General features: G+C 45.4%; 2 protein-coding genes across 4 annotated transcripts; one reads left to right on the top strand and one right to left on the bottom strand.

Moving 5' to 3' along the window:
* Positions 1–57,353: 57,353 nt before the first annotated feature.
* On the bottom strand, positions 57,354–135,761 carry LOC119463399 (myosin-6-like). Of its 3 annotated transcripts, none has more exons than XM_037724245.2 (24): positions 135,235–135,760; positions 134,318–134,395; positions 133,700–133,756; positions 133,497–133,630; positions 130,685–130,850; positions 129,693–129,779; positions 126,606–126,665; positions 125,598–125,674; positions 124,463–124,532; positions 122,644–122,727; positions 120,862–120,914; positions 115,466–115,532; positions 114,363–114,391; positions 111,394–111,463; positions 108,266–108,343; positions 108,028–108,090; positions 104,817–104,908; positions 102,808–102,841; positions 100,225–100,258; positions 100,037–100,058; positions 86,657–86,906; positions 84,994–85,383; positions 82,981–83,070; positions 57,354–57,744 (listed from the first exon to the last, which is right to left on the bottom strand). In XM_037724245.2, exons 1-24 carry the CDS (start codon positions 135,352–135,354, stop codon positions 57,736–57,738), a joined length of 2,214 nt encoding a protein of 737 aa, XP_037580173.2. In that variant the 5' UTR covers positions 135,355–135,760; the 3' UTR covers positions 57,354–57,735. The 3 variants fall into 3 exon arrangements, with proteins under 3 accessions (XP_037580173.2, XP_049511500.1, XP_037580174.2); XM_049655543.1 differs by lacking the exon at positions 57,354–57,744 and adding an exon at positions 79,680–80,003 and having other exon boundaries at positions 135,235–135,761; XM_037724246.2 differs by lacking the exon at positions 57,354–57,744 and adding an exon at positions 79,680–80,003 and having other exon boundaries at positions 122,644–122,724.
* Positions 135,762–135,884: 123 nt separating this feature from the next.
* On the top strand, positions 135,885–139,060 carry LOC119463751 (tetratricopeptide repeat protein 9C). The gene is made up of 3 exons (XM_037724578.2): positions 135,885–136,427; positions 137,541–137,733; positions 138,798–139,060. Exons 1-3 carry the CDS (start codon positions 136,284–136,286, stop codon positions 139,043–139,045), a joined length of 585 nt encoding a protein of 194 aa, XP_037580506.1. The 5' UTR covers positions 135,885–136,283; the 3' UTR covers positions 139,046–139,060.
* Positions 139,061–144,179: the final 5,119 nt, after the last annotated feature.

Below are 144,179 nucleotides of genomic sequence, written 5' to 3'. Positions count from 1 at the left end.
TCGCGTCTTGCTCGCTCTGTCAGCACCGCAAACGGCCCACTTCACCTCCGGCTGGACTGCTGCAACCTCTTCCCTGTCCTGACGCTCCATTCGCGGTCATCGGGATTGACCTCTACGGACCGCTGCCATTATCAGCTAGCGGCAAGAGATGGGTCGTCACTGCAGTTGACCACTTGACCAGGTACGCCGAAACAGCTGCGCTACCTTCAGGATCCGCGGAGGAGATTGCTACTTTCTTCCTGGAAGCCATCTTTCTACGACATGGAGCGCCACGCGTCCTTTTGAGTGACCGTGGCAAGGCGTTTCTGTCGAAGATACTCGGGGACGTCCTCCGCACATGCAACACCATCCATAAGACGACTACCAGCTACCATCCTCAGACTAATTGCCTCACAGAGCGCTTCCATCGAACTCTCTCTGACATGATCTCCATGTACATCAACGCTGACCACACCAACTGGGATACCATCCTGCCATTCGTGACTTTTGCCTACAACACCGCTGCACAGCGCACTACTGGCTACTCACCATTCTTTCTAGTTTACGGGCGTCAACCGGCCTCTCTCCTCGACGTCTCTTTTTTGATGCCCCCGTGAAATCGTCGGCGTCAGTGAGTGAGCAGATAATATCTCGCCTTGCCGCGTGTCGCCATCGCGCCCGCCTCAACACCGAGGCAAGTCAACAGGATAGGAAGACTCGCTACGATGCATTTCACCGCGTCGTTCAGTTCAGCCCCGGCGATGAAGTGTTATTGTGGACACCCACTCGAGTTCCTGGCCTGTGCGAAAAGTTTCAGTCGCGTTTTATAGGGCCCTACACTGTTGTAGAGCAAACTTCGCCAGTGAACTACCGCGTCACTCCCGTTGTCACGCCTTCCGATGGCCGCTACCATGGCACAGAAATTGTCCACGTTTCGCGCCTAAAGCCCTTCCAACGACGTACCGCACCGCTATAACCAGCGGCCAGGTTGGCCGCTTTCGCGCGAGGGGGTAATTAGTGTGAGCAAAATATTAATCCTTCATCTTCTTCACCTGTACATAATCATCATCACTGTGCGCGTCGTCTTCGTTCAGCGCGTGGCTCAGCCGAATAAAGGCGACGAGACAACTGTGCTGCTGCCTTACAATACTTGAAGGTAATCTGGAAATTTCTCGAACATGTGCGACTGAGCCAATTGGAATATAGCCGAAACAGGCATATCAGACTTTTTGTGTATGTCAGGGATTGTAAGGTAAATGGGCAGTACGTGTTTGGTGATGTCTTGCGGCGGCGAAGGCGTAACTGAAGCATCATGTTCAGAAATGTCAGTAATGTTCATAAATAATGCTGCCATTTTTCCAATGCGAGAAAACGGGCGGTGAATCAGACGATCAAGGAGCATTTGACCATTCGATGCGCGGTGCAGACGCTCTATATGAAATAGAGCTCTCTGGTCTGCTTGTAGCCTTAGAGGTAAATGATGAGCTTCAGTGAGTAATGGAACTGATTGCGCCTCACGAGGTAATCCCAGCATTATTCGAAGGGCAACGCGATGATCACGTTCCAGTTGGGCCATCAAACTAAGTGGGACGTTCAGGAATGGAAGCGCATACATCATGCCTGAGAGTACAGATGATTGGTACACCTGCAGAGCCGTTGTTTGGTCACAGCCAGCACCTCTAGCAGTCAAGGCGGCCACATACTTAAGGATGGACTGCGATTTGTGTCGTACGAATTTAATGGCAGGACGCCAAGAGATGTGATCATCCACAATTAAGCCCAAATAACGGTGTTGTCGCACCCAGCTTATTGGCGTTTCGTCAAGGTACAGTCGGCTCATTGTTCGACGAGCGCGCTGTTTAGGGTGGTATGCTATTGCAGCCGACTCTGCAGGTGACATCTGCAGGCCAACTTCACCCAAGTACTCCGAAGTCGCGTTCAGAGCTCTTTGCAAGCTTGCACGAAGCCGCGGGCCAAGGTGCGAAGGGCCGCTTATCCACAGAGCAATATCATCTGCATAGATAGCTATGCTCACAGGGAGGTCACTGTCTCGAGGCAAGCGACTTGGAAGCGCGGCGAGTACTGTGTTAAACAGAAGCGGCGATAAAACGCTGCCCTGTGGGACACCGCACTTAACAGTGCGGGATTCACTTGTTATTGCTCCAACACGCACTTTCATCCGGCGCTCCGATAAGAAATTGCACACAAAGCGAAGCAGACGACCCGAAATTCCCGCGGTTTCAAGAGCGAAAATAATCGCCTGATGCGGAACCGAGTCGAAAGCTTGCTTTACGTCTAGGAAGAGCATGTAGGCGGAGTGCTTGTTTCCTTTAGCACATTCAAGCGTTGAGACAAGGTCTGAAATGCTGTCCAGAGCTGAACGGCGGCGACGAAAACCACTCATCACATCAGGGAAAAAATTTAACTTCTCTAGCCTGTCTTCTAGACGAAACAGGACCATTCGCTCCATTAACTTGATGACATTTGATGTTAGGGATATCGGCCGGTAGGACTTGAGGTGTCGTGCAGGGCGCCCGGGCTTTAAAATTGGTATTATCACGGACGATTTCCACTCAGCAGGGATTACACCAGTTCTCCATACCTCATTATACTCGTCTAGTATATGGTCATGAAAACTGTTATCAATGTTCCGTAATGCTTGATACGTCACACCGTCTTCACCTGGGGCAGTGCGGCGTTTGGAGAGGCTGAGTGCGTGTCGTAGCTCCTCAAGAGTGAAGTCTGCCTCGTCCATCTGGCACGCTGGACCGTATAAAGCAGTCATGGTACTCTGACTTGTCAAAGAAGAAAGGTCGGAATTTGTGGTGTCACCGGACATAGGAGAGCCGAAAAGGTCTGCAAATGCCTCCGCTAGAACTTTTGGTGAATGGCCAGTCGCTATGCACAAAGCAGCCGTAGGGTTCTTGCAGATTTCGGGAGTGCGGAGAGCCTTTAGTATGCGCCACACATTTCCAAAACCACTTCCAGTATGCAGCGAACTACATAAGGTGGCCCAGCTCTTGCGACGAAGCTGTTTTGTATGCCGCCGTATGGCTGCATCAATGCGGTTATACAGAGTCCAGTCGGTGCGTCGTTTAGAGCGCTGTGCCCGCCTATAAGCGCGGCGTCGACATGCGCGGAGCCGCAAAAGCTTAAGATCGGGGTTTGGTTTGCCGATACTTCGTCGTCGTTGTATTGTAGCTTGTCGTAAACATTCACTCACCCGATTGAACAGACTGTCTTGAGATGGTGCCTCTGAGATAAGCTGACGGAACTTATCCCAGTTTGTCACTGTATAGACGGTAGTCTCTCGGCCCGCAGTATGTGTTGGTGTTAACCAAATGGGCAGGTGATCTGAGCCCCATGGGTCAGCTTCGCATGACCAGGCTAAGCACACATCTCTCGTTGAAATCGCAAGGTCTATAGTGGAATGCTCCTTTCCTCTACCTATAAATGTAGGTGAACCGTCATTCAGTAATTGCAGATCATTCCTGATAATAAGCTCGTTCATTTCTGCGCCACGATTGTCTTGGGGGCGGCTACACCATCGCGGATGGTGAGCATTAAAATCTCCGCATAACACAAACGACGCACCACACCGAGACACTAAGCACTCAAGTAATGAGGTATCTGAAGAACGTGTAGGCCGGATGTAAATGCTTGCCACCGTCGTAGTCACACCCTTGAGGCTCACAGTAACACCTGTGCACTCAAACTCATCATCACAGATGTCATCAGTGTCAAGAACCGTGAAATCCAAGTCAGCACGTACGTACACTGATGCTTTTGAAGCATTGCGCGTATGCGTCGTGTCCACACACTGGAAAGAGCCACAGGTTGGTTCCGCGCACCGAGTGTTACTGTGGACACCCATGAAGCCTGGCAGTCGATATTCGTCTTTCCTTACGTAAGTTTCCTGAAGCGCTATAACATCTGGTGGAGTCTTCATAGCGATGAGTCGAAGAACTAGATCAGCGTGTCGCGGTCGCAGCGACCTGACATTCCATTGCAGCACAAAGGGGCGAGCCCCCCCCCCCCCCCCCCCCCTCCCCCCCATGCTCCCTCCGGCGCTGGCTTCCCGCTTCCTGGCCTGCGCGTGGGAGAGATAAGAGACCGTGCGGAGGAGCGACGAGCGCGGTTGTTGGCAGAGAAGAGCCCCCCCCCTGCTCCCGCCGGCGCTGGCTTTCCGCTTCCTTGCTTGCGCGTGGGAGATTGAGTGCGTTCGCTCTCCGTGATAGCGCGCGTCCCCCCACGCTTCCGCTGGGGCATACGGCGCGCGGCGAAGATTTTATCTATACGGAACCTCACGGCGACGGCGACGGCGACGGCGACGACGACGGCGACGACGACGCCGACGGCAGAAATCCGGTTGAAGTGTCCATATAATTGCTATCGCAATAAAATAATGGAGCTGGGTTGGCCATGCAATGCGTAGGATAGATAACTGGTGGACCATTATAGAGTTACAGAATGGGTTCCAAGGGAAGGGGTGTTGAAATGAGTTAATTTGCACGCGCAAGTTGGAGTCAGCTAGTGCAAGACAGGGGTGATTGAAGGTCATTGGGGTGGGGGGGACTTCGTCCTGCAGTGGATATAAAAATAGGTTGATGATGATAATGTAAATCACACTCCTACAGAAGAAGTTTTCTATGTGGCATCTTGTCGAAACATGCATGTATATTTTGTGCAAACACGTAAACCCCATGCATGTATGTATTTGTTTCCATGTATGCATTCCCGTATGTGTGTTTGTTCGTCTGTGGTTGTTGTGGCCGACGTCGTCGTCGAGGTTGATTCCGATTTGTTATGGTGGTAATGATAGGTGGTGTCGGCCGTTTATTTTTTACTTAATATTCTCAAACCAAATCGCCAAACTGGATTGCGGTCAGACCGCAAATGCAGTTGCAGAGCAATTCGTGCATTTTTTTTTCTTGCATTCCTGAAGAGCACATGGCTGGACCCGCTGCTGTCTAACCTCATCTGAAAGACAATTTAATCGCACAATCTATCCGTATCGTGACCGCTCATAACTATTATTATTGCGATAGCAATTATATTGACACTTCAACCGGATTTCTGCCGTCGGCGTCGCCGTCGCCGTGAGGTTCCCTATAGATAAAATCTTCGCCGCGCGCCGTATGCCCGAGCGGAAGCGTGCGGGGACGCGCGCTATCACGGAGAGCGAACGCACTCAATCTCCCACGCGCAAGCAAGGAAGCAGGAAGCCAGCGCCGGAGGGAGCGGGGGGGGGGGGGGGGGCGCACTTCTACGCTGCCAACAACCGCGCTCGTTGCTCGCTCGCACCGTCGCTTATCTCCACACGGCTGTGACCTTTATGCGCCGTGCATTCGCCGCTCAGTTTCCGTTGAAGCGATAGACCGCACGTACCTTCGCCCGCTGCTGCGGCGTCTATATGCGCTTGCTGCCAGCGGTTTGACAGTCGTTGTCTGCTGTCATTCAGTGTGATCTATTCGTGTTTGTTTGTGCGCGCTCACACCACGCTTGTTCATTCAGTTAGTAATAGTCGGGCCACATTTTCCAACGCACGCTACACATGCAATGCTGCCCGGATCGGCAGTGCAGAGCTACAGGTGTGTCCCTTCGCACGCGCTGCCCACGGGAAGCGCTTCTCATCAACACCACCGTTTCACACGCGCCTTCTCGTGGTCATCGAGTCTCTCTTCATGTCGGTCTACTTACGGCGCAGCACACCTGCTTACTTAATCAGCTCATGTTTACTACAATTCATATTGCTACCAAAGCCGCTCACCTTACTTCGTATGACATTGCTGTGTTGCTATCGCATTCATTGCTTCGCCCTTAGGGCGAAACTGTGACATTTTTTATCTTGCCTTCCTTTCAACCCGGGCCACTGTGGCAGGCTAGAGGAGCCAAAATCAGGCCGATCTCGGCGATTTCATAAATAAGCTCCTCTTTCTCACTAGAAGGTACTACAGCACAACGGTTGCTCTCGTCTTGATTATGCGTGCAGGCCACCTCCTGACTTGGGTACTGCGTGAGAGTATCAAAGAGTGAAAAATGCGTCGTGTTCTGAAGTACAAGCAAGAGGTCAGTCGGGGTCAGTCGTTTTTTTTTTTCTTTCTTCCTTTTCCATGCACAATGTACGTGTTTAAAATGCACTCGATGTGAGACTAACATGTTTGAAATTGTATAAGACTCATGGTTTCATGAACTCCACTGTTGCTGTTGCTGTGTGTTAAACGGGGTAAAAGCCTTCCTAGAGCCTTAGTGTCTTTTTGCTTTCACCCCACATCATCACTGTTGTGGCGGTTGTGTTGTCTCCTCTGATGTTGAAATAAACTGAATTGAATTGAAAATAGGAGAGATGACTTAGGCTGATCATCAAACCGCGTGGCCTGACTAAGCTTTTTCGTAGTCTCGATAAAAAAGAAACGCCTTGGCTTTTCATTCCGCATATTCAATGTTCACTACTCAATATAGAATCTTCTCTCTCTCACACATATCGCATCCTTTTACCCCTCCCCCGGTACAGGGTAGCCAAGGGGAGATTATCTCTGGTTAACTTCCCTGTCTTTCCTTTGCCTTTCTCTCTCTCTCTGGAGCAATTTATAAAATTCATATACAGTATAATATAGTGGACAGGTAAAACTCGAAAAGAGATACTATTCTCATTTCACGTGCAGCGTGATAACTTATTTTTTTTCATTATACCTTAGATAAATACCTTTACCTTATACCTCAGGTTACCCGATACACGACTCCTTTATGGCCCGAGAGAAATCGAACACCCCATTTTCATATGCGACGAAAGAACAACGAACGTTGAGTGAAAAATATTCAGCGTGGATCTTTCTTTCTATGACCCAAGCAGTTTTATTTATCTTTCATTTTTTAAGATAACGAGTACATGATCCAACATAATGAGTTTTCACTTGTTCCTCTTAAACGCTATACGATACCTCTGTGTTTTTCTTTTTCTTTCTTTTTTTTTCTTGCAAAACATGCACTCGGCGCGCTAACTGAAAGAATGAAAAATAAAACGTGAAAAAAAAAAGACAGACGCAATATTATTAGAATTTTCACTACCCTTTATCAGCGTAAAGCAGAGGTGAACCTCAGCATTTCATTTCTTTTCATAATTTTTTAGGTGGCGGGGGTGTGGGAGGGTGTTACTACGATGTGCCTGATAAGAATTCGCCAGACTTTAAACGACCGTTCTGCTGAGCGAGCGCTGGAATCATAATTTTCGCACAATATATAGTACTGTTTTTTTTCTCTCGTTCAGGTATAAGCATTGTAAGTATACAGGGTTCATAAAAACGATTTCTCCTCAGGATCAAATAAAGTTCACTGTCTGTCTGTCTAATCATGTTTGGTTATTTGTTTATCTACGTAACGTGTTCTTGCGTGATTCCATTGGGGGTATCGTGCACCGTTTCAACACCACGAACGTCTGCCGCCGTCATTATCGCTTCCATTTTTTTACGCTTCTGGAAACATAAAATTGTTTCCGTGAACGTAACGGAACATGTAAGACAGTTAAAAAAATAAAATAACGTGGGACTCGACCGTACGCCATGCGTAAACACTTTAAAGGCCCTTTCTGTCTTCCTTATTAACTTTTTGCTACGATACGGTTTTAAAGGAAGGATCGGCTCCCTTACGTGGCACACAGGCCATTCCCCAAGGTATGGTAAACAAAATTTGAAATAACAAAAAAAATGTCACAGTTTCGCCCTAAGGGCGAAGCAATGAATGCGATAGCAACACAGCAATGTCATACGAAGTAAGGTGAGCGGCTTTGGTAGCAATATGAATTGTAGTAAACATGAGCTGATTAAGTAAGCAGGTGTGCTGCGGCGTAAGTAGACCGACATGAAGAGAGACTCGATGACCAAGAGAAGGCGCGTGTGAAACGGTGGTGTTGATGAGAAGCGCTTCCCGTGGGCAGCGCGTGCGAAGGGACACACCTGTAGTGCTGCACTGCCTATCCGGGCAGCATTGCATGTGTAGCATGCGTTGGAAAATGTGGCCCGACTGTTACTAACTGAATGGACAAGCGTGGTGCGAGCGCGCACAAACAAACATGAATAGATCACACTGAATGACTGCAGACAACGACCGTCAAAACTCTGGCAGCAAGCGCATATGCCGCAGCGGCGAAGGTACGTGCGGTCTATCGCTTCAGCTGAAACTGAGCGGCGAATGCACGGCGCATAAAGGTCAGAGCCGTGTGGAGATAAGAGACGGTGCGAGCGAGCGACGAGCGCGGTTGTTGGCAGAGTGTAAGTGCGCCCCCCCCCCCCCCCGCTCCCTCCCGCCCTGGCTTCCCGCTTCCTTGCTTGCGCGTGGGAGATTGAGTGCGTTCGCTCTCCGTGATAGCGCGCGTCCCCGCACGCTTCCGCTCGGGCATACGGCACGCGGCGAAGCTTTTATCTATAGGGAACCTCACGGCGACGGCGACGACGACGGCGACGCCGACGGCAGAAATCCGGTTGAAGTGTCCATATAATTGCTATCGCAATAAAATAAAACACATGATAGTCACTGAATGCAGTGAACGACCACGGACGAATTAGAAAAGTCTGCACACGAGCCTAGGCAGGTACTGAATAAAATACAAGAGCACGCACAAACAGCCGCCGTACATGTTTATATAAGTATGTACAGTTCGTTATATCATGCGCGAAGTGTTTGTGGTAAAGATACCAGAAGCATTCGTTTCTTTTTTGTTTGTTTCGTTTTATCGTAAACACGAACTGCTTGAATGCTTCCGTCTGTGTTACTTGCAACACCAAAGGAAAGAAAGAAAGAAAGAAAGAAAGAAAGAAAGAAAGAAAGAAAGAAAGAAAGAAAGAAAGAAAGAAAGAAAGAAAGAAAGAAAGAAAGAAAGAAAGACAGCGAGAACTTGGGATTGAGGACGACGCGACGGCTGCAATATGACTTCACGACATTTCTATTGCATGGTGCCATGGAAATATACGGATTTGATGCGAGCTTTGGTTTTGCGGGTAAACATTCTTGAATTCGCTTGCTATGCATTGGCTGGCATACAAGGCGAAGCAGGCTTTGTTCTTGGACGTCTGTATTCATTTCTACTTTGCTTTGATCTCACTTCACAGCAATTTTTTTTTTCTTTCTCAAAGCGCTCTCCGGGTCATTCCTATAGGCATATGGCTCCCCAGACAAAAACATCCCGAGTTCAAAGACACTCGCCTTCAGCCAAAATCACGCGTCCATTTTCTCCAAAACTGCGTGTTACGGGCAACAGTTAATCCGCGTTTTTTGGTTCGCTCAAATGGGAAATCCCTGTTCCTTCGCCATATTCTTTAACGAGAGAAATTTCGTATGTTTCTTCTTTATTTTATCTCGTATACTTCGAACGACAGACGGGCGCAGAACGTACGCAGGAGTATCAGAAAAGTGATCAATGGCCTTGTTGTCGAAAGACATATACGGCCAAGTTCAAAGACGCCTTTGTCTTCAGACTTTCCATTGTTTTTTCCGATTATAACAAACAAAAATAAAGTACAAAATGAAATAGAGTTCGCTGGTCTAATGTCTTAACGATGGGCTCCCCTCCCCGTTTAGGGAAGAGATAGATCGGCTGCGGCTTCACAGCCGTCTGCACCTCAACAGAATGGCTAACAGACGTAGACGATTCAGGGCGGAGGAAGGGAATTAGGGGTTGTTGGACTTCCCCGATGTCGCGCGAGACAAAAAAAAAAGGAAGCAAATCCTGAGCGTTCTTCCGCACAAAGCACAAACGTTTGGAGAGCAGCGGCGAACCAGTGCATTGGTTTCCCCTTTAGGGAAACCATCAATGAAGAAAAGTCGGCGCAGACGACGAGCTTCTATTTCCAGACGACAACGCGCGAAGTATAACCGAGCTGCGATAGCAGCAGAAGCAGAAGGAAAGGAAGCAGACGGCGATCGACGCCTGGCTAAAACACACCGCTTTCCCCGCGACCAACCAACCAACCATAATGGAGAGATGTGACACTGCACCATCTCGTGTCTGCCGGGCGCCCCTTTAGCACTTTTTTTTTCTTTTATTATTATTTTTTGCATTCCTTGTTTTTATCTCCGTCATATCACGCGCACCTTTATTTTTGACGCCTGGTAGATGTGCTCCGGCACGTAGCACGCCTTTCTCGAGTCATTAATCCACGGGGTATTGTGCGCCGATGCGCTGGAAGCGGGCGCTGAGATTGATGACCTCTTAATGAGGTTGCCGACCGATAGGCGGCGCGGAGATAGCCAGCGGCTTATCTATCCCTATGGCCCGCCCCCATCTTATATGTTTTGATTTCTGATGCGCTTATCTCCCTGTGTCTGATTCTCTTTTTCACACCTGGATGTTCTCCATTTCAATGCAGTAGTACTGAAACGCTTGTATCCGAGAGAGCGTGTTATTAAACGAATAAACATTCTCGCTTACGAAGATAACGCCTTTGATTCGGTCCTCATGGAAATGGTGAGAAAATGTGATTGTAAGGACATTCAGTTTTTATTCAATCCTATCTAACCTCTTAATACACACCTGTAGAGCATTCTGTGACCATGCATGTATTGCGAAAGGCTATTATTAAATGACCTCCGAGATAATGGAGCACTATTGTTGGCGAGACCACGACTACAATCACGGAGGGGGTGGGTCGCCCCAAGGAGTATTTAAAAAAATGCATTTTTTTTAATCTCCTTTGGGTCGCCGCAGTGGTTTAACATCACCGTCACCAAATGCTTTCACGCGGAACTTTTTTTGCCTCTTCTGCGGGGTTTGACGCTCGCTGTCATTTCTTTGCCAGATATATTTGCGCATAAATACCGACAAAGGTTATACATTCTTTTGATAGAAGTACCAACAAACGGGCTTAAATGAACTCAGTGTGCTGACCGCCGAAGTACTGCGAGTAAGCAGTACTCAAATGTTTGTAACAAAGCAATAAACGCTACTTATAAAGCCTCCACACAGATCCGCTCATGCACATCTGTAATGTACACAGTACCGTGAACAGAATAGCACATTCTATTGAATAAAACCTGTGATTTACGAGATTTTCTTTTACTTATTCATTCGGCATCCACCATTGTGACGCAAGAGGTACAGAACGGTCGCCTGTGCCTGCATCGGGCATCACCACTAAAAGCGAAGCGAAGCGTAGACGCTAAGGACTAATCACATTACTTATCTCGAGAACCTTTTGAAGCGCAACGAAAAGAACCAGTGCGCATGGGTGCTTAAAGTCTTGTGTGTTTAATGACTTTGCTGATTTGATAAACTCTTTAGAACTAGCTTCCCGGCTAGCTGTTATCTGTCAATGACTGCATGCAAACACGAACGCGTACGCCGATAACTACTTTCCTTAACGACTTTCCTTAGAACACGTGCTTTGTCCATCCCACGACGTCCCAGGCTGAACGACCGACAGTCGTTGGCTGCTCACTCCAAGTCTGCCGCCGGCTTCCCTAAGTATTACACGACGAGCGAACGACCCTTCTACGCTGAGCGCGAGAAGATGACGTCGTGAAGTCGCGGACGCGCTAACGGACGTTAACTGCGTTACAGCGTTTAGCGAAGGCAACCCGGGCGGCGAGCGTTCATTATAGAACGATAGCTTCCCCCGTGGTCGCTGGATCATCCGTCAACGGCGCGTCACTCCCGAAGGCGGAGTCACGTGACCGGGAGGCGGATCGTTTAACCCGTATAGTCCCCCAGCGGCCCGAAGTGCCGTTGACCCTGAGGGCATCGTTAGCGGCACAGGCGATCGTGGGGCCAATGTCGACAACCGGGAGGAAGGGGGTGGGGGTTCGCGAGGAGCCTTCCAGGAAAGCGGATATGCAGGCGCGAGGAACCGCCCTTGCAGGATAATCGCGGTTCGGTTCGCGCTTATTCATTTTTATTGACGCTATATAAGGAGATGTTGCTGCACAAGAGCGGCTCCTCCTATACTCCTTGGCTCTTGAATAGACGGCTGCCGTTACACATACGATGTTGTAAACATTTGCATGTAGTTCTCCCTATCATAGTTTTCTGGGAACAAGAGTAGAATACCAGGTAAATCAGAAGCAACGACGATATCATATGGCAGTAAAACAAAAACAAAAAAAACACCGCACCATAATAGAGCAACTCTCAAAGCAACAATGGAAACCATGATATCACGTATCACAAACAGCGACATATAATATACAAATAAAGAACACTGCTGTAGGGACCGCACTTGGGGCTCGGGACTAAACACTGTTTTAACGAAAACCTGCCATGCGTGAAATACTCAGCCTGTTGTGCGAAAAGCTGTCGAGAAAACCACCGATGCTTGACAGAATACCGCTGTCTCAAATAAGGGCACTGAGTGCATTGGTTTGCATTGCACGTGCATTTCTTGACGAAACGAAGGTCTCGTAAAGCTATCAGAGAGCCCACGATGTGACATGGTGGGCAGTTAATGTTGTGGTGGTCTCCTAAGCCTTTGCTTTCTTTTCTTTTCTTTTTTTTTTTTAGTCGGACAATGTTGAATTGAACTTGCGGGGTGCATGCGCCACAACTTGCGAATTGTTTGTAAGAACTCCTCCATAACTCCATAATAGGAGGAAGCTTTAGCTGAGAGGCTCCTATGTAAATGCATGGAAAAGGGGAAATCGCATTTTACAGCGTAAGCTGTTATGGGCTCATTTCAATAGCCGTTTCGGTTGGCGATGATGCTGCCGCCGCCGGCGGCGGCAGCATCAGCATGCAAGTTGTAGTTGTAAGGCTTGATCAGGCTCAGTAGACTGCTGTGGAGAGAGCATTACAAGCCGCAGCTCGCCGTCGACGCCGGGCGGACAGTTCAGATCGTTCTCGTCAAAACGAGGCCACCAGAGTGCCGCGAAGACCGGCCCTGTTGTGCGTGGTGCCCAAATTGGAGCTACTCTTGAGCCGCTCCACCAGCTTACGCTGTGACTGTGCTGCGTGTGCCGCGCAGGCATCTGGCTTTTTTTTTTCAGCAACCACTGCACCAAACTTGATGAAGTTTGTTGCATAAACCGAAAGGCGCACAGCAAGTGGCTGATAAGAGCTCCTTTTACGCGTTATGCCATGGAAGTGCGATGTGCAATAGCCCTGTGGTCAGTTTTTAAGCACGTAATGGTCCCAAATGCACATTTTGGAGTCTTAACTAAGCGGGCATTGCAAATGCAGGCGCGCCTTAAGACGGTACACCGTACTGGATTAGTTTCGGTATCGTTCGGGCTTCGATTTGTGTTGGTAGTGTACGCAACGTTGCCCACTTGCATACAAATTTGGCTTGGCTAGGCCATCGTGAATGAAGGTGGCATTGCAATGCAGGGCTCTCATGCGTTTATTTGATTCCCTTTGTTTGTTCTTTTCTTTATTTACCCAACATGTCACTCGGCAAGCCTTCTGAATAAAAAAAAAGAGTGAAATTGGTCCACGATGTATGTCACTGTCAGAATATTACCTGGATGAAAATAAAAGTGTACGTACAATCGTTGCATTCTACTGGACCCGTGGACCTCAAGCTTGGAGGAAGAAGCCTCGTAGAAAACTAAGGGCCGCGCAACGAGCGATGAACCGGGGAATGATGGGCGTAAAATTTAAGAGACTCGAGCACAGGGGTGTGGATTAGAGAGCAAACGGGCGTAACCGACATTCCATTTCAGATTAAGAGAAGTAAATGAAATTATGCTGGCCATGTAATGCGTAGGGCCGATAGCTGGTGCTCTGTTTAAAGTTACAGTAACGGGTACCAAGGGCAGGGGAGTGCAGTCGAGGACGGCAGGAAATTAGGAGGAATGATGAAATTTGGAAAATTAGGAAAGCTGACGCAAGACTAGGGGTAATTGGAGATCACCGGTGGAGGGCCTTCGTCTTGCAGTCGCATAAACATTAGAATGGCGGTGATGATGATAGCAGCCATTAATAGCTGCTGTTGTAGTCATCTGACGCATCCAACTAACGCTCGCGTCGTCGCTAATTACGCAAAGTCGAATTTCCCCGTCGGTGATTCATGAAAGCTCGGTTTCTTTAGGGTCTGCCGTTGACACTGGCTCGTACAGGACGAATAGGAGCGTGTAAAAAATGTAGTGGAGTCGCTTCTGCCGACCAAGTAATTGCTGCGCCACTGAATGCAAAATTATGCAACACTGTAAGTGCACTGTTTCACTAGGACGCACAAAATTACGAGGATCCACAAGGAAGGAGGACTCATGGAGAAGTTAGGGGAGGAATTGAGTGAATATCGGTGCCCTTAATTAGCTGCTAAGGAAATCAATTAACGCGTCCCTCCACTGTTACGGCCCCGCTAACTGCATCATGCTGTTATTGTTTGTTGTTCCTTACTTTTTTTTTCAATTTTAGATCTAGAAACATGACAAGACGTGAGGCTACGTTACAGCCGGTTATCCCAAAATCCCAAATTCGTTACTAGGCAACGCTAAAGAAAGAAAAACAAGAAAAACATTATCAACCTGCACTGTACACACATGAACACGTTGTTATTGGGGTTATTGTTTTCGGCTTCCTTTAGTGGTGGTATAGTGTCCGTCGTTGTTGCTGTCATCCTCATCACTTCTTGGGGTATTTCTGGTTGTTGCTGTCGTCATCACTTTTTTCTGATTGTCATCGTAGTTACCGTCGTCACATTTGTTGACCGAAACGCAGATCCCTAGCGGAATCCGGAGGCCGGCAGCACGCAGAGCGCGCGCTCACGAAAATGCACTAGTATATAAGCACCCAAGAATCTCCACGGGGCAGAGGTGTCTAGGCGGTGGCAAGAGCTTTGTTTTCGATTTCCAACGCGAACTGTATTTTTGAGCCGAATGAACTTCGGCTGCAAAGCATGGGGTGGAGGGGAGAGGGGGGGGGGACGTAAACGTCATCAATCCTTGGCACAAAGAGGCGGACGACGCCCAGGCCATCCGGAGAGACTCTGAAAAAGTCGAGGGTTCGCACGACTACTCCGCGAGCCCATCGGAAGCACACGCATGGCAGCGCGTTCGCGTCGATTATTTCTAAGGACGTCTCCGCCAAGTGGGCCAAAACCACTTCAGCGATTCGGGAGGGAAGAGCATTAGGGAAATGAGGGGATGAAAATGAAGTCTGGCTTCGTTCATCTATCCTCTCTCCCCCCCCCCTCCTTCTTCTTTTTTTTTTTTTTTTTTTTTTTTTTTACATCGCTTCTTCGTCCGAGCCTTGCTTTCCAAGGAGCGAACGGCATCGTGTATTGCGTCACTTTATCTAAAAATATCCGCCCCTTTTTTTATGGCGCCATAAATGACACGTCAGTGTCCGTCGCAAGTAAAAAAGAAAGAGAGAGAGGCAGAGAGACAGAAAGAAAAGAAGCAATTTTTAAAGACGACTTGAAGTCTAGATGAAGAGTGTTGCCAATTTGGGAAGCCGTGGGTGCAGATAATGCATGCTACTCGCGCGGGAATCTTATTCCGCGATTGTGAGAGAGGCGTCGAGTTGGGAAGCTATACTTGGAGGGGGGAGGTTTGGTGTCGAGAGTGGGTCTCAGAGCCAGTCACCGGGGCTTTGTGTTCCGAACGACGCTAACTCGGCGACGAAAACAAGCTTGCTCAATGTTCATTCTATAAAAAAAATGTATATATAAATTGCGTGTCATAGCCAGTGTGTCCAAATATGTCGCCGGCTCTGAAGGCTCGGAGTTTAGGAAAACGGGACGCGTTTGTTTCGGCCCATTTGGTTCGCGGCTTCAAAACAGTCTGAAAGCGAGGAGAGACACCGGGAAAAAAAGTGCAGGGGGCGCTGACTTCGATGTTGAATTCGCTCCAACCCATTCAGATGTTTTTTTTTTTTTTTTTTTTTTTTTTTTTACACGTCCAGGAACAGGTTTTCGTTGCAGACCCTTCGTGGGAGCCACTTCGTCACATATAGGTGCCGAGCAATGCCTTCGCAGACGCGAATGTCGCATGAACTCTTTCGACAGTCACTCCTCCTTGGCAAAGGGGACACTGACCCAACTGGTTTTGCGACGAAACACAAGAGTCTCAAAACCGACGAGCGCTTCAGAGGCCAAGACGCAAACGCTAAAGAGCACGAGGTCTGAGGTTCGGTTCCCAGTGGCGTCGAGGCGTTTCTCGGCTCCTAGACGCGCATCCTTGGCGATCGGCCCTGATCACGTGGGAGGACTAGAGAAACCTTCGAGTTTCAGTTTCTATTTCTGATTTCTACGCCGCAAAGAAGCACTTTGCAGTTCAGTGGTGTTTTTCGGAAACCCTCGCTTTCATTTCATTTTTTTTTCATTTCATTTATTTCTGAAAGTGCCCGTGAACAGCTCCACGCCTTAGTATTGGTGCACTTGTGTTTTACGAGGAACAGAAAACAGAAAACTTCAAAGAACAGTGGTACAAAATGCAACAAAAAAATGAATATCAAAGAAAGAAGTCAGATAAAGAGCAAATACAAGAGCTGAAAATATCAAGATCACAACGCAAGGTATTTTGTTGTGTTACAAGAAGTGTTATAGCGCTATAGGTGCAAGCTGAATTCACGTAGAAAATGCTGGGATTACGCAAGTTTGGGCGAAGCACGCAGAATGTTACAGCTGATGGTAACCGCGGAAATAAGAAGTGGTTGTGAATTAGTTTATACACGAATAAGTAATCCCGATATTTTCGCCTGATTTCTAGGGGTCTAATATTAAACATGCGCAGTGCGCGCTCATACGCATAAAATACACGGCGTCCCAGAAATCGATGGTACAGAATACGAATGAAACGTCGCTGAACACCTTCAGTTTTTGCCACGACGGTCAAATTAATGCAGTTCTATACAACAGAACTGAACCTTAACATCGTGCGGACAAAAGAAGAATACAAGAGAACAACGCAGTTGACATTCGTGAACTTTTTTCTAGTTCTTGATATGAGGCCTAACTTTCTGTAGGATGCATTAACAATGCTTGAAACATGTTCGTCGAAATTTAGTTGAAAGTCAACCAATATTCCTTAATCGCGCGTACTACTTGCTCTTTTCAAACGAATGCTCACTTTTAAGTGGGCATTCGAATAGTAAAGTGGACATTTTGCGACTAAAGTAAACAACAAGCGTCTTAGTCGGATTCATACGCAAAAAGTTGGAAGCACACCACTCCGCGATCGAATTCACATCTTCATGTAATAATTCACAATCCTGCGCTGATTCTATCTCACGGCAAAGTTTAATATCATCAGCGTACAAAAGGAGACGCGAATGATGCAAACATTCTTCAAGATTATTAACAAAGATATTGAAATATAATGGGCCTTAAATAGACTCTTGCGGAACACCAGAAGTTGATTCGTTAGGCAAAGAGTACTTAGCACCAACGCGAACGTAATTTAACCGAGTGGACAGGTAGTCTTTAATCAGCGTGCATAAGCTGGAACTAACGCCGTAACTGAGGAGTTTATGGATAAGGAGGTCATGAGAAACAACATCCAATGCGTTTAACAGGTCGAAGGATGCTGTGTCTGTCTCCGGTGAGCAACAGCGGGTCTAGCAGCATCAAGGAAAGAAACAAGGTTTGTTTCCACAGACCTACCATGAACAAAACCATGTTGGCATATACTAATCTTATGCTTAAAGAAAAACGACAGATGCGTAAACATAGCTATTTCAAACACTTTTACAAACGGAGACCAGAGGGACACAGGGCGATAGTTTTTGATGTCGCCTATGCTGCCACTTTTATGGACTGGCACAACCATTCCATTCTTCCCACAAGAACAAAAGGCACTCGTACGCGAAGCAAGATTAAAGATGTGCGTAAGGAGAGGAACAAAAATATAAGTACAGCCGTTGATAACAAAACTGGGTGTTCTGTTGTAAGCAAGAAAATGCTTTTGTTTCAACTTACTTGCGGCCACCGCGATACCGTGTTCTGAAGAAACATGAAATGTTGAAATGGTCACTGAAGCTAAACTGCCAGTCGCCAGAGCTAGGAGCATACGCTGTATTCAAGAAAACAGAGAAAAATTGTTCAGCGAATGCATTGTCGTAGTTTCTAAGAATGCCACGAGAAGCATTATTAATGAGAGAACCGCATTAATCAGATAAACAACCCGAAACGGTCTAGGAAGTGGCTATTGCCCTTGTTATTTCTGACATAGAAACCCAAGTCATCCTGAGCGACTCGCGCACAGCCGTCCAAAATTACGCCAAGGGAAGAATTTCACCGGAAGCTTTCCGGATTCTCCAAAGCAGAACTCAAGCTCGGGAAACCTCTATCACCGTGATCTGGTTCCCCACCCACATGGGCACAGTCTCTCCTAAACTTACTAACCTAAGCGACGCAGCAAATTCCACTGCACGCGCCATAATTGACCGTTACGGAACAGCTCTCGCAGTTGGCGCAGACAAGAACAGGCGAACGAGCTACAATGAAATAACTAAGGCCTTCCATCTGGCGCGACGAAGTTTCACTCCACCTAACAACAAGTTATGCAGAGCCCAAGCTATAGCACCTGGCGGCAGCTACAGACTGACACTTATCAAAACCCGCTAGCGTATCATAGATTCTAGCCTGAGATATATCCCGACAACACCTGCAAGGTCTGCGGCAAAAAACCTCCCCAAGTAAAACACATGCTCTGGGAATGTGAGGCATAGACTAAAGGCATTAATCCCGATGTTCTCTCGGCGAGGTGGGCCGATGCCCTGCACAGCTCCAAACTCGCCGACCAAATCTGGGCCGTCCAGCAGACCCGCGAAGCGGTGACTATAGGCAAGGCCTCGGACGTCCCGACGTGGGAGACCTTAGCGCGGGTCGTCAATCTGCAGGACACTTAACAAAAGTTTCTACCAACCAATTAATCTCAGCCTGCTCAGAACTGTAATCTTTTACATAGGTCCAGAAACATTAGGGATCGCATTTTACGCGCTCTTCTACAAAACTTAAATGTACGCGTCACTGCCTCTACGCATAACGCGTTTCACCTGGCTTCGCAAGATATTAAATGTTTGGCACAACCCCGATGATTCTGTTTTTTTTTTCTTGAACTTCCTATGGCGTACCTTAGCTGTTTACGAAGTAAACCGCGTAATTCCTTAAAAAACCACGCAGGATAGCGCGCAGGATGAAACTCTTTGCAGGCAATGAAGCCTTCCAAAGCACACTTTACAGTATCAGTAAGGATGCTAACCGCTTTGTTGATATCTGTGGCGCGATACAATTGTAGACCAGTCGGCATCATTCAAATAGTGGTAAAGACCTAGATAGTCACCGTTCAGAAAAAAAATGAGAGAACAGGCTCACTCAACACGTGAATCGCCTCTAGAAAAATTGCGAATTCGAGCGGCACATGTCATTGGTCAACAGGAACTAAACCGCTAACAGCAAGAGAAAACTCAGCAACACAGACATTACCAAGAATCAGATCTAAAACATTTCCGGCGGCATTTGCAAGCGTGTTAAACTGCGTTAATTCAAGAAATTCGACAAAGAAGAACATCGGCATCACAGCGAGGGTATAAGGATACGAATGCCGCGCGTAAAGAATACCGAACAATAGACAGAACATTGTAATCGCCAGCTACCAAGACGTTATATTTTGCAACATCAATAACTTCAACTAAGTTATTCATATGCTCAGGAAATTGCACGTTACTTATATTATGAGAGAGGTGGGCTGCGCAGAGCAACACCTTTTTGCCGCTTTTAACAGGAATTTCCACCCACACAGTTTCTGATACAATCTCAATGTGCGCACGCCTCATAACGCTAAGATTGCTCCGCAAGGCAATGAGCACATCATCGCCGTATTTAACACGATCGTCATACACGCGGTCACATCTATGAACTGTGTATGTTCCGGTGGAAAGTAATTCTTAGAAGCCAAGTTTCACCTAAGCAAATTAATTGGTATGAGCAGGCCAGCGTCGTTCTCGTAGAAATAGGAGGATTTCGTGCGTAGAGAATTTTGGTAAAAAACGGAGCACTTCACTAATGAGGTTAGAAAAGAAATTACGTTTTTTGTCGCTGGCGTCCCTGGATGCATCACGCCTGCTGTAGAAAGACCTGAACCGGCAACCATCGGCCAAATGTTTTCAGAGTTAATCTTTTGGGAGATGTTCTCGTTCACTGTGACACGGAAGGAAGTGTAACTCTCGTGCTACGCTTTGAGCTTTTAGCAGTCGACATCGCTACTATCGACAACTTAGCACAGATTTACTCGCAAGTTGTCGAAGGGACCAAGGGCCACACGGAAATCGAGCGCCTTCCCGGCAAAGAAACCTGCATGCTGGAAGTACTTGCTGGAAGTATCCTCATCACGTTAAAAATCCGCCTTCAAGCACATAAATCATGGCCTACAAAAAGTTTTCTTTCAGGTTCTTTTTTTTTCTCGCACATCTGAAAAATGGAACCCCCTTCCAGTAGAAGCCGCTGCTATATTAATGATAACCGCGCTTTTCGCAAAGTATTGAGCAACATTTAATTGGTAACATTATATTAATAACCCTTCCATTTCTTGTTACTTGGTCGCTGTTGTCATTGTTAGATTTATAAATATCTATCGCAATTATTGTAACCGATACGCATCAGTTAACATTGTATAATCAGCAACTACTCTTTAATGTCGATCACTTCACTTTTTTTTTATTAATGCGAAAGCATTATATGGCTCATGAGGCAGAAAATCCGGCGTTGGCATGACCACGCCATGGTCCGAAAAGGCTACGAACCCACGACCATTGGTGGAGAGCAGAAACCACGACCTTCGGTGTTAATCAAGGGCTCGCCTCAGATCAGTTTCGGCGAACAGATGGGAAGGCCACGCCTGGTGCGCTCTGCAAAGGAGCAAGCTGCGTTTGATGAACGCCGGCGCGAACTCGCTCGGGAAAGGGCTCGTCGCCGACGTGCCGATTCTAGCGTGAGGGCTTCCCTAGCTGAGGCTCGCCGTCAGCAAAGATCCGACGATCCTCCCGAGGCGAAGGCTTCCGAAGCCGAGACCGGCCGTCAGTGACGATTAGAGAATCCCAAGGCGACGGCTTCCGAACGTTACCCTGACGAAGGTCAGATACACACACGACAAGCTTCGCTTACCCCTATTTTCTCCACAGGGAAAGGGCTGGTGATTTTTTTTTTTTTTTTTACTCATTGCAGCAGCTACCTGGTTTTTGTTCTTTTACTGCATTCTTTATGCTCGCGAGGCAATTGTTGTCAGGTCAGGGAGCACGCAGAAGCGTCCTCATAGTCGATTGTTGCGTTCGATCAACTTTTTTGTGCAAGCAAGGTGGTCTAGTGTGCGTTCAACTTTAGCGCTGGATCCTCCACATGATTTGTACTGTTCCTGCACAGTGCTGTACAGTAATGTGGAGTGTTGCACAGTATTGCACAGTTATGAATAAGGGTACTTGCACTGGCGGTGTGTAGAATGTAAGTGATTAGACAGCTAGTCAAGTTTCGGGTGAAAGTAGGTATGCAATTGACTACGTGCCCCCTTGCCTAAGTGAAAGCCCCACACGACGAGTAGGATTGCTCGAAATAATTTGTACATACCCTGTCGAGGCGCCGATGAATAAATGCAACCCATGATGGGTGAAAATAACGGTGCACTTGATATTATTCAAACTCAATAATCAAAATAACACGCATGCATGAGCATCTACCATTGTTTGAGACATCGTTAAAGGAGCCTACAAGTCGGATAGGAAAAATCACAACGCGAGAAAAGCTTCTGTGTCTTCACTCCTACTATCATTTCAAAATTAAGTTGCCAAGTTGACCAAACCGAAAATGTTTTTTTTTTATTGAAGTAGTGCTAGGAGCTAGCACTGGGGCTCATTTCGATGATACCTCCAATCGAAGTTTTATTTTTCCAGACACCCCCCACTTGCCGAACATTGTCACATCTGCAGTAGTGCACCAAGTTGGGCTAGTTGCTTTAAGTTGATATTGGAATGATTTTAACGTGTTTTTTTCGTCCTCCTTTGTCCCTGTTTCTAGCGCAGTTAAAATCTTCCCAATATGATTGTCAAATCTGACAAATAAATTTCAGTCGTTATTTCAGACGGTGCATGATACTGCTATAGTTCCAAAGAGAAGGTTTAACAATGCTTAGAAAAACTGTCGATCAAATTAATCGATTTCTGTAGGCGCGGTAACGCAAGAGTTAGGAGCAAATGAAAGAACCGAAATCAATAAATGCACATGGTGAGCAGAGAACGACAGCCGACAAGCTATCTCGTTCCAGCATTTTATTCCCACGTTATTGTCGCAGAGGATTGCCTAATTTAGCGACCGCTGGATGGCCCCCTTGATTCCTTCTCGGAAGGCGAGAACGAGGTTTCGAAACACAGTTATGAAAAATAAAACGCGAAGAAGCAATAAAGCGACGCTTGTCCGCGAAAGACAGACTTCGGCAACTCAAGCTTGCAGGCTCATTTTGGTGCCGTCCAAAGAAAGCGATCAAGGTTCGAAGTTGGCGATGTAGCGACATGTCCGACACACACACACACACACACACACACACACACACACACACACACACATATATATATATATATATATATATATATATATATATATATATATATATACACCCATTCTGAACACAATTTATCCCTCCCGAGACAAAATTAAACCCGTGGGCATTTCCGTGTTGGCGCATATTCATAGCAGAAAGGATAGTAGTATCTTATTGCAACTTTTGTTTTTAACGCGTCCATGAGATCTGTAAAATTTAAGCTATTGCTTCGAACGGTAGCAATGCAATGCAGAGCGCTGAATCAACCGAGAAAGCTTCTGGACACGATGTTGCGCAGGGCCAACAATGTAGAAGTCTAGAGGGAGGCGGGGGAGGGCTATTTTCTAAGACTGTCCACTTCGGCTGTCGCCATTGGCTTCCGCTTCCCCCCCCCCCCTGACCCTTCAAGTTCTAAAAGTTATTTCCTGTGGGCGAAGTAACTGTGAATTACAACACTAACATGAAACACCAACCAGCTCGGTCTCTAACCTCGGTTAAGTAAGGCAGTTCGATATCCTCGTTTTCCCCCTGTCCAGGTTACGAGATGCCGTACAGAAAACTAATCACTGTAAAGGACGTCCTTAACAAAACAAGCCCGGACGTCCTTATCGCGAACACAGGTTCAGAACCTGCGCGAGGCGCCCCAAGAACCGGTAAGCCTCTTCGAGCTGCTGCTCCGTCTGTACTCCGCCGCTCGGAGTGGTTACGGGACAGAGGGTGACTTGCAAAACTCGTGCCCCAACGCAGATACTGAAATCAAAAGAAGGAGAAATCCTACATCCTCAATGATGCACGCAAGAGCTTCCAGACAGTTGAGAGATAAGAATCTCCACTGTGGGGGAAAACCCGTCGTTGTCATAAAGTGTATGCCTAACTCAACTTCTCCTCTCTCTCTGTATCTCTTTTCTTTGTATCATCGTCCCGTTTACTTTTTTTTATTCTTCTCTTTTGGCCGTTGCAGTTCTCCCCGGCAAATTCCTTCCTCCTCGACCAATTTGAGTCCATCAGCGAGCCTCTTCACTGCGCATTCACTCGCTTCGCGTAGCGTGTTCGATCCCCGCTTTATACGAACCACCGCACCATGCGATCGACTAATCTGTTTCCTATTACGTCTGAGGGCTATTCGACGCTGGGCAGTGTACGCTAGCCCACCCGTCTTTGTTTGCTGCCCTGCCAACGACGACGATTCTGCAGCATCCGCTTAGAGGAAGCTGGACGCTTAAGTCCAACGACACGTGACCGACAGTGAGATTGAGGGACCGTCGTAGGAAGGAAGTATGTGGCAAGCATGACTCCAGCGTACTGGCTAATCAGAATGGTGGCCCGTCTGGAGGATTAAGCGGGGGAGATTAAGTGCAGGCGACGTGCGTTATACGCTAGAGCTAAACGTTAAATTAAGCGTCCGATGAAGGAGGTACGAAGGCGCTTACAAGGATTGTCTCGAAGAATGTCTCAATCGCCACGTGCCATGTTTGATTTTGCTCCGTCGAACAAGAGAGGACATAAAACGGAGGTAAAAGAAACGAGATATAAACGAAGGCGATATGTTGATGCCCGAACGACTCTTGTACGGGGCAGGGAACAAAACGGCCTTCTCGACCCTGTTTGCATTTGGGCGTCTAGGTTCAAGATTGTTTTTTTTTTCTTGTACACGCATTAAAATTGTAGAGAGAAAAAAAATTGATGTAGGTTCACTGTTCAATACCGCGTGTTTCTGCCACGACCGTCTCTTGCGATTGAATTTAGTGATTCAAAAATAAAATGATAATACTCTTACAGACCAAGTTTCACAGGGGCGGCGGATGCGCGACAATTGTAAATACGATTTTAAATATCAAGATTTTACTAGCAGCGAGGGCACTTCAACGCTTCTTTGAAGTACGCTCGCATATGTGACATTGAGTCCACATGTGCAGTTGCGTCTCATTCGTGCGTCTGAAGCAAATTGATGCGCCTCAGACGTACGAGTGCTTGAAATTTTTTTCGGGGCACTTCCACCTTTAGTGTCGGTACATACTCCTGTTTTATTTGAAGATTATCTATCGCAAGAATTAATGTATGTTTTATTTTTTTTTTCTTATTTAATAACCAAGTGAAAAGGAGACAGCCATCGCCAGTGAACGGCGGACAACTCGCCTTTGCGCACCTGGGGTAACTTAAAGCGCACCTAAATTTTAGAAACAAGAACTTTTTCGCGACCTGGCTTGTTCGTCTTGAGCAGAAGTTTCTGGGCTTCTTTTTTTTTTTTTTTTTTTTGCTTAAGCTCAGCTCAGACCAGCAAGACCAGGTCTGGGCCGTCCAGCTAGCCGAGGCAGCCGCTGAGACCCAGGGGATCTCGGCCGTCTGCTAGGCGGAGGGAGGCTGCGTCCGCTCTCGTCAATTGCTGGCGCCATTAAAGTTGAATCTCTCTCTCTTATGTCAAAATGAACGATTAGTATGCCCGATTAGTAGTTATCCGAGGCACCGATGAACTCTTAGAAGAGTCCCTATTTAGAACATCGCGTGTCGGCAGCAAGTGAAAAGTCCCTGGCGCAGTGAACTCCGAAGCACCGATCATAAGACAAAATTCCCAAGCAGACGACCTTTTCAGACAATTCTAAGCAGACGATATAAAAGCAGATCCGAGTCGTCTGCATAAGACGCCCCAAGACGTGTACACTCGACGACAAACTAGCAGACGAAAGAAACAACTGCGCTGGTAAACTTAAGAGGCGTAGTCTTCCCTGATTCAATTAGAGTTGACAGTGGGAGAGACGGGGGAGATATACTACAGCGCAACAATGTAATGGCGAGAAGATTAACTACACGTTAATCCGCCTGACTTGTCTACGCAACGTCGAGAGCTTTGGTGCTTACGCAGCGAGAGAGGAGACTATAAAAGGTAGACGCTCTAAATGGCTCGCGAAGATTAATTCGCTGAGAAACGCGAAGAGGCTTTGCGCCATTACGAAGTAGCTGGCTGCAAGTAATCAAAAGTAAACTAAAGAAACTGCTCGGCGCTGACAGACAACAGAACGTGAACAGAAGGCAAGAAACACGAATTCTGCCACAATACCGCATTCACCGGAATATAACCTGCGAGCCGTTCTTCTGTTAGTCGCTGTGCTTTTTACCTTTTCTTTTTTTTTTCTGCCGTTTTTTTAGACTGCATCGCATTTTTGTTATGAGAAACTACATGAGAAGACGCTTTGCCAGCTATACGATAATGTGACAAATTATTTCTGCCGTATAGTCAGCAAGGTGAAGAGTGGTTCATAAAAGGTAAAATTGTCATCCACTCGACTGTAGCACAATGCCACAAAGGAAACCAATAATGGGTATCTCAGAAAGAAAGCTTCGCAGTTTAAGAAAAATTTGTTTCGCTCCAGGATCACGCCGGGCTTGCAGTGACGCAGGTCGTCACGTGACCTATTTTAGCGGCCAACTTTGATTTCCCTAATCAAATGCATGCGAAACGCAGACATGTTTATATTTTGAACAAAGTTAGTTGTATTTATTATTGTATTTGTTCTATTTTGTGGTGTTGAGGAATGGCTCAATTCTACCGACTAGATGACGCAGAATTTTGAGTTAAGGCTTTGTGCGCGCTCTTTGCTAAAATTAGCCGAAATGGTTAAGCGTCCTAAAATTTAAGCCAGAAAGTTTACAAATCGATAACACTGCACCAAAAGATAGACATCGAAGATCTGTAAACTGAATCTGCTCTTTCTTTTTTTTCTTTCTCACTTTCTTTCTTTCTTCTCTTTCTTTCTTTCTTTTTTTTTCCCTTCTTTCATTTTTTCAAGTTCTATCGCGAAAAGCTTCCCGTTTCCTTTCCTTTCAGACTAAACTGGCCACTTAGGACTGTATTGCCGGTCTGGGGATTACGTTCCACAAAACACGGTACACGGCTGACCCTAATTGTATTTGCCACGTAACATCAAAAAAATGAAAAAAAAAAAGTAACGACATGTTACTACCCGGGACGACGCCTTTCTGAAAGCCGTTAGGCGCACTCCCAACACGCGTTCGGGGAGTTCATACTATTTCCTTTATCTGCGGTCCCAGCCTAAATTTCGAGAACCCGGTCGAGCTAAGATGCCGGCGCACACGCTCACTTTCCTTTTTTTTTCCTTCTCTCTTTCTTTCTATCTCTTTCTTTCTGTTTTACATTTCTTTTTATCGAGCTCTCGACTCCCCCGGTTCGGGCTCCCTGATTTATGCAAACGGTGCTTGATCCTTCTTAAAAAAAAAAAAAGTAAGATAGATGGGAAGGGATTGGTAGAAGCTTCACTCAATGCGCGACCTTTTATTTCGATAACGGTTCTACGCGTATAAAGCAGCGTTCAGTGGTGCCAACTCAGCTCTCGTCAAGATGCCTCTCGTGTTCTTTATATGCGCCACGCAATCGTAGTAAGTAAGCCCGCTCGTTCCTCAAAGCCGAAAAGACTTATTTCGGGGCGGCGAAACGGGGAGGGGGGGGGGGGGGGGGGGGGCACGAAATCCGCATTTCGTAAGACTAGCTCCGCCACGTAGTTCGCTTTTAACGCAGCCAATATTTGGCCCTGCATGTCGCTGCTTTTGTTACCGCAGTATACTGCTGCAGCTGAGGCTGTTGTCGTTCATTTTTTCCCCCACACTTATTCGCTCTATTTTCTTTTGCAGCTGCTGCTGCAGCTACTCCTCCTCTTAATTCCTTCTCTATACATACGAAAGGAACTGTCACGTGGTCCTGCGTATTCTGCATGCGATACGTCACACTGTTGCGCCATCTGTTGGTGTGCACCGAGTGTGCATCGGTAACGAAGGCCGCTGCAAATCCTCCTCCGACCCCCTTCAACCGGTGGCTATGGCTTTAGAAGTAAAGTGGAGCGGAAGCTTTGGGTAACAGGTGTGTCACGAGCGAGAAACCATTTAACGCGGCGTAAGGAAAGAGATAGTCGGCTCTATAACGTATCCAGTCTTCCCAAGTTTCTACATCTATAGTAAATAACGTGGCACGCGACTACCTCTAAGCGCAGTCATAAAACATTGTATAAGAGGTGTTGTGTTGGAGGTTTTTGGAATTGCCGCACGCAAAGAGGCCTGCGTTAAAGATTTGTTTCGTTTAAATAAAAAAATAAGTAACGGTTATTAGGGTCTCTTGTTCTGTTTTCGTTGTTGTAGTTGTTGTACCAGCAGTAGCAGCAGTAGTAGTACATTTTCTTGTTATTTAGGCGGCCTGGGTATCTTTTCTTGGAAAGTGTGCAGTCTATACCTTCCTGAAGAAAAAAAAGAGTCTGCCCCAAAGACGAGATGGTATAAACACGGACAAGCGCAAACGTTCTACTTTGAATATCCTCTCGTGCTTGTCTGTCAGTGCACGCATGCAGCAGTGTTCTTAAGCATTATGAACCAGCTCGCCCAAAAATATGATTTTTTGGTACTTTCCTGTCAAGAATACTATGTAACACCGAGAGAATGCGCTTGAAGTTTGTGATCAACCAATCAATAAATCAATCAACCAATGAAACCTTATTTTCAAGTACAAAAGAAGGGCAAACCAAAATATTTCGACCAATAGCCTATAATGTGGCCCATTGCCGGTACAGTGCGATATACAAAAATATGCACAGGTTAGCTGAGAGAAAATTACGCACGCACGCACATACACACACCTGGTATTAACATGTACTCAAATGATATCTTCTACAAATTAACAGTGTAAGTTCATAAGTCTTGCATAAAGAGAACGACTTGCATGCTAGTCTGAAAGTACGTGCTGTTCTAATGCATTAGCATTAGGAGTGTCAGAGTGGAAATGGTCAAAGTGTGCGTGCAGTGTGCAAAATAAGTCACGTGGTATGCATATGTATATCTCACGCTCCTAATGCTAAGTCACGTGGTATGTATACGAGTGAAAATAATATTCGCAAGTCCGTGATAATCTGCTTTATTGCCCAATAGTTTTGGTCGGTGGAGCGACCTTCATCAGGGGTTAAAGGCAAATCGTCCTGTTAGTCGCCCAAGTAGCAGAGTGGGTGTCGGCTTTCTCCCTTTCACCCCGTCACAAGCAGTACACAAAAATATTGAAATGCAAGAAAAATGCAAATAAATAAAAAGTCCAGGAGTAACACTGTTCAAGTGGGCAAAAAAAGTTTCAACAATGGCCGCGATTCCTCGAATTAGAAGGGCAAGGAGAGTTCGTGTGGACGGTGCAGACGGTCTGCTTACAAACGCCACAGGGCAGGGCGTATACAGATCCGCGTTTATGTCGATTTGTGCTAAGCGACCATAGTTCTTATGATCCGTAATACAGTGTGAACCGACTAGCCCAGCAACCGGTATTACTAAGATGCGCTTAGACGAGATGCACACGTGTGGCAAGACGGATACAAAGTAAAACCTAATGCGATATATATAATGTTTGTGCGTGCGTGCGTGAGTGAGTGCGTGCGTGTCCTGAAGAGAGTGCAGCAGGTATATATATAGCACCATAAGTCAATCTACGTACGTGAGAGCACATTCTTTACTGTGCAAACGTTTGGACAGTCAGGAACATGCTTCCACTTACGTCGTTTTCATTTCTGACGCTATACAGCAACGGAACCAGACTGCTTGTTTTCGCCACATGTAGATGAATATATCGGTTTTTTTTACGTGTAATAAATTTTTTTAAAATGCCTTCGGCAGATAGCAAAATTCTAACCCTTCAGCTAAATTACTCGACGATCGAGGCGGCAAGTTTGGGCGAGTTGGTTATATATGCATGTTGAACTGGTTTTTGCGCTAGAAGAGACGGACGAAGAAAGGAGGGTATTGCACAAAGAAAGCGGTTTCGGGTGTCCTGTACCTTCTAGAGCAAGAACCATTTCGAAATATGTGCCATCGAACTTGCTGTAAAACCGCACTGTTACTCCACTTCCTCTTTTTTTTTTAACAAACCCGCTTATATGCATTCAAGCACGAAAGTAACTGGAACGCCAATTGAATTCGTCGGGAACTCTGAAAATCATCTCGAAACTAGTGCAGTCCTGAGAATTCGTTCCAAGTGGATACGCCTTGCGAACGCACTAGCTACAATGCGTAAATTTAAACATGTGCCGTAAAGTAACCAATAAAAAGTTGCATAGTGTAATTATGTTCATTATTTAATTAAGCATTTGGATTTCTCGTAGAAGTAATATGGCCGCCTCGTCGACTAATTTTGCCCAAGGGGTAGGATTGTGCTATCTGCCACGGGCAATTATTAAAGATTTGGTGCAGCTGAAAAAAACACCTGGTATAACACACGTATGAGTACGGGTGTGCTATAGTTAAAGGTTCTATTTTCTACCAAACTACGCAATAAAACCAAAGGCCACAGACGCTATAACTAAATACCCTCACTACAACAAACGCAGGCCTTCAAGTGCATCATTCCATTCTAGAAACGTTCGGCTATTCGCCTATTACATTGGCAATAATCGTACATTATTTCTGCGCAGTTTTCTTAAGGTGTTAAAGGACTATTTCAAGGAAGCGTGTAGGTGCCGCCATCTTGGACTGTTAACGCTGCTGTTTTCTGCCTTTAACGACGAAATGTACATTACTACAGTCGATTTGCAAGCACGATAATAGTTGTACAAATGCGTTCAGCGTTCCACGACCATTACGTGACTTCACTTCTCATAAAACTAAGAAATTCTTTGTGTAACAGCCCAAGATAGCGGCAACGATGAATCGAATATAGAATCGTCTATGGATCGAAACTTCCCTGTTTTGTGTTGATCTCTAACACACCGTATCTCCTTTATGCGGGCTTCAAAGAGAAGCCTATACACTTTTATTTGAGGGGCGGATCCGCACATTTTGTTGCGCAGTGGCACAGGCACTGTGACGCAGGAAGTTAGTATAGAAAAAACAAGGAACACGTTAGCAGTGAATCGCCAACTGTCGACTGTTTTATTCAAAAGGATCAAAGAAGAATTCATACCCTCGCGTTCGGTGCAGAACACAAGAAACGGTGAAGCTGCACCAACTAGACCCTTTTCAAGCTCCGCTTGCTTTCACATTACGTAGGTATACAGAGCCGGAGCCCGGTGAACGATTTCGTGACACAGCGGCAAGCCTTTGTTCGCATTGTTTTTTTTTTTTTTTGACAGGCTGTTGCCACGGTGCGTCGAAAGGCGGTCAATTTTTTTACGCCCCCTTTTATCTGGCCGTGCAGTTCGCGAATTACGAGCTCCGTCTGGCGGTTGCGCGACCAGAAATATTAATCAGTTGAAAGGATCTCTCCCACGTTCCAGAACTCTTCGTCGTATCTCATTTCATTTTTTCGTTTTCTTCTTCTTCTTCTTCTTCTTCTTCTTGTTCTTCATCTTCTTCTTGTTCTCGGAGTTGTAAGGATATTGCTTCGAACCACACCTATCCAATCAGGCACCCACCCATCTCTGAGAAAGGCAAAGAACTGATTGAGCTATTTTTGGGAGGCCATTAGTTAACGAAAAAGAAAAGAATCTGCAAGCATCGCTTTCATTTATTAGGGAGTACTGGCATCACAATTTTCAATAATTGTCTTTCATGTTGTTGTTTTTTTTTATTTATTTCGTATGGTAAGTAAGGTCCAAGTACTCAAAACCACAGAAAAAAAAGATAGTGGCAAGCGACAGAGCGCCTTAAATAATTTACTTCGGCTGTGTTCCAATGCTCGCCGTAGACGGCTAAATTGACAGCTAAGCGGACAGCGGCGATCTTAAGGTTCGCTCCAGTTCTCACGAAGGAGGCAACAGAGACAGCTTCGCGAAGACATCATCGAATTCACAAACGATACGGGCCGCTTTGCTTTCCCAACAAGATGGCGGCTGAACAGACGGCTCGGAAACTCGACGGCAAGTTTGTCAGCTCACGGGAAAATGTAGTCACGTTTTCTTACGAGCTTAGCGTAATCGACTGAATGGTTTTCTTTTCTTTAAATAGGTTTGCACAAGCAAAATGTTCAAATACAGCTACGATATGCAATTTTCTTAGCTTTTTCTTGTCAACGCGAGGAGGCGTCCCGAGACGCCTTCTGAGCTGTTCTGAATGCGTTCAGTTACTCGGGGTCAGTGCTGACTCCTTAGCTGCCAGCGCAGACTGTCTCCATTGCTCACCAGAATTGGAAAAATCAATGTAAACTTGTTTCAACGAAGCAGTCTCGGTTTCTGTACACAGATCATGGATGCTTCGTGACGTCATAATACACTAGCTCACTTAATTCCTGCGTCCGCTGCGGCTGCAAAACACAAGTGTAGTTTGAAGGAACGTGCGCAGCACTCTTGTTTTATGTGTTCTATGTTCTATGCGTCGTCTTTATGCGTGTTACGTGCTTTATGTGCTTCCTTGTTTTTCGATTAAGCGACGTAGTTGCACCCGCGTCACCCCTATTAAGCGTCATTCGTTTATGTCCAAGAACCGTGTTGTACAGTTCTTTGAAAATTTCGAAAATATAGTTGACTACTCGTTTTAGGTCGTCTTTCTTTGAGAGGAGAGAACGAGGAGGAAACGTAAATACTCTCGAGCAACTTTCACAGCAGCACTCAGCACTAAGTCCCACTTAGGTCCCACTTAGTAAGTGAAATGTTTTCGCATATACGCTCCACTTACTCAATGGAAACTATGCGAAACAAAATTAAGAGCGATATATGGTATATTGCAGGAGTCATGGGGGAGTTAGTGGCCGAATACTGGACCAGGGAGGCCAATTCCTGTTCTCGTGAGGGAGTGACTTTGTTGAAGCTTAGTGGGTCTCCAAACTCCAAGTTTCTGCCCCATATGTTAGCACCGGTAGAATGCAATGATTGTACACTTTTCTTTTCAACGACAATGGTAAGCTCTGAGTCAAGATTTGGTAATGCCTGCCGTATGCACTCCAACCCAATTTTATTCTTCTGTAAATTTCCTTCTCATGATCAGGGTCCCCTGTGAGTAATTGACCAAGATAAACGTACTCTTTTACAGACTCTAGAGGCTCACTGGCGATCCGGAATTCTTGTTTCCTTGCCAGGCTATTGAACACTATCTTCGTCTTCTGCAGATTAATTTTCAAACCCACTCTACACATTCTCGGTTAAGGTCCTCAATCATTTGTTGTAATTCGTCCCCATTGTTGCTGAATAGGACAATGTCCCGAAGGTTGCCGAGATATTCGCCGTTGATCCTCACTACTAAGCTTTCCCAGTCTAAGAGCTTGAATACTTCTTCTAAGCATGCAGTGAATAGCATTGGAGAGATTGTGTCTCCTTGCCTGGCCCCTTTCTAGATAGGTAACACTCTACTTTTCTTGTGGAGAACCAAGGTAGCTGTGGAATCTTTGTAGATATTTGCCAAGATATTTACGTATGCCTCTTGTACTCCTTGATTACGAAATGCCTCTATGACTGCTGGTATCTCTACTGAATCAAATGTATTTTCATAATCTATGAAAGCCATATAGAGAGGTTTATGGTACTTCGAAGATTTCTCGATTACCTGATTGATGACATGGATATGATCAATCGTAGAATATGCCTTCCTGAAGCCAGCCTGTTCTCTTGGTTGACTGGAGTCAAGTGTTTCCCTGATTCTATTGGAAATTATCTTGATGAATATTTTATACAATCCTGAAAGCAAGCTAATGGGTCTATATTTATTCAGTTCTTTAACGTCTCCCTTCCTATGGGTGAGTATAATGTTGGCGTTCTTCCAGCTCTCTGCCACATTTGAAGTCGTGAAGCATTGCGTATAAAGGTCCGCAAGCTTTTCAAGCATGACATCTCCTCCATCTTTGATTAAATCGACTGTTATACCACCTTCTCCGGCAGCTTTTCCCCTGGTCATGTCTTGCAAGGCCCTTCTAACTTCATCGGTAGTTATAGAAGGAACCTCTGTTCGAATGAAAGTATCTTGGCTGCTATGAGCCCTGTACAGGTCAGTATAGAATTCTTCCGCTGCTTTTACTGTCATCGAAATTGCTGATGATATTACCCTGCTTGTCTTTCAGTGCATACATTTTGATTTGTCCTATGCCAAGTTTTCTTTTCGCCGATTTCATGCTGCGTCCATATTTTATCGCTTCCTCAATCTTTTGCACGTTATAATTTCTAATATCCCTTACTTTCTTTTTATTGACCAGTTTCGACAGTTCAGCGAATTCCATCTGATCTGTCGAGTTTGACACTTTCATGTTTTGCCGTTTCTTTATTAGGTCCTTTGCTACTTGGGAGAGCTTACCTACTGGTTACCTTGGTGCCTTACCTCCCACTTCAATTGCTGCTTCTGAGATCAGCCTAGTTCCGGTTTCATTCATTACCTCTATGTTGTCTTTATCGTCCTGTTCTAAAGCTGCACATTTGTTTGCGAGCACCAGCCTGAATTGTTCTGCTTTTACCCTTACTGCGTCTAGTTTGGCTTTTTTTTTTTCATGACTAATTTTACCCTTTCTCTCTTCAAAATTAGAGAAATTCTAGACCTCACTAACCTAACACTTCTACATCCTGCTCTATGCTGGGATCGGCAGAGAGTATGAAATATATTTTATTCCTTGTTTCTCCATTAGGGTTTTTCCAGGTCCACTTCCTGTTGCTGCGCTTCCTGAAGAAGGTATTCATTATTCGGAGCCTATTCCTTTCCGCGAATTCTACTAACATCTCTCTCCTCTTGCATTCCTAGAATCGATGCCGTAGTTGCCAATTGCTTGCCCACCAACCTGCTTTTTCCCCACTTTTGCATTGAAGTCGCCCATGACTACAGTATACCGAGTTTTCACCTTTCTCATTGCTAATTCAACATCTTCATAAAACTGTTATATTTCTTTATCATCGTGACTGGAGGTTGGGGCGCAGGCTTGTACTACCTTCATTCTATACCTCCTATTCAGCTTTATTACGACGACTGCTACCCTCTCATTAATGCTGTAAAATTCATCAGACAGACAGACAAAGAACTTTTATCAATTCATCAATGTTGCTCGATATATCCTTATGGATTAGAAATCCTACCCCGAATTATCTCTTATCTGGAACACCTCTGTAGCAGAAGACGTGGCCTGTAGTCAGCACTGTGTAAGCCTCACCTGTTCTTCTCACCTCACTAAGGCCAATAATATGCCAGGCAATACCTGAAATCAAAAAAAGGATGGCTGACGAGGCCGCCTTTGACGAAGATAGGTCCTCCTATCGAAACGTTGGCCAGCCTTTCTGAGGCACCTTATCCCTGTTTATAAGGCAATACCTGATAATTCTTCAAATAGCCCTGCTAAACAAGCCTCACTCGATAAGGTGCGAGTGTTGAACGTTGCCAGGATCGGTTTCCAGTGGCGGCCTGTCCCGACCCAGAGATTCTTAGCACCCTCTGCCGCTAAGAGGGAGTGACTTTGTTGAAGCTTAGTGGGCCTTCCTAATTTGGTTGCACCTAGACTAGTATATAGCCCGCCTAGCTCTCGGCAATATTTTTTTGCCGGTGCCAAATGAAAACGTAGTGGACTGGAGGAGGATTCGAACTTACGACCTTCACAATAGAAGCCGGGTGTTCTACCTCTGCTCCACGCCACCACCCTATGTATATATATATATATATATATATATATATATATATATATAACCGCAGCCCTCCAGGGCAGGGACACGCTCTCGTGATTCAGTCATAAAACACTGCACCGGGCGAGTAAACAAGAGTCTACGTAGATTAGGAAATAAAGCCCAATCGCAGGGCTCATTCGTCAAAATTTCGCGTCGGCTAAGCGGCGTTCTAGTTGAATAGATACAAGTTTTACATTTAGATCATTATTCTAGGCACTTGGCGTTGCATATAAAAACTTCTTATCACAAGGGAAATCTCATTATTTCACTGACAAGTGCTTTATCTCGAACATTAGTTGTACCACGCTCTATCATGTTTCGCAATAATCTAGCATGCTTTACACCATTTTCTAGCAAATAGATCTCTTTACCATCTTCTAATGTAAAACATTTGTTTAGGCTGGCATTCTACATTGATCAACGCACTTTCAGACTACCTGAAACCACCCGAAAAACAACTTTATCGACGTAAGAATGAAAGTCAAGCAGGAAAGCCTGTGAACATTATATTGCACCTTTGTACGTCTCTCCTTTTTTTTATACCTTTGTGTTTAGCACTCCATCTACTTATTGGGTCAAGCACCAGCAAGCCTAAACCTCTAAATTTCATTGTTTTAGCTTTATATACGTATGACGCACTTACAGAGCAAAATATATATAATAAAAATAATGATCTAAGCACATGTTCTCGCCTGCTTTTGTTGCGCGATAGCACTAATTCTCACCCCTGGACGAACCTCGCCCGCGAAATGTGCTCGCTACCCAAGGCAGGAGCAAAGAAAAGAAGGGTTACGCGGAGCCGACTAACATTCAGGGGCGAGCTGTGTCATGGTGGAAGTGATCAAGTATATCTAAGTTTGTCATATGAAGGCCGGCACTGCAATACAATACTGCGTAACTTTGTTATGCCCATTAGTTTCGTCCTCCTTTCTCTCAGACGTTCCAGACCGCGTTTTGCTGCAACACCGCTAAAGCAGTGCATGCACTAGCGCACCGCAGCGACCACCTAGTTTCCTGAGAAGAGCGTCAAACGTATTTCGTGATATGCTAAAAGTGTTGGGCAGCAACAAAATTGGAAAGCCTGTGGCCGACGGAGCGGGCGACCGAACACACAGCACGCGCTGCACAGACAGACATGTACAGTGTTACAGCGCAGACACAGCAGCTGAAGGCCAAATGCCTCATCGTGAAAAAAAATTAGGACGCTTAAGCTTCTCTTTTAAGAGTTGAACGCGATAGCGTTATCGGGCCCCGTTCGCATCGCAGTTTACTTTATGAGTAGGCATCACTGCAACACGCAGTGTGGGAAAGCCAGCTTACAAAGACGAAGCTTACACCGATCCCTTTAAAGTCGGCTTCACTTTTAAACGCAAATGCATTGCTAGGAAGACATTTTTCCAAGGGCAATATAAGCCGTCTTATATCAAACTGTGAAGGCCATAGGACCTTTTCTCCATTATTTTAACACGAAAGTGTTTTATGCCGGGGTCCACCAAGACTTCACTGACGTATTTCCGTCACGGATATGACGTTCTTACAATGTACACGAACATAATACAAAGAAAGAAACCAGAAGAAAAAGTTCCACAAACATGCAAAATTTGGAAATCGAACCCACGACCTCTCGGTCCGCGACGATAGATCGCCGAGCGTTTAACCCAATGCGCCACAAACGCATTTGCAGAGAGCTACACAGACGCGCCTTATATATCTAACACTCCTCCGTGTACCCGCGCTCTTGCTCGGGGCGGTGCCGCCGCCTACGAGCAGAAAAGAGAAGTACTGCATTATGACACTAACGCGCACCGACAGTGAACGCTTCGGTGGTCTCAGCACTACGACGCCTCGATGCCAGCATTCGAAGGGACGCTGGCATCAAGAAGCACTACCAACGCCACCTAGGTGGCGTTCACCGTACTCAGCACAGCGGAGCGTGGCCTCCGCAATTAGCTCTGAAAATGTTTCTGAAGTTGATCGCGGAGGCTGCAATTACGACGCGCTGTACGCGCTGATTTGACTCGGTGACGATTCAGTTACGTGCTTTGTCTTGCGCGTTGTATTAGTGTGTCAGTTACGTGCTTCGTCTTTCGCGTTGTGCTAGCGTGTGCAGCGTAGTGCAGCTTCCATATGCACGACGGTTGCTCATGGTCATCGACGTTGGTAGTCGTGATGGAGGAGACGTGCCACCAGGCGTCAGCGTGGGTGCATCAACGCCTAAGGGCGCTTTAGCCACAAAACACCAATAGACATTATATATCAATGTGCAATAAACATTACACGACTTCTGTGAAGACACGTTTCACTTTCGTGTTCTATACCGATTCCTATATAAGAGGGATCAACCACATTTTTATTAATTGTATGCTGTTGACCCAAGGCACGCGCGTGTCCAAAACGCATTAGGCAGGCTAAGTCTCAGTTTGACCTTGGCTGGGCTTGAAGGTCAGATTTACGGAACCAGGTGTTCTCTGGGTTTAAACCTGGAGCAGTATAGAGCTATCGATGCCAAAAGCGCTGATAAATCATTAGGAGTGCGCCACGACAACGGAACACAGCAATGACGACAAAGCAATGCCGCGCGTGTACGTGTACACGCTTGATGACTAGCAAACGCCGCCAGGAGTAATACACGTGGTGACGACGCAACTACACTAGATTACGCAGGTAATAATGTCCCGGAACATTCCGTATATCCTGTTCTACAAACCTGCAGATTCATATTTAAAAAAAAAGCCAGTTGGGCTCCAATCCCCGCTGTGAAGGTGGTTGGCCAGCGAAGCTGTTGTATCACCTGATGTGACGTAGCCTTGAACTATTGAGCTGTGAACTACATGAAATGATTGACAGCTGGATAATTAGAAGTTTGTGACCGCGCTACTTGCTGTCTTTTGGCTGCGTTCACCGCTTCCCGAAGTTCTGCATTCTCCTGCCACGCATGGCCCATGCGCTGAGCCCCTTGGGTACGAACCACTGGGTCCTGTCGAACCTGAGCACGACGCCGTTGCGCATATTGGCATCGCTGTTCCCGTCACCGCTCATCGTGTTCACGCTGCTCTTCGGGAGTGCCAAGTATGCGTGATCTTGCCATATCGCTTTCACAACACAAACGAAATCTGTTGCTAGGCGGGTTCTTTTACATACGAAAGTGTAGTGACATATCACTCCCTACTTCGTATACGCTACGGTTGCCGCTTCTCTGCAACTGCATCTTGTGCAACCGCAATCTTCACCTGGAAACGCATGCGGCGAACGCTACGTGCTTCGCATTGTTCCAACGCACTTTATCATCTGTCATGCGGTTTTACACTTGTCTTGTGCTTTCCATATTGAAACGAATAGTGGAGTGTGTCTTGCATGCGGAAGTCCAGCGGAGATAGGCACTTTTAGCCTCAAATTGTAAAAAAGCTTTTTTTTTTTGGCGATTGTTCTGTCGACGGCGATAAAGAAGTGCCGGGATCCTAGTCATATACGGCTTCGCTGCAAAACTCGAGCAGAGCAAGATGGCCGACCGCGTCAAGTTGCCTTCGCGTAGCAAGCAAGCGCGGCAGCGGACTACCTCTGCCGACGTCACACGCGAGAGGGCGCCACTCTCCGAGTGCAAGTAAAGGTATCTGTACCTGAAAAGTGCGGTTACAGAATGGAGGAGGAGGTCAAGAAAATTGGCAACCAAGCACGGGGCAATTGAAAATGTAACAGACAACCAGGTGTCATCAGAAAGAAAGTGAGATAAACACAGACAGCGAATTGAATTCACAGAATGGAAACAAAAAAGACCATGCAGAACTACAAGAATGGGAAGTAAGAAATTAGAAGGGAAAAATCTGTACGATAACGCAAAGGGTTGCTATTTGAGGCTCGAGCTGGTTTCCTAAGGACCAAAACATACCGGAGCAAATATTCGCAACAAGTTGAGGCATGTGTATGCGGCAGCAAAAATCTCGAGACCGCTCAGCACATCCTAATGGAATGCGAAGGGATTCACCCCGGGAGACCCGTAGGTAGCGTGCACCTTCGAGAAGAGCTTGTATTTAAAGTGGGCGGAAGCATCAACCGGTCAGCAATCGAGATAAGCAAGAGACACTTAGAGTACTGGTAGTGAAAAAAATCAGGGAAGAGGTTGATACGACCACATCTGTTACATCCATATATAGTGGTACAAAGTAGATAAAGAAGTTTAGAGGAAAAAGAAAAAAGAACGATTACTCAGCTTTATACAAAAATGCTAGAATGGAGAAAAAAAATGACTCGACATCTCGACCCGGTGACAGGGGATGTCCGGCGAAGCTGTTGCGAAACCACCCCTACAACTGCTTAGTAGTGCATTATGCAATGCTTAATTTATGGTTCGGATGCTTGTCTTGAGCTTGTTCTTTATTGGAGCGTATGCTGTTCTGTGTGTTATATGGGTGATTTCAATGAATGTATGCACTGTTCCCTTCCCTTTACAGAACGCTTGTAGCCAATGCCTTACAGTGAGGGGGGGGGGGGGGGGGGGGGGGGGGGGCATTGCATTGCTTACGGGGGTATGAGCCATTGCTTACTGGGGTATGAGCCATTGCTGATGATGACAGGTGCTTGTTTTTAAACTTGTTCTTCGTTGAAACGTACGCCGTTCTGTTAGTTGTATGCGTGATTTCAATGAATGTACGCACTTCGGCCACTTTGCTGAGTGCATGTAGACTCTGCACTACGAGGGGGACGAACCAATGCATTTTTCGCACGCTTAGGAGGGTATGAACCATTGCTGATGATGATAATTCCTGCTAACGGACCGACACGAAAAATGCCGACCACCGAGAGGCTAACAGTTCCGCTATGAAACACGTGTGTAGCATACCAGATTGAATCAAGCAGGCTAGGTGACTATTTGTCACAGCCCTGTTTCAAAGGGGATGCCAATAGATCATCATCATCATCAGGTGCTAATAGAGAAAGTCACTGCGGCAGAAGAAAAACATTCGTCGCTGTATATGTATGGAAATTCCAGGAAACTGATACATCAAAGACAGCGAAGCTGTGTAAGTGAGTGATCATACCCTTCCGAAGTCATATAGGTACCTAGTGAGCTCTAGCCAACATCGACAGAAGATATTCTCAGCGTTTTCACTATACGCGGTGAAATTACGTCGCTATACCCGAGCCTTTATAAACACCTTAACTATACAACAATGCTCCTATACTCAGCGTTACATCCGACGCATATTGCATGCTGCTCCGGCTCTGTGATAACCCTGGCGTTCGGACGCGTTCGTTCTCACCGACGTCGCTGGTCATAATATCGCTCCACACAGATTCCCCTAAGACCGAGCAAATGGAACACATTTGTAAAGGTGCTCCATTTACTCTTGGGAACATCTGTGGCACGTGCGTCAGTGACGATCGCCTCTTCCGCCTGTCGACCTTGTTGCCACTGTTACTGTACATAACTTTTAATGTTCTCACGTGTACATTGTGTTGCTTTTTGACCGTGACCCAATCGGCGACTGCTCGCCCGATAAAAAGCCAGAATATGAACTCACAGTTTTGACAGTGTTTGCTTGTTAACCATCGCTACAACGTGACGAAATCGTCTCAGGTAAGTTTCACTAAGTAAGTAGAACATCGTAACCTCTTTCAGCATACGTTCCCGCAACAAAAAGGGATATATTCGCAAAATTGTTCAATTTACGCAGTACAGCTTGTACGGAGCAAGATTAATGTTGCATATATCGCTTGTTCATAAAAAAAACACTCACCGATTGAAGTCTTCGATCATGCCGGAATGTCAACCCTAGAGCCCCGACCGCAGCGGAACAGTCAGTTCAACCCTTTCGAAACAGTTTCACAGGAGCAAGCACAGCCGGCCGAAGTATTCGGAGCACAAACTTTCGCGCCTCCTACACAAAGGTCGCGTAAGCTTTTCGAGGAAGCCGGAGAAGGGGCGATTTAAGACGAAATGCCGATGCGATGGCGTTCACGCGTTCTTCTGAACATGGTTTCTTTTCCCGCTTTGCGAACGAAACTTGTCGAACCTATACGGCGCGAGGTTCCAAGCCCACCGGTCTCCCTCCAGTCCCGCGAGAGCGGTCAAGGCCAAGGTCTTCCCGCCAACTGATGTTCATCTCGCCGAGCCGGGGACGGGACGTCGGGAGTTTGGGGAGCCCGAGAGGAGGTTGTAGCCTGTGCGGGAGCAACAGCGTGGAGGAAAAGGAGAGCGGAGGAGGAGGTCGGCTCCGCGGGAGTACGTTTTGTGGGCCGATCGACTGGGATTCGGGTCGGCGGGGGCTCCCTCTTTGGGACAGTAGGGAAGCAGGTCTCCCTACTGCAGGCTACGCGCACTGCCGCGGTCCCGAGCTGAAGCGCTCGCGTTCTTTCGACGCGGACACATCAGCGATTCGGTTGCGCTCTTCCTGTCGAGTGGCTCATTTCACAGCCAGTGAATGATCGACAAATTATTTAGTTGATTGACTGGCGTAGTTTAACTTCCCGAATCGACACGCGAGTTGCGAGGGAAGTCCTAATACAGGTCGGCGCATTATCGATTAGTTGAGCGTGTTTATTGTTCTAGAGCAACGCTTGGGCAGCGAGAGACGCATGTCGCGGGAGGCCTCGGAGTTCATTGATTGATTGATTGATTGATTGATTCATTGATGGATTGATTGATTGATTGATTGACAATGAGATATTGACGACGACGGCATGACAACAAGAGCGCGTTTGAGTTGGAAACCATTCTTGGCCAATTTGCTTGCTCAAATGTTATTGCGCAACCTAGTCGTCTAACCGACCACAGTTGTCACGTTACTTGATATCAGTGTCACAAACACCCCCAGTCATAACTGCACTAGTGGGATATTTATCCCTCGGCACGAGTGGGCACCTTTCTACCTTTACATTTTTGCCACTTACAAGCGATAGGCGCGACTCCCACGGAAAGTACTATTGCAAGATGAATTCAGATCTGCGAAACCAATTTTAGTATGCGCTGGAAACTACAAACTGGGACCTGGTTTACGCAGAAATTGACCCTGACTAATCACACCGCCTTCCCTTTTATACACTTCAGGCTATCTATGATAGATACTTACCGCTTGTCCAATGCCCCCCCCCCCCCCCCCCGGAGGCAAAAAAGAATTCGCAAACGCATGGTTTAGTCGATGCTTATACAGAAGGATCGAAGCTAAACGTAAATTTAGCACGCATTTGTACAGACACGTGACTCTGCTCTGCTTAGCGAATACAAAAAATAGCGAAATATATTAAATGCCAATTTGAAAAAAAAAACTACGACCTGCTAATATCAACCCCTTTTCGCTGGAATATTTCATAATCCTAGAAAGACTTGGTTTAAGCGCGTTCAACCACGGCAAATTTTTCGGTTGGACGACCCCACACTTTTGCGTTGGAAACGGAGTGGTATTAATCAAGTGCTATAAAGTTAATGTCCAGCGTTCACGTACATTATCAGCTGCTGCAGGACACTGCGTGCCACCTCGCTTTGCGCTATATCCAGTGCCAGTGCGGAACTATATCTGGTAGCGGCTAATCGGGTAAAAAAGCAAGCGGCACCCTAATAGTGATGATCGAAAGCCCCAGACTGATAATACAAAACGTTCTGCAGTTTTGTCCGACTGGGTCAATTTCTCGTAACAAATGATTGCATCCTGAACAAATGTGTGCTCTAAAAAAAGGAAATAGTGGTAAATAAGTGGTGATAACAAGCCATGCCTATAAATGTTTCTCTCTCTCTCTCTCTCCAAAGGCACTGCGTGCAGCTGCAGACATTTATAGCGTTAAGACACTCAGCTTTTTTATTCACGACGGCAGCAAAGGTAAACAGCTCTCTCGGCAAATCAACCGTAGGTATCGCTGGCTCACAGACCACTTTGTCATGTGACTCCACTAAACCCGATGTGCCGTGAATGGCGAGCTTCTACTGCTGCAGGAAACCTGGCGATACACACCGGGCCTACGGATTGCACTCACGGGCAAGTCTATAGACTTTAGGTCAAAACGCTCCATGGTTCCGGACAGCTACTTGAGCCGATCAACTTCAGTCAAGTAAGTACCGAGGATCAACCGCGAAATAAAATTCAGGGATACTTAAGAAGGGTGGGGTCGCCGTTGTTCTACGGTTGTAGGATGACTTTCGTGAAACTAGGAAGGGTAAAAAAAATGCGTAGCCTGCACTGGAGGCGCAATGCTAAAGAGACAGTGGAGCTGATGGGCACCTAGCTAGTCCTGGCTTTTGGGCCAGGATAAGCACTACCAAGTCATCCACAGAATTTCCCGGAATTTATTTTTGATGGATTATCGATTAGCTATTGATTGGATATCGACTGGCTATTTGGTATTGGTATTTGGGCTAGACTAAGCACTACCAAGTCATCCCAGCATCTTCCGGAATTTATTATTGATCGATTATTGATTAGCTATTGATTGGCTATCAATTGGCTATCGATGACTGACTAAGCTTAAGTAGCCCCAACCATGCTTATCTAGACTTATCCAGGCTCAGCTGCGCTAAGTCACAGGGGTGTGTACCATTGCACTCGGACCCTTTCTGCACAACCGCCAGGATCGGCCCACATTTTCTGTTCGCACCTTACAGACTAACGCTCGGCTTAAACAGCTCCGCTGTTAAAGAGAAACGCGTTAGCGATGACCTTATACGCTTTACCCCTGCCACTAGTTCACAGTATTCTCAGACAGACGTTCAACGGTTTAAGCCCAACGAAATGAAGAAGCAAGACAAAAGTATAACACACTGTCTGCACACTGAACACATGTACTTTGTCTGCACCATAAAAAAATACAAGTGTGCGTTAAGTCAGCTCGCGGTTGAGATCTTCGTGATCACATCTTCGCATGCTGCACTGACCATGCTGGTGTACGAACGTCGCCTCGGACCACCTTGTCCAGCTCGTTCATAAGGCACCGGTGAAGAAGCGAAAGGCACGCGGCAGCAGAACAAAGACGAAATTAAACGCCCTTGCCAGTACTCGTCGAAGAAAACCGCGTTCTGCCGCGCCGTATGTGTTGGCGACTTCGACCGCGGAAGCCCTCGACGACGGACCTCCGGCGTACCTGGACGCCCCAAGCTGCAGTCGTGCGGTCTTGGGCTTGGGCGGCTCCTCGTTGCCGCCGACGCCATCCGCGTGTGAGTCGCCCTTTGCCACGTTTCTTCTCTTGCGATTCGGTCTTGGTTCTGTCACGTCACGAGGAACGACCTCCTGGACAGCTGAGGTATTCCGCGACGTCTTGGAAGGAGGCAGTACCTCGATGTCGTGTTCTCGGGATACGGCGGCGGAACCGTCGACGGCTTGTAGCTTGGCCTTGGTGGCGACGCGACGTCTTCTGATAGTGGGCTTTCTGCCCAGGTCGGTCTTCCTGGCACCGCGTTCGACCGTCACGCTCGAATCCCATTCCGGCCACCCTGTGCAGGTGGGCACTTCGAAACAGTTTCGGTGGCGGTTCTTTGCTGCACCCGCACCCGACGTCGTGACGACGACTTGGTGATGCTTGCGTGTGGCGTCATAGAACCGCCTGTGCTCTTCTAAGAACGCTTCGAAATTGCCCAGAGGCCGGAGAACATCGCGGCTGCAGCGGCTGGTCGGTCGGAATGGTGGCCGGCTGCTCGTAGACTTCGTCTGCTGGTTCTCGGCAGGGCGACGAGCTGGGCAACGGTCCATTCTCCGAGCAGCCGTCTGCTGCAGGCTCCGCGCGCCTCTGGTGCATGCGCTGCCGATCCGGTTCTTCTTTCTTTTTTTCTTCGGAGCCGTCTAGAGATGTGGTACATACCCGCAGCAGAGGCTCGGCCAAGGAGAAATGCAAATCCTCTTACAAATTGTGGGGGATAAAATAAGAGGAAGAAAGTTATGTTCTGACGTTGAGGAGCAATTCATTTCCTAACAGGTTTGATTCAATAACACAATTCGAGAGCCAGCCAACACTACCTCGTACGTACCGGGCCCTTTTCTTCTTTCAAAAACGTCTTGCAACAGCTTCGCGCCCGGTGTAGAGTATTTTTACGAAGAATACTAGAAAAAAAACTGTTGCGCTAGTGTCTGCGGGAGCTGTAATCATGGCGAATCGGCCAGCGTATACGGTAATGATGGTTATTGCGTGATGATGATTTTCTTACCAGGATTGTGAATGGTCATACGTGACACATTCAAGAAGGGCGAAGGCACATGTGCAACTACGCCATCAGCATAACCACCTTTTCGGGCTACGGTGCTTAACTGGTTGTACCAGTAGAGCACAGTGAGGATCCGGTTCACCTCCCCCAGGCGTTCACAAACCCCGTATACACTACCGGACGTCGGGTAGGGGGGACGTCTGCACCCTTTTGATTACCGGTGGGTGTCCGGCGGTGGGTTTCGAACCAACCACCTTCCGTGGCCGTGGCGGACGTCCTAGCGTGGATGATGATCACGATGCTGATAATGGTCCTTTTAAACACGACACGTGCCCACAATGGGGGATGGGCCAAGGAATAGGGTGGTTGTACATTGAGTTATTAATGGGTCTGCCTGAAACTTCGTCACTCTTCAAACGGCTGTGCGACTTCTCCGCTCATACCCGCACATCCAATGCGGGTATGAGCCATAGTAGATTTAACGTTACGTCGCCGGCGCAGGTTAGCGTATACAGGCTTCGCTTGAAAGAAACAGCTGCTCTCAGAGCTGCACAGGTAGTCGGCAGGCACTCGTGCTCGGCACGCACTCATGCCACTGCTCCCGCGTTCGTCGTACTCTGATACCACAGCTGGCTGTGTGGGTAACACAGCCAGCTGTGGTATCAGCTGTGTGGGTACCTCCGATACCACAGCTGGATGATTTAGTGGGTCTCGCGACACATGCTATCACTGCGGCAGATTCATCAAAATGTGAAGAAAAGTCAGGTATTGGCATCTCCCCTGCTCTTGATTGGTATTTCTCCCTTGTAATTCCTGAATGCATACCAGTATTCCTAACTGAGTTCCTGGCGGTAATGTTAGCCCTGCGAAAACTAACTTCAACCTCATCAGTTGTCATAATAACAAATTCGTTATCCTTATGATCGTCAGTCACTGCCAATTCTCACATTTTGCATACATTCCATGCTCTAATGTCTTGTCTGTTAATATTAATAAGACTAGCCTAGGTACCTGGATATAAGGGATTATTCATGAATGAAATGGCAGATAGCTTGGCGAGAGCGGGCCTCAGTGGCCCAGTTCTCTGGGCTCTCGGTACCTGCAGCGTCAACGTTCGTTACTACAGCTAGATCGAGGTAATATGAGATCATGCTTTACTGTTCAAACCAAACTATAACTAATTTTGTAGAATATAGACACCTAATATTCCCCTGGCGGAGTTCTCTTTTCTTTTTCAAACTGGTAAACACAAGTAACTTTCACTCGATTACGGCGTCAGATACCTTCCTTAAACTTTTATCAACACAGGGCTCGTTAGGCTCCCTCCCCGCTGTGTTCAGTCTGTGGTAATAATGAGACAATTGATCTTGTTTTTTTTTTTGGTTACTTATTCTCTCACCCATTCACAAATACAAGGAAGAACATTTTAGAAACGGCATTTAGAAACATTAGAGTGATTTTTACAACTCCTCAAATTATTTCTCAAGCAGCCTTCTCTCTTGTTTAACGCCACAAGGATGCTCGTTCAGCCGTTGAGGAGTTTATAATAGTTTGAAAAAAGATTTTGCAGTGAAATGTCTAATTATTTATGGTATTTTCTATTCCATTGATGCTTCGCCAATTATTTCGGTTGCTTTCTTGGAATTACGAATATCGCCTTCCAATTCCACCCGAACCTTGGAGAATCCCCCATATAGCGGGCATGAGCCGTTAACAGAAGGCAGACAAACAAACAAACAAATTGGCATTTGAGTAAATATCAAAGGAATCACCGAATCTACATTTGAATAAAATCCTCGGATTGCTTTCCTATCTTTTTTTTTCTTTCTTCGCAATAACCCGGTGCAGTATTGGCCTTGCATTGCGCGGTGGAACACTCCGGTCGTCATCGATTGGAGGCAGACTTGAGCGCATTTTTTTTCAAAAAAAAAAAACATTCGCCTCAGTAGCACATTGCCCTCGCCAGCATTTCTGCAGTGCGACATAAAATTTTATTGCGCGGCAATTGTAGAAGTGCATCGCGGGCTACGACATTGTACACCCTGTTGCAGAAGTTGTGCCACGCGACTGCTTTCCCCGTACGCTTTCAAACCAGACGACCCGAGCGTCGCGAATATGGTAGCAGACGACAAAGCTATTTTTGGCCGTGAGCTACACGCATGCGCGACTGACCGTTTGAGTTTGGGTCTGTGAGCAGCGCTATTTCGAGTTTGAGAGGGGGGAAAGCGTAGAGTTTCTTATAGTTAGCTACGAGGGGGAAACTGGTGCTGCCGTGTTGTTGTATCTGGAGTTACTGTACATGGCCACAAACAGTACAATTATAACTCTATACTATACACAGTAGCCATATACAGTAACTCTAGTTGTATCTACGGAATGCCCGTCTGTGGCGGCTTCGGATTGGCATCATTCTAGGAGAGCCAAGACACCGCGAAGACGCCATCGCGTCAATTGGGGTTCTTTGGTATGCGATTACTAAGCGCGAGAATACGGCGAGGAAGACAGAATAGTCGAGACAGAGTGCTGGCATCTGGCAGCATTGTTATTCCTCAGGCTGACACAGAATTTGTTGAAACTGATATTTAAGACTGGGTTCAGACTGTATGAGTACGCTTTCTGTACTATTGAACGGTGGAGAGGTTGAATTTCTTATAAGATGATGCAAGCATGCACGTAACGTGCTGAAATGTTTCCAGCAGTGAAATGTTTCACCGATAACTGTTGACAGAAAACAAAATACCGTTGGAAATTATCGCTGTGTCTCGACTATTCTGCCTTGTTCCCAGTGTAACTGGGCCTTAGTAACGTGAAGACATCTCTAGATAGCCTCGTTCTGTCTATCACAATGGTTCATTCTATACTAAAACGTCTCGTAAAATGCGAAGTTTTCTGTATCATATGAAATGCCTTTCATACATGTTTTTTTTATCCCTAGACCATAAGAACTTGTGCTGGGTTGTGCAATGACATCAAACATGGACAGTATACGGCGGCCGCTAAAACTGGTGGGGAAAAATTCCCCGACGATTATGGTCCTCCCTAATGCGAAATTTGGGCGCAACTGTATGCGCGTTTTCATTTCGCGATATATTGGCCGGCGCGCACAATTTGTCTCGTGCGGCACGTTGCAAACGGAGCGAAGTGTGGCGCGACTGCCTCGTTAATCGGGAGATCGGGAGAGCTACAGCGTGGGCGCCAATCACAGCAGCCGCCCCTGACAGACCTCCCAGACGACGCGCGCTACTCTGGCGCCATCTCGTATATATATATATATATATATATATATAGTTATCGTCGCCGCACTACGCTATTCTTCTCTCGCTTTCGCCATACCCCCCTCCTCCGCTTTCCGCGCCATGGTTCCGCTGTACCCTCCTCCTCCGTTTTCCTCCTCGCGTCTTTCATCCCCCGCTGCGCTCCGCGTTCGCTCTTTCATCCTTCGCTGTGCTCGTCCGCTTGGTCACGCCGACGCCACCGCTCGTCGCAGGAGCTTTGCGCCGGTCGTCACCGTCTCGCACGCGTAATCGTGCGAACGGCAATCAAACTTCGCAGTTCGATATCCCAAAGCACGGATACGCTAGAAGAATTCTCCCAAGTGGAACTCTGCAGAAACACGATTGCCTTTAACTTTTCAATACAAACGTCCCTGCTTATACTGCAGCCATCAAAACCTAATTATTCAATTTTCGTTAATTACACTGCTAACAGCGATAATTATCATCTCACTTTGCGTCCCCCTCGCCACATAACCCTACTGTAGAGGTGGTCTTCAGGTACGTCTCAGCGCCTAATTTAAAAAAAAAACTTGTCAACTTAACTCTTAACACAATCTCTCCAGTGCTATTCACTGCATGCTTAGAAGAAGTATTCAAGCTCTTAGACTGGGAAGGCTTAGGAGTGACGATCAACGGCGAATATCTCAGCAACCTTCAGTTTGCAGATGACATTGTCCTATTCAGCAACATTGGGGACGAATTACAACAAATGATTGAGGACCTTAACCGAGAAAGTGTAAGAGTGGGCTTGAAGATTAGTATGCAGAAGACAACGACAATGTTCAATAGCCTCGCAAGGGAACAAGAATTCAGGATCGCCAGTCAGCCTCTAGAGTCTGTAAAGGAGTACGTTTATCTACGTCAATTACTCACAGGGGTCCCAGATCACGAGAAAGAAAATTACAGAACAATAAAATTGGGTTGGAGTGCATACGGCAGGTATTGCCAAATCCTGACTGGGAGCTTACCACTGTCTTTGAAAAGGAAAGTGTACAATCGTTGCATTCCAGCGGGGCTAACATATGGGGCAGAAACTTGGAGGTTAACAAAGAAGCTCGAGAACAAGTTAATGGCCGCACAAAGGAAAAATGTTAGGCCTAAAGTTAAGAGACAGGAAGAGAGCGGTGTGGATCAGAGATCACACGGGAATAGCCGATATTCTAGTTGACATTAAGAAAAAAAATGGAGCTGAGCAGGCCACGTAATGCGTAGGATGGATAACCGGTGGACCATTAGAGTTACAGAATGGATACCAAGAGAAGCGAAGCGCAGTCGAGTACGGCAGAAAACTAGGTGGGGTGATGAAGTTAGGAAATTTGCAGGCGCAAGTTGGAATCAGCTAGCGCAAGACAGAGGTAACTGGCGATCGCAGGGAGAGACCTGCGTCCTGCAGTGGACATAAACATAGGCTGATGATATATATATATATATATATATATATATATATATATATATGCACACTCTTTGATACTCCTAATGCTCACGCATTAAAAGAACGACGACAATGTGACAAGTAAAGAAGACGGTGGCCGATGGGAGAGATCGTATCCGGATTCGAGCGGCCGATGTACGTCAGGCTGCGTGCGTCAGTGCACAGCTCGCGACTGGAGAGAGAGAGAGAGAGAGAGAAGATAGACTCTTAGTCCTAGACGCCACTGCGACTGCAGGAAACAGACGGGGGAGGAGAAAAGAAAGAAAGTTAGGAGGTCCTCAAAATATCGGCGTGGTGCGTTGTACGACCTTCGGTTATTGTGACGTACATATGTGGAGTAACAAATTGTGTAACTGCGTTCCCGATGCCAAGGCACAATATCATGGCGCACACAAGGCGTAGCCTTGAACGGGAAGTGTTTCAGCCAATAGTAAGAACCGGTAATGGGAACTCCCACTTTCGTCGCTTGTTTCAGTAATGGTCTGAATTTTCTCTCTTTTTTTTTCTTTGTCCGTTTCGTTGGTTTTTCTTGGTCTCTGCGTCTACTTGTTTGATGACAGTTATGAGTGATCGTTTCACGTTTATACTGCCTCGCTGGTTCCTTTTATCGAGGGCTTGTTTGCACTCTTCCTCATTGTTTAGATCACCCGCTATAATTTTCTTTCTCGAACGTTTCGTGCAACTCACCATCTGTTCTCATCATTGATTGACTATTCGATAGATTTATTTATTTATTTATTTATTTATTTATTTATTTATTTATTTATTTATTTATTTATTTATTTATTTATTTATTTATTTATTTATTTATTTATTTATTTATATTCTGTTTCATAGACTGCAACCTGTTCTAAATATCTACAGTATCAGCAGTATAGGTCATGCATTAGCCAGACGCATAGGCAATAAAGATAAGAAAGGCTAGACTTGTGGAAACACTTTCGAAACTTGATCTACATATGTTCGGCAATGGAAAAGGGCTTGTTATAAACATGCAAACGAAGGAAGAGTGCTACAGGAACGTGCAAACCAAAGGAAGTTATCGGTATGACAATACGCGCTTGGCATGCGAATATCATGAATTAGGACCCCCGAGATCTTTCCTTGTGTGTGCGCGATCGGTGCGATAGATAAGACATCTGCAGTACAGCGCTACTGGTAAACATGTAGGTTTTTGCTTTTGTTTAGCTTCAGAATGAAGCACAGTGAAGACGGCTTTACTCGAGTTTAAATTAATAACACTTACCTCATGCCACTGATGCATAATGTGCAATTTTTTTGTTTGTTAACTTTTGCAACCAGAGTTTTCTCTTCCCTGTCTGAAATGAGTAACTTATTGTCATTCGCATAAATCACAGGACGAGCATACAGTAACAGGGTGGTCAGGTCATTATTATAAGGTAAAAAAGGAGCACAGTTCAAGAAACTGAACTCTCCGGGAGAGCCAAATTTATAGGTTTACATAAATTTGAAGTTAATGATGACGAGGAGACCTCACAATGAAGACAGCTGTTTTGAGGACCGACGGACAATCGTAATCTAACTTTCCAGCTTCTAACATGCCGTCACCGTAAAACTGGGGAATTCGAAGGCATTGAGATTGCTTATCAATTGCTTAGTCTGCAGATATGTCGCAGAAGAAACCTCAAAATCACAGCGTCTACACCTTAAAATGCCATAAAAAAGAAGGAGAGAATGAAACATAACAGGAAGACCAGACCAGATAAGACAAGGCAAGGCAACGCAAGACAAGACCAGACCAGACCAGACCCGAGCCGACCAGACCAGACAGACAGACAGACAGACAGACGACAGACATACGGGTGGGCATAAACTGGGCAAAAAAAACGAATTGAAGGTGACAGGCGCATCAAATTTATCGCTAGTGAAACTGTGCACGACAAAAGAGACGAATAAAAATCCATACAGGGCGATGTGGCGCGCGAGTTTATACAGATACACCAAAATTATGCACTTTGCTCCACGTTGAAAACAACGTCTCTCCACATATACCGAGGTGTGTTTTATAGAGACCGTAGTTTAAAAGAAAGTGTGCGAGCAGTCGAGGCGGTTTGAAAAGTTTCGCCCCATCTTTCCCTGTCCCTCCTCAGGAGCGTTTGCCCACAGCAGTTTCCATTAGGTTGTTTACGCGCTCCATGGGCCAATGCGTGACGACGGAAACAAAAATCTACCAGACGTACAACGATTTCGAGACCAACTGTAAACCAGACTTGAAAGCTAAGCCTCGCTTATTGACCTATAGAACTCTTTCGACGCCTTGTTTCGTTTTTACTATGCCTTTATTATTGATTTCTTTTCTTCTTCCTCAAGATTGATGCGGAGAATGGAACGGAAATAATTGAGGAACGCGGAGGCGTTCTGTGTCGCTTCACCACAGAACGCGTTTTAAGGCCATCAACAAACTTCTCTTGACGGTTTAGGGTTAACGCGCCGTAACACTTTTTTGTTTCTCTCTCTCCCTCTCTCTTTAGCTTCCGTGAACTTAGATCCTAAGCAACGTTTCTGTTATTCCCGCGTTCTAAACCCTGTCATTATTCCCGCTAACTTTTTTTAGCAGTTAGCCCACGACGCAACGATAGAAAGATCAGTTTGAGCGTGGTTTCGATTTTAGTGGTTAAGCCTAATGTGTGTAAGAGTATTTTGCTTCCATAAACCGTTACAGTGCGGAACTGTAACGATTGCATTAGAGCTACTGTATTGTGAAAAGCTGTAGCTACAGCCGCTAGTGTCCTGTATTTTATTTTTAAAATGTCCAATATATGATATATATAATTTACAAAACAGTATTTACACATGTGATGGGACGTTTCTTTTATTCGGCGCTGCGTTTTTTTTTTAATTTTTAATCTTGAGGGACCGCTCTTGAAAGCGCCATAATTTCTTACAGCGAAGCTGTATAGCTCTCGTTGGTCGGAAAATTTCATGGCCTAAACACAAAACGACAAGTTAACAATTGAAGGCACACGGTATATCTTTCTTTGCAGTCAGGCATACAGCCTATTATATATATATATATATATATATATATATATATATATATACTTTGTGACGTCACCATGCCTTCATATATAAAAGGGAGACCCGTCTAGCAACTCATTCAGTTCATTCTAAGAAAGACTGCCATGGGTAGACCACGGAAATTAGACACCAGAAGAACAGAGTGAATGCAATGCTCGACCATGTGTGCTGTTTGATACAGCTTCGCTGGACATTCACGTTCGCAGGGCGGGATGGCGGCCATTTTTTTTATGTTCACGTTCATTTCGTTGTCTTGGAGCAAGCAGAAACGGTCCGTTAAGACTGCTAGCCAGTAGCTAGTATGGGGTCTGTGTAACGTGTGCAGTGATGCAATTCAGTAACATAAATTTATCCTACAAGAAGTAGGCAAATCAGCCTAAATCGTAGTGAGGAAGAATTCATGCCTAAATGACGGTTTAAAGGCAAAACACGGCAAAATTAACCGCCATAAATGTCAGCTAGATTTTTACAAGAAGGAAATAGCACAGCTAAAGTAAGGATGTAGAAGTAAACGATTCGTGAGTGTTAGAAAATATTCACCATGCAAAGAGATAGAGAGAGAAAAAGAACAAAAAGAGCATGCAATTGAAAGCTGCATAAACACGGCCGTGAGAGGACCCGCACACAAACCTACACCTTACGTACCGTATATTCAAATGATCACCAAAAGGGATCAAACCTATTTAAATAGTTAAATTTAAGGTTTGGGGAATAGTGGGTTATGAGAGACACCATCCCCCTGGCCAGTTTCTCAGGACCAATAAACGTCCTTGTCACCGTCACCATAATTGAAGGCTCCGAATTAATTTAGACCACCCGGGATTTTTTAAGGTGCTCTAAAATTTGAAGACAAGGACACTTTTTGTTTTCCTTTTTGCATTCGTCCCCATTGAAATGCCAGCGGGAGTTGAACCAGCGACTTGATGATCAGCACCAGAAAGGCATGACCACAAAAGCGACGGCGGCGCGGGTGCTTTCGTCTTGCTGCTAATTTAAATGGGATCATGATGATGATAATGATGATGTTTATCAGTTAGATACTACGCAGTCCTACAGTTGCTACTACGTTTAGAACCATCCGAACATGTTCAAAAAAGGCTGCAGATTTTTTTTTTTTACCTCTCGGCTGGTTTCAGTATTCGTCATCATCAATTGCCGTCTGATATTCGCTCGATCCTAAATTCTTTCTCTTTGCAAACTATTCAACACGACCTATCGACCTATCGCTGTTGAAATGACGCTTTCTTTCGATACCGACATGTCATTCGACGGTCGTCCAATTTCTCTTTCGCTCACCACTTCTTCAAGACTAAAAAAGAAAACCGAAAAAAAAAGACTCCCGATTTTCCGCTCAGCGAAACCCCACTGTCTCCAGTGCGTCACGTGACAGACCCAAGAAAGCCATCCGCAACGCTGCTTCCTGCTTACGTTCTGAGCAGACGCATCAAATCTGTCGCCCCTCGCGACCAGAATGTGGCACACGGCACGTGCAAGATAGAATACGACAAGCAGCCAGAACAACTTCTTTCTTTCTGGAAGTCTTGACACCTTTTTTTTTCTCGTTTTGTTAGGGCTCAGCGTGACGAGCAGCCTTTAGTACAGACACTAAGCCAGTAGTCACGTGATCCTCGAACGTCCACTGCTTCGCTCCTTTTTTTTCTGATCTGCGCGGAAGCAAACATGTTTCCGCAAGCGGACGCTATACTGGAACATCTGTTGACAGAACGGTCCTGCCAAACCCATCGGCGACGAAGCGGCGTCGACGCAGTCGTCCGTTTGGAAAGACGCGCCTTGCGCCCCTTTCTCTCTCTCTCTCTCTCTCTACTTTCCTTCCTCCTATTTTTCTGCTCCCGTTTAGGGAGGATCTCCCTTCGACGCACCGATCCGGAGACAGCAAGAGGGCCACTTCCGAAGCCGATAGGAGAGAGAGAGAGCAACTCGGCGTTTCAAGGCCACGGCATTGCGCCGCGGATCGATATGTGCCGGCGTGACCTTGAAATCCCTATTCGCGGGAAAAGAGGAAGGCAGTCGAAGGGATGGGGCGTAGGGAAGAAATGTTCACAAGCACACGTGCATGTCTGTTCACGCATTTTCTTTCTCTCTTATTGTCGCAGGTGGTGCCGTCATAGTTCGCGTGACGTATGCTTCCCTATTTCCCTTTTAATATTATTTTACTTATTTTCCTCTTTTTTATCTTTACTCACTGCATTCTACATAGGCATATTTTTTTTTACCGCGGCAGGCAGGCGAAAATTTTGAGTTCCTCCAGGTGACAGTTGGAAGCTACCGCACCCCTAGTTTTTTTTCTCTCTCTCTGTTATCGTTTTTGGTTTGCGAATCAAACATAGTAATGGTAATGATACTAATAATCACAATAGTAGCCAGCGCTTGGCAACAAGGTTGATATCGCTTACTCTCTATCTTGCCGTTCTTCCGTCATCTTCGACGCCTATCCAATTTTTATTTCCCGGCTCCTGGCCTCCCACTTCACTTCAAACATCTCTCTCTTTCCCCACAACGTCCCGGGATGGACTCAAAAGAAGGTGAAAATAACTTTCCCCTACGCACCCGCACGCTCACAAACGAGAGAAAAAAAAAACAGACGGATCCCTCTACGCATCCTCCATTTGTTCATCTTTAGCTCAGGGAGCTTGCAGCAAACGACCTCCCTTCTCCCAACATCCCCATTTCCCTTGCCGTTCTTGCGACATCTCCGTTCAGTATATAGGTCGCAGATCCCCCAGCTTTCCGCCAGGTTCCCTCGCCTCTCCACAGATTCACCTCCCCCTTTCCCCCACATCCCTAAATAAACGACGCCATCTCCCTTTCCACCTTCGCTAGGGAGGCGATGTGCGCCCCGGAGCCTTTTTTTTTTTCGTCGAGTGGCGCCGCCGGGGTGCTATTTTCAGACGCCGCGGCATCCGCACGTTCACTCTGTTGCGCTTTAGTATAACCGGACGGCATTATTAGTTGGGTGCTGCAAAGTCTTAGCGCTGAGACCAGCGACTGATGCGCCGGTCTCTATGCAGTGAATTAGGACGATGCAGTGCGAAGGTTGTAGAACGTCAAGTGTGAATAAACGTTCGCCCAGCGGTGGCTCGTGCGGCGCTTACCAAAACTGAGGACATCAGCGAAGGACCCTACCAGCACATGCAGAATGTGATAGCTTTGATGCGCATGTCCTTGAAAGATGTACGAAGATGTTGTAACAGATCTTTTTTTATCTAATGTTGTTACACGTATGTACATACATATATGAATGTTTTTTTCCAACAAAAGTGGGAGTTGCGAGTCATCGCATTTCTTGAGCATTTCTTATATGTGGTCCATTGCTTTTGTGGTGAGCGTTGCACGAACCACGGGATGAACAAAAAGTAATAAACTGGCTCTGTTTTCAATTTTAATGGGAATTATTGACTGCACTGGGGTAGAGGACACGACGTAACACGCGAACGATACGCAATTCACACTGCGTTTCGTCTCTTCTCGTAGCCTGCCTTCCCGGGCTGCTTCATCGTTCACCAAGTAAGCTCAATAAGAAACCAGTTATGAGGAAACCAGCAAGGTGGAAGGAGTTTCAAGAAAGGAAAACACTCGCGCAGAGACTCCTCTGGTAGTGTCTGAAACATGCGTAAGCATTTGCTATCAAATCGCCTGCTCATCGTCGCCGTATGCTGCTGTGTTTCGTATAATGGAGAGGAACACCGCGAAATTCGTATACAGAAACAGAGAAACGCGGTTGCAACGCCGTGGTGTTAATTGAACCAGCATAAGACGAAGGCGATGGGGTGATGAAATTAAGAAATTTGCAGGTGGAAATTGGAATCAGCTAGCGCAAGACACGGGTAATTGGAGATCGGAGGGAGAGGCCTACGTCCTGCAGTGGACCTAAATATAGGCTGATGATGAAGACGACGTTGTCAGACTGCCCGTAGCGTCGCTGGCGCTCTGCATGGTTACTACGGTTGCGAAACACGATAAACATGTGGTTTTGCGCCGCTTTCCGGGAACGGATGAGTAGCGCAGTAGAGGGAGACACTGTCCGTACTCTACTGCTGTGTGTGACTGTCACTGTGTCCGCCATTCTACGACTATGCATAATTGGTGAATGTTTTTATTGGGTTACATGTTACTGTAATAAATACCATGAAAGACAAAGAAAAAAAGTATGGGTAGCGCCGTGACTAAGATACCTGACTTTGACTCAATAGAGAAATCGCAGGTTCAAAACTCATTGTCGCTAACTTGCGTTTATAAACATCTGATTTCTTTCTGTTTCGTTGATTGTATTTTTTATTAATACAACGTTTTCTTTATGCAGTGAAAGCGTCACGCGTCAGCGAAGGTTTTCCTCAGTGAGTCGACATAGAAATGATTACGCATTTAAAAATAAATCACCGCCCCTTCCACTCCGTGAAGATGGTCGCACAGCGAAGCTGTGTTATAGTTAAACCGAGTGTTAACACTTGTAATTGTGTTAACACACGTGCCCACGTAATTACGTGGGCACGTGTTGCAATTGCGTAAACACAAGTAAACACAGATCTACAACAGGAAGTTATATTGAAACGTTGCGAGGCGAGAAGAGGCAGCGACTTCCGACGCTGTTCGACGAGTGTCCAGTTCTCTGGTCGAAACCTCCCGAGCCGCCGCCAGAGGCATCGGCTGCCGTCACAGACACCGCGCGCGTTCGGTGCGAACGCGGGGAAACGCGGACGGCGCCGGCAGCAGCTCTGCGCGTTATCCCAAAGGGTGTGCCGCACAGAAACACCTTCTCTTATTGCCTCTCCTCCTCGTGCCCAGCGCGGCCTCTCATTGGTCGCCTCCTCCTCCGCCCAGCGCGCCTCTCCTCCTCTGCCGGTCACGTGACCTACCCTTTCCGGCACGGCTCCCATTCTCTCCTGGTCACGTGACCTGCGTGACACCGGACAGACGGCGAAGGCTCGACTAAGAACAGCTCCGCTGTTAAAAATTGGCGTCCACCTGACAGTAGCACGTGGCTACAAAAGAAACCCACGCGGGTCTCTCGGAAGAAAACTTTCGCGATAGCGCAGGTCCTAGAGCAATCGCACCAGAAAGGCGTTGATTCCGAGTTCGATCTCCAGACCAGGACGAGTTCTTCTACTCCTGCGACGCCAATCTGATAAACCCGTCGGGGCTTTCTTTATAGTTTCTTGCTATTGTCAGATAGAGGTCTTTTTTTTTCTCTCTCTCTTTCATGAACTGAATAAGCTTCTGTTAGTCGGCTATGGTACACAGGTTTATTTATTTACTAACACTGCCACGCTGACAATCCTCTACTGAGAGTCATTACAGAGAGGGGGCTGTTATGGCTCAGTGTAGGCCAAGCAGTTCATGCGCTAGGGCTGTTCGTAAGAAAAGAAGCCGTCCAATCGTAACGGCGAACGTATCATTTGTGAAGGCGGTCGGCCAATAGCAAACAGTTCTTAACGGATGAAACCTTTGTGAATACTGATCGCTATACCAAGCAACACCACAGAGCACAGGTACGTGGCAGCAGCAGTTCGGTTGCCGGTACTACCACTACGCATAACTACACATTGGTGGCACATTGGGGTACCATTGCACAGCAGCGTGCGGGGATAGTAGTGGTACCTGCAACAGCAATCACCAAACAACTACGTGCTACTACATATAGTAGTCGTACGTACTAGTCCGCACGTAGTAGGGATACGTAGCACTGTACCATTGCATAACAGTGTTACATATTAGCGTACCACCACGTAAAAGTATTACGTACCACTAGGCATCGGTGCACTACACTAGTGGTGGTACAGCGGCCCGTAGTAGTGGTATTAGGCACCGCACAGTGCAAGTGTAGATTACGGGTTACAATGTATATCGTACGTAGTGCTACCACTGCAAGCGGCACGTAGTAGTACCATTAAAGTAACAGTGAGGCTCTAAGTGACACACTATCAGAAAATCCTACATGCCCTGTACCATAATCCCATTTGTTCCTGTATGATTAATATAGCAACAAACAGGGATTACGCTACAGGGCACACTGGTTTTTCCAATGGGGCACTACGCACTACCACTACGCAGTAGCGCTTGGTACCCGAAACCGCTCTCTTACGTGTCACTAATGATAATGATATTAATGTCACTAAATGTGATACCTCAGTGCACGACTACCAGTTACACCAACCGTCTTTCGCAGCCGCAACGTCAATGGATGTCACGGCCATTGCTTGCGCGCGCCTCTCTGCTTGCTGCACGGAATCTGTAATGCCAACGAACGGGATAGCAACGCTCGCTCTCTTCGGGTACGGGTTCTGCTCCCGAAAGGGGTCGCTGATGTCGAAACGCGATAAAGAAGCCAGCAGAGGAGAGCTCAAAAGTTTACGGCTTGTTTATGCGGGTGTAGTGGTAGTTGCGGAGCCGACTGTTGTCGTTGCTTCTGCTGCTTGTTGCTGGCGCGGAGGGTAAAAAAAAAAAGGAAATAAGATCCCGCGCGGAGTGATGCAGACGACGCACTCCTCCGATCACCAATCCCACCTCGCACGCATCTATCTCTTTTTCACTTACGCCGTATACGCCACTTTTCTTGAATAAATAAAGGCATTCCCGCCCGCGCGGACGCGAGCTAAAACGTGCGTTTCGTTGTTCGTAGATTCTTCCGTACTGTGGGTGCGTAAAGTTGAGTGCTCTGCGCGGGAATTGTGTAACTCGACTGTATGGAGGGAATGTTCATCGCCGAACAGTTCGTCGTCGGGGCGAAGGTTTCGATCGTTTGCTGCGGAGTGGCGGCTTGCGACACGTGCAAACTACGGGTTACTCGCTCCGAGCGCGATGCTATAGCGAAGCGCGATGCTATATATATAGTGAGTTTTGATGGAAGGAGAAAGAGTCACGTTACTCAACTTTAGGTTCCTCAAGGTGCAAGTCTTCCTTCTTTAGAACGTAAGCATATGCGTCGTACAGTGCGCGCGCGTATGTGTGTGTTTGGGGCGGGGGGGAGGGGGGGGTTGAATTGAATTCGGGGGTTTTACGTGGCAAAACCACGATTTGATTGTGAGGCACGCCGTAGGGGGGCATTCCGGATTACTTTTGACCACCAAGGGATCTTTAACGTGCCCCGATGAACGGGACACGGGGCGCTTTTACATTTCGCCCCCATCAAAATGCGGCCGCCGCGGCCCGGATGAGCAGGGAAGGAAGCGGGGGATGGGGCGGGGGGCGTGTGTGTGTGCGTGTGTGTGTGTTTGTGTGTGTAACCGCCAGATAAGCGCTAGGTATACCGGATATTCGCTGATCGTGAGTCAGGATTGCACGATATGCGTGAGTCCTCCGTTATTGCGTGCGTTCCGGCCCACATTCCCATTCGGAACATTATCTTAGCACATGACTTAAGTTACCGATTCGGCACTTCACGCATTGAATGCGCCTTGTACATAAGTTATGCTTAGTCTCTGGTGAACTTAAGAGTACACCGTTCGGTACATGACAAGTTTCATCTACCAATCTGCTTGAATTTTATAATTCTCTTTAGTCCGTGCTTTAAAGTCTTGTATCTTGCTGGTTTAGCTATGCTGTCGTTTCCATAAGATGGCCGATTCTGCTGCTATCTAATGTGGTGTCTCTAGCAGCTGTTGTATTGCCTTGGGACGTTGAATCCTATAGATCAGTAAATCAATCAATCAATCAATTATGGCCAAATGATCTCAGATCGGCTCGTACGGTCATGGAGACTCATATCTTCCACAACAAAAACGTAGTGACGACCAAACCGCTTGGCACCTAACTACAAGAGAATCCTTAGTTATTTGCAAAACCTTAAGTAATGCTGTCAGACAAGCCATAAGATTGCCGAGTTTTGTATTCATGTAACCAGCACGCAATAAGATGAGACAAAAAAGGCATACACGGACACCGCAAATGTCTGTCTTCTTTTTGTGTCATTTTGTGCAAATAACATGGGTCAATAATTGCAGAACGTTGTCGTAATGAAAGAGATATGAAGCGGTAAGCCTCCGAGAGTCGGCTGTTGCTAAGCGCCTGCCAGGTTAGTATTCCAGGATAGAGTAACTGCGATCGCGTACTATAGGTAACGGGATAAGAAAAAAAAATAACCCATAAGCGCGCGGCGCAAAGTAGTCACTCGGAAAGCTGTTTTCTCCCAAGCCAAGAATCGGCCCGAGGGAACGGATTCGGCATTCTTTGATGCCGGGTGCACTCTTGAGAGCACGGCTTATTCCGAGCAGGAACTGAGGATATCCAGTCTTACGCGGTGCATAGAAAGCTAAAGCGCTTTAGTAGTGCCTGAGAAGAACCTTGCCCAAAAAGGCTTCGAGATAAAAAAAAGTAACCGTGAAATCTTGAGTGCACCAGAAATGGAGATGTTGCGAAGGCTGAAGTATACCCATTGGAGCAAGATGTATTCGTGAGGGCGGAAAATTCCGTGACTCCGTGGGCTATGCGCAAGAAGTACGAATGATGATTGTTGGATGTTATTGTTGGACGTTGGATGGTGCACGAACTGTGAATTTTGAAGGGTAGATGTAACACGGCTGTATAGAGGCCTAAACACATGATGATTGATGGGTTTTAATGCCGCAAGGGCATCTTTGGTCAAAGAGTGCCAGGCCTAAATACATGTGAAGTGCGTATATATGCATTAAAACTATGAAAGGACGTGTGAGGTATGAGACGTGCTATGGTCATAAAATATATGCAATGAGGGGATGATGTACAAAAGATGTGGGTGTCAGTAGCATTAATTCTTCAGAAGGACCCTTGAACACAAGGGCCTAGAAGCACGTGCTCTACAAAAACGTATTATCGTAGCAGCAGCAGCCTCCAGCGAAAGGATGTGTTATGGAATCTATTGGGTGTATAACATGTAGCACACCAACATCGTTTATAAAAGCTGAGACTGATTTACTTTCAAATAGTCGGTTATTACCTAAGAACATTGCTGGATGTAGTGGTACTTGTTGACGGTATGGTAAATGAAAGTGTTTTTTTTTTTTATGAGCCTCTAATTCTCACGACATTCCAGCAACACGTGAAGGACAGTTAACATCGAGCCACGTTTACCACAGATAGGCGACTCGTCACCAGTCAACCGGTACGAGTGTGTGCCGTACGTGTGGCCTTTTCTAAGTCGACAGCTGATGACTTCGGTTCGCCGTATTGTTTATATGGGTGGCCAGTTTCCTACCTGCGGTTTAATAACATGCGACTTATTAGATGTTACGTTGTCTCATGAGCGTTGCCAATAGTTCCTAAGGCTTTTTTCGCAGGAAAGGTTTTAAGTCTATGTGAGGGACAGCTATAGAGGAGTTAGTGTATTATGTTGCTATTGATGTGTAGGTTTCGTCAGCGAGCATATTGCCTTCGATGCCTCTGTGTCCAGGGACCCAGCACATTGTGACATATGTTGATTATACATGTATGTTGCACACAGGAGTGAACAAAGGTCATTTAGTACCGGATTTTTACTTTTATGAAACAAACTTAAGCTTCTGACGGCACTTAAAGAGTCAGTCTATATACAATGCCTTTTTGCACCTTTGTTTTCTTAATACGTTTAATAGCCGACCGTACTGCGTATGCCTCAGCCGTAAAGATGCTCGTTTCAATTTGCAGAACATCGTATTCGGAGAAAGATGGGCACAGTGCTGCATAAGACACACCGGCACGTGATCTTGATGCGTCAGTGTAGTACTCCGGGCATGAGCATTTCGCCTGAAGTTCTAGAAAGTGCATCTTAGTGTGTGCATCTGGGGCGTGCTTAGTGACCTCAACAAACGATGGCTCACATTCTATGAGCTGCCACTGCCACGGCGGTGACGACTTTGCTGCACGAGACGGATGTTCGATGAGTGGTACACCCACTTCTTTGCTGAGGCTCCGCACACGCAACCAGAAAGGCTCTCTCGCTGCAGGTCGATTCTGGAACAGCGTCGCACTTTCTTTCTACGATCGAGTGGGTGAGTTTCTTTCTTATCGCACTTAGCATTCTTAGCCTCCTTCCCTCGTTTTGCGGTTTATATCATATTTCTAGCCTTTTTGCCAATGGTCAGTTTTCTAGTAGAAAAACGCCCGGCACCACACATCTCACGATTATTGTCGACGTTAATGCGATTAGCACTGAAGCTGTGTAAGCAAACACGCCGTACTGCCACAGCCGCAACGCGTCATGTAAGAGGCGTGTATGCATCCGGGGCTCCTCCGTCGCTCTTCCCTCTGGACATGTTACGCTATCTATCGGTGCCGCCGCGAAGTGCGTGCGTGGCGCGCGTGTGTATATTCAGGAGAGATGGTTTGAATATATATGACGCGGGTTCACTTCTATCCAGCCACCGGAGAAATATTAAGTTATTTCTTGTCATTGAAGAGCCGCACATGCCTCGTGGCACATACCGAGAGGCCCAAGTCGGCGTGAAAGATGTACGTTCATTAGGCAGCGGTACACACCAAGTGTCACGTGACCCATTTTGATCCAACAGTTGCTTTATAACGCGGTTCTATCAGCAGAGCAGCCCAATGCTCTACCCATTACACCATGGCCTATCCGTTAGGCCAAAGTGCGCAGCCAAATTCAAAATTTATTCCGTTGTACGCAATATTTTCTTCTAGTGGCGTTTGTTATATCGAGCTTTGAATGTAGTTTATTCATCAGCATATTCGCTCGCGGTATAATGTCATCGGCACTATCCTCATTATCATCACAGCATCAATCTAGTAAATCACAGCGCACATCAGCATGATGTGGGAGTTTGTTCGTTGCTGCAGTTCTTTCAGCGGGCACGGATTGAAAACGCAATTTTCACACGCGTAGGCAGACAGAACGTGATTTTATTTTATTGCGAGAACGCTTATAATAAGCTGTCCTTTGCAAGTTTCGCATCCGAATAACGCGTTATAAGAACCGAGCACTGGCAATACAGTTTCTTTCTTTTTTTTCTTCCTTTCTTTCTTTTTCTTTCTTTCTTTCCTTCTTTCTCTCTTTCTCGGCACGTTTATTTTCTGTGAACTTTCTTGTGGCAAGCCACAGCGTCGAAAATGGTTTGACGAGACCCCGCGAATATGAAATCCCGTGGGCGGGCGACCACGTCTGGAACACACACACACGCACAAAGAAAAATCGACGCCGCGTTTTCGCAAGGCGCAATTTCCCCGTTGTCTTTTCGCTACAAAAGGCGCGACGTGTGCTGCGACACTTTTATAGAGACAGCACAGTAGCGTGCAATGCGCCGAGAACGTCTCCGATGCGCAGTTCAAAGACGTCTCAAACGCTGAAATTGTCTCACTCCGACATTCGTTCCGTACATTACAAACGTGTAGGCAATGAAAGATTCGTTCAAAAACTGGCCGCGTACACGCGAACGTCGACGCGTTTCCGAACGTTCATCTCACCAGATTTCTCAGCTACCTGCAAATCTGGCTTCTCCCAAGTCATACGCTTTGTAAGGAGAAACGCGCTTCTGTGATTCTCTGTATTTCACAGGCGACCGCTTAGATATCTCAAATATTTTACGTATGCGTGTAACATAGAATGTTACCATGTCAACGGGGAAATATTTTCTTCATCGTCATCGTAAGCGTATCAACAATCCCGTGCACGACAAAGATTTATCCCAATGATCTCTAAAACTCCCTTGCCTAGTGTCAACCGAACTCACCCCATGCTCGAAAATTTCTGAACACCACCTAGTCATTTGCCATCTCCTCGACAGTACTTTGCTACTAGTAACACCATTCAGTGTCTCTGGTAGACTGCGTGTTATCATTCTACGCAATTCGCGGCCTGCTCAACTCTGCATTTTCCTCTTGATCTTATCTGGCATATCCACCCACGTTTCATCTGTAGTCGGAAGCACCATCTTTATCTCGCTTGCCCAACGTTCAGCCCATAATTTTTCTTTACATCGCTCGACCACGTACGCCTTGTGACAGTCTATAGACTGCCACGGAGAAACGAGAAAAGGATTTCGCAGTCCAGGACCTCGTACATGCTACGCAGGTGTCAACGAACGTCGCTAAGCAGTGGGTCAAAGTGCAATCAAATAATTAGGTGTCGCAACCCAAACATACACGCGGACTCTAAGGGACTCTGTCGAGGGTTGATCGTTATTAATTTCGACCACCTGGATTTCTTCAATGTGTAGCTACATATGACGTACCACGCTAGAGAACAAACCGTCTGAAGGTCATTCGCGGTTACAAAAGGTCCTAGGACCGTAGTCACATGCGTCACAAGCTCAGAAGGTGACACACGCGCTGGTGCAGTGAGTGATTACAGTGATTTAATGTAGTGAGTGACTGTAGTGAGTGAATGTTGTGATTTAATGTAGTGAGTGACTGTAGTTAGTGAGTGTTGTGACTTAATGTAGTGAGTGACCGTGGTGAGAGGCTGTAGTGAGAGGTTGTAGTGGGAGAATGTAGTGAGTGACTGTAGTTAGTGAGTGTTGTGACTTAATGTAGTGAGTGACTGTGGTGAGAGGCTGTAGTGAGAGGCTGTAGTGGGAGAATGTAGTGAGTGACTGTAGTGTAGCAGACCTCAGTGAGCGACTGCAGTTTCCATGTACACTTCCGAACGAGGCGACACCACCAGTGATTTCTATCCTTTTATCCTACTTCTTAGAAAGGAGGAGATAGAAACAGTTGAAGATAGTAAAAGTCAAGCAAAGAGGAAAGAAAGATCAAGATGGCAGCGGTGGCCTTGATTGAGGCCACCTGCTCATTAATACGCTGAGCGATAATAGAGTTTTATCAAATAGCAGCATTTCGAGCAGCGCGACACAGGACAAAGAAAAGAGGCGCAGGACAGAAGGCTGACTAACAACCTAATGCTTTACTTACAGAAGTGGCATATAAAAAGTTGGAGGACGCTTAAGCTTTGCCTTTAAGAGGAGAACGCGATAGCGTTATCGGGACCCGTACGCATCGCATCGTTCGCATACGGCAAGTAGGCTTCATTCACTGCAACACTGAACGTGGGAAAGCCAGCTTACAAAGACCAAGCTTACACCGATTTTCTTAAAGTCGGCTTCACTTTTAAACTGAAATGCATTGCTGGAAAGACGCTTTTCCAGGGGCAATATAAGTGGTCTTATACTAAAACGGGAAGGCCCTAGCACCTTTTTTATTATTTTATTAATTGTTTGCTATGCCCCGACCCGCGCAGGTCTGGTAGAAATGTTTGAGTTTCCACGTAGCAGAATTAGGTTTTCTCGTACATTCAAATTACAATCCAACGCCGATTGGTAAGCAATCCGACGGCGAATCCGACGCCGAATGGTAAAGTCGTACTTCACCATTTTTCTGACGCATTTCACTGTGAGAAATTCAATTTTTGTTCACCAAAACCTTGCACCAGGTGGAGGGTCTGCGCGGTCGATGTGGTTGTTGGATGATTTTCTCCGCCACCCGCGATCACACGCCGGTTGCCGACGCAGGATTTTCTACGACACGGGGCCCTAAACGCTATCGCGTTAAAAACATGAGGAAGTTACACATAAAAAGAGACAAAATAATGTACCATAGCGCTACAGCCGCAACCCACCGACGCGACGATGCCCTCTCCCCTCCCGCGACACCTGGTGCGCTAAGGTACAGCAGGTGCTCCCTTTCGCGCGCTGTGCAGGCTCTGCTCCGTCGAGGAGCACTCGTGCCGAGGGCGAGAGCGAGGGTGACGTGGGGTCGCAGCGATGCCCTCTCCCCTCACGCATAACCTGGCGTGCTAAAGAGGCAGCAGGCGCCCCCTTTCCCCACTCTGCTCCGTCGGGGCGCGCTCGTGACGTCGCGTCGCAGCCAATGGGAATTTACGTGCCATTTCGCCGCTACAGACTACCGACGCCGGCACTTTCACTCAATGTACCATTTGATGTTTTCTCGCCAAAAAGAAACAAGATCGTGTACCCGGATACAACAAGCGGAGTATTGTTGACTGTTTTCTTGAGCCAATATAAGTATTTTCTTATCTGAAGCTTGTTATAATTCGATAAAAATTAACTAACTGTTAAAGAATTGACTTAAACGCGACATCCTCGATGGTCAAATTCTAATCATGTGTTAGAAGTATGTTTCAGGGCACAAAATTGCCCGAGACCTCCTTTCTCGCGTTTGCCCGACCGTTGAGTGCATGCGTGAATTGCGCGAGAGGCATGTGGGGGACTGAGATGTCGCTTTAGGGGCGGCGCGCACCAATAATAATAACATTTAGTGATACCACGAATTCGTTTAGTGTTAAATATTCAATTGCACGTTATACTGAAGTTCTTCATGATTGGGCGGCGCATACTTAGAACGTGCTTATATGGCACGTACTCCTCTCGTCGCCGAAGACGGTGCCACTGGCTGAGTGCCTAAGACGCACTGCGAAGCGGCAAACTTTATGTTACGTGAGCCCCAGTGACACGAGCCAACCACTCACGACAAAAAAAAAAAAAACTGACGCTTCGCCATTACACACTCTGTATACAGGTTGTCCCAACTATCATGCACCAAGATTGAAAAGTATGCAAAGGCCACGTAGCTAGTCAGAACCAAAGTAATGTTGTTTCATCGCTCGGAGATACTCAGATTATTTTTTTTTCATTCCGTCCACTTGCATAATTTGTCCTAATTAATTAATTAATCAACTTCTCAAGTATCATAATTAGATTAAAAGTGTGAATGAGAAAATTGTAGAGCAACATGAAAAACCACCGATACAGCTTACTTTTGCTCAATGCAGTGCTACATAAAAGTATTCCGATCGTGAAAGAAGGCGGCGAATGACGCAACATTACCGTGCGACTGGCCACTCGAGGCAATTTTTTTTTTTTTCGCTCGACAAGGTACGCCTTGTGACACTCTATAGACTCGCACGGAGAAAGCGTGAAAAGGATTTTGCAGTCTGGGACCTCGTACGCCTTATGCAGGTGTATTTTTCTTCACCTTCAGAGCTTTCCTTCTGAAAAGCCGTATGGGTTTTCTTTGTAGCTTCGGCCTACAAAGCGGGTGGATGTCGATTCTTCCCTTTCATAACATGTTTCTATTTAATATCGGAGCTGTTTAAGCCAGCCGTAAGCCTGTCATGCGTCGGAAAAAATGTGGGCCGATCCTGGTGGATCAGCAGAAAGGGTCCAAGCGCAATGGCACATACCCCTGTGAACTAGCGAAGTTTAGCCAGGCTAAGTCTAGCAATGCATGGTTGGGACTACTTAAGCTTAGGCAGTCAAAAATGAGAAAAAAAATAAATTATGGGGTTTTACGTGCCAAAACCACGATCTGATTATGAGGCACGCCGTAGTGGGGGACTCCAGAAATTTGGACCACCTGGGGTTCTTTAACGTGCACTTAAATCTAAGTACACGGGTGTTTTCGCATATCGCCCAATCGAAATGCGGCCGCCGTGGCCGGGATTCGATCCCGCGACCTCGTGCTCAGCAGCCCAACACCATAGCCACTGCGCAACCACGGCCGGTAAAGCTTAGTCAGTCATCGATAGCCAATAGCTAATCGATAATGCATCAATAATCAATAAATTCCGGAAAATGATGTGGATGACTTGGTAGTGCTTTAGCCTAGCCCTAATACGTGGCCAATACCTTGCGATAGCCAATCGAGAGCCAATCAATAGCTCAGTCGATAATCGATCAATAATCAATAAATTCCGGAAAATGCTGGGGATGACTTGGCAAGTGCTCAGCCTAGCCCAAAAGCCAGGACTAGCTGACTGGCCTCAGTGACCGATTGTGAAGTGTTGGACAACCGCACGTGTTCATACTGAGAGTACTTTCTTCCCTCTCTCTCCTTTCTTTTGATCCCTTTAATCCCCTTCCCCCGTGTAGGGTAGCAAACCGGACGTGCGTCTGGCCTCCCTGCCTTTCCTTTCTTCTTTTTCTTCCTACTTCTTCAGGACTAGCTAGGTGCCTATCAGCTCCGCTGTCTCTTTAGCATTCCGCCTGCAGTGCAAGCTACGCCAATTTTTTTCCCAAAAAAATGAAGAAAAAGAAGCTTCTGGAACAAGAGTTTTCTATTTTAGATTACGCAAATCGGTGCTAGTCGAGCCCCGCTCTGCTTTCGTTGTTCCTCTAACTCACTTCGTCTTTCTTTCTCGTATATATATTTAACTGATCTAACAACGACCCATTGTCATGGTCTTTCGGTGCCTTGAATGAAGCGTGTATAAACTTGTGTCCTCGATAAACTTTTCAGTTGATAGTCAGCTCCTGTGTGGTGTCTACGCCTGCATTAATCTTCGTTTTCAGTGCGCTGTTCATATTAGACATGAATGCGTTTATATCTCGCTATCTAAAATTATAGTTCGAATTTCGGAGGGCCAGAGCTTAGGCGAAGCACACAGAGAACGGCGCACACACTGCGTTCATTAGCAAACGTGTTTGTTCATTGCTTCTGGCTTTGAACTTTACGCATCCGCAGAAAACAACAAAGGAAGCAGAAAATAAAGGGGGAAATGGAGAATGTGAACACATAGCAGAACTATCGCGATAGACATCATATCTCCTTTCTGTGCAGAAGCATTTACGACGTGCAGACACACACGCGTTTCCTGTTTATTTATTATTTCCATCATTTTTTGTGTATAAAAAGGCTTCAAATATTTCCCGAGCGTCCTACTACCTATATTTTCGCACGATCTGGAACCTATCGAAATCAAGTTATGTTTCTAGCGCTCGTACTGCTTATTGAGTTTTCTATTGTGTTGTGTTTTCCTTTTCTCTTTTTTTTTCTTTTTTTTTTCATTGCTCTGTTTTCGAAGTGTTGTTTTTTTTTTTCTTTGTTCTTTGTGCAGCTTTTTTTTTTTTCGCTTCTCCTGTGCGTTCAGTCAGCAGCGATTCCTTTCAACGCTCGCTTCTCGTTTTCACCATTTCGGACGTTTGTCCAACAACGAACGTTGTTTCCATCGCCTAAATATAACGCCTCAGTACATGATTTATCGCCCTTAATGCATTCCCTGCTGAAATCGGAGCCGTCCCTTGAAGGTTTCACCGAAGGCTCTCGCTAAACTCGTTAGGCGAGAGGGACGCAGTTCTGCTACGACATGCGTGTGCATAACAGACGGCTAGTCGGGGCAAAATGACGTCTGAGAACACTCGAAATATTTCGAAAGCTAGTGTGACAAAGCAAACAGACGATCACTTAAGTTTTGGCAAACATACACGGAACTCGCAACGTCCTGAAAAATTTAGATAGATAGATAGATAGATAGATAGATAGATAGATAGATAGATAGATAGATAGATAGATAGATAGATAGATAGATAGATAGATAGATAGATAGATAGATAGATAGATAGATAGATAGATAGATAGATAGATAGATAGATAGATAGATAGATAGATAGATAGATAGATAGATAGATAGATAGATAGATAGATAGATAGATAGATAGATAGATAGATAGATAGATAGATAGATAGATAGATAGATAGATAGATAGATAGATAGATAGATAGATAGATAGATAGATAGATAGATAGATAGATAGATAGATAGATAGATAGATAGATAGATAGATAGATAGATAGATAGATAGATAGATAGATAGATAGATAGATAGATAGATAGATAGATAGATAGATAGATAGATAGATAGATAGATAGATAGATAGATAGATAGATAGATAGATAGATAGATAGATAGATAGATAGATAGATAGATAGATAGATAGATAGATAGATAGATAGATAGATAGATAGCGAACTGCGCGATAACCGAGGGAAACAGAGGGGTCACAGTTTCGTACGCGCGAATATTGCTAGAACAATCTCGAGCGCTGCGATTGCTAAACTAGCAGGGGAATTATGGGAAGTGCGTCGGTATTTGTCCGACCTTTTTGTGCGCGCGGTTTCAGGCGGTGTTGTGGCATTATTTATTACGCGTTGTCTTTCTAAATTTGTAAGCACACACACCTTTCCCTAAACACAGCAAGGTAAGAAAGAGGTGGTCTCCAAATCCATGTCTCATAGGGTAGCACGCTCTGGATTTAAAGTGCTGATCTTAAAAGCAATGCTTTTGCTGGTTGAATGCGGCGGAAGCAATTTCGGGAGGCGGAATCACGTCATAGACGTCGGGTTTTGGACACCCCCTATTAGTACATATCCTTGCGTGCGTAATCACTGCACATCTTCGTACAGATGAGGCGATATCGTTTTGCAAATTACCAATTCGAAGCCAGGATGATGTTTAGCGACGTCCCTGTACGACCCGCCAATCCCCTGCTGGCTGCATGGCCTCCGAGATTGTGCGGCGCACGCTGTCTCGGAGGCTATGCATGCTGGCGCCTGCGTTTTTCTTTGGCTGTGTAGAGTTACCTACAAAAATCACCAGGGGGAACTCTGTCGCTAGTGTCTATGGGAGCTGCAAGAACAGCGGTCCAGCCAACAGTGAAATGATGAAGACAGCTACATGGATTTGCCTAAACTTCGTGCTTTTGGCTTCAAACGGCTTTGCGGCTTAGCAAATTTTTTTTATTATTACTTTGACCAATATATCGCGTTGTGTTCGCAACCATTCGCAACGGTTATGCGCGTGCGCAAACACTGATTGCCTTCGTGCGCTTTGAAAAATTTGATTGCTTGGAAACCTATGAACTTTATATAATGCGCAATAAGTAGCACCACGGGAAAGTCTGAAACCGCAAACGGGAAGGTCGGACAAATCCATGCACTAACACTCATTCGAGATGCTATTGTGAATAATGTCTAATTCCCCCATGTTGTCGAGTTCACAATCTTGACAGCTGTGATTGGTCCAGATGGCTGCTACGGCGTCTCCGATTGGTCGAAAGTACCGCCATTACATAATTTGGCAATTTGGCGGGAATCTACTTGAGCGAGCGCAGTGTCATTGGTCATCATATTAGCTTTTGTCGAAGGCTCTCTGCTACAAGAACTTTGATTCAGGCCTATGTACTTCTGAACTTTTATGTTGAAATAAATGTCCACTTATATACGCGCCACCCATCATTATCAAGCTAGCAGAACCGTCATATTTCGATCTCCCGTAGACAATATAGCACCATATTCTCCCTGGTAACTTTTGTAAAAAACGTTACGGCCACAGTGCCAAGCCATGTCGTAACGACAGGCGAAGAGGGATCACCAGTTTCGCACAAGTGGCAACGCAACCCGGCAATTCTAGCCGTTAAGTGGAGGACCCTCGTGCCGTATTCATGTACGGCGGGAGAAAAAAGAAGAAAAAAAGATAAATAAACAAAGAAAATGAAGGTTAACGGCTTGGCGTCGCGCTTTCAATCGGCGCCTCGGTGACGTCACCGGAAGCTATAGCGCCATGCGAAAGCAGACGGATCAAAGAAAGCGTCGTGTTTCGCAGAAGATGGCATGACCGAAACAGACGACAACTGAGACTGCCCGACCGATTTTTTTTTTCTTTTTCTTTCCGCGCATTTGCTCGCTATTACTCGAGGACGTGAGAAAAAATGTCGCAGATTTCAAGTGGATGAGCAAATCTTGGAAAGCTCAGAAGCATCGCAGAAACAACAAAGGCTAGAGAATGACGTTGCGACAAACCCGATATGCCGATGTGTCCCTTTCAAGGATACCCCGGCCGATACTCACGAATCATTCTGTTACGTTTAACAGTTTAGGTTTCAGGGAGTGCAAGAACCTCTCGTGAGGACAGTTTTGGACACCTCAATGATTACGAACCAAAGATCGTGTGGATGACGATGAGCGAAGACTCACTGTGAAACTGGTTCAGTGACACCGAGGAACCAGGCATTTCTCGTAGGAAAGAAATAAAACATCTAAAGAAGGAACAGGCGATTTTGTAGAAAATGACAAAAAAAAAAAAGAACGGCGCGCGCATCGACAGCTGCGGTAAACGAATGCCCGTATTGATAGCCACCGCAGTACATTACGGTGCGTTGTCCTGATAAGTGACGGTTGCGTGAGACCGTGTTTTACATGGGGGCTCGATCAAGTTAAGTAACTGACCCGTCTCCGGCGAGCCGATGCTCATTCCTACAATGGTCGCTGTCAAAAGAATGACAGCCAAGAAAAAAAAGAAAAGGCGAAGGGTCACTGTCGAAATAGAACAGGCTAGCGTTGGATCATTTCAAGCTGACAGTTGAAGATTTGCGGTCGTGGCCTTATTGATTCATCCTGAGAGGCATTTGCACGGTCAAAGTTGAACGTCTGTAGGTCGTTGCGCAACGAACGGAGCTTCTTCGCTCGTTATATCATTGCCTTAAACGCGCGCACACTGGTTCGTCAAGTGGGTGCAAAAAAAAAAAACGATAACTAGTGAGGATTTATTTTATTTTTCTCGTTCAGCGATCTTGGCTGCACAAATTGAAAGCGTCCGACATATATTTTCGCAAGTCCAGCGTGACCGCATAAGATCTCGTCCCCGATGACGTCACGCAAGCACTCGGGTCAATGCGCAGTGTCCGGTGGTTTCGTACTTGGATTCTGCACGCTAAATTTAGCGGGACATTCACGTCTCGCGACTCCAGGAAGCGTAACAAGAAACGACGTAGTTACAATGATTGCATAGATCAAATTCTGGGCTTTTGCGTGCCATAACCATGATCTGGTTATCGATCAGGCACGACGTAGTAGTTGACTCCAGATTACTTTTGAACACCTAGGGTTATTTACCGTGTACCCGATGCACCAGTACACGAGCGATTTTGCATACCGCCTCCAGCAGAATACGACCGCCGCCGGGGCCTGAAGCGAACCCACGACCTCGATCTCAGAAGCACAACGCCACAGCAAATGAGTTACCGCGGTGGATAAATATTGTAGACTGCCAATGCTAATGAAAACTAATCAACCAAGTTGAAGTGTCTGAGACAGTCTGACAGGTGGATTCATCTTCTTAAAGGCGGTGGTGTCATCCTTGGCGAATTAGTTTTATGCGGTAAGCTGATCACAGGTCCTCGTACTCTCACTTTGTCGCAAGATCCAGGCACGAAAACAGCACAAAAAGAAACGCGTAAGTGCTATCGCATTTGTAACAGACGGGACCAGACGCAGAAGACCAGCAGACGACAGCACAACGGCGCTCTCTCATTTTGCTTTAAATGCCAGCTGCAGTGCATCGGCATCGGTGCAGGACAAATAAGTACGAGTCTAGAGTCAATCTCAAGGGGCACTTGGGTGTGCACCCTTGTTAGAGATAAAGCCCAGACCACACGTACGCTTGCGGACGCCCACGCATGCGCCCACGTCTGCGCGCCTACGCATGCGCAGACGGTGCGGCACTGCTCGTACGCATCGAAACGCGGCGAAATCTCGGTGATCAGCTCCTCTCTGATATTGCGCGCTTGGGCTGTACTTGGGCTGCCTCGCGTCAGCGGGCCTGGCTACGCAGCGACGGCGCGGCAAATTCAACTCTCAGTTAAGCAGATTTATACCATGCAAGAAAGTGCTTCTTATTCCCTTTTTGTGCTGATCTAACAGCTCTAAAATATAACAATTACGTTTATGGATATCGAAGCATTTTGAAACCTGTCGATGACCGAGTACGAAGTGGCGTCTGCCAAAGCGTCAACAAGTGGCGCCACTGAGGGCGCGCTGCAAGGCGCACTGTCGCGCGTATTAGTGGGTGCGAACCGCCATTCCTCGCTATAGGCGCGGCAACCGCAAGGCGCGTAGACGCGAGCTTGCGCGCGTCCGCAAGCGTACGTGTGGTCTGGGCTTTACGGCATTACCTCGGGATAGTCTTCATAGTTGCAGCTTCCCCTCGCAAGGAAACGTGCATAATATGGCTGACACGAAACTCTGCGGAACAACACCAACTGGCAAAATTTTTACACCGCTAGTCCAGCGCGTCGCACTCACCTCAGGTGAAGTGCCCGGTCTGGGTAGAGCCGTCACCGTCGAGTAAGTGCGCGCGACGTGCCACGATACGTTCACCAGGATAAAGTTCACCCCAAAGCGCACGCTACAATCTGCTGTTTCCTGTCCTAAAAGAGACACCCTACGTGTCCCAAATGCCATGGCACTGCGATGCGAGTCCTGAACACGTGACAGGCTATAGACGGACGGCAAAGCGCGTAGCAATGGCATGTTGGACACGTGGGGCGTTTTCCGGACTGGAAACGGCAGACCAAGCGATCAGCTGACAGAAGCGTGCAGTTTATCGCTTACTGCGTGATATGCAGTCCAAGTAGTTTGTGAAGTGCCCAAAAAATTCACACCGCAATTAAAGGGCATACCACTACATGCCGGCCGGACAATGAGCCGATGAAAAATTCAGCTTGTTCTTGCCTAATTTTAGAGAAGACCTGTGTAACTTATTCGGGGCTCGTTTGACAGGGCTAGCGCCGCTTGTGGGCCACGTGTCATCTGATTACTTTTGAGCTAACATAAAGACATAAAGAACGGTGCCACTGAACTTTGAAGTTTACTGAAGTACGCAATTTCGCAACTATGACAACAAAACTTATGCACTTTCTTCGAGCTGGCAACCGCCTCTTTCTGGCAAATACTATGCTAGGCCTAGGTCCGAGTTTTTCAAAATGCTATCATCAGTATTACAACGACCTCTTTTATTACGTTTCTAATGTAATGGCATTAAACAGGTCGCACAAATAGATAACAAGATGCAGAATAGACCCGTGAGAAAGAGGGGCCCTTGGGAACAACTTCTTTTGCAATCAATTCTCGCCAACTTAAAAGGCCTCCTCTGAATTACATTAAAAGAAACACCGTGGTTTATGCATTACGGCAAAGAAATCATCGATTTCGTACTGGGCTACTCTCCGACAGCAACCTCAAACTCCACCCCCTACGCTGAGATAGGGCATTGTGATCTGCAGAGACAAGCTATTAATCAGCTTCTGAAGGATGGGGCACTGTTAAAGAGGGATTATTCAACGTCAGAGTGAAGCAATCCGAACAATATACTCATGATATCTCTGAAAGTGTGCTGCAAAAGTTGACAAAAACGCAGTTTTTTTTTTTTTCCTTTTTTTTTTACACGAGTTTGGTAAGATAAAAAAAAAGATAGATCTATCTTTTTTTTTTTTTATCTTACCAACCTCGTGTAAAAAAAAGGGAAAGAAAACTGCGTTTTCGTCAACTTTCGCAGCACACTTTCAGAGATATCATGAGTATATTGTTCGGATTGCTTCACTCTGACGTTGAATAATCCCTCTTTAACAGTGCCCCATCCTTCAGAAGCTGATTACACGTGCACAACGTGATGTATAGCTGGACGTTGGTGGTTGACCACCAACGTCCAGCTATACATCACGTTGTGCACGGCTAGAATGCGCCGATTCGCAGAAATTACGAAAACATTTTATTGTTGCAGTCGTACACGTCAAATAAAACTTCAAATCCATTTACGCACCACGCTTCCCACTTACTCTCTTCACACTGTAAACGAATTTGCACCCTTAACGGTGAATAAGGGTCTTCACCTTTCATAACCCACACTTTTACAGTTTTTGCACCCAAGGGTGTAAGGGCGCGAGTTACCGACAGACTTACGCCCTCATTCAGTTCTGAGGGCGTAAGTTATGTTACGGTGCAGAAAACACATCGCAACCAACATGAAAGCGTACGACTACAGCGATGCGTTAATAAATTAAGCCCGTGGTCGCGTGCGGGCAGGAATTGTGGTCTTAGGGATATGGGGAAAAGAATCTAATATCAACTCAGATACTCTGCCATTCTATCAAATCTTCGAATCAAATGGTCACTACCTGGAATTATCGATAACCTCTTGAACAGTTCTCGAACAATCCGAACTCGATGTAGAGCGCGAGGTAGCGGGTTCGCGTCCTTGTCTTCATCTCGGTTTTTTGCCGCGGTGTCCTATACTCTGTTCGCTGGCATTCCATTGCACAGAACTACCTATACCGGCTCGCCAGACAGGCTATACCCTCGTGGTAGGGGCATTCGAATAGCGGAAAATTTCATAATTGAATCGAGTGCGCATAAATACGACCTCCGAATACCGAATTGAATATCAGTTTTTTTTTTCTTTCATTACATTTCCAAACAAAGTAAACTATAAAGTTCGCGTGAAGCCCAGGAGTTGGTATATCATGAGGTTTGCGGATATTATTCGACACGTGCACGCGAAGCAGTTTGCAATCGGACACTCTCGGACGTCCGCACAATTAAACAGCTTTTAAATGTCTAACAAACGCGATTACTTACCTGTGCCACCGTGCACAACGACACTAATGAAACGATGAAATTTTATTTAAATTCCGGAGTTAATTACATGCCAAAACCACGGTCATATTATGACGCACGCCGTAGTGGCGGTCTCCGGATTAATTTTATTGACCACCTGGGGTTCTTTAACACACATCCGTGCAAGGCACACGAGCCAAAGAAAGACGTACAACGACCAAATAAAACTTTAAGCTTTATTTGGTCGGTGTACGTCTTTCGTTGTCATGTTTCATTTCGACCAGACGGGCTTCCGTTGAACTCTCGATTACCAGGTACATGAGCGTTCCGCGACCGTCATCGAACCCACAACCTCGAACTCAGCAGTGGAGTAATGGAACAAGCGAACAGTATAATCAATCATTTATTTATCGTGCCCAGGAACAACCATGAGGTCTAAGTGCTGGCGCACGCATACATAAAAAAACTGTTTGAATTCTTATCATAGTATTATAACATATTCGTATGGATACCAAGAGAAGGGAAGCGCAATCGAGGACGGCAGAAAAGTAGGTGGGGTGATGAAGTTAGGAAATTTGCAGGCGCAAGTTGGATTCATCTAGCGCAAGACAGGGGTAACTGGAGATCACAGGGAGAGGCCTTCGTCCTGCAGTGGACATGAATAGGCTGATGATGATTCGTATATATTACATATATTATGTAACATATAATCAATAAATCAATCAATCATGTTTATTTAATAATAATAATAATAATACTAATAATAATAATAATAATAATAATAATAATAATAATAATAATAATTCATGCAATAACCGAAGTTCTTCCGCAGCAGAATAATTTGTATAACAGGATCCCTACTTACATCGATCTCTCTCTCTCCCTCAAGGTTCCATTGGTCTAAAAAAGAAAAACCAACATTGAACAATTTCGAATAGTGAATTTTCGAATCAAATACGAATCGAACAGCAGGGACTATTCGATTAGTATCCAAATTTTCGAATATTCGCGCGCCACTACTTCTTGGTCGAAATTACTCCGAAGCCCTCCGTTGCACGGCGTCCCTAGTAGGTCATAACCCACCGTGCACTTTGGGAAGTTAAGCTCCTCAATTTGATATAAATTTTGCGGTGAAACAATCGTTATATCGTACAGGCGAAACGTGAACTTTTTCCGTACCAGGGCCCGCTTTAACGAAAACAACAACAAAAACTTCCGGCAGAAACAATTGAAACATTACCCTGAAGGCAGGACGAACGCCACAGCGCGAGCATGTCTCACAGCATTGACCAATAGGTAAGGTCTAAAACATGGCGTCTATGACGTATTTCCGGCTCCCGAATCGCTTCCAGGGTATGCAGCCAGCAAAAGCATAACCTTCGAGATCTGTTTCTGTAGCCTATATAGGGAGAGTCGTCGCTGGGACATGGATTTAGACACCACATACTTGGCTAACCGATAACCATCAGAATATCTCGGTTAAGCAAAACTGCCAGTTGGGCGAGTTGGTTTATATAAACCGTGCGAGCCTAACCACCAGCTGAGGGTGCGCCTCCGCTTGTATAAGGCGCAAGGCATTGTGGGAGAAGGGAGCACCGGGCCGCGCGCGGCTATAGCACGGTGTACTAGAACGTTCTAGTTGACTGTAGCTACAGCACGCTGCAGACATTGCAAGGCGAACAGAAGAGCCTCCTGCGGCCGTGGTGGACGGCACTCAGACTTCCCATAATGCCTTGAGGCGGCCGCTGACAGCACGCGCGCATTTCTGGAAAGGTCCATTTACAGCAGAATAGAGATCAGGGGACGCAGAGACTAGGGGCCAGGGTACTACGCATGTGCAATACCCGTCTGCGCATGCGCAGTACCGTGGCCCTTAGTCCTTGCGTACGCTAGCCGCTTGCGTCCCCTCATCTAAAACTCGCTAATATCTCAGCAGCTCTACCCGCAAGCCATCGCTTGACATTGACGATCATCCCCACAATCTCTCCTGCCTATTTACTTTCCTATTTATTTATTTTGTTCTTTGTGCATTACGCCTGGCCCCTACTGTCGGGAATCGATCCTGTGACGTCGTATTCAGCAGCTTGGCGATATGCTGCTGAGCCACCGCCACCAGGGGGCACTTCTGGGCGCACGAACTAGACCAACGACTAGACCAGTAGGAAACCTTCCTGAAGCGCCGGGATTTAAAGTGGATGAAAGCGTGAACCGGTCAGCAGTGGAGATAGGCAAGAGTTGTTTAGAAATTGGTGTGTGTGTGGGGGGGGGGGGGGGGGGAGCGATAGATAGGACCGGATCTGCTACAGGCATAGGTAACCCTACAAGACAGATATATATATATATATATATATATATATATATATATATAGCAAGGTGTATGAAATTCTTCATGTGTAACTGTACTCCGAAGAAGGCCGGTCCACCAGCCGAAAACATTACGTAAATATGTTGTATTTCCAACACGTTCGTCGTCTCTTTCCTGCATCTGTTACGTCGGGTCCAGCGTGTTCATCTGTCAAGAAACCCCTTATGTATGTATGTATGTATGTATGTATGTATGTATGTATGTATGTATGTATGTATGTATGTATGTATGTATGTATGTATGTATGTATGTATGTATGTATGTATGTATGTATGTATGTATGTATGTATGTATGTATGTATGTATGCATGTATGTATGTATGTATGTATGTATGTATATATACATATATATTTATGTATATGGAGAGAGAGAGAGAGAAAGTTTTAAGGAATAAAAAAGCAAGATTCAGGAAATGTTGACAAATTGCTAGACTGCACATTATTTCTAGATTACTTGCTTAGCTCAATTAAGAAAGCTAGGTAACTATTTGTCACTGCCCCGTCTCGACGGGGATGACAATAAATCATCATCAATATTTTTCGCAGTGCGGTAACTGTGAACGAGGGTAAACACGCACACACGTCGAATCACGCGGAGTCTACACTGCTAGCCAGACCCATATGATGCTGGCATCCGGGTGTCTCGGTCTTGCGGCCAGTTTGGACGAGGATGAGCGAGTACGTCATCACCAAGCCCACGAACTGCGGAGAGAGAATGCGAGAAAAGGTGATGACTCATCGCATAACTATTCTTATTAATATCAACCAGCATGCTAGAAAAATGAGTCACTTAAGTATCCTTACGAGATTTGAATGCGAAAGCATGAGGACTCGTCTAAGTTACCACCTTCAAATAAAACTCCACTTTAATCCATCTTGCTCTAATTTGTACAAACCTTAATCCACCTTAATCCAGCTTAGTCCACTTTGATCCACCTCAATCCATTTTAATCCACCTTAATCCAATTTTTGGAGTGGGTCAGGTCCGACGCCGTGGCTGTTCACCGCGGGATTTCGCAGTGCGAGCCGCACCAGGTCCAGCGCCGGGAACGTGACATCACTTGCTCACGTGGGTTTTGGTACCATCGGATGACAACGCCGCACGGCGGATTTTCCGCTTCATGTGGCATACAATGCTTTCGCGTTAATAACGTTGCTTCCAATATTCTAAGCAAAACTCATAAAAGTTAAAACGCTTGAGCTGCTCGATCCGTAACGCTTTGTTGACTTAGACGCAAGCACACAACCCGGAAGTCACCGGTGAACGGTGCGTAAGCACCTATCATGTCAACGTGTCACTGAAAAACAGGCTTGCAAGCGAGCATACAAGTACCTGCAAGTGGACGGGCTCCATCATGGACGACGCCACCTGCAGACACTAAATGACTTTCGCACAAGGCGCCTATGTGTCTTTTTTTTTTCTGTTTCTGTGTCTTCGTTTTTCCATGCGCCGATATCAAATTCCGATGACGCGTCATTTTTTTACCTTTAACAGTGTTTCTAATTCTGTTGCTATGTTCTTTTTATTATTTTTGTGAACACTGTATTTTGTGCGCACACAAACTTTTGTAGCGCCGGTAATGTGCCATTGCCCTCTTTCTATTGCCGTCGTTGTGTTGGTTTTTGATTCCATCACTTTATTTTTAAGGAGGCGCAAACTGTGCACTTAAACAGAATTTAGTCGCACCAGTAGCGATAGTCTTCCCTTTTCCAGTGCCATTTTGTTTCTGCTTTGCTGCTGTGCTTTTTGTCCGCGGTTTGTCATGACGTTTTTTATAGATTGCGTGATTGTTTGTTACCTTGCCGATGTATTGTACCGGAATTGTCATCAAGTGTAGAACTATGCCACGTGCTCCCCTCACTCAATGTCTCTCTGGAGGCCTGTGGGGTACTTATAAATTTTCAAAAAAATCAGAACCCTTCTCCTGTCGAGGAAATGGGGGTAAGCGAAGCTTGTGGCATGACGACGCTGTCGCAAGCATTCCGTTTCAGTTTGCCCTAAACTAAGGGTAGGCGGCTCTTCGCTGACGTTTGGCCTCAACATCGCGCTCCCGCAATTCAGGGTCCGCTACTCGGGGTTTCGCCAGCGCTTCGGAAGCCCTCACGCTAGAATCGGCACGTCGGCGACGAGCCCTTTCCCGAGTGAGTTCACGGCGCCGTTGCTCAAACGCAGCCTGCTCCTCGGCGGAACGCCCCACGCGCGGCCTTCCCATCCGGGCGCCGAGACTGATCTGAGGCGAAGGAAGCCGGGCGGAGCAGGCGGAGCGCGCGCCAACCCCCTTGCCTTCCCTTTCCGTCCCCGCGACACACCAAACGAACCTGATTGGTCGCGCGCGTCACGTGATCCAGCGCCGGCGCAGCTTTCCCCGCACCCGCTCTTTCTTTCTTCATTCCTTTCTTTCTGTCTTTCCTTCCTTCTGTCTTTCTTTATTTCTTGTCCCTGGCTCATACCCGCATATCCCTGGCTCATACCCGCATATCCAATGCGGGTATGAGCCACAGTAGTTTTAGCGTTACATCGCCGGCGCAGGCTAGCGTATACAAGCTTCGCTTGAAAAATAAATAAATATGTACCACCTGGCACGCACTCGCCCGGGCACATAGCACATTAGGGGAGAAATCTCTCACTCGGTCTGGCCTCCGCAGTGACCGAGGGTCTTCTGGACGTCGGCGAATTTCGCCACACTGTCAAACTCTGTAATCGCCGCATTTCGAGCCATTCCGAGAAGCCGCAGAAGCCCCCTGGGCCAATCAGAGCTGGCAAGAAGGTGAATTCGATAATATGGCGGAATTAGCCGATGTCCGCAAGAGCACCCCGGCATGCTGACTGCAGCGAGTACAATTAGAATAAATTAGTACACTAAGGACAGCACCAACGCCGACTAACAACTGAAAGATCGGACAGTGGCGGAAAAAATTGGAGAACGCTTAAGCTTCGCCTTTAAGAGTAGAACGCGATAGCGTTATCGGGACCCGTTCACATCGCATCGTTCGTATACGGCAAGTAGGCTTCATTCACTGCAACACTGAACGTGGGAAAGCCAGCTTACAAAGACCAAGCTTACACCGATTCGTTTAAAGTCGGCTTCACTTTTAAACTGAAATGCATTGCTGGAAAGACGTTTTACCAGGGGCAATATAAGTGGTCTTATTTTAAAAAGTGAAGGCCCTAGCACCTTTTTATTATTTTAATAATTTGTTTGCTATTGCCCCGACTCGCGCAGGTCTGGTAGAAATAATGGAAAAGGGGTTTGTGTTTGAGTTTTCTCGTACATTCAAACTACAATCCGACGCCGATTGGTAAACAATCCGACGGTGAATCTGACGCCGAATGGTAAAGTCGTACTTTACCATTTTTCTGACGGATTTCACTGTGAGAAATTCAGTTTTTGTTCACCAAAACCTTGCACCACGTGGAGGGCCTGCGCGGTCGACGTGGTTGGATGATTTTCTCCGCCACCCGCGATCACACGCCGGTTGCCGACGCCAGATTTTCTGCGACAAGGGGCCCTAAACGCTATCGCGCTAAAAAGGATGACAGAAAACTTCACTACGCATTGTTCGAGGGAACGCAGTGCTATTCGTCTTATTCGTGTCTGTGTTTGCGCGCCTCCCTTTCGGCCCTGTAAACCCTTAGCCAACTCGCTCAACTTTGAAACGTTCTACAAGTTTCACCTACCGACGTTAGCATGGGCCTGTCAACAGTGAAGAATCCAGAGCCAGTGAAGCAGAGCTGTTTTTCGTCGATGGTCATGCTGAAAAGCTCCACCTAAAAACATATAAACGTTTTACATTCTTGTTTAATGCAGAAAAGTAGGCAGTTGCCTCTCTGGAGTTGGCTATCCATAAATTCTAAATACACAACTCTAGCGACACTGAAGAAGGAAAAGAAAACAAGAAACATAAACAAATACTACACAGACGAACGCGAGTTTCAAACACGCAGTGCCAGGGTTACCGGAATCATGGTGCTAATAAGGCTCATACCTAGTATAACACTGGTAGTTTGATTAGAAGTATATATAGCAATCTCGTAAGAATTCGCTTGCCTACTAAGCCTGCGTTGCGTCACGCATCCAAAGACACCCATGAACAATAGTCACTCCACGACCGCGAGCACTATAGTGGTCACAACGCTGGCGTAACGAGAAGCACCGGCTGCGGTGAGCGCGCGTCCTTGTTCCAATGCGAAAGTTCCGTGCTGCCACTCCATTTGCCCTTCGACTCGCGGAAAGAAAACAGCGTGCTGCGTCAGCACGCTGCATCGAGGCACCAGCCTTCTCGCCTTAACTGCTCGCCCTCGCACCCGCGATAAACCACGTGACCTCCAATAAGTAGGCGGGGTGGCGCATGCGCCGTCGCATCTGGGACAGCTCAGCTTTGGCACCATGAGCGCGAACGCGCCTGGAGTGTCCGTACAGCTGCATTTCATCAAGAGCAGTGTGACTGAGGATACGTTCACATTCTTGCCAGCATTGAAGAGAGTTTACCTGTACTGCTAAGAAGACAGCTTCGAGCCCAAATAACGGAACGCACTTGGAAGACGTATCTGCGACTAGACGCCACCATGCCTTCGACAAGGAAAAACTAAGAAAGCCACACGTTGTCATTGTATTTTGTCGCGTTGCATGCGTGAACCATACGGAAAACACAACGTAGCTTACATAAATTGCATGAGAAAGCATTGCTACGTTTCCTTGTGGGCACGTGACCTGCCATCGAGTTTCCAAGCCGCCATCTTCTTTGGACAGCAAAATAGCCGGCATCGTGGTGCTTTTTATTTTATTAATTTTTTAATTCTTACTAGGATGCTGTGTTCGCGAAGCTGTATTTCTTACCGGCTTCGCCAGAATCGGAATGAGCCTCAAGATGGCCACCGCTCAAGCTGTTTATGCGCACCCTGTGCCATCGTTGTCGGAGTTCGCTAAAAAGGGGCCACGTGACCTAGCGGGAGAGGAGAGGACTGTTAAGTGACTGTCACAGCTCAACCCTGTGAGAATGCTGTGAGAGGGTGCAGATGAAAAGGAGAACGGGGAGAGGGTGTTGACTTAAAAAAAATGAAATTATGGGGTTTTACGTGCCAAAACCACGATCTGATTATGAGGCACGCCGTAGTGGGGGACTCCGGAAATTTGGACCACCTGGGGTTCTTTAACGTGCACCTAAATCTAAGTACACGGGTGTTTTTCGCATTTCGCCCCCATCGAAATGCGGCCGCCGTGGCCGGGATTCGATCCCGCGACCTCGTGCTCAGCAGCCCAACACCATAGCCACTGAGCAACCACGGCGGGTAGGGTGTTGACTTAAGTCGCGCCGTCTAATACTCGTGTTAGAGGGGACACCGTGAGGCGCACCAACCAATGGCGCTGTAGGAAAAAAGTAGGTCAACGGAGGAGGGTGCGAGAGGAGTTCGCGTTAGCGTTGGTTGTATATACGAGCTTTGGTCAAGGACTCTTGTCTGGGAACGTCGTAGAAAAAGCGTGAGGAACGCGCTAGGAACACCGTCACCCGTGGACGCCGACGCGTCCCATCGCCCGCAAGTAGCGCGGTTCAAAGCTTCGCTGTTCGACCATCTTCACGAAGTGCAAGGGGCGGTGATTTTTTTTTTTTTTTATGGTTGGGCTGTCACGCGGCGCTCCCTCCTATACCCCGTGATTACAGCCTGCTGCTTATCGCGAGGCGCGGGCCTCACCTGGCAGGTAACCCTCGGAGGAAGGCCCAGCACAGACACCGAGTCGAGCACGGCCTTGAGCTTCAGCGCCTGCTCCTTGATGTCACCGGCCGATAGCGACGCGTCGGCGATGGAAAAACACGTGAGTGCCGAGTAGGCTACCGTGCTCAGCAACTTGTCCGTGCTGATTTGAGCGCCGACCACGGCGTACGCCACCACGCACACGGACAGCGCCGAGCTGAGGAAGTTGGCCACCACGGCGCAGCGCAGCCAGTCGTCCACCTTCCGAACTATCCTGGCCGCAGCCGCCATGCTGGCCCGGAGCCTGTCCACGGCTCCCGCCAGGTCGCGCGTCGACTGCAGCGGTGGGCACGTCCGATGATCGCCGAGCAGCTCGTGGGCGCGGCCTACCTGCGGAGGCGTTTTAATGCGAAAGCATTATATGTTCCCATGAGGCAGAAAACGCCGGCGTCGTAGGCAACGACTGGTACCAAAAATCATCGTCGCATCATGTGACGTAATCAGCGTCTTGTATGACGTCAGTATTATTGGAGTTGTTCTTCTTTCTGGGGTTTTACGCTGCCAAAACCAGTTTTGATTATGAGGCATGCCGTAGTGGAGGGCTCCGAATCAATTTTGACCACCTGGAGTTCTTTAACGCGCACTACAACGCAAGCACACGGGTGTTTTGGCTTTCGCCTCCATCGAGATGCGGCCGCCGCGGCCGGGATTCGATCCCGCGACCTCAGTGCTCAGCAGTGCAACGCCTTAGCCACTGAGCCACCACGGCAGGTCGGTATTACAGTAATGCAGAAGATAGTAAATGTCATAACAACGTTGGTGAGTAGTAATTATGAGTAATTAAAATTATATAAAGTAAACTTAGACGAATTAGAGTGAATTAAAGTTATAAGAAGTTAGAGTAAGTGACTTAAGGTGGAGCAAAGTGAACTAAGGTGAAGTTAAGTGAATGAAGGTGAATTGAACTGGATTAAGGTGGATTAAGGTTGGTACAAGATAGAGCAAGGTGGAATAAAAGGATTAAGGTTGGTACAAATTAGTACAAGGTGGATTAGAGTGAATTACGGTGGATTAAGGTAGAGTTGTGAAGGAAGCGTGACAGTGTATGATGTCACGTATCACGGTCACGTGATAGAAGTGAAAGTGATTCCGAGATGCTCATGTATGACATCACGTCATGACACGTGACACGTCAGAATGCTATCGCATTCAAATCACGAAGGATACTTAAACGACTGTCCTTTTTTTTCATAGCGAAGCTCGTTTGTTTGTGCTTGTGTGTTTTGTGAAGTTGCACAGGTTTTGATGCTGTGGTTGGTGGTTTGAATGAATGAATGAATTAATTAATTAATGAAATATGCATGTATTGATCGAATCAATGAAAGAATGATTGAAAGGTGCATGTATTGACTGAATGGTCGACTGCATGAACGAAAAGCGTACATTTTGCTTAACAGAATGAATGAATGAATGAATGAATGAATGAATGAATGAATGAATGAATGAATGAATGAACGCAGTAATTAATGAAACGTGCATGCATTACCTGAATGAATGAAATTTCGTGCACGCTGACCATCCATCTGTGATGGGGCTTCATGCAGCAGGAATAAAGAGAAACTGTTGCCACTTGCATCATAGAGTGCGCCATGCACCCACCCACCTGGTACTGGACGTATCGCGACAACACGACGCAGAAGTACCTCTCGACGATCCCGGCCATCATCTCGATGACGCAGTAGTAAACCGAGAACGCGCCGATCACCAGGGGCAGGAGCCAAGGCACCGGCGTGTCCGTGACCACGTGGATTACGGTGAAGGCTCGACTCAACCCGAAACACAGCACAAACGTGGCGAACACGACCAGCCTCGTGCGACGCTTTAGGAGAACCAGGCTGCCCTCTTCTTGGAACCTGGAGAAGTGACGTCAATGATCAAAATCACGGATTCGCGATTTTTTTTTCGTGCCACTGAAGCCCTTGCACTAGGGGGGCCCCCAACCACGGGACCTTAAATTTTATTTTATTCATTAAAGTTTCTCTCTATCTCTCTCTATCTCTCTCTATGACGCAGAACAAAGACAAGCAAGGCAGGAACAACGATCAGACCGCAAATAATGGCAAACGTTTTTCTGTCGAAATCCGCTGGGTGGTAGAACTGCCATGAAAGGGGGAAAAAACTGCCTGAAATTGTCATGTACCAAACATTTTCGGCCGCAGTGTAGCGAAATTAGGCGACAACCTGCGATTGTGTGAGATGGCACATGAACGCGGTGTCAATTTTATGCGTCGTTTACGTAATTTCTTATACTCGGTATATGACACATTGAATAATGTTTGACATCTATATGGAACACTTCAGTCTCATTGTTTGTGTAAAATACTATACAGAATCAGGAAACTGCATCCTAAACTGCTTTAATTTTCAGCGAAGAGTTTTTATAACCTACGAAATCAGCGCATTATGCTCCTTGTAATTCGATAACTGTGCAATTTTTTGCGGTGCAATATTTTATTAGCAACATTGAATATTATATTGCCAGTATTTTGAAAATGTTACTTATTCACACCATGTGTTCAAGTCTGGCTCATAATGGATGGATGGAAAAACTTTATTTTGGTCCATTGGCTCGCGCTAGTTTCCTAGACCGAACCCGTGATACAATTAATGACTTTCGTCTACATATATTAGAGAGTTTTACATTAGGGAGCCCCAACGCTTGCGTCCCCTAATCTAAAGCTTTCTATTTTGTGTAAGAAGTGTTTGCCTGCTGTGCCCCTTACAGCAGGCAAACACTTTGGTGAGGTACGTATAAAAGCCCAAATTACTGCTGAGGTATAAATTAAACGCCAAGAACAATAAACAGAATATGTAGGTGCTATAAAAAATCAAAGTCCCTTTCTCAAAGAAACATGGTTGAACGCGAAGCTTTCTCCCATGCAAACTGAATCAAAAGTCAAAGTCCAAAGCCAACGACCACGCAACGAACCCAAGAAATGCTGAGCGACCCGAGGCGATGCATATGTGATTTGATTGCTTGTTTAGGATTGTATTTTTTGAACGTAGAAGTTGAATGAAGACACATTTCGTTAAGTTGTATAGCCTTTAGATCATGTAGCCGTTGATTACAAGCACATACTCACACTTTCACGGACTGCATGGCGTTGCCGATACACGGGATCGGCCTTGCGGGAACGATCGCGCTCGCGCTTACGTTCGCGTACGGCAGCCTCTTCTGCGATGCGCTGCACCCGCGGCCTACCCATGGTGACGGCCGGGAATGCATTGCGTGACGCGCGTAATGCAATGCAGATATATACAGTTCGTCTGGGCAGGGTGGCGTTGCCAGTTCACATTGTTCTTATCGGTACAACTGCGAATGTAAGCTGTAGTGTTCTACGATTGAGTGCGCAGATGCGCACATAGTTCCATAGTGTAAGTTGGCTTTCCTGCAGTGCGTTTTCGGCGTTCACGGACGGATCAGTGAGGCATAGAAAGGTTAGGGTGCCTACATGCAACGCCGTAATACGGGGTTGCATATAGGCACCCTAAGAAAGGTTCGCTTTAAAAAACATTGGCCACATGTTCTGCCTCCACAGCAAGAACATGCTTGGCTCTCATTTGGTTTTCCAGTTGAGGTCGCTCCCCCCATGCACGGCAACATGATTTTCCCGTGCCTGGCCTTAAATCCCCGGAAAGAACAAGAAGATAAACAACACGAGAAGGACTGCAGAGGGCGCACTGAAAGAGCCTGGTCCGTTCGATCTATTCGCAGTATTTGTACGGCGTTAATAAAAGTTCAGAGGAACATAACGTGAAGCAATACATTACTATTTACTAATTGCCCAATTATACTCTCGCGGGGCAGTGGTCACTGCAAACAATCACGTAATTCTAATCATAATCGGTTACTTCTTTTCTGCAACGCGTACAATACTGCTGCGTGTGCAAGCTTGGTTGCACGCAACGGCATAGGTGGAGTATCTTGCGTGGCTCGCACCGCGAAGGGCATCGTTGACTGCTACGGAGAGAAAGCGGTGGCGGGAAGGTGTCCTTGACTGTAGCAGCTACAAGTTTTGTCGAGCGTATACGTCATTGAGGATTTCGTCGCAGCAAACTACGCGAATGAGAAGGAAGCGAAAGAAGAAGCGCGGCATGCTGCGGTATATTTGTGCACTGGTGTATACGTAGCGGTCCAGCGCACTCATTTAGCACGGCTAAATTCGTAGCCTCGGCTAACTATAGGTAACCACGGCTACTGGAAACTGCCCGTGTATAACCATCACAATGGCGCACGTCGCTTGACTGCAGCACAGGTTTGTCGGCTTAACCCAAGTCCCTTGTATCAGGAATTGGTGAACGCGACTTTTGCTTAAACTCACGGCAGCTATCTAACGGTTTTAATAACCCCTAAACTAATCACCACAACATGTTTGTCCGATTTATACGATCTAACAGATGAGCTCAGTTGAGAGTTAGCGCTCGTCTTGTTCTCTCGTTCTTGTCCGTGTCTTCGTTCTTGTCCGTACCCATATCTGATGTAACAGATGAGAATTACCGAATTGCGACATCCGTTTTTATCGTGAAGTTATGGAGTTCTAAATTCTGTGATTCATTGTTGTTTCATTTACGGACTTTAGGAAAAATCGGTAGCAAAATCAAAACCCTAGCTAACCAAGAATCACCTTGCAACAGTCCGGAAAATGTAGCTATTTCTCTTTAATGCGACAAATTTTCCTACGTATATGTTCATCGTTAAAACTAAAGCTTTTATGATGATGATGATGCCCTTTGAAACGGGGTTGTGACAAATATTCACCTAGGCTGCTTGAGGTAATTAGGTATGCCATACATGGCTTTCCAGCATAGCATTTTGTCTACATCTCCTTAATCTATTTTCTCTTCCTTAAAACTTCAATACCTACCTTGTACCGTTACCTATGCCTGTAACGGATACGGCCTTATCAATCCCTTCCTTGCATTTTTCCCCACCGATATTTCTAACGTCTATCGCTTATCTCGTCTTTTCTTATCGTCATCAGCGCCACCTACATCTTGCCTCGCGGCGTGGCATACCTGAACCCGATGGAACGTTCCAGGCGCTTGACGTCCCGCAGGGCCTCCACCAAGGTGCGATTGCCGGCGACAAAGAAGCTGAGGTTGCTCAAAACCCTGACCGCGACGAGAATGTGCATCCCGAGGTAGAGCTTCTCGAAGAAGTCCTCGGCGTACGCTCTCGGCACGAAAATGTGGCGGATGAACAGGTAGCCCTCGCCCGTGATCGCCGAGATGACGACGGCCGCCACGTACGCGCTGTACCAGCTACCGAAGTCCACTTCGCATCGATCCAAGTCGATGCTTCGCCAGGCGTTCGGCACGAAGAAGCAGCAGCAGGCGCGAGCTATCCTAGCTACGGTGAGAAAGCGCTGCTCGGCAAATGAAGTCATGATACGGAGTCTTCGCTCTACGAAGAGACAACCTATACGGACTTCGACACTTCTGTATGGAACGCTCTCGAGCGACGCGCTTCAGTGCAGACGAAGAGCAAACGCGGTGTTATCGACGCGAGCTATGCGAGGAGCTTCGGTGATGAAAATTTTACACGGCGAGTCGTCATAAGGCGTCCTCTGAGAAGCTATGTGCGTATACAGACGTCTACACTTCTGGTCCCGGAACGCTCTTCTCGAGCAATACGCCGAAGGGCAAACAAAGAGCAACACCTCGTTATGAACGCGAGCTTCGGTGAGAAAGATTTTCTCGGCAAGTACTCTCAAGGTGTCTTCTGCGAAGCGATATGCGTATGCAGACGTCGACACTTCTGTCTTCAGAACGCTCTTCTCGAGCGATACGCCGAAGGGCAAACAATTAGAGCAACCCTCGTTATGAATGCAAGTTATAAGCGAGAAAAACCTTTCTCGGCGAACCCAGTCAGGATACGAAGATGTACTTCTGCGGAACTGCGCGTGTACAGACTTCGACACTTCCAGCTAGAACGCTCTCGAACGATGCGCTGCAGAGCCGACAAAGAGCGCAACATCGCGCAGTGAAATAACCGAGCGACCGGTCGAACCGACTCGCTGAACGTATTTAACAGTCCTATTCGGTTGTGCCTGAAAAGAAACTTTTAAGTACAACCGCCTCAGAGCGTGCGACATCAATCCGTGTCATAACAACGAACGGCAAACACGCGAAGGCTCGAGGATATGGAAAGCGTGTCTGACGGGTGTCACCACACTGCCTTCCCATCCCTTATTTCCTCAGGCCTTGAGACAACTTGGCTTTAACGTCTCTTTCGAATACCCATAAGAAGTAACGGACATGCACGCATTCATATGCATCCCCGAAAGAAAGAACAGTTGCGCCGTATTGAGTTTTTCTGCATTATTATAGATGCGCTTGCTTTGTCGTTCAGTTCAACGGCATCTGCCGTGCATTGAAGGATAATACGGATGAGCTATAGACCAACATACATTAGGGCGGATGCCGTTGCGTTTTAGCCCTTCACTGAACGAAGGTGCCGTCGAGCCGAGATACGTGGTGGGTGAGTACAAGACCGTAGCTGTGCCTATCACTGTATGCTGTCCATCATCTCTTCCGTCGAATGTCTCAGGAAAGTGGGCCACCTGTCTGATGCTTGTCCAATTCGGTTGTTTTTTGTCACGCACACGTTTGACAGTGACAGAAATTCACCTCCACATTCGTGGCGTGGTCGTTATTGACTGCAACTTATTGCGCCAGGCAGCAGCTCACGCAGTTTTGACGAAGCGCGCATAGCGCGAAATGGCGTGATGGGATACATGCTGTGCTGTTGCTAATGGACAGCCGCTCCATCTCGTTCTAGAGCAGTGGCACCACCTGACGTATGGCTTCAGTACGCCTCGTTTGCCTAGACCAATAAAGGTTCTGTTTGAAAAGCTTATCAAGATATTTAGCAACTTATTGAGTTCAAAACCATTTTTTTTTAAATCTTATTGAGCACACAGCACGATTCGGCTTCCTCAGATGGATTACCCGAAGACAAATTGCTGTGCCCTTGTAGGAAGCAGACTCACTAAGTAAGATTTTTTTAAATATTTCCGTTATAAGCCCACGTGCAATTGCGAAATTGAAGCTGGGCAGTATAGTAAAGTCATGCCTGCTTGAGGGAATTAACAAGACTAGTGCCAATTTCGACACATTCATCCCGGAAATCTGCCACAATAAATTACACGAAATTTTCGCGTCTTCAAGGAGTCCACCTAGACCTGTCACAAGCAGTATGTAAAGAAATTTATAAATGTGTAATATGTAAAGAATGTTTGTCGTTTCGGCCTCCTTCGCAATGCTTCCTTGCGCTGCCCCCCCCCCCCCCCCCCACCATGAATAAGAAATAAGGGTCACAATTGGGTCACCCAGCGATCAATATCTTTGCTTGAGTGTGAAGCCATCTTTGGCAGATTTGGAGTGAAGAAACGCACGCGTTTAGGTTGTACCAGTCGGATAGCTACTTAACCAGCAATCGTCGTTGCGCTGTCTGCCTATTCTGTGCTGTTCATGAGGAAGAAGATATTGTTGTCCGCTTTTTGCTCGTCTTGACACTTTTTTTCGTTGATTTTGGGACGATAATAAGCTCATTTGCGTTCAGTGTGCCGCACGGGAATGCGGCAACTATATGAAGGCTATGGCGAATGTCAACAAACCGCGCGTGTCCAAACGCTCCTGTACGGATACTTCTTGTATATCTGGTTTCTCCTCCGCAAGGGTTATAGTGTGGGGAAGCCCGCTTCTATAGTTCTCGATTTACCCAATTTGGCGCTTAAAGCACCAACTAGCCCATTCATTTACTATTCCACAACTGTTTCGGTTTGTTTTTTTTTTTACCTTTTTTTTTATGCGTGCGACAGTTCGAAGATTACAGCCCATGCAACTGTTCATATTCAACTGTTCCCGATTTACCACGTCACCGAAAGCAAGCTTCTCCTCCGAACGCCCGCCATTGTGGTGAAGCCAGCGTTGCAGGCGGCTGCGACATTTGTATAGAGTCGTTGGAAACGCCGACCTGTACTCGAACCCAAGTCCACCCCGTGGGCCACGAATTAACATTGTTCCGTGAAGCTAATCCCGCACCTTGTAAAGGCTTTAGAAACTGCGGGAAATCAAGATTGGGTTCAATTGAACCATGGATTAGCGAGTTAAAAGGAAGAAATGGCGTTAGGCAGGAGGCAGGTAACCTGACGTCTATTAGTGTTATAAGGTGCGACACCGCCTCCAACGTAAATGCCGAGGCCCCTTGAGTGAAAGACAGAAAAAAAATACATTATGCGGTTTTACGTGCCAAAACCACGATCTGATTATGAGGCACGCCGTAGTGGGGGACTCCGGAATAATTTCGACCACCTGGGGTTCTTTAACGTGCACATAAATGTAAGTACACGGGTGTTTTCGCATTTCGCCCCCTCGAAACGCGACCGCCGTGGCCGGAATTCGATCCCGCGACCTCGTGCTTACAGCCCAACACCATAGCCACTAAGCAACCACGGCAGGTGACACAACCTCCTTGGTTGCTCCCACGGTGAAAGAACAGACATGTGTGTGAACGGCGCTGTCGAGCTATGCAGAAGACGCGGCAAAAAAAAATTCACCGACGATTACGATACTCCCTCATGCGAAATTTGAGCGCAGCTCTATATGCGTTTTCATTTCGCGCTATACTGGCTGGCACGGACGGCACGTTGCAAACGGAGCGAAGTGTGGCGCGACTGCCCCGCTAATCGGGAGATTGAGAGAGGCAGCGCGTGGGTGACGCGTGGGCGCCATTCACAGAAGCCGCCGCAGACTGAACTCCGCTCATGCAGCGCATTTTATATATGGTATCGGTGGACGCCCTCACCGCATGCCTTATCGGTGGCGTCATCGGTGAACAGACGACGCGCGCTACTCTGGCGCCATCTCGTAGCGATCATCGCCGCATAACATGGCTTGCGCGGCACTTTGCTTTTCTTCTCACGCTTTCGCCATACCCTCCCCCTTCGCTTTCAGCCTCGTGGTTCCGCTGCACCCTCCTCCTCCGCCTTCCTCCTCGCGCTCTCTGCTCTATCGCCGTCTTTCATCCCCCGCTGCGCACCGCGTTCGCTCTTTCATTCTTCGCTGTGCTCGTTCGCTCGGTTACGCCGAGGGACCCCGACGCTCAACGCAGGAACAACGTGACATTCCTTTCATACCAGAATTATCTCATATCACAGCCCAGGCCCCGCGTCACGGTAACATCGTCATCACCCGCCACCCTTCTTTCTTTCTCCTCTTCCCTTTTTGCTGCTCGGCGCACTTCCAGTGGCAGTATTGCGCTTTCTGAATTGGATGATTTAATAACCGAAGTCACGCGCCATAATCGGAGACGTTGCAGGCAATGCGTCTTACGTAGCGGCATTTATACATGCGACCTTGACTGGCTGGAAGTTAGGCTCCCTCGAGAGGAAGGGCGCGCGGGGTTCTGTTCGAAGTTTCAGCTCTTTTCGGCGCCGCGCAACCGTTCGATACGTTGCAGACACGATTGCCACCGCGGAATGTACGCACTGCGCTCGTCTTGGTAAGGGGCCCTTTGAAGCGAATATTCCGCAAGTACTTTTGCGAGAGAGCACTTCGGCTCTCTCGCCCGTTTTCGTGGTGGTCGACGGCTGGACTTCCTCCGCCGATGCACAGGCCCCGATGCAAAGGGAACGTACTTACGCGCAACCGAGCTGCGAGCCTGTCACAAAAGAGCGCGTAATCCAAGCACGCGCCGCGTGTCACGCAAGCCAGCGAAAGAACACGCCGGCCCCGCGACAACTTCAACAGAGGGAGAGAGCGCATACGCCTCAAACAACAACGCTAACGGCGCCGAAACGTCTAGAAGAGCCTCGACGAAGCGACGTTAACCGGAGAGAGAGCACACGCGCGCGCCGAGACACCTTCTCACCCGGCGAGTCGAGAGAGATAACTACAGCATGAGCATGCGCCAACAGCATGAGGCATCACCCCCCCCACACACACACACACACACACACACACACACACACACACACACACACACACACACACACAACACTCCGACAGCGGCGGTCGAAGGTACGAGAAAAGCCTCGAAGTTTCCCAGGCCATGCTACGAGATCACGACTCCGATAGGAAGGTTTGAGAACGCCTGTGGAAGCTATATAAACGCCGTGCGAGCATCGTCAGTTTGGAGTTCGCGAGTTCAGTCCGCACCGGTGAAGTGATGTAACTTGAAGACCGAGCGTCTGCGGAAGAAGGGGATTCCCCGGCAAGCTAGTCGACGAGTTCATCGAGCGTTTGCATTTCCGGAAGAAGTTCTTTCTTCGAGATTTGCCCCGAGTTACGCCGAGATCGTTTGACTTCAAGACCAACACTGGTGAATACGATTGGACACTTAGTGTTCCTTTTTATTTTGTACTTTACGTGTTGTACTCTTAGTGCTTGTCATTAATTATTTTCCTGTGTTTTGTGAATACCCATCTGATTTGTATTGTGTTGTGTCTAGCCTAAGTGTGCAAGTGTGCGTGTAACTGCCTTGTGTGAAGAATATATTTTGTTGTGTTTTGACAACTCTGGGCTCTGACTCGGTATTTGTACAGCAACCGGCGTTCGTTGGCGCTCCAGAGGGCCCACTCTTAATTGTCCTTGCTTTCGTGGGATTATTTTCGGAAGCTGATAAGTCGGCTTTGGAATTTGGTCCGGCGTCTGCACCTCGCTCATGGGGTCTGTGACAGAGCCGTAGGGAAAATAATTACTAGAAATATTTCATAGGTTTCATCTTATTGGATTATTAAACGACAGACCTGATATACTAATAAAATTGATAGCCTGTATTGGTCTATAAAATAACATGCCTGATACACTGGTAGATCTGATAGACTGGTCTATAGACGCCTCAAAAGCATAGACGCGTGGATGTTGCAGGAGATGACCGGCGACTTGTTTGCTTTGTCGGAGCACGCCATCACCGACTGGAGGAACTACGCCCGTGAGGTCGTGCGGGACGAGCTCCTGGCGCGACCTCCACTCGGTGGCCCCGGGAACATAGCGCAAATTGACGAATGCTTTCTTCGCGGCCAGCGTAAGATCAATCGAGGCCGCCGTATGACGGGCGACAACGTTACACCGAACCGCCAAAATTACGGTGGTGTTGGAGAATGTGGACAATGGGTGTTCGGCATGGTCTGTGCGACAATAGGGAAGCTGCGACTGTGAGCCACGCGTCTATGCTTTTGCTCACGCAGTACGCGAGTAAAATCAATTATGAAGGTACATCACAAAGTAAAAGAAAATAAAGCGCAGTTTTTTTTACCCTTTGCTTGTATGAATTTTTTTCGGCATTCCTGCTGCTTAAACGGTAAGCGGGCGGCAAATCACTCCTGCGCTAGCGTAGGTTAGGGCCCCCCCCTCCCCGAAATTTTGATCTTTCCGTGCTCATGTCCTACGGCGCTGAGTACATCGGCCGAACGGGCCGCCGCGGAATCAGCCCGAAGCATCACAAAAGAGCAGAGGACGCCCGATAAACAGTGAAGGGCGGCTGAGCTCCCAACTTTGCCGCCATTGCGACCCTTCCCCCCCCCCCCTCCTTTCTTCAGCCACAAGTCTACGCACAGCCCGCTTCGCGCTGTCAACTATTAATTAAATGTTATTTAAAAAGTCGTATAATTTACATACTGCGATTTTTACCGAAAGTAATTATTGAAAAATAGGTGCTTTCCTCAAATAGTCAAGGCCTTCAGCAAGTGGGCCCACCCCGAAAAAAATTCCTGGCTGCGGGCATGGCTACAAGGTATTAAAATGTATAAAATAGCTAAGTTTCCTTGTACGCAGTAAGAAAGAATTATCGGAACTGAGCACACCCGCGAGCAATTAGGCAGAAAATAATGAGATAGTGACCGCGCCGACGAACTTAACTGAGTCAGTAACGTGACAAGCCGGTGCTTCGAAGTATTTGCCAAATAAAGAACGAAGAGCAAGACACATTAATCCTGATTCAATCCGGAAGCAGAAAGCTTGGATAGCTTGGAATACATATTTATCCCCGCTTTTAGAACAAGCACCATATACGCTGCTTGTGTCGTTTGGACAAAGCTTAATCAGCTCCGAAAGCGCTTTTGCATGTTCTCTGAAGCTGTGGCCAAAGCTTCGTGTCGTCCACACAGTCACCGCGGTGACTGTGTGGACGACGATATCTCCCGAAACAAAGAGGTTTGCTAAGCCGCGCCGGCCTCATACACATCCATTGCAAACACGAAGGCAACGCAGGCAGCTGAGGCAAGCAATGGACGCCTCACCACGTAATCAAACATGGCAGCGCCCACGGGATCGCCGCGAAAAGGGTCAATAGCGTAGACCAGAAACTGCGCCCGGCGATGACGTCACCACTTGTTGCCTAGCAACCACTTGGGACAGCTGCGCCTCGCTTCGCCGCCGCTCCGCACCGCCGCGCCGAGCTGCTACGACCACGCACCTGTTCCGTCTAGCCATGACGTCACTTCACCAGGCCGCGTGTTGAAGCGAGTCGTGCAGCCAAGCGAGGTTCTGCGCGTCGACGGCGAACCGATCTGGAATACCGTGCCGAATCTGCAGCCGAGAAGAGGCGTCGTCAAGTTGAAGATCCCGAGTTTCGAGAACGAGAACGCGAGAGTGCGTTTGAATAAACAGCGTCGTCGGAATAAGCTAGGTCGATCAAAAGCTTCGCTGTTTGCTCCAGGCTCCAGCCTTGCACCACTAGTGCAAATTGCGCTCTTTCTTTTTTCTTATTGCACCTATATATTTCGTCATATGATATCACATGATAGCGTCGGATTGTAATTGAGTACACGAAAAAACATAATTCTGTTACGCGGAAACTGAAACACAAGCAAGCTCCATGCTGCGTGTTAACATGCCCCTATACAAACTCGATCGTTGCACATTGTGTGTACGACGCCACTTGGGTTACAAGAACACTATCAACAAATGTTAACATGACCCTATGGCGTTCGAAATAAAGTTGGGCGCGTTAGCAACTACAAAAAAATTTTGGTGTACTGGTCTGTCACAGCGGCCACAATTTTCGCAGCGTATTTGCTACTTCGGTGAAGCTCAGGCGCCATCAAAGGAAGGAAGCGTGCGTTTCATGGCTTGAAATTCCTGCTTTCTTCTCCCAGCCCAGACAGCAGCAGCAAGACGCAGCCGCCACACATGATGCCAAAATATCACATCACACGTACAGGAAAAAAACAAGGAAATGCTTCCCTCTCCATACTCTTGAGAAGACCGCAATATGTGCGCAAAACAGCGGGTTGTCAGCATGAAGGAGGCTGCATCGCTGAAGGCGGTGTTGAGTTGAGCCGGTTGAGAGAGCATGTCCCTAATCCCCAGGGGCATAAAACCAAATACCTAGATGGATCTAGGGAGCGTGGCGTGGGCGATTTGGCGCAGAAGTACCTACAGGCGTGGTACCCGCGAGCAGCGCTTGGCGGCGCAGCGGTCGAGCACTGTGCTTGGACGCAAATAGAAACACACCGCCCTGCTCGGTTCCTTGCAGCACCACCTGATGGCGCTCGGCTCCGCGCATCCGCGGCAGTGGTCGATCCCGCCGTACGGGGGAAAAGAAAAAAAAAGAACCAGAAAGCTCGTCTTCGTGCATAGCATTCACTGCCAGTGTTTGTAGGAAAGCATTACGGCTACACGAGCTGCAGTTTCTGGGAAGCATGAGAAGCAGTCAGGAATCTTTGAATGCTATCGCGTTCCACTTTTAAAGGCGAAGCTTATGCGTCCTCTAAGTTTTTTAAAGCGGGTGGTCAGAGGAGTATATGTTGCCTCCGTAGAGTAAATGGGCGAAGAAAGCGCAGGTCTTAAATGCACACAGTGCAGTCGGCACCACTAGAAACTTTCAAAAGATATTTTGAATCAAGTAGCATCGTTATAGCCAGGACTTACTGTATATAGAGTATATAGCTGTAATCTTTATACCAAAAACTATATAATTCTGTCCCATTTTATTAAGGCAGTATAGTTTCTGGAATTTAGGAAATGCAACACACACACACACACAAATTCCGAAAACCTTTGTGGGCAGTTGTGTGTAACAAACTGTGCACACATCAAGCTGTGAGCCAAAACAAGACTGTTGGGTGTAGGGACTTGTTCAGAGATAGTCATTTAATGCACACCTCACTGCAAAATTTTTCAGAAGTCTGAGTCTGAGAAGAAACTAAATCGTGTCACAACCACTGTGCTTTAGCATGAGAATTGAAAAGTACAGCGGATACTTTCCCTGTATAACCACCATGTGACATAGTTAAATTCCAGGCTAAGTCATAAGTAGCATTGAAAAAAATTACTTATTTGCAACTTCTGTGCTTTAAAACTTTTGTTTTTTGCAATATAAGATGTGAAAAAAAAATGGCCAAACTAAGCCAGCCCAAAAAATGACAAGTGACGCGATTTCAACAACATCGTACTTTTATTCCCAAGCCTAAAACTCACACACAAAGTGTATATATTGTTTGTTCGTTCATTCGAGTAAGCTGCATGTGCAGGCAAATAACAAAATATGTGAGCTGTAACAAAAAAAAATGTGCACTTGCTCTGAGAATTTAGCCCTCAACCACACTTATGACAAAATATGAACCTGCGCACACTTGACAGTCTAAATTGTACACTGAGGGACTGACAAGCAGGTATCATGGTGAAACACTCAAATAACTTCCACAGCCTAACACAGCACCTCCCACAGTCTCTGCTACATAAAACGTGCCCTGAAAGTTTCCAATAACATCTACAAAACACTCATGAAAAGAAACCTCACAAACATCCTGCGCCTATGCTTTCTTCCACAACACAGAAGCCCATATGTCTTGAAACACTTTTACTTCCAAGCCCTTTCCTCACAAATTCACACTTTCCTCAACATTATCCTCATAAAAAACGTCCTTAGGCTACAACAGACTTTTTAAAGGGACCCTAAACAGAAATTGGTAAATTATCTTTCAACAATATACCCCCCAACACACTCACATACACATGCAAACAAGACCACGCTTACCGTGGGAAGAGGGCTGGGAAGCCTGAAAAGATGCAAAAGCAAAAAACAAATGGCGACGCCTGGTTGAAGTTTCTGCACCAGCTTGCTTAATGCCATGGATTTTGACGGTAAGTGCTCAGATCTAGTTAATCGTTTATCAGTAGAAATGGACGACATTGTGTTCTGAACAACCCAGGTGCAGAACTTACCAACTTTCAAGAGCTTTCCCCAAGCCACAATCACCTAAATATGGAAAAAAAAAGTAATGTGAAAGCCATGACGTCAGGACGTACTAGGGTTTCAGCACGCGATTTAAAAAATGTAAAATTGAGCCTCATTTTCTCATTTAGTATCCAACCTATTACAGCAAAAATTAACGAACACAGAGCCTTTAAAAATTATTTTATCAGTCTAAACTGATTCGGTGTTTATTTTCTGACTCCCTTTAAAAGCATCCTCAACATTTACCCAACCATAAATGCTCCTGTAAAGTCAAGGAACACTGATGACAAGGCTGGCATCAAGGCGACGCAATACATTTCTCAAAGCAAGAAGTGCATGCACGAACTCTAATACTTATTTTCACAACATCATCATCATCATCATCAGCCTATATTTATGTCCACTGCAGGACGAAGGCCTCTCCCAGTGATCTCCAATTACCCATGTCCTGAGCTAGCTGATTCCATACGGGTGTTCTATTGGAGGTACGCATGTGAGTGTCGTCAGCCTCAAGCAGATTTTAGGGCACAAAGAAAATAGAGCAATGTGAGTGATCATAACATGATAATTGTGTGCTTTCAATGTCAGAGCTGAGCACAGCAGAAGGTGGCCAATGCACTACTTCAATTGAATGTTCACCAAGAAAGTTTCCATTAAGCAGTTGCTGAGAGGAATGATATGAATTCGGAATGAGGCAGGTTTACCTCCATAAAGTTCCTTCACGGGAAGTACGGAATGTTTCAAAATACGGGCCCCACTCAAGAAAATCGTAAGGTGTCTACTGCAACTTAAGTACACATGCAAAAAGTAAACATCACAAAAAGCACAGTTTGACCCTGATCAAGGAATGCAAGTTGGAATGCCTCACTTATCACATTTAAATACCGTATACACTCAAATGAGGGCCACACATGTAAAAGCCACACGCCCAACTTAGCAGGCCAATCTTTGAAATAAAAAATTAAAGCTTGTTCCCCCCTTATTTCTAAGCGCAATACGTCTTTGGGCGCTATGAAAAGCTTTAAAGTCAGAGGCATTTGTAATGTCATGGATGGCATGGAGGACATCAGCTTCGAGGAATATGCCGCCAAACAGTGCCTGAGCAGCGGCAACACCGACACTGTTGAGAACTACACAAGCACCTGGTGTGTGGTGCCCATGCAAGAATAATTGCATTATGAAAACAATAACGTACACTCTTTTAGTGCAAAGGCATCGTGGCAATTATGCAAAGCCAGAAAAAATTGGACCAAAGTTGCCCTATGTAAAGGTCGCACCTTGTCAAGATTGTGAAAATAAAAAAAGACCAGCGTCTAAGAGAGTGTATATGGTATGACACAAGTTCACCTCTCGCAGTTAAAAATAAATATCCACATATATGGCACACCAAAACGGCGACCCTGCCATGAAAGAACTGAGGTCCCGAAAAAAAAAAAAAAGAAGCATCACAATAAAAAGAAAGCACAAAATAAGTACTAAAAGTAGAATGTGCCTTCCATAAACAGAATAATAAGCAAGCCTTGTTCAATGTCGAGATCAGCACAAAAAATTCTTAATTCACAGCCATGAAGGAGGTGCAAAGATTTGCTGTAAAAAAAAATCATAAGTATAAATAATATTAGCGGCCACATGTACTGTGACTGTACTGCCCTACGATGAACACCTCCACTGTCCCATTGAACACAATGAATACCCCTGTCACACGGGAAAATTTATCTTTTGTAGGCAACGACATTTGATACATCAAATTACATAAAGTTCTTGAGGTGCCACACACCAAAAATTAACAGAATTCGCATAAGATGGCAATTACAGTGTGTAAAAAATCAGACAAAACATAAGTCACAGTGTACATGCAACAAATTTAAGTTAAGTGTATTTTCATAAAAATTAATTTTACAGATTTGTGGTAATTAAGTGAAACTTTCAGATTAGGTTTATATAATAGATCCATACCTATCCATACAAAGTCATAGCAGGACTCAGGCCAGACACTACCCTAATCCAATCAGCTGTCAGTAAACAATATGACTGACATATTGGAGTTCTATGAACACATCCAGATGTTGCCATTCACTGGTAAATAGCTGCTTTGCATAATAAGAAAAATATACGTATGTCTGAAAATTTAACTCCATTCACATACTCCAAAGAAAAACTTTGGGAAACCTGAAAACTTCGTCATTTGTCACATTCCAAAAGCTCATAAATACCCACACATTAACCAAAAAAATAAAACGCAATGCCAAATTTACACATCACAGAACAAGCGCAAATTCTTTGACTCAGATCCAGAATATGCATGAGCAGTTGGTCACCATCTTAACAACCTATCACATGAAACGATTGTACAATAGAATACCAAAGATTCTTGCGATTCAGCGAGTATCCACAATTAGCAACACCATTGCGCAGACATTGAGAAAGTGCGAGTGATAGACAGAACAAGCAGTCCATTGTCTACTAAATCTCTGTCTGCATGATGCCACGCATTATGGACCTCTACAGAGGCTCGCACGCGGAGAAATTAGGTGCCCGTTTCAAGAGCGGAAGGATTTTTTCGTCTTCACCTTGACGTCTGAGCCACTGGAACTGCAATGGTGACTGTAACGAAAAAGCAAATTATAATTTATTAAACACATAACGGAACTCAACATGTCTCAAAGCTTACTAGATGCAGGCAATAACAGAAGCTGCAGTAGCAAACTTATTTGCTGCATACTGTGCACTCGAAGGCCAAGCAGGTTGGGCAATACAAAGGAAATTACTTAAACTGCCAAAAATCACACTTTATTGGGCAATTTCGTGCCCGGAAAGACAACACTAAAATCATCACAGCAGAGTCATCAATCATCGAATATAATCTCACAGGTCAACTCTTCCGATATTCGGTTGTATCTCAGCCGTACATTCCAGGTTAACCACAGATGCTCATTCGAGAACACGACACGTGAACAATCTGATCAGTCATGCTTCCTTTGCTATAGAACTGGCAACAATATCAAAAAAGGTTTCAGATATTGTAGGCATGTCTTGTGCCTACCGACAACTTGATGACCACGATAAGCCTGTGAAAATGAAAACCAGCAAAGAACGAAATGATAACTGGCGTCACTGCAAAATTTTTCAACATAATTTATTTATATATTTTTTACAGTTGCTTTGTTTCCTTTCTTGCAGGGAAGTTCTCCATCTTGCTAACTGGTTTACTTTGTCACCAAGCCTACGAATGTGAACCAGACTGTAACTTCCCAACTATGCACACAGGCCATAAGGCTTGTGCAGACTGTAACTTTATCCTGTACATTGTTCATAAATAATAATTATTAGTAGTAGTATTGTTGTTGTTATACATAGTACAGCCAAAAAGAAATTTCAATGTTGGTCCATATAGGAAAAAACACATCAACAACAGTGGATATCACAGTAATTACCGATGGCAGTTAGTTTGAGTTAGTCCTATCTCAGGGACATCTAATAATAACTATCCTCCATCAGTCCAGCTTACCCTATGCTTGCAAACTTTCTGATCTCACAACCTGACCTGCGAACATGATACCAAAACAAGTTTAACAAGCCAATATCTATAGGAAGAAGAGAAAAGCCTCACATTATATGCAAGGTTTTAGGGTTATTGTCACAACCTGTAATTTTTTTAATCTAATCTCACCAGTGTTTTCACACAACCACCTCTGCCACACCATGTCCAGGAATTGAGCCCACAACCTTGCGCTCACAGCAACACATGCCTATGAGGCATGTGTTGCTTTTACCAGCAACAGCCTACTGCCTATCACTCAAACCATTCTTTTTCGCAGTGTGGTGCACTTTTAAACAGACCGTGCAGAGCACGTGCAAACATATCCCAATGGCAAGCGTACCCGGCACCGCAGCAGACGAGTTGTGGTTCGTACCGCTGGCACCTTTCTACAAACCTGTGCACTCAATGACATAGCTTTAGCCTGCACTTGCAGCTAGAGCGCCAACAGTCTCTTTTAACGGTGGACTGCACTTTACAGCTGCAGTGAAAAAAGATTAGCACAAGTGACCGATCACCCGAGCAAATAAATTGCTGTACGCGACACTGTTTGTTGTTCCCTAGCACGCCTAAAACGAGAGTGCCAGGCACTCCCTCTTTGAAACCTGAATCATCTGGCACTTTAGATACCAGTGTGCACGGGAACAAGAGCACCGCATCCCACAATTTCCCCGCTCCGGTCATCGGTCACTTGTGCTAATCTTTTTTCCGCTGCAGCTGTACATGTTTCTAGGAGCTGAATAAATTTTTGCCCAGGAAGCAACTTTGCACCTTGAACTTTACAAAGGGATATAAAAACACGAGGTTACAGCTCAAAAAACAGAGGCTTAATACTGCCTCCTTCGTTTTTCGTTCTTATCCCTGTTCAGACATGTTCCTTTCTTATCTTTCTTATCCTGACTTTCTTTTCCCTGTTCCTTGTTCAGACATGTTCAGACATCCCTGTTCAGACATGTGCAGACATGTGCAGACAAGGGTGACGACACAAGTTTTTAGATGTGACAAACTGTCCCTATGATTAAGAATTTCAAGCACACTTACGGCAGTGATGGGTATGAAATGGATTGTGTTTTCGAATCAGCTTCACCGAGACACAGGGACCGGATTGCTTGCAGTATCCAGTGAAACTTACTCTGTAACAGTTAACAGTGCAACAATGTACCATCTGTCAGCAGATTCTTAGTAAGAGAATGACCAATGACAACTCATGCAAACAGAGTTCACGGCAGCTGTTGAATAAAAAAAAGTTCAAGGGGTTTTTTTAAGACCTTTGAGGCTTTGACAAAACATTTTCAAGGCACATTGTGTCTATCAGCTTAAAACAACGGCATTATCTTCAACAATGAGGAAAAAAAACGTTTTCCACACTAATGCAAACAAAATTTTCAGAAGAAAGGAAAATGCTTCAAGCCAACCAACACAAAAACCTCCTTCCAAATGTGCTCACAGGTCTGGTTTGCTTGCCATGAATCTTGGATGAGGTGTCTTATGGCATCCACTAAGCTTAACCAACAAACAAAATTCAAATATTTTAAGCCCATTACAAAATTTAAAGGTTTTCAACGTCTCTTGAAAATTATGTTTTAATATTTAAAGCTCTTTATGACTGCTACACAAACCTTGACAAAGTTAGAAAGCGACCCTGCTGTCTACCTTTTCAATGATTCAAGGTGCTAAATATGAAACTGAAGACCTAATAAGCATTAAAGAAACAGTTACATCGCAGTAGCGAGAGTTTAAATCTAACTTTGTAGCAATTTCTAAAAAGTTCTCCTTTAGAAAAGTGTGCCTTGTCAAGCTTTCTAGAGTTCAGTGTGAGAACGAGGAGTTTCGACAGTTTTAACATCAGACTGAGTATTCCCTTTCACATTGATTCCATGTGTACATTAGCAGCATTTCATTTAACCAACAAAATATTCTGAAAAAATGGGTAACACATATCATCTCAACTGTAAATGTGCTGGGAAGAACACCTCCAGCATAACAATTGCTGACTGCCTGGCACTGTAGCAACTATTCATTAAACATGTTCAAATTGTATATACTGCCACGAGATGTTCTTGTAAGTCCACAGGGCGTCTGACAGAAGAACAGGAAGACGGAGCAGTCTCAGCTGGACACCGATTGAGTGCACACTACTGGTTCGTCATCATCCTCTTCCACACTTCACCGTGCCGGCGCCGATAATCTCCACTACAATTACTCCCCGCACAGAAAGGAGCCATCCTGGCGACCTAGGGAAAAGCATCGGCGGGTCGTAGCAAGGTTTAAGCCATGCTACATGAACTATTTTGCACCCTCGGCAACGGCGATCAGAAGACGGCTCGAGCGGCTTGATGACATTGTTCACAGGTGACGTTTGCTGCAGTACGCGGTAGGGGCCGTGGTAGTTTGACAGAAACTTAGTGGATTGGCTGCGAGGAGTGGCTGGGATCCGAAGCCAAACAAGCATTCTGGGGGAATGGCGGGCACTAGGAGCATCCGATGCGTCATGGCGTGATTTTCGGCGCCAACGATATTGGGTGGTGAACGAACGGGCTAGGTTGGCGACATTCTTCAGCATAAGCAGCCGCTTCTGAAACAGATGTCACTTCAGAAGCGTCAGTACAGTACGTGAGAATGGTGTCCATGAAGCGGGAAGGTTCTCGGCTATAGAGAAGAAAGAAAGGAGAGAAGCCGGTAGTAGTTTGCGGGGCCGAGTTGTAGGCGTAGGTGACAAAAGGAAGACCCCGGTCCCAATAGGTGTGATCGCCGGACACACACATCGCAAGCATGTTGCCAAGCGTACGATTGAAACATTCCATCGTGCCGTTAGTTTGTGGATGGTAGATGGAAGCGACGCGGTGAACATTGTTGCACTCCTTTAGCAGTGCCCCGATGGCATTGGAGAGAAAGATGCGGCCACGGGTCACTTATTAATTCACGTGGTGCACTGTGTCGGAGAATAAGGTAGCGAAGAAGGAACCAAGCAACGTCTTTCGCGGTGAAAGCCGGCAGTGCAGATGTTTCGGTGTGCGGTGTGAGGTGGTCTACTGCAACAATGATCCACCAGTTACTGTCAGGAGTGCTTGGAAGGGAGCCATAAAGATCAATGCCAACACGGTCGAATGGTCTTGCAGGGCAGCATAAAGGTTGCAGGGGACCTGCAGAACTCTGAAGAAGGGTCTTGCGGCGTTGACATGTGGCACATGAACGGACAGTAGAACCGAAGAAGAAGACAGGAGTATGTTTTGAAGATGTCTACATGGCCACATTGGGGGTCGTCGTGAAAAGCTGTGCAGATGTGTGAGCACAGATGACGGGGAATAACGAGGAGCCATCGACGGCCATCGGTGAAGTAATTTCGTCGATACAAAAGGTCGTCGCGGATGGCAAAGGGGTGTGCTTGACAATGAACAGTGCGTGAGAGACTCAGATGAACGGTGAGACAGGAAGTCCAGCAGTAAAGAGATCCAGGGATCTTTAAGCGGCTCGGGCGGCATGTCGTTGAAGCTAAGAGCTGACTAATTACAGATGGGAGTTAGGGAGCAAAGAGGGTCAGAAGGTAGTGGAGAACGGGATAGGGCGTCAGCATCTGAATGTTTGCGTCCAGCGCGATAAATTACATGTATGTCATACTCTTGAAGGCGTAAAGTCCAACGAGCGAGGCGGTTACTGGGGTCTTTCAAGGACGATAACCAGTATAAGGTATGGTGGTCAGGGACGTCAAACTGACGGCCATAAAGGTAAGTACGAAATTTGCCGATTGCCCAAACAATCGCCAAACATTCTTTTTCCGTCACAGAATGCGACAACGTACTCATCAAAGACGTCTTTGCGTTGGGCAAGAATGGCGCCAAATCCGATACCTCTAGCATCCGTGTGAATCTCAGTAGGCGCATTGGGATCGAAGTGGCGCAGTAACGGAGGAGACGTGAGGAGCTGGCAGAGCCTCGTAAATGAATCGTCACACTCAGAATTCCAAGCCGACAGGTCAGACGTGCCATTAAGAAGCTGCGTCAAGGGAGCGATGATCGAGGCGAAATTACGAATGAAACGCCAGAGAAAGGAAGACAAACTGATGAAGCCCCATAGTTCCTTTAGAGTAGTGGGCTTGGGGTGCTCAGAAATGGTGCAAAGTTTGGCAGGATCAGGCAGAATTCCCTCTTTCGAGACGGTGTGGCCCAGAATCGTAAGCTTACGGCACCATTTAAGATTTGTTTCCTATGCACATTTGAAACCCCAGTAGACGAAAGCGCAAAAAATGTCTCACCTTTATTTCTGCCACTTGAAAACTGAGTGGCCGCTTCCCAATGAGTTCAGATGCAAACAAAGCCTGAAAGATGAAGTGGTTGAGCACGATTCATCAAATTATATTATTATTTCAACATTCGTTAAAGCCATGCAGTGCTGAGAGAATCACATAGGAATGCGGGGAAAGAGGACTAAAACATTTTCTTTTACTGAGGACTCTAATAATAAGGCTCTAGCAGCAGTGCATAATGACTCACCTGAAAGGTTTCTGCAGAACGTATAGAGAGCAATCCAACAAGAAAGTCCAGCTTTTCCCCAACATACTTCACAAAATCCTGCAAGAAGAATAGGGGAAAGCAAACAAGCTTTTGAGCCAGACAGACCTTTCCAAGAATAACATCTCGGAAAGAAATTCAGCCAGATCACAAGAACACAGCTTAAAGCAGCTCTGGAACACCTTTACTTGAAACCTTCAAAACACTCGAATGAATGCGATGTCCTTCAAGGAATATATTCATGAATAATGATTTTTTTAAGCATCTAATGTGAATGAAGATATGAAGAGCGCAATGTTTACTGTTCTCATTTCCGTGCAACTCATCAATTCCTCTTGGTTGGGGATGCACCAAGAGCAGTTCCCTTGCCCACCATTTATTTATTTTCCTTTGTTCCCTTCTGAGAATGGCATCTGCCAAAGGTGCTGAATGGCTCACGTCTATGGGCCATCGCACCTGCCTACCATCATTGCTGATGTTGCATAGGGCAAGAAAAATAAAATGGAGCTGTCAAAAGCCATATAAAACAGCATGCAATCTATTATACAAGGTTGTAGGTTTGGATGCTGCACGCAATTGAATAATATATTCGGTTTGCACGTTCACGGAAGCATTGTCTACAGGTCAGAAATCTTTTATTACCGTGGTCAAAAAAGTTTTTCAGGGTCCCTTTTAATTATTCACCCGAAGCGCACAGGAAGACAAAAACAGAATATGATCGAAGTCCCTAATGACCAATTGTCAGCATGCTTTCTCGAGCACCAATCAAATGACTGGCACACACCCGGTTTCATTGAAAGCAAAACCACCACTCATGCTCCGGATGCATCACATGCAGATACTCTACATGCACAGTCATGCAGTTTCACAGTGTTCTTCAAGTTCAGTGCAGTGGCTACATATTATTTTCACCCTGAAGTGGACAATTCTAGCCATTATCAGTGGCCGAACGAGCCGCAGCAGGTCTAGCGCCGGGAACGTGACATTATAACTTGTCCCCGTAGATTTTCTTGCCATCGGATGTTAATGCCGGACACTCGCCGGATTTTTCGCTTCATCGGACATATAAGGCTTTCGCCCTAAAAATTTATTTTTGTGGTTTTATGTGCTAAAAGCACAATCTGGTTATGAGGCATGCAGTAGGAGCAGGACTCCGGAACAATTTTGATCAACTGAAGTTCTTTAATGTGCACCCAATGCACAGTACACAGGCATTATTGCATTCTGCCCCCATCGGAATGCAGCCACCACAGCTGGGATCGAACTCACGACTTCGAGCTCAGCAGTGAAGTGTCATAACAACTAGGTTACCATGGTGGGTCACGCCAACTCTGCGAACTACTGTTTATAGCAAGGGCTGCAGATCACACGTGATGGCTTACTGACACTGCTTGCTCCTTGCAAACACATCTCTCCTGTAGCCATTTGCTTTTAACAAAAGTACTGCAAGCAACCAGTACTAGAACAGTTGAGTCCTGTGAAGGCAAACTCGGAGGCACCAAGAAAACCAGTTGCTCTTATCCAAACTTCGTCTTAAAGGAAATCATTTAAGAAAAAAGACATCCACTATACCAAGTTCACCCAAGCATTAAAATCAAAAGCCACATGCAAAAAAAAGAAAAAAGATACATTTACGGCACCTTCATAATTGAAAGCGTTGGTTTATGCAATTTTATTTCGGCCGCTCAGTAATTCTACCTTGCTGGCACTTTGCGGATCAGCATGCTATCTTGAAACCGTCGTTTCACCTAACTTGCTCAGAAATGCTTCCGAACAAGCATTTTGAAATTTGTTTGAAAATGTCTTCATCAAGTTTTTTTAACAGACATTCCTGCTCTGGACTTTTGAAGCAATGTTCCAAAGCATTGATGGCATTAATCAACTCTATCACGTGTGAGCAGCACTTGTGGTTCCTCAGCTGTGTCCTTGCCTCCGTTTATCAACCTCCAAAGGCACCTCACCAACCTCTCAATTAATGTTACCACGGCGTCAGTCCTGCGTGTTTTCACATCATCATCGACACTGGCGCATATCATGCGCAAAGATTTACCTTTATGAAAGCAAGAGGTCACTCCGGGCCTCCTGCTTGAACTGAGAAGCAAGCATTGGTGACGGCTGCAGAAGTTCAGCTGAACCGTACGAACAATTTCTGCTAAGCAACATTTTTTTTTTTTCAGCACGGAGTTTATGGTGGAAAACCAACCAAGCGTTTGTACACTGTTTGACATAATTAAAGATTTGGCTCAACCAGGTTCAGCTTACTGAGAGTCTACTAGTCCAATAATTCATACACATGCTTCACAATAACGATAAAGTTAAATAGAGCCGTGCACATTTAGCACATCCAACATTGAAAATTTGCAGTCAGGGAAGATGTAAGATTGCCAACAAGCTGTGTAATTATATACACCGAAGTTCACGATAACTGAACTTAGCTCCAGAAAAAGCTGGTTAGCCAAACATTGGTCAAGGTTGCTTGCTCTAACCATTTCTGGTCTGAATTTTTTTAATGAAGTGAAAATTTTATACCATGTGCATGTGATCAACAAAAGTATTAAAGAAACAAGAAATCTCAAGTCTTCGCCAATAAATTGAAGGCTTTTCTCATGAACTGGCACTGACTCAATGCGCTGTAAGCAGAACCTGATTCTTCAGAACTGTCAATTCACAATCATAATGATGTGAAGTATGGCCACAGATTATTTGAAAGACCATTTTTATGCCACCAAAAGCAGGTTGTATGCATTAAGGAGCAGGCTCCTAAAAAAAAGAGTGCAGAGGCCTGACCTCAACATAATGTGACAACGCATGAACATTTGTGAAACTTCAAGGAACGCCACATTTACCAGTGGCAGAAAGTTGACAAATTATGCAGTCAGCATTGCTGACACTCACATTTCTCAAAACGGTCTTTTTGTTTTGTTTGTTCATTGTTCTCTATGTTGAATATTTCCAGCAAATTGCTATGATTCATAGAGGAATCATTGGACTAGAAAAGGATTAAGAGGGTGCTACTCGATCACAGGTGCCAAGTTCAAAGCGGCACCTTTTACACTACTAATCTGTCAACCTGATGGCTCATTTTCCAAATGAACGCAAAGTGTGCCTACCTGGTAGCTCTTCTGCTTTTCAAGTTTCACTTGAGTCAGCTCTTCAACTTTCGCCTCGGACTCCCTCAGCCTGAGAACACACGGAGATCAAACAAAAAAGGAATTATCACAAATCCAACACACTTGTCGGAAACTATGCTAAGTAAAACTTTCGTGTATGCTTTCAACTGAATGCCATGTTAAGAGAAACACTACGCAAGCAATTATATCTTATTTCTAACTTACGCAATTGTTTGCACCTTCACCTTAAATGGAAACACGTGTTCACATGGCCTCACAATTTGCAATGTAGAAGCAGTACTAACTTTAACTTTATTAGTAGCAACCTTAATTCCTTAAAGACCTTAAAAACTCCTTAAAGACCTTAAAAACTCCTTAAAGACCTTAAAAACTCCTTAAAGACCCCTCTAGAGGGTATTGCAGGCTCTAGGACAAGTTCAGGCTAATTCAACATCTTGTGAGTGGTAAAAGAAGCATTGTGAGCAGAACTGTACATAGAGCAAAGTTTAAAACACAGTGATGCGTGCTTAAGGGTTCTCCACCTTTGAAAAGCATGTGATCAATCCATCACCCCCGCCCCAGGAGCCACACCATCGCAAAGATCTTCCTCTAAGTCTATGCAGCAAAAAAAATTATTATTCAATTCTGGAGTATTACGTGCCAAAACCACGATTCGATTATGAGGCACGCTGAAGTGGGGGACTAGGGAATGATTTTGACCACCTGTGGTTGTTCAACCTACACCTAAATCTAAGTACACAAGCGTTTTTGCATTTCGCCCCTATCAAAATGCGGTCACCACAGCCAGGATCGAACCAGCGACCTTGAGCTCAGCAGTGCAATGATATGGTCCAGTGTTTCTCAAACTGTGAGTCATGAGCCTTTTTTCGGGGGTTATGGAGGGTATTCTGCTTGCCAGGACAGAGATGAAGTTTCATTCCTGGTGCCTATACTCTTTCAAACCCATTTTCTTTAAGAATATATATATATATATATATATAAATGATGACCATATAAACGCAACAGACAACAAAGGAAAGGAAAGCATCGGGGAAATTAGCTGCAGTTGGAATTTAAATGTAGAAAACAACAAAGAAAAGGGAAATTAAATTGGATGGAAAGATAACTTGTCGCCAGTGGGAGCCGAACCCACAACCTCCGCATTACGTGTGCGTTGCACTACCAATTGTGCTGCAGCGATGGCCATCAATCCATCCACTAACGTGGCCATTTATGTTTGCTGGACCTAGCCCTAGTAGTGTTAGCCAGCACCACTCAGAGCCCTGGTGGGCAGATGTGGATCGTCCTTTTTTGCCCGATGGCGTCATGTAACACGTGAACTTAGGAGAGCAGGCACGTGGCTAAAAAACCCTTGTATGGTACTTAATATCACCCTTGAAATTGTTATGCACAGTGTAATATTGGTTATGGCAACAATAAGATGGACAGCGAAACAGCCAGACAAAAAGCAATCTAAACCTTCAGTCCCCACATAGAAACCTTCACCGAACATGGCTCCCGACTGCAACCAGTTTTGTTGCAATGAAACTGTGTAAACTGTAGAGTTCAGCAGATGTGGTTGTATCAAGAAAGAAAATATATATATACATCCCTCTCAATGAATACATCAATAAATCAATGCTTGATAAAAAAAAACATTAGTTAGCATTTTTAGTAGCTCTCTCTGCTCTGGTTAATGAATTTTAAGGAGGACCTGGGTCCTCGAAAAAAAACACTTTTGTTATTGACTCTAGACACATGAAATTTTCAGGAAATACTCAGTCTGGTGCGCAGATAACAAATATGCAATTAACTTTTCCTAAGTCAATCAAAAAAAAGTTGGAATTATTTTTTGTTATAAATTTGGGATTTGACTTCCAAGAAATGTACCGTACTAAGAGCACTAAAATTAAGCAGGTATCTTCCTTAATGTTTAAATAGTGCCAATTTGCATTTTGTTGTTTATATCTGTATTTCAGCTGAAGTTATGAAATTCTAAAGTTGCAACTTTGCAAATTTGAATTTTTATTGGTGATTTCTACAAGATTTCAAGATGTTGCAGTGTTCTATAACTCTATATCATAGCATTATTGCGCTCTCTGAATCTCTGGCATTCAGGCAAAAATGAAATCAAGAGGATTGAATGAGTAGCAGTGACACTGTGCTGCTCCCAAAACTTCAGACTTGGAAAAATCATTTTTGAGAAAAATTCAATAATTTACAAAGAGTGCAAAAATGACATTTTATGCAACAAATCCAGGTAGCTTTTTTCTGAAGCAGCATTGAAGGCTCGTTTTGGCAGGAAAGCAAGCTGCAAAGATGTTCTTTCAAACAAGACCGAGATGGCCTGGCTATGATAGACAGTTTTGGAATGACGAATGGCACAAAATGGGTCATGTCAGCACTTTCATGGGTAAAACTGATCATTTCATTGGGCAAATACAGTGTTTCTTCCTCAACAATGTGTCTTTTTGAGCTAGTTTTTTGCCAGCAAGTGCGCCCTGGTATGGGGATTAGAAAAATAACAGAAATGAAAAATCAATTTTTTTTCGTTCATTTTTTGTTTCCAAGACCCATGTACCCCTTAAATAAATTATAATGTAAATGTATCTGCGTCACTGAAAAATAAAAATTTCCTGAAGGCTCATAAAGGCGAGAAAGGGGTCATAGTAGGTTGACTACTACTAAAAGGGGTCACGTACTGGAAAAGTTTGAGAAACACTGCTATAAACTATCCAGTGAGATGTGCTAGCAAAGAAGCTAGGTCCCTATGCTACACTTCAGTGACTGAAATGCGATAACATTATCAAAGCCTTGCATTTAAAGCTTTGCTTTAAATAGACTGGTCATGACAAAACTGCATTTAAAGTAGGAGAAATTCTGTTTTTGAGGTGGTTCCAAAGAGCAGTTTCTCAGAAACCTTTCGCCATAACTAAAATAAATGTTTCTGGGCAGGGGTTGCAACTTACTTTTCATCCAGTCTTTTCAAAACCTGAGTCTGAAACAAAAATTTATGACCACATGAAACCCTTTTTTGTAATGCAAAAACATTTGCTGAAGAACTCTCCTGCACAATGTTTGCTATTTCTCAAGTTCAGGCTATTTATAGCCACTACCAAAAATCCACTTCACACATTGTTAACTTTGTTCACTGTTGCCAACACTCGAGATAGTGTGCTAGTGTGTTTCCTGCTTTTTATCACAATAGCAATTACTGTATACAGACACTCAAGTTCATTCACACTGTCACCGTTGGTGCCATTATGCTGCAGCTATATTCATTCTTTTCAAAATGAAAATCAAGACAGCATAGAAAAGGCCATGGGAACAATATAGAGATCCTGGGTAACAATAATGAAAAACTATTACACTCTGTTTTCATTCCAAATCAACCATTAGCTTTTCCTAATTTGACCAATCACGAAGGACTATTGGCGGATTTGGCACAAAAACAGAGTGGAGTAGTCTTATACCCATGTCACACGGACACACTTGAAAGGCCTTCCAGTCTACGGCCTTCGAAATGTCACAACTTTATTGACTCAAAGAAGTTGTGGTGATGCTACATGGTACTTTTCAAAAGGCCATAGAATGGTCCAGGAGTTTCTCGGAAAAATTGAGTGGTGTTGCAGACCTTTATTTTCGTTTTCATGTCACCAAAAGTTAAAACATATTAAATCCACTTAGAAGAGAAAATATTTCTTCTATTTTTGTTTAAACATTTTAATAAATTGTTTATACGTTGTTATACATAGATGTTTAGTTTTTAAGTTTGTGAGTGGCAAAACTGTGGCAACGTTTGCGCCACTCGATGCAGCTGCCGCTGCTCAAAGCCCATCAGGGCTTCGATAGAGTTGTAGGGTGCTCCGTTGACTCGATAGACTACTGACTCGACAGCCTTCGAAAGCGCCCATGCACCAGCTCGAAATAGACCTTTGAGTTTGAGGTTGGAAGGCCTTCCAAACCCCCATGTGACACGAGTATTACGCTATCATGACCCTGCTCACACAACGCATGCTCAGCCAAACTGCACACAGTTTTGGGAAACTATGGCCCAAAGATGTCAACGCACCTGCTTTTGAAATTTGCGATCGAAACTCAAGCACACTTCTTCAATGTCTCGCTTTTCCAGGATCAACCTGCAGTGAAGCAGAATAATAATGTGCTACTTTAATGTGAACAGGACTAAGCAATGAGAGTTATTTCAATAAGAGTTATTCATACACTAGGCATTTTCCTTTATTTATTTCAAACAGACCCATTTTTCTTTTTTTTTCCCCCATTGCATGGAGCATATGATGCAATTCTGCCGATTCAGATAAATTACCTGAAGAGGTGAACATTCACGACAAATTGCCGTGTCCAGGCAGCTAAACTCATCAACTTAGCCTCTTTAGCAGACATGTCACTATTTACGCTGAGCACCGCGTCTGCTAAACAAAAGTACTAAGACTAGGTCACCATTTAAGAGAAAAAAAGAATGCACTGGTGTTCTTGTCAAGCTTTTCCTGAACTGCTAGAGGGACGCTTTTGAGAAAATGTCAACTGGAATGCCAATGAATTTGATAGCACACCTTCAAGGGGGAAAAAAGCTGATTCCTACTCGAGAAAATGACAACTAAACTTCAATTTCTTGAATTACATTTTCGACATCAAAATTCCTCAACTGTACCTAGTAAGAAACCTAAATCAGACAAAATTGATTTATTACATTCTGCTGCAAAATATACCGCGAATTCGTGAGCAGGACTTAAGCAAAACCGTCCTAAACATTGTAACAAATTTACATAAACTGTAAACTCGTAAGCTGCTCATGTAAGCCATAAACTCGTATATCAAATTTGTCCCCTTCAGATGCTCTTAACGCATACAGTTTACAGAACTGCAACCCCTGTTTGTTTGCACAATTAAGAATTTGCAAACGTTGTGATTCAACTTTCCCCCAACTTACCAATGTTTTAAAATTTTGTGGGCTCGGTGGCATTGCCACGATGCGGTCCACTAACCAACTCCTGTTCTTCATGCAGGTCTGTGAACCAAGGTCTCTTTACGCTAAGAAAACCAATAATTATTCTCTTGTGCAGCTACCGAGCCCGCAGTGCTGCTTGTGCATTGTTTCTGAGTGCCTTTGTGTTATCAGATGCCTTTTGTTACTCTCTGGGGATATTGAAAGTAATCCTGGTCCGGATTACGCTGAATTACTTGCCGAAATGAAGAAGGTATCCGCTGGCCAAGACACGATTATCGCGGAGATGCAAGATCTCAAAAACAAATATATGGCTACGACTGCATCCCTAGAGGCCCTAAGCGAGCGGCTGACGCACCTGGAGGGCAATTACCAAAGTGTTTTATCCATGCAAGCCGATATGCAATCCTTACGGGCAGACAATGAACGAACGACGCAGCTGGTTCATAAACTGGATGCCCGCGTGGATGATGCTGAGAACCGGTCAAGGCAAAATAATTTGATTTTTTATGGTCTCCCCGATCCATCTGCATCAGAGCCATCAAGCGAATCATAAAAAATTATCTTGCGCCACTGCTCGGATCATTTGAAAGTATCGCTTGACCCTAAGGAAATAGAGTGAGCGCATCGTATTGATCGGTATTCCCCTGATCACAAGCGCCGAATTATAGTTAAATTTGTATTCTTTAAAACAAAGGAAGCTGTCCTTTCTAATGGCCGTAATTTTAAAGGCACTGACTTCAGCGCTGCCGAAGACTTTTCGCCGGCTGTTAGGAATGCCCGTAAACACCTTGTCGCCTTCGCAAAAGCTAAGTCTGTGCCATTTTCCCTGCGTTTCAAAACGCTATTCATAGGTTCCAAGCGCTACGTATATGATGAAGCTTCGCAGACGATTAAAGAAGTATAGCAACCACTAGGTAACCAAAAAATAAATCGACGCCCCGGAATAGCAGTTGTATCACGTACTTCTATCTCAGCAATCTATACTAACATACGAAGCTTCGTTGCAAAACGCGAACACGTGTCTAATCTTGTACTAACATCTAGAAGCAACATGCTGGTACTCACGGAAACCTGGCTTAGTGACCATATTTCAGACTCGGAAGTGCTGGCTGATTTACCGAATTTTAACATGTTTCGGAAGGATCGCACGACAACACGAGGAGGAGGCGTTCTTATAGCTGTCAGCCAACAATTATCGTGTTCTGTTGTTAGCGTCACATCCGACTTAGAAATCCTTTTCATTCATTGTCACGCCGCTTCACAATCAGTTCTTTTGGGTGTTTGCTATAGATCCCCTCGCAGAAGCCCAGATTTTGCCTGTCAACTTAGCAATGTACTCTGCCAACTAACTTTTCAGTACCCCAATGCCGACCTCCTCCTCTTCGGAGACTTTAACTTTCCAGATATCGATTGGCACAATGTAGCTCCGTCTTTAGTAAATCAGACAGAAGCAGGAAATTTCCTTGATGTTTGTTTTAATTTTAACCTTGCTCAACTTGTATCTGAACCAACGCGAGTCACACAAGACACAGCTTACATATTAGACCTAATACTAACAACTCGACCAGACAGTTTATCGTCAATTACTTATCTGAATGAAATTAACGACCATAAGGTTATTCATGCTTCCTTTCACTTTGCGCCGATTCCACGCCAGAAACTTAAAAAGACAATACATCTTTTTAACAAAGGCAACTACGAGGCTATACGCGATAATCTGTACGACTTCTTTATTTCATTCGAGGCATGCTGTAACAAACACGATATCCATACTAACTGGCAAAGGTTCAAAGAAAAAATAAATGATCTAGCTGACAGGTTCATTCTAAAGATAACGTTTCAAACAGCAACTTCAGAAGCCATGGTTCACCAATTCTTTGAAGAGACTTGAAAATAAAAAAAAACGTTTGTACCGTGCAGCAAACGGCAGGACAAGCACATGCGCCTGGAATAAATACTACGCAGCGGAACGCGCATATTTATCAGCTATTAGGGAGGCAAAACGGTCATTCTTTCAAGAAGATCTACCAAACATGCTGGTTACTAATCCAAGAAAGTTCTGGCAGGTGATCAATCCTCGGAGAATAAGCAGTATTGCGTTAGTCAACGAGAATGGTGAAACGGTCGACGATGATGAATGTGCTAATCTTTTTAATACAGCTTTTGTGTCAGTCTTCCATGAACCTAGCTTGTCATTTCCCTCTACAGTTAACGACTCAACTAATGTGATGTCGTCAGTAACCTTCTTTGCCGATGGTATTCTGTCTCTAATTGACAATCTTAAACTAACATCCTCAGCAGGAGTAGATAACATAAACTCAAAACTGTTAAAAAATACTAAAGACATCAGTGCTGCTTATTTGTGCTTGCTGTTCTCGCAGTCACTCTCAACTGGCATCATACCACATGACTGGAAGGTGAGGAGGGTTGTTCCCATCTACAAATCAGGTGACAAGAACTCTCCACTTAACTATCGCCCCATCTCACTAACAAGCATACCTTGCAAAATCATGGAACATGTCATTTATACAGAAATTATGAAATTTTTAGACGCAGGAAACTTTTTTCATTTTTCACAGCACGGATTTCGCAAGGGATTTTCCTGCGAAACACAATTGGCAGTTTTCCTTCATGATCTTCACACTAATCTAGATACTAACCAGCAGACAGATGCAGTATTTCTAGACTTCGCGAAAGCATTCGATAAGGTACCACATCAACAACTATTACTAAAACTATCTCTGGCGAACGTGCACCCCGATATATTGCGATGGATGGAAGCCCTCCTTAGTAACCGCTCACAGTTTGTCCTTATTAACAACAGCCCATCTATTTCCCTACCGGTAACTTCCGGGGTTCCACAAGGATCTGTCCTCGGGCCTCTCCTCTTCTTAATATATATTAACGACTTACCTTTGCATGTATCCTGTAATATTCGTATGTTTGCAGATGACTGCGTCGTTTACCAAACAATTACTAACATGTCTGATCAAATCTCCCTTCAGGAGGATATTAACCGCTTGCAACAATGGTTCGATTGCTGGTTAATGACACTTAACCCAAATAAATGTAAAGTAGTGGTATTCTCCCGCCGACGTAACCCACTAGCTTACCCATACACAATAAATAACATAGACGTAGAAACTGCGCAGTCTTACAAATACCTTGGTGTTACCCTTACTAATGAGTTGACTTGGAGAGCTCATATTACTAACGTCATATCATCTTCTGATAAATCTCTTGCTTTTTTAAAACGAAACCTAAAGCAAGCGCCCAAGCATGTGAAATTGCTAGCCTATAAAAACTTAATCAGACCTAAACTCGAATACGCATGTGCCGTATGGAGCCCTCATCAAGCATATCTAATCAACGCACTTGAATCGGTGCAAAACCGTGCCATAAGGTTCATCCATTCAACGTATTCCTACGATGTCAGCGTGTCGTCATTGAAAAAAGAATCCGGTTTGGTCACACTCGCTAATCGTCGTCGCCCCCCCCCATTTCAACTCTCTCTCTTTTTCATAAGTTTTATCATACTTCACTTAATCAACCACCATACATTATTCCCGCTGCCCGTATATCACATCGCACTCGGCACGCGTACCAAGTTGGCCGCCCTCAGCACTCACACTACCACTTTTTCAGGCTCATTCTTTTTTCGCGCAGCAACAGATTGGAACAACCTGCCCCACCAAATTGCCGCCATAACTTGTGCACCTACATTCATGCAAAAACTAACAGACCATTTTTCAGAATAAAAAAAGAAAAATGTACGGGATATATGCTATCTATCTGTGTACTAGATGGAATTATGTACCTAATTTTCATGTGCGTTGTATTTAGTGGTCTGTTGTCCTTGAACTGATGTATAATAAATACATCTACGCCCACCCCTTATGTAATGCCCCTATGGGGCTTTTAAGGTAATAAAATGAAATGAAATGAAAAACTGAGTCCCCAAATCAAAGTGCTGCTTCCTACAGCTAGTAAAGCTGAGCTTTCTCTCTCAGATACATTTTCCCGCGCATCCACGACCGTGCGAAAACGAAACTTCATCCTCCGACGCCTTCTGGCATAACACGCTTCTGCGGGCTACAAGCATTGGGCATTACGTCGTCCGAGGTGCGGCCGAGTTTCCCACAGAACTCGCCTAGTGCAACAGCTGGTCGTACGCCACTGCCTTTCTTTAGGGCATGAGCTATGTACTCTTTCTTTATGTGCTTATTTTATTCAAGTAAACAGCTTTAGTACATGGTTCTGTCACCATCAGCCAGGATGGGAGGTGTGCTTGGCCTTTGTCGAGCACTACCTGCCTAGGCCTCAACAAACGTATTTCATTAAAATTGGTCCATTGGTTGTCAAATGACAGCATTTCTGCGTATCACGAGTATTCGAACAGGAAAATCAAAGTTGGCCTTCAAGTAAAGTTTACACTTAACGTCATGCCAGAGCAAGAACAAAAACCATGCCTATAAAAAGGTAACAAGCAAAGCAGGTACCTGTTAAACTCCTCGGGATCAGCAATGACTGAAAAGTCTTGAGCACTTCCATTCTGCAAGTTGCATGAGAGAGGAAATTTAACATTTTCACCAAGAAATAAAAGCTATAATACACGAGAAACACCGCTCAATGCTAACTGTACTCCCTACCATGAGTGGCTTCGAGTACACCGTGGAGACACGAAATAAAAAAAACCTTTTCTAGTGATACAGCTGTGAAGATGTGAGGCTTTACTGTTCATTTAAAACAACTGTTTTAACCCACAACTATTTATGATGAACTCTTTTGGACAATACATTTTGTTATTTTCTTCATTCCATAATAAATGTCCTGTTCACCCTGAGCACAGTGCTTCTTAGGTGATCAGGCATCTTAATTCTGTACATAAAAGGCATTTATGATTTAGTGCATTACACTTCTTGCAAACTAGAAGAGGTACTTGGTAAATCTGCAACATATCAACACGCCACAGTAACACGCTCATGCTATTTACAAAACTAAGCAAGTAAACAGCTGAAAAACCAGAGCTTACCAATAATTAGCACAAGTTATGCTAGTTTACGCATACCTTTTGCTAAGGAAAGAGAAAAATTGCCATTTATTGGAGGGTAGGACAAACAACAAAGAAAATCTACACAGGTATCATAGAAGGAAGGCTTTACAGTCGAAGAAAAATTCACATATAGAACCTACTATAGGACCAACATCTTTTGTGGGCAGTCGGTCTACCATCTGAACTAACGAAGCAGCTAGCAGATAGAAGGGTGAGGCAGGATCAATCAACAACTCGAAGCAGCACAGGGACACTGAACATAGCAAATCAGTTCCGTGAAAATGATACACCGTGTGAGCTTCTGGAGCACTAATTTAAGATAAACCTCCTTGAATGCACATCTTTTTGTTCCACAGAAACTCCCCGAGATGCAACTGTTCATCAGCTGTTGCCACTAATAGATCTGTTCATGACATTTTGTGATGTTGATATATTTTCTTTTTTTTTTTACCTTTTGTCGTCTGAATTTTTTGGAGCTTTCAAGAATTTAGCATTTTTCAATTCAACTGTTTGTTCCTGATCATCCTTTGAGGCACGCCATAGCTGGGGGACTCTGGATTAACTTTGACCACCTGGGGTTAAATAATGTGCACCCAATGCAGATTCCACAAGGGTCCTTGCATTCAGCCTTCATGCAGTGGTACGTCCCAGCCACTGCGCTACCGCGGCAAATAGAAAGACATTCGATCTTTAAAATAATTACTGTTCACATAGGGTTCACACAGGGTTCGTAGCAGCATTAAAAAAATTCATACACCGTCTTAAAAATGATGAGCAAACATTTACTGCACATGAAATAAAACGTGCTTGCTACGCCTTTTTTGCATAAACCCATCACCAGCCACCACAAACAAGAGCTAATTGGATTGGCTCAACTCTTGGCTTGCATAGGCCTCGTGGTCAGAATACACAAATAAAATCCACTAAGCTTAACCTAAACAAATATTCAAGGAATTTCAACCACTCCATGAAACTTCATGGCTTTCAAGGCCTCGAAAATGACAGTCTCACGTTCAAGGGTTGTCGAGGGTTTCAAGGACGACTTCAATGCCCTAAATGTAAGCTGTGTGATCTTACAGAAGTCGAAAGCTTCTCCGTTTGGGCTCTCCACCCTCTCACAGATCTACTGCATGAGATGCACAACGTACAAACTTGAAAGAGCTATTGCTCTAAAAGCAAGTCATGAACAGAGGCAGACCTGAATAAGAAAGCTAGATCACTGCAATACCTGAGCAACTTTTCGCTTTAGCTGAATCAATTCCTTTTTCAGGGCATCGTACTTTGTCCTCATGTCCTCCAACTCCGGACTCTGCTTTGTGACAAGAAAAACAAAAGGAATGATGATTAGATGCAGTGGACGATGGGCGTCAAAACAGGAATAGTATTAATACAGCTGCATCTGAGACAATACCAATACCACCTTCGTGACGTCTGTATGCTTTACCACATAACATGAATGTATTACAGCAAAGCTGACTTTAGGAAACCGGTCGTCATGCAACACATATTAGACCTATGCCCATCTCTTTTTGCTAATAAATTGTGTGTACATCATATTTCTACTTTGTTGAGGAGCTTGAATTCCATTTCAACCTTCGCTTTCTACTTTGGATGCACAGAAAGTGGGCCTGCATTTGATTCGGGGGCATATAAGAACCAAGAAAGTACTGCCAAATGAATCAGCAGTGGGTTTTAGTTCTTTTCTGCATCTTGTTTAGTTCAACCCGCCAGATAATTCAATCAATTCCGTCGTTCCCCATCAAGGTCGATTTAACAAGTCGACAGTACATACGGATGTGCGAATATTCGAAATCATGATTACAAGGATTTGTACTTGATTCAAGAATTCACGATTTGAAGTTGTCATATATTGATTTCATTCAAATACTGCAAGGAACTATGACAGCTGTTGCAGTCTACAGGGTGAAACACTGATGCAACAGGAGACTTCCAAGTGGTTCTGCTGATGGAGAACCATGCTTGTTTGCTTGTTGTGCAGGTGGATCAGTTCCCGAGTGAACTGATGCATATGAAGGAGATCACTTCTGGCAAATTGTTTCCTGTCGTTAAATGAGCATGACTCGCCTTTTGCAGCCAACGAACTTGCTGACTCAATTTAGGCAAGGCAATTTATTACTCGGCCAACGTCACCAAGTTTGGATTCCTCTGAAACAGTGTGTGGTGCTGTAGAACTGCACTTGGCTACTTCAATGAGTGCTACAATCTACAACATTCATCTGGTGAAATGCTGTTAGCTTGTTTCTTTACACTCATTATCATATCATCAGATATGATCACTTATCCCTTGCCCCTCATTTACAAGCTTCAGCCAACCTGAAATCAGCTAGTTTTAGGCATTAGCTGTATCAAATAATGCGAATATGCCTTTTCTTGCCAAACAGACTCGACAGGAGCTTAATATTTCACTTTGTTTAGAAATTAGAAATATTCGGTATTTGATTCAGTATTCAAAAGTTTTCTTGAATATTCTATTTGATTCACTAATTATGCTATTAGAACACCCTACTCATAAGTTGAGTAAAAAATTCACTGTGCTGTTTCTATGAGCAGGAACTGCAAGGCAGCACTGACCTCAGCACATGACCTCTGCTTACTACTGCTCAGATTTACCTTCGCACTTTCAACAGGTGTCCTAAAATGAATCAACCCTTTTAATTAGATATCGGGATGTTTAATTTATCATGCAAGTAATCTCCACCTCAACTTAAAATCCACCTGGGAAGGTAGAACAGCAGTTATCTGTGATGAGCAATCTTTTTTAAAAGCAGTTCGAACTAAAATATACTGATGGTACACCCACTAAAGAATAATTTTTTTACATGCATGTAAGCGGCAAATACATTAACTTGTATGTGCAATTGCACTGAGCCGCACGCTGAATGATTTCATCTTTTTTGTGTGCACACACAATTTTTGAACAACCTTTACCAACATGCATTGCGGGTCAGAATAAAGCAATTATGCCATTTTAAGCTGCATTCTTTGCAGTTGCCATAAAAATTACTATTATTAAAATGTGCGCTTACTATTAGGTTGTTTCTCTTCTCCAGATGTTCAGCATCTTCTTCACTTCGAGCGCTGCCTAAATTTTGATACCTGGAAAAAGCATGTAAAAGTAACATGCAGTGAGCCAGACAGCAATCACAATATGCCACCACTAAATTTAAATGGGACTCACAATCACCGCAGAAAACCTAGTCAACACCATAATAAATGTTATCAAAAATGAGTTCTGTAGATTATATCTAAAATTTTGTAATTATAAAGTCAGCACAATGTTGATCTTTCAGCACAGTTGCCGAATGTGTTCAATCAATGCATGCAAGCAAAAACAAAAACACCTTTAAATTGGAATTTGCCGCAGACAGCTCAGCTTCAGCACAAAAGGATGCAGCTACAGGCTAGTCTGATAATGATTAACAAGAAGTGTGGGTTGGCTGACTGATTGATTGATTGATTGATTGGCAACGTTTAACACACCAAAGCAACACAAGGGCTATAACAGGCACTATAACATATGGCTCCAAATTAATTTTAACCACCTGGTGTTTTTAACATGCCCCTAAATCCATTTACAGAAGTGCATTTTAGCGTTGCACCTCTATCAGAATGCAGCTGTTGCAGCCATGTTTTCAACATGTAACCATGCATTGAGCAACAAAGTGCTGTAATTTAAGCCCCAGTGAAGGGTAATTACAACGTCGAAAATGCGCAAGCTTGTCAGCAGAAACTGCAAGTGTACGTGACTACCTCCAGATCAAAATATAAAACACCAACTCAAAGCTGAACATCTTCATTATTTACCTTCAATGTTTCATTCATTACACATCTTCATTATTGATCTTCAATCTCTTGTCTTTTCCAGTGCATAATGTTTTTGTTTCAATCACTATCATAATCTATGCCATGGCACGCAATAGCACACACTAAGGTGCTACACAATATTTCCGACATGTAGCGCAATAACCACACAACCCAAAAGAAGAGGCACATACATGCACAGAGCGCTACATGGTTAGTACGCTATCTATCGGCAAATATGCTACACCAACTCACACAAGCTTGAACACTACTACGCAAAATGTTCTTGCTAGACGAGATTTATGCCATGTAATGAGCTTCCCTAAATGAGGCACTTATCGTGTCTACTTTTCTACCCACCTTTGAAGCTGTATTCTTGACTGGGCTACCTCTTCTGACAACTGCGAAGTTTTCTGCTTCTCCCGCATGTAACGTTCCTGGAACGAGGGAAAGGAAAATGGAAGCCATCAGCTAGCTGATGCTCACTTGGCATCAACCATTTCCGGCTCCGCCCCTTCAATATTGTTTTTTTTTAATAAGTTTATATAGACATAGACTTGAACACCTCTAGAATTCTTAGGTTATTTACTGCGCAAAGCAGTTCAGTTTATGTAGCTGCTCGATAAGTTTCAGCTCTTACAGCTTTGGTCAGACGATGAGAATAACCCCACTCGTATTCAGGCATATTTTCTCCTACAAGGAGGCATCCTGGACTGAGTGCATCGGCAGAGAGCACCCGTTCATACCCGCTCAAGACATTACACGGTGCAACTAAGAAGCCCCCACCTCCTGACTTGAGTGACATCCCCTTGAGAGACTGGGAGGCTCCGTCTCCACATCTCTGACCAACTATGACGTCACCGGTCATGTGATTTATATCTCCACCTCACCACATGCGCTCCATGCACTGGGCTGCTGCACTTTGTTTGGGCCTTGAATTAGCCTTCAGTTATTTGAGGCTATGTTTTAATTATAACACAGCCTTGAAGCATTGCAGATCTAATTTACAGTGTCTCTGTGTGAAATCTCATCTCCATATCTATCAAGGCCTGAACATGAGAATGATCCAGAAAGTGCACTTTGAGATTTATACTATACTATGCGATGGTATGAATGCTGAAATTTGGCAATTATGATAACGCTAAGTATCCCATGACATTAAAATTTCGCCGATATGAATTTGAGTTCTTTGACTCACTCTATGCAAAATGTCATTGCCATATCTCTCTTAGCCTGTCCATGGGAATGATTCAAAGTGCATAATACCACAGTGTGACATTACACACAGCCAGACTCTGCTTCCAAGAACATTACTGCTTTTCATAGCAAAACACCAAGAAACATGAGGTTTGTGCCAAACCAACTTACCTGCCACGAACTTGACTCTAGGTGCACCTGCTTCAATTCCTGCTGGAGACTCTGCAGACTCTGTAGGGTAAATCACAAACAGAGTCTTACTGTTGCATGGCAATTACTAATCAGTCGTAGATATTGCTGAGCTAGTCAGTTCATACTGAACAATTTCAGACCATACGATTTATGGCCACTTAGCACAAAATGGAATAGTTCCCATTTTGCGCTAAGTGGCTGTAAATACTACGGTCTGAAATTGTTCAATTATTAACCATTTCAGAAATCCACATGACATTTTTTGATTAGTCATTCTTTTGGATTAAATGGATGTCCAGAGTCTCTGAACCTTAGAAAAAATACTGTCAAGCACCCTACATCATTTACCATGATGTTATTGCAGACATCAACTTCTGTATGTAACATGCTCATAATATGTATCACTACAACACACAATTGGTATTTACAATTGGGAATTAAATCAAAACTAGTTTTCCTGTGATATTGTTATTTTATATGTTTGAACATGCCGTTCATTTTATTGTATGTTTCCTTCATCACTCCTGCATAGACCTGACTGTAGTCTGCAGTTTGTATAAAATAAAGAATGATACTTGTTTCCGTGAACCAGTTTCAATTCTGGTACCCAGGAAGAGTATGCATCATGACAGAACAACACATTGGCTAGCTTCGTTCTTATGATCGCTGTGGCTGTCACATGCGAGTGCAGCCAAAACAGACTTAACAACATCGTCTTCTTTCCTTTTTTTTTATACAGCAACGTTGTTATAGATAGCCCTATTGTCACACGGTGTCACCCAGTCTTGCTGTGTCATGATGCCACGATAATGCCGATGATGAAAGGTCCAGCATTCCGAGAACAACTTTAGTATCAAATTAAATTATCTTAAACGCGCTTCCCAACCTTCATACTTGCTAAGCTTCATTCTTTTAAGTGAAATAAGCGTATGGTAGAGTTTCTGCAACTGAGAAAATTTTTGTCAGTACTCCTTTTTTAACTCCTAAGCCCAAACTGTGCTCATGTCCCAGTGGTCTGCACCAATATCCCCAACGATGATTCCTACTTGTCCAGGGTGAAATTCCTTTGCTTGAACAACCAGAAATCAGCCAAACTCATCAGCTTATTTCTTATGCTGCACCTTAGTTTAGGTACTCATGCATTTCACTTGTGCACCATGCGTTTTAAATATGTTAAGGAAACCAAGGCAGTGAAAATTCATCTGAAGGAGTCCACTGCGGCATCTTACATAATCCATGTGTTTGTCCAGGATGTTGAAACTCCGTGAATCAACTGTGAATTATTCTTTGCCGTAACGCGAGTTTACCCTAATTTTGCAACTGCATCGTCAGGTGTCCTACATTCTGCCACCCTCACATGTATTGCTGCACACAGACCATCACCTAAATGTTCCTCACCACCTTGCATTTATTGTCAATTTCGCATTATCGTTTTTTTTTTGTTTTGTTTTTTTTGCGAGAGCCAGCAGAATAATATAGCCTTCCGTTCAACACCACTATCACCCATTTGTCTGCCTTCATGGACGAAGTAACTTTGTTTTGTAGATAACACCACTGAAAATGCCTTCTTCATTTTCGTGCCTTCTCACTTATTTCTGCAGAAGGGTATTTATGGTAGAATTAGGCTCAGATTTTATTACTACATATAATTTTGTACTTATTGTCCAGTTTTTCAAGCGCAGTCGCGAGCACTTTTCTTGCCACATTGTAGCGGGGACAGGTACAGAGGAGGTGCTTGATTGTCTCCTTGCAGCCACAGTTGTCACAAGCAGGGCTGTCAGCCATTCCAATGCGGAAGGAATAGGCGTTCGTGAATGTCACGCCGAGCCACAGGCGGCACAGAAGTGTTTCTTACTGCTCGTGGTAACCCTGGTGGAAGACGGAGTTGCAGACGTGGATCCAATCTGTGGAGGCATACGTTGCTGAAATCACTGGTGTTCCACAGAGTCCGCATAAGCTCGTGTGCGAGGGAACGAAGTTTTGTGGCAGCGTCTGTTCTCAACAGAGGTATTGATACAATAGGGCCACCATCGTGGGCCGATTGGGCAGCGTCATCCGCACTGTGATTTCCCGAAATTCCGCAGTGCCTGGTATCCACATGTTGGTGTTGGTCACATGCTGTGCCCCTTGTCGGTTGCATGATGGTGAAGTAGTCTGATGTCTGCGACTAATTGTGTGTTAGGTCCGTGGTTGAAAGGGGACAGCAGGCACTGAAGACAAACAGCTCAGTACAAATGTAAAGACACTTGTAAAGAACGTACAAGCTGCATGCTTTAGACTGCACTGGTGGCACCCAGCGGTGACACCTTGTACGAAAGCAGCTGGATGTGAGCATGTATGGTTACATTTATGAGGTGACTTGCAATCTCTTGCCCTGCTCATCACCTCATGCTCTAGGGGATGCTTTGGCCATCAGGAGTGCATTCAAAACAAGTGTCTTGACCTTGTGGGACCTCAAACGTGCGCCCTAGGGGCAATGAAACGACAATGCAGTAGTGCAAACAATCAAAAGGGCATTTATTGCAGCGTTCATGCATACACCAATGCCAGCTAGCTGAACTGGTACCAACAGAACATGCCCATAGCTGTGTACGGATCGAGGTAGTCCGACTCACCACGACAGGCTATTGAGCAAATATGTTCACCTTTAAACTGGACACCAACACCTCATTGTTCGCGTGTACCGTCACACGAATAGTGGCACATAGGAACGATCGAGTCTGGTGCCCCGCTTCGAAGCCTCGCGAAACGTCTGCAGAGCATGGCAGCAAGTGTGCGAAACGTCTGTGCATTCTGCCAACTCCAAGCCAAAGACACCAGCGGCTACTCCCTTTTGTGCCCGGGTAACCCCATGGACCACCGGTAGTGCTTCACTATGGGGAGAAGCCGGATTACAGGAGATGTGAGAGCCATGCGGGGAAAACAAGGGGACGCAAGAGACTCAAGCTTCCCCACAACCTCTGTACCTTATCTTCAGGAGGAATCGCAAAGCTCACTTCCAGCCTACTTCAATCACACATCATGCATGAAAAGCCACACATCATGCAAATGTTTACTTGAACTCACCGATGAATGCCTTTCTCTCTCGGTCAGGAGTTCACGCTCCAGACGGGCGAGCTCATTTTTTATTCGTGTCGTCTGCTTCTCAGAGTCCTGCACACAGGCAAACCAATTTGTTGCAAAAAGCCTACTTTGCATACTTCAAGATGACTCTTATACGATTGTCAGGTGGGTAAATTTAGTATCACTTTGAGAGGGTGATACTGTCACAGGCAGGCTGTCACAGGGAAAGGTGTAGAAGGCACCCGATAGCAATAGAGTTTGTCAAACTTGCTTCGCTGAGTCAAAGTGTGTAGCTTTGGTAGTGGTGCTTCAAAAATAAAACACAAAAGACAAGTGTAGGCTCAGCACTAATTCCAAAACCAGTTTTTTTGTGAATCAAATATTCTAAACATCCTCACTTATGAATATTGTTAATGTTTGGCTGCCAATGAAAGCCATCTCACTTTTCTTAGTTTCAACGCTTCGCCACTCTCAGAATTTCCAAACTCGCAGTGTGTCACCCGGGTGTTGGTTGCATTGCCATCTTGGCTCGTGACAACTGATCATGTTATTTTTCAAATATTGCCTAAAATAACAAATATACGACGTGCCGGTTAATTTCCCCTATTGACACTACCATCAATTACAACAATTTTTGTACAACAATCATTGCCACAATTTTTACAAAACTATTCAGAGCCCAAATAAAAAAAATCTGTTCCCTGCAGTCCCTGTTCCCAGAGTTAAGCTTTTTTCCTATCAGTGCAACAAACCTCATCAAATTTGGTGCAGTAGATGCCGTACAAAACTATTTCTCTGTTTCCATGTACTTACCTACATAGGACCTCTTGAGCTAAACTTCCTCTTAAAGAACCGGGAGATGGTAAAAATTATTTGCACAGCCCCAACTACAGCATCTTTTATGGCCCATGAGTTGCATTGGGACATCAAAGCCCATATATTTAATTTTTCTAGTGAATGTCTATAGCCAACAACCTAGTGAACAAGAGACTGACCTCTTCTACGTGTCGGAGACGCAGCGTTGCCCTCTCCACTTCTCGCTGGTTTTCGGCTAGCCTTCTTTCTGCCGCCGCGAGGTTGTCTTGAAGCAACAACACTTCTTGAGACTTCTCCGAAAGCAGCCTCGATGAATTCAACAGCTCTTCCGACTTCTCTTTCAGTCTGCCAAAAGTGACAAAAAGCATAACAGTACAGCTTCAAGTTTTATTCACCAGTCACCCCGTACTGGGGCAGGCAACAAAGATGATCAGCACATTATCATCATCATCATGCCAAGAAGCCTGTCTGTGAACGTATTCCCACGCTCTATTTAGGACCAGACGACAATGATGAAGAAGTTCGTGCTTCCCGTACCACACTCGTGCCGAGTCTTCAAGGGAGAAATAAACAGTCTTGAGCTTACTGCAGTCATCGCCGCAATTAAATGTGGCGACCCAGCTCAAAATGGCTCAACCAGTCTTTTACATCTTCGAAAGCATCGCCACGGAACGGTTTAGGCATGCAAGGCACGTTGAGAATCCATGGTACCAAAGCAGTGGGAATCTGCTCGGTCTGACTTGCCGTTGTTGACATTCCTGATGCAAAGCTTACCAGCAGACTGGCCTTGGATGTGGCGGCTGCTTCAGTGTATTTCTGCCATCCCTGAAGTCTTGCCGTTGTTAAACTTTTGTTCAGGTCTGGCTGGTACAGGACAGAGATTTACCGAGCACCTACCTCCACCACTTTGTCACGAGAGGAAACAACAAAGCTAGTCAGCTCGCAGCGAATGGCTGTTTACTATTCCACAGCAGCAACCACGAACATCTTCGTCCTCATCGTCTAGTCCTAAACAGAGCGAGGCAGTACTACTCTTCGCAGGTACCGGGCTACCAATGACAAGTGAGCAGCCGCATTGGCGGTGCCATCTTGCGGTGTAGTCTTCAACCAGAGAGGACACAACCATTACTGCAGTGAACTTCGATATTGAGTAATGGTAGTTCCCCTACTGTTGTAATGCATCAATCGCAACATAATTGTTAACATTAGGTTCTCTTTTTTTAATTTATTTGACAAGAGTACACTTAACATAAACATGCTTCAAGTGCATTGTAGTTGGACAAAGTGTCACAAAATGTCACTACCAACATTGCTACTGTCCACAGCTTCGCTAACCCAACACATATGCCGTAAAGGTTACTCTGTTTATGAATAGACCAAAACTCTCCATTTACACTCTATTCGGTGATTCCAATAAAGTCCACGAAGTTATGTGACAATCCAATTTTTTCACTAATGCGTTCCGTTTACTTTAAGCTGCACCTTTACCTCCCTGCTGGTGTTCTCCTGTACAGTATAAATATGTAGTCAGTGTTCCACCTCTCCACAACAAAGCGTCTTAGGCTGCTTACTCCCAACCCTGTAAGCACTTTGAATCGGGTCCAGCTCAGCCAATGCAAAGCCCGCAACACTCAGCTAGCATTAAAGAAACACTAAAGAGAAAAATTGCTTTACCTGCATTCACTCCTCTAAAATACCAAAAAAAAAGCTGCTCTTACTGTGAAAAGAGGCTTGCCAAGCCAAGACGAGGCAATTACGAAAGGTGGGTGGCAATGCCACCTTCAAGTTCCCACACAAGCTCACTCTGACGTCATGAATTTTAGCAGAATCTGCTTACGTCTAGTTCATTTTTTATCAGTAAAGATGGACTGCATTGTATAATAAAAATGGTAAGACTGAACTCAGCAAGTTTCAAAAACTTGCTGAGTTCTTGCCCAAATAAGAAAAAATACTTTGAAATCTGTGATGTTGTGATGAAGTACCAGTGTTGGAGTTTCACTACAAAATTTTAATAAATGGCATTTTCGTTTCCAATACTGCGAAATAAAAAAAAAAAGTTTAGAATGAATAAATTATCAACCAAAACTTCTGTAGTGTTTCACTTCGGTGGGGCCTTTAAACAAACCTTAGCTGGTATAATGTGCCAATTACTTTCGCTTGATTACCTATATTCCCTTCTTACCATCTACTACTCGTGACCCGCCAATCCCTGGTGATAATGTAGGCCAAGCACCTATGGGACCACTGCCAAAGTGCAATTTGGAAACGAAATGGGATAGAATCGTCTCATTATTGCAGCCTTAAAGCATTCTTTTTTTACCATCTCTTTGGACAACGTCTCTGTGAACTTGATCTACATTCCTGCTCAACAAAAATCTCACAACGGTGACATTCATCTTGACAGATGTTAATCAGATCACGATTTTGGGATATAAAACCCAAGAATTTTTAAAAATGTAGATAGATGTAACGGTATATATGCGAGCATAATGCTTGGTGATGGATAAAAAGCGTGATGAAGGATGAAGAAGAATTGAGTGCAACAAGCTCCGATTTCAAACAAGGAAAACTTGGTGTCCTTGGTTTGAAGTTGGTGCTTGCTATGTTCATTTGGATGTGGACCTGTAAGAAATTAACATAACAAGTGCTAACCTCAAACCAAAAAAGCCAAGGTTTCCTTGGTTAGAACTTAGCCCTTATTACGTTAATTTATTCTCTGAGCTCACATCCTTCATAGTGCTAGTTATATGTCATCAAGCAAAAATACAAACCCGCCCAACTGGCCCCATTTGCCTAGCACAATGCGTTCCCGAAAAAAAAAAAACAGAATAAGGAATCACTCTAACAGGCAAATGGTAGCGTTTCAAAGCTGCTTCGATATCTATGCTTGGCACCGAACGATCCAGTAGCATGTTTACAAATGAATCAATGAGCAAATGAAAGAATTAATCAATCAGTCAAATGAGTAAAACATTCACAGGTGCAACTCACTTCTCCTGAGCACTTTCCAGCTTCGCTTTCAAGTGGTCATTTTTTCTCTCGAGTTCCAGTATCGTAGCTTCTTTATCTCGTACCATACGCCATGGGTTCGTCGGGGAGTCTCGTGCGCTCGACAACTGCAGTGGCTGAACAAGGCATACATAAGTGAAATGGCGAAGCATCACTCGCGCATTCAAGAGACGGTGATCACTCACTGTAGTTGCTTCCCGGCTGCTAATATGCCTAAGGCAGACGTCAACGTTTTCTTTGAGCTGAAAAAAAAAAGTTAAACAATGCCTCGTGTTAGGTCAGCCTTACTTTTCTTTTTGGCACAGAAAGAAATTGACCTTGTTGGTTAGTTCGATTGGTTAACGCTATGAGGCATGTGAGTGCTGTGGTGTTTTCACTACCCTCCAGTATGAACCCACATCAAAAACCAAATTAAAATGCTTGCAAAGACACATAACATGCACTGGTATTAGGCATAACTAGAGGGAACTTTGGCACTGCAATTGTTCAGCTGCCAAGGAAATGATGAGTGGTTCATGGATTTGTCTGATCTCCATGCTTGTGGCTTGAGATGTCTTTGTCGCATTATATATTCATTAGCATATTAATTCTTTTAATTTCAATGCGATCATACTTTTTTTTTTCTAAAAGCATGAAGGCAATGAATTCCTGGGAGCACGCATAATCACTGTGAATTTTGTTGTGTTTCTAACACAATGTTTAGTTAAAAATGGTGAATTTGAAAAACTTACGTGGCCAGATGTGTCTACACAAAGCGGAAAGAAGAGCCAGAGAAAGTTTCGCTCTATTATATGATCACTCACCACTTCGACAGCAGCATTTTGTTCCTGGCGGTATGCTTGAATCTTGCTGTTCAAGCAATGGATGTTGGTGCTTGTATCCTGAAAGTGCAGTAAGATAAACACTAACTTTACTAAAACTGCCAATAAACAGGATTAGTACAAACTATATCAGTGTGTTTTCAACAATTCTTGCAAGGGATGACGAGTGAAAAACAAAAATTAAATCTCTCAAGTCAGAGATTGCGATTCAATAAATTTCCTGATTATCGGGTATCACTCTTCGTGCACAGATTTAATCGTGTACAAAATGTTTTTGCCATTTCAGTTCAGAAGTGGCAAGGAAGGACCCACGGACATTTGAACTTCGGATAAACTGAGCTCCCTGCGTACTCAATGTGGCTTCACTTCATTTCACTGTGCTGCAGAGTATTTCTATACACGACCACTTTGCTGAAGGTACTACCATGTTTGATCTAAAAGGTGTTCAAAGTGCCACGTTCTGTGAGCAATAGCAAAATATTTTTTTTTCTTTCTTTCTCGTAATAACTTCATCCAATAACTAACTTGTGCATACACGTGTCTTGAGCTGGTGATTTAAGTGTTTCTGTGAGAAAATGTGACAACTTTGACTATACAACAAATCAATGTTTAATCATCTGTAATTACGATAACTAATTAGAAAATGACACATTCTTCAACAATCTGTCGTAATGTGAGTACTAAGGTACTATGCTTCAATATATTGCATGTTTGTTGATGAAGAATCATCAGAGTGTACCGGTGCCACACGACCACTTTTGATCGCAATCGAGCCCGAGCCGGATCGAAATTCTCGCCCACGATTGGCTCCCTCAAGCGCCGTGTGACACCAGTATAACTTTGAAACATTCACCGGCAGTTAGAGGGACATATGTGCTACATCGAAATACTGGACTTACGATAAGCGCGGACGAGAGCTCGTTGACTTTGCTGACGATACTTTCTTCCACGGACTGCGTCAAATGTCTGATCTCACGACTAGACGCGGACTTGGAGGCATCCTCGTCCGAGTTGCTCATCTTTTTCTCGCGTCGTTCATGACACTTACAACGCTAACACCAGAGCACTCTCTTCGCCGAGACGATTCGGCCAGGAAAAAGGCAGCCTTTCCGGCGATTCGAGATACAAACACCTAGAAAAGACATCGTGAGCCCCTTGATCTGGCGTAACCTTAATTTCAGGCGCGAGCTTTGGCTAGCCGAACTTTCGCTAGCCTACGTTCAGTTCAGGGGAATTGCAGCAGGCAGCTCGAAATGTAAACAAACCATGCGGCCATTTTTAAAGGCTGTCGCTCAGCAACTACAGCAACGCCGCGTCCAAATGTTGCGATTTATTTCGTGGTTTCTCCCAGCTGATCATCACATCTTCCTCGGGAAGACTAGCCTTAAAACGGCAATTAAAAATTCAGCGTCATCACCATATACTCAATTATAAAGTATATCATCAGAGCGAAAGCAGCGAATGAAATTTTCAATTCCCCCCCGGAAGCGCGGAAGCGTCTTCCGGATTTCTGATTTCCGCGCTGTCAACCAATCAAACGCCTCGGAAGATAAGTTCACTCAAAAGCCACAAATGCGTTCCCCGCACTAGAAGTTGGTTCTTTATTCTATGGTGACCCAGTGCGCGAGCTGTTGTAGTTCAGTCGTTCGATTAGTAAGCCATTTCTTGGGTTATATTCGTTTATCGGGGAAAACAGACTCGTCTTTCACCTCGCCAGTTAATCGTGCGTCGTTTAAAGTGAACGAAGTTTCGTGGCGCGGTATCAGAGAAAGTCGTCGACATTCGGGCTCGCTGTCACATCGGGTTCAGCGAACGGTGCGGTACCACGCCGTTGCAGTGGCACGTGTTGTGACACCATTTGACACTTGAGCGTCGCGCGCTCCGTCAGTTGTCGAGAGATCGTGGGTGTCCGCCCGGCCAGCGCCATTCCCCTCCTGCATCGACTGCGATGGCCGAGACGCAACTGCTGCCGCCGATGGGAGCCCAAACGAAGGTTGACGGATTGCCCGCGTCCACCGAGAAGTCGGTGAAACGCCACGACAACCGTGCGACCGTTTCCGAGAACTTGGAGCAGGCCAAGGCTTGCAAACTGGTAAGTAATGAGAGCCGCTTAATTTCATCTGCTTTTTTTTCCGGCCCGCGCGTCCGCTGCGTTGAATAATGTCGCGAATACTCGTGGGACTTCAGCGCGACGCGTCTTCGATGAACTCTCGTTATTTTCCAGTTGGATATACTTTGTTTCGTCGTAAAAATGTGTGTGTGTGTGTGTGGGGGGGGGGGGGGGGGGGGGGCAGGGGCACTATCGTTAGGTTTTGGAATAGCAGCAGATCTTATTCCAAGTGGAATATGCTGAAAATCGCAGGACTTAAAACGTTGCTTGCAATTTAGATGGGGTACTGTACTTGAATGTCTGCAGTGCGAAGGATAACTCCGCAGCGTAGTAGCAAAACCTGGCTGCCGGAGTGACTTGGAATTTCCTTTGTCCATCATTTTCCTGCTAGATAATGGAGCGTGTATCACCCATTAGTAAAAAAAAAGAAAAACGAGTCCGCTCGAACTCGTATTTTCTTTGTTACTTTTGTTGACGTTTGCGATTGAAGTTAAATATGCAAGATTCATAACGTGCGCGGCCTAGCAGGCGCAACAGGTTGCGAAGTTCGTCAAGGCGTTTAGTTGCTGCTGTCTATGAAGAAAAGTTCTTTTCCCCCACGGGTTGCTGACATAATTGCATAAACTGTAAATATGAAATGATGCTAGTGAATCATTTGCGCCTGCACTGTGTATACAATATTATGAGCGGGCCCTTCGAAGTGGCGTAGTGACCACGACGACCGTCAATAATTTTTTGTTTTAATCAGTTCGTATCGTCGCATGTGGAGAGTCTAATAATCATTAGGACAGGACTTACCGAGTTTGTGTGAATTTATTAGTCGCTTACACACTACTTCGGCTTTTGTGCCGCCAACTTGATATTATTGCTGCCCCCCCCCCCCCCCCAAAAAAAAAAATGAAATTTTTAGCTTTGCCCTGAAGTACACGGAGGCCATGGCCTCCGTGTACTTGCCATGACCAGCCATGTCTCTGTAATGCTATTTTCTTTTCCCTATTTTGTAGGCAATATTGCAGGTGTTCATTTTTGTATTGCACTGTAGAATGACTTATCAAAATCCTGAGAGTATACCAGTGTCCTTTTTTGTGCATGCAGGCAGGCAACGAGCTTTACAAGGGTGACAAAATAAAGCCGGCAATCCGCAAGTACCACGAGTGTCTGTTGTACCTGCGGGCCTGTCAGGCCCGGTACGACATGCCCCTCACCGGTACATTCGGCCCCAAACTAGACGACTTGACAAAGGCGCAGGTGGAAAAGCTTCAAACTGACTGCTACAACAACCTTGCTGGTAGGTTCATCTGTTGCACAATTGCACCATGTGGTGGTTAATACTAACTCCACGCATTTTGCCAGAATGGGCAATCTTCCTGAAGCGCTCGCTAATTACGGCCAACAGCCTTTTCTGCTGTTTCACTTGGGAACACCCTACCAACCGATTTAAAACAATGCACTTTCAATATTTAAGAATTTAACAAGGGAGTGCCCTTCTGAAATTATCAACAAAACTAATCATCTGTTGAGTGTCTGTATACCACATTCTCTGTTTAGTGTTTGCACAGCTACCTAATGTTCACTTTCTTTTTTTTTATGATTCTTGCACCGAGACATTCCTTGCATGACTGTTCACATAATCGGATACTTCATGTAAACAAATTTTTTTTACAAGCGCATGCGACTCTTTTTTTTTTCACTGATCTTTTCGCTAGTTTTTCTGCGTGCATACATTGTCTCTTACTTGCTGTTTTTCGGGTTTATTTCCATAATGTGTCATGGCTGTCATGTTTGCATATTCGATCGCAGGAGGTCCCGCTTGCAGCTTTTACATTACCTCCTTCTGTATAATAAGAATAGACTGATCTGCTTTGTTTCTGCACCTACGATAAGTGTCTATGTGTGTCTTTCATGGGGGTCGCTGCGTTATGTCCTTGGACATATCACTTCAGTGTGCATTATTTGCAAGTGTAAAAGACGCAAGACATGCAAAATTGACCGGGCAGGAGAAAATGTTAATCGCAATTAGCATTCTTTCCTGTCTGGTCGTTTCGCTACATGTTTTCATGACTTTCTGCCACAAGAAGTACGAACCAGCCCAGCAACAAGGAGCAATTCGATACAGGTATCTGGCACTGCACATGGTAATAAACAGTAAAAGGCAATTTCTCAATTTGAAGTGTAGGCTGTAGCAATGGTGTTTTGACAGAAAAAAAGAAGTGGTTTCTTTTTCAATAACAAGGAATTTTATAGGCCATAGCAACTACATTTCATATCCACGCGGTGCTTCAGTGTCTGTTGTCTTGACACTTTCAACACCACGTCCTGATTTTGTTTTTGTTTTTTAAAACTTTTTTGCAGCATGCCTGCTGCAGCTACCGACGTGCAATTACAACCGGGTGGTGCAGTACTGCAACATTGTCTTGACGATGCAGCCCAATAATGCCAAGGCCATTTTTCGCAAGGGTGTTGCTCACTACAAAATGGGCAGCTTCAGTCTCGCGCGGCAGTACCTGAATGATGCCAGAAGGCTGCGCAGGGGCACAGGTGAGTGTTGCCGACATTTCACAATGCGCAGGTTAACGCTTGGGCCTACCCGCTCATTTTAGTAGCTTTAGTGCCTTCTCAGGCGCTGACAGTTCAGCTACTGGGTGCAAATTGATAGTCGCAAGTGATAGAACATGCAGCAAGAAAGACTCGCATGAACAGGCACCACGAGAGAACAAGCACCAGCACTCCGATGTCAATTGACTGATTTCGCGATGAGTTCCAATGTCCTTAGTGAGCTATAAGGGGAAACTATGGTAAGAACATGTCGTGCTAGCATCATTACAAGCCTGGTTAGCCCTTCTAAAGGGTCGCTGGGAAAGAACATTCTACAATAGGAAGGGATGAGATACTCACTCCCCGCTTAAAATTTACTGTAAAAATCAGTGCAATTCACCTCGACATTACCCTCAGTGTTGCCTTGAACAAAAATGCGCTGGGAAAGCAATGAGGACAACTACAGACAACAGCAGTGTTTGACAGATGCTGAATCTGTTCCACGTCAACCAATCTCTTCCAACAATCTGAATGCGTTCCTACTTGCGACGGTTTCACATTTGCAAAAACTATAAGAGAGAAGCAGACATATAGGTCAAATTGTACACGCGTTGGTGTACAGTGCAAACTCGTTGATAGGATTCCGCACATTTTTTGGTATAGTACATTTCCTTTTATTTTCCCGGCCAACATCCCTTAGGAGCAGTGTATTTTCATACGGTTATTGTGATTGCATCTTCACCTGTTGCTTCACCTGCATCTTCATCAAAAGTGGGCTTTTACTTGTATTGTTGTTGTAAGTAAGATGTTAAGCAATAATCGGCTTTCTACATTTTGGGACACTCGGCATGCGGCAATGTTGAGACCAAATGTTCCACAGATTGTGGAACAAAACATATTTTTTAACAAAACGTCACTTTTGCTCGGCCCTGCTTGCATTTCATGTGCTCGGGTGGCTGCAGAGAAGTCCGCTGATATCCCTTTTTTTAACCCTTTGAGTGTTGCCTGCTGGCAACATACCAGAATTACTTTTTTTTTTTTTCTCGCAAATTTTTAGTGTTGAGTACAAACTTTCTGGCTTTCTTCCGCCAACACTAAATTTGTTGGTTTAGAGCTGGAACACAGGAGAAAGGCTTACATCTTTGCTTTTTTTTTGAAAGCCCGGTGAGAGGCGACAGACCAATGCAACGTTTCTGGCTGCAGTGGTTTCACACATGTGATGTGAATCAAATGAAATGTACAGATGTGGTTCACATAGGACGAAGAGTTGACTACAAATTATAAATGAAGCCCACTTCCAGTGTCCTTCTGCCTGCTGCTTTGTGCAATTTTTTTTTTTCATTGAATGTGCACATTCTTAGTGTTCTCTCTCTCTCTCTCTATGTGTGTGTGTGTGTGTGTGTGTGTGTGTGTGTGTGTAGAGCGGGAGCGAGAATAACTAATTTTCTGGGTAGTATGTCTTGTCTTTAAAAGGTTAACAAGGCGTGTTTCCCTGAGATGCCAGCTACGCAGTCAAATAGGCTGTAAAAAGAAACAAAGTACAGTAAAACCTCGATAATTCGAACTCGGTTAATTCGAAATTTCGGTTAATTCGAAGAATTTGAGCGGTCCCGTCATTCTCAATGCAAAATCTACCGGATAATTTGAATGGCCCGCGCGGCTCTATTCGGATAATTCGAAGTTTCCGGCTAGTAGCAACGTGCGGCGGTTAGGTTAGGGCGCTCCGTACAGCCGCCAACCGATTTCCCGAGCTCGTGGGGACTGAAAAATAGTCCGGAAAACTCGTTCGGCCGAAAAAAAAAGTCATTAGTGCGGCTTAAAAAAAACTTTAATAATGCCCTGCCTCATACTACGCTTGGAGAGGATCGACTTGCTTGGATTTGCGCAGCAATGACGTCGTCTCCGTGTACAGTCGACACGAACGCCACCGCATTGGCGATCTCCGCCAACGGAGTTCGCCATAGAGATCCAAGAAACGAGCTTCGCACCGCTTAGCTCTCACGAAGGTACAGGAGGTAGCGCCGATCACTGAGACATGGGTCTCCGAGACACCTGCTCGGTGTACACGCCACGTTCAAAATAGCAACCGAAACTTGAGAAAAAAAAAAAAAAACTCGCTGAATTAACACGCGTGGTGTCAGCGCGCACGAGCGAGCGCGGCCGCCGCAGCCCGCAGCGAGCGAAGGTTCGTGCGGTCTATCGCTGCAACGGAAACTGAGCGGCGAGAGCGAAAGGTCAGAGCCGTCTGGAGATCGCTTTCAAGATACGCTGCGCGCGAGAAACCGCTCCGGCGCTAAGTACGCAGTTGTTAGAAGAGTAGAAGTCGCCTCCCCCCCCCCCCCAGTCGCGTTTACGCTCCGCCGTGCGTTCGCTCTCCATGAAAGCGCGCGTCCCCCGCGCGCTGTCACTCGCACATACGGCGGGCGCGCGGCGATGATTTATCGCCCTTGGACTTTGTATGGATCCTCAGGGCGGCGACGCCGACGGCGAAAATCCGCTTAAGTGTCCATATAATTGCTGTCGCAATAAAAAAAAAAAAAAAAAAGAACCCACAATAAATGGTTATAACGATGGCATGGCCTCCGAGACTGGAGGATTGCGATAGCGTGCGTTCTAATCTTGGAGGCTATACAGCGAGCCACTGGAATTTAAGCCAGTGCAAAATCCAACATGGCGGCCTCCAAGATTGGGTAGCGCGGCTAGGAAAGAGCGATTTAGTCCGCAAAATCGAACTTTGGGTTCTCAATTCGTCCAAAAAATTGGGTGCGAAAATGCATGAACTCAATGGGAACCCTGATGGTGCATTTTTGAAGTCCCGAATATCCAGCAAGTCCAAATTTTTGGAGTCAAGCACCACCACGCCCGCTTTCGCGGCAGTTATCGATTCCGTGAACATCGTCCGCAACTTTGTTGAGTGCAGTGCGGGTGATATTGTATGCTACGTTTTTTGAGCCAGCTGGAGAGCATGGCACTAGGGGCGGCGAACCAGAGCGCCACGTAATCCCGCATCGGTGATTACTTCGAGTAATTTTTCTCGGACATGGAAAATAAAGGTGATTTTTTTTTGCGGCAAGTTCTTGCTTGTTTTCTTTTTTTTATTATTCATTTCGGTTAATTCGAAGATCTGCTTAATTCGAAGAATTTTCGCGGTCCGGCGACCTTCGAATTATCGAGGTTTTACTGTAGTAAGGTATGCCTGGCGTATTGGTGGCGTAAAAAGACAAGCACACTTAGAATGAAAGACATGGGTTTTTTAAGGCTGTACAATTTTTCAGGTTTGGTGTGGTTAACATGAACCATGTATCTTAAGGGCCAAGTAAAAAGCACGGAGGAAATAAAAACGCGCGGGGTGTCATTAGCCACCACCCCGTTTCAGAGGGGGGGCTCATAATATTCCATCCATCCGTCCTTGTGCAAGCAGGTGAGTTGAGGTAGCAGACAGAGCCATCGTATTTCTTTGGGCACCATGATCCAGTACCTTTCCTTTCGCCCTGCCAGTTGTGCTAGTTTCTAGCACACTGTAGTTGTACTTCGCTTCCTTGGGGCGAACCTGAGCCTCGCCTCACACGTGTGCACCTGCATTCTGTCGTGGGCATTGAGAGATTGGCTTTCACGCACAGCACACTTGTCTGGTTGGTGGCTGAGCTCTCCGAATTTTGAAGGGTAAGAGAAAAAAAAAAACTAAATATTTGGAGCATGGTTCTGGATTAAATGTGAGGAGCTCTCTGTAGCTCTGGTATTAATTCAGAGCATTAATTTATAGCGTGGTTTTGTACATAGCGGGAGGCACCTTGATATCAGCAGAGAGGAAAAGCTCATATGATATGTTCTTTGAAATGTAGACATTTCTCGGTGTCAGGTGTGTCAGTTTGACTAGCGCTCCGGTTGTTGGAATTTGTTGATATTTGATACCACTGTCATCACTTGAGCTTGTTATAAAATTTAAGAGAACCCAGTAGGGATAAGTTGATGTGGGCCTCAGTGTACATGCTCTGTTTTAAACGGATGCTAAAGGGAAATGAGTTTAACTGTATTAGTAAATTACCCTTCTCTAACACCGAAATAGTCACTCTTATCAGGAGAGGAGGTATGATAAGCCAGAGAGACACAATAACGAAAGATTAGTGGTAATGCTGCCTTGAACTCTGTGGATATAAAAAATGTATTTTCGTGTCGGATTCAACTTCATTATAGGAGCCTCGACGGTACTCAAAAACTGCAAAGAATGCACTACTGTTCGAGTTAATGTGTCTCTGCTTTGTGTAGCAGTGCAGTGCAATAAAACTGTTAACTATAACAGCAATGCATTTCATGAACATTTTGAATCCATATTTCAACAGATTTAGAGAAGTTAATCAAGATCCACTCAACGTTAGAGGAAATTGCAATAGATGTGCAGGCAGTGAACGCAATTAGCAAAACTTTGGCGTAGTAGCATTGGAGATACTTTATTACCGTCTTTGCTGCCATTGCTGTTAGTGAGTCTTAAGGAACCTGTTGTTCTCGTAGTCTGGGTTTGGTGAATGCTGCTTCGATACAACTCCTAAGGACTGGTTGGGATCTATGTACGTGTCCTTTTTTTCTTCATCTATGCTTGCGCTATTCACTTATCACACTAAGCAAGATGTTTACCACATTGCAGCACGACCGCCGAGAACAGAGAAGGCCAGTCGGCTGTGTCATGGACGTGTCAACACTGCACTTTCCAGAACACCAAGAGTGGCACACGTGCGAGATGTGTGGCCTGCCACAATAGGAAACAACTTTGTCAGCTGCATTGCATTGGCTTCGATTTATTTTTCTTTTATTCTCTTTAACTCTTCATCTTTTTCAATTGTGCTCTCTTTCCTGCCCCAAATTTCACTGCTGCAGCCCCTTTTCTCTTTGTTTTAAACCGGTTGTTCCAAGAAACAAGAACTCTGCTCCGAAATTCGACAGATGATGTGCTGGTGGACAGCTTGATTCATACGGCTGCGTTTTGCAACGCAACCCCGCAGCTGAACAATGACCGATAATTTATTTAAAACCTGTTCAACGACTTTGTTTTTGCTTGTGCTTTTCCCTACGTCTTATTTTCTTTTCTGGTTTGTGGCCTCCAGGCGGTGGTACCTTTGAAGCTACCTGTGCCTTCTTGGCTCACCCAATGCTGACGCAGATACTTGCTATTCGAAATATCAAATAAAGGATGCAGTAATGTGG

This window comes from Dermacentor silvarum, chromosome 9, assembly GCF_013339745.2.
Source record: "Dermacentor silvarum isolate Dsil-2018 chromosome 9, BIME_Dsil_1.4, whole genome shotgun sequence".
In the NCBI taxonomy this organism is placed as follows: domain Eukaryota; kingdom Metazoa; phylum Arthropoda; class Arachnida; order Ixodida; family Ixodidae; genus Dermacentor; species Dermacentor silvarum.
The sequence above is the reverse complement of the archived record's forward strand: the minus strand, read 5'-3'. Positions and strand labels throughout refer to the sequence as shown.

Coding starts and splice junctions, on each gene's coding strand:
- LOC119463399 (XM_049655543.1), bottom strand. CDS start 135,354: ATGAGCAACTCGGACGAGGATGCCTCCAAGTCCGCGTCTAGTCGTGAG. Junction 100,059..100,224: donor GGGAAAGCTCTTGAAAGTTG/GTAAGTTCTGCA, acceptor GCATCTTTTCAG/GCTTCCCAGCCCTCTTCCCA. Junction 80,004..82,980: donor ACAGGCCCATGCTAACGTCG/GTAGGTGAAACT, acceptor CTCTCTCCGCAG/TTCGTGGGCTTGGTGATGAC.
- LOC119463751 (XM_037724578.2), top strand. CDS start 136,284: ATGGCCGAGACGCAACTGCTGCCGCCGATGGGAGCCCAAACGAAGGTT. Junction 136,428..137,540: donor AGGCCAAGGCTTGCAAACTG/GTAAGTAATGAG, acceptor TTGTGCATGCAG/GCAGGCAACGAGCTTTACAA. Junction 137,734..138,797: donor CTGCTACAACAACCTTGCTG/GTAGGTTCATCT, acceptor ACTTTTTTGCAG/CATGCCTGCTGCAGCTACCG.